The 138,638-nt window shown below is 34.6% G+C and overlaps 2 protein-coding genes across 3 annotated transcripts in view; both read left to right on the top strand.

Moving 5' to 3' along the window:
* The window catches only part of LOC136040658 (hyaluronan mediated motility receptor-like), a 92,948-nt gene extending 84,170 nt beyond the window's left edge, over positions 1 to 8,778 (top strand). For both annotated transcript variants that reach the window (XM_065724941.1, XM_065724942.1), the window contains one exon: positions 4,784 to 8,778. In XM_065724941.1, coding sequence (XP_065581013.1) covers positions 4,784 to 4,918 — 135 coding nt within the window. In that variant the 3' untranslated portion in view covers positions 4,919 to 8,778. The remainder of the gene's footprint in view (positions 1 to 4,783) is intronic.
* Positions 8,779 to 56,257: 47,479 nt separating this feature from the next.
* On the top strand, positions 56,258 to 133,219 carry LOC136040643 (uncharacterized). Its single transcript, XM_065724925.1, has 11 exons — positions 56,258 to 56,381; positions 64,156 to 64,482; positions 67,518 to 67,935; positions 79,728 to 79,811; positions 94,565 to 94,698; positions 104,188 to 104,324; positions 109,608 to 109,762; positions 112,527 to 112,605; positions 123,646 to 123,808; positions 126,587 to 126,797; positions 129,153 to 133,219. The coding sequence occupies exons 1-11, from the start codon at positions 56,334 to 56,336 to the stop codon at positions 129,314 to 129,316; spliced, it is 1,920 nt and encodes a 639-aa protein (XP_065580997.1). The 5' UTR covers positions 56,258 to 56,333; the 3' UTR covers positions 129,317 to 133,219.
* Positions 133,220 to 138,638: the final 5,419 nt, after the last annotated feature.

The raw sequence follows: 138,638 nt of genomic DNA, 5'->3' as shown, positions 1-138,638 counted from the left end.
TACCCTCCCCCAAAAACTATCCCCATTGGAGAATTTTCCTTTCCCTACAGAAATTCCCCATTTCCCCCTGAACGATTTCGGCTCTTCATTAGAAGGGAAATTGAAATTTCTGCTTTACTGTCTAAGTCAGAGTCAATCGTATAGCTTGCCTGTAGTGAAGACCCATAAGGGTCCAAAGTATTAATATATGATTATTATGTTTTTCCCGGAGGAACTTCATGTGGAAGTGGTGGTCGAATAAATTTTTTAGGGGGCTCCGTCAGTTGGAAATTTAAAGTTTAACGGCCCTTGTATTTAGCAGTTGTTTTTGAAGGATGTTCAGATAAATACAGAATTGGTTTTAAAGCAGGGAAAAAGGAAGGTCTGAGATCCTCAGGGCCACATCCAGGACTTTTATTGGGGGGAGAAGGCTTCGGAACAGACACAATCATCTGAATCGGAATCTGCATTTGAAGGAGATGAGCAGATTTGCCAGCAGATCCGGTTGAAGATGGTCTTAATGACTGAATGTTCTGCTATCATGATTTAGTGCTTAGTTAATCGGAGTCATCAAAGTGTTATAAACCACTTTTTACTTGTATTCGGTGCTTTTATAGATAAATGAAAAATAACATGTATACGATACGAGAAATGTGGCTGAATGGGGCTTTTTAAACATGCAAGGCTGTTACGGTCACATTTCTTAGGTTTGAATTGGTAAAATGATTTTACTCCAAAATAATTTTGTTGTTTTTTTACAACATAGGTGTCCGAAATCAGGCACTGTCCAGGTGCTGAGGTATTACCCTAGGCACGAGATTACCAAAGGGATAAATTAGACTGTTAATCTAAATTGATGAAACCTTAGATGAAGGAGCATTACCTTTTTTAAGCCCAGGAAAATCAGAATCATCAAAATATTTCATTAAAAGCTGAAAGTGATCCTTCAAAAGAAATGTTAAACTGGTTTTGTATATACAGGGTGACTCTAGATCACCAATTTTACCGTGTATTTCGTATGGAGTACAGTATTTCACCCTATTTTTTTTTAGCAATTTTACCTTATTTTACCAATTTTATCAATTTTACTTACCGAGTTTTTGTTTTACGGATATGTTACAACACTAACTATAATAGTGCCAAAATTGCACTTTAATGCTACACGTGGCAACCCTGATCATATGCTACAGTGCTACACATAATGAAGTAGCGCTAAAATAGCACTCTTGTGCTACAAGTGGCAACCTTGTACTGCTTAGAACCGCGTATGGGGGTCCTTTTCAGAATTGTTTTTCTTTTTTTCCCATATTATATGATATATATGCTTGTGTAAGTTACCACTTAACTATTTAAAACAATCAAAATTCATTTTACTGTCTTTTGTACCTAACACTCAAAAAGGTTTAGGCCTAAGACCTAACTGAAGGTTATCAGCTAATCTGAATTAATTTATAGTATTTTATTGCATTTGGTTAAGTTTTTTCTCGAGAACGGAATATATGATAAAAAAAAGTATCTTATGACAAACAAGAAAAAAAAAGAATGAATAATAAAGTAAAATAGCCGGGAAAATGAGGGTAATATCAGCCAGTGGACAGAAAAGAAGCGAAAATGACAAAAGCAGATTTTTTTTTTTGCATTTTACCTCAACGAAATCATCTTCAGTGCATCAAAAAAAGAATCCATGGAAAAAAAGTGCATGGAACACCGCAAGAACATAAATGCCTTACAGAAGGGGATATGGCAGGTGAAAAAAAAAATACTGTAGAGGATACTACCTTCAATATAGCTAGTGAATTTCATTCACACATGTACACATTTTTCAAGAGAATTTACGCAAACTACATTTTTCCAAGCAAAATTCATTTTTTAAAAGTCAATTGAAAAAAAAATACACACCGCCAAGACCGTATCCAGGATTTTCTTAGGGAAGGGAGGTTATTTTCTCAAGGAGGGGGGGGGGGAATATTTGAAACGAATAATTTTTTTATATGCAATTTTTTACTCCAAAAGTACATTTGGTAATACCAAAATCCCCTCCCCGGCTCCACAGAAAATGTTTGACTTCGACAAGACAAATGAAAGATATTTTTGCGAAAATGTTCCTGCTAAGTACAAATAAAAAAACAAGTTTCTTTTTAACTGAAAGTAAGGAGCAACATTATAACTTAAAACGAACAGAAATTATTTCGTATATGAAAGGGGCTGCTTCCTCATCAACGCCCCGCTCTTTGCACTAAAGTTTGACTCTTCCTCTCAACTCTTCTTTTTAAAACAGTAAAAAACTTCAGCGTAAAGAGCGGGACGTTGATGAGGAAGCAGCCTTTTTCGCATACGAAGTAATTTCTGTTTTCACTAAAGTAATTCGAAGTAATTTCACTAGAACTTTTCATTTCCGTTAGAATGAACCCTCTTGCAACATTCTAGGACAAGAGGGTCGATACGATCACCCCTCCAGAAAGAAAAACAAAAAACAAACAAACAAACAAATAAACACGCATCCGTGATCTGCCTTCTGGCAAAAAATACAAAATTCCACATTTTTGTAGATACCAGCTTGAAAATTCTACAATAGGGCTCTCTTCTACGCTGAATCTGATGGTGTGATTTTTGTTAAGATTCTATGACTTTTGGGGGGTGTTTCCCACTACTGTCTAAAATAAGGCATATTTTCTCAGGCTCGTAACTTTCGATGGGTAAGTCTAAACTTGATGAAACTTATATATTTAAAATCAGCATTAAAACGCGATTCTTTTGATATGGCTATTGGTAGAAAAATTCCATTTTTTAGGGTTTTGGTTACTATTGAGGAAGGTCGCTCCTTACTACAGTTCGTTACCACGGACTGTTTGATATCAACAAAAACACCAAGGAAATCTATACAAACACATTCCAAAACCACCCCTCCCCCTGAACCCTTTTAACCCCAAGGATATTGTTAGATGTTTCGAAATTATGAAGTTTTTTATAAACTCTTTTATATACGGAGCTGGAAGTTAGTATTCTTTTGCACTGAAAGATTTCTTAGCGAAAACGTTCCCTCTAACTATTTAATCTAAAATACAAAGGACATCTATACAAACACACTTTGTCCCCCTTGGACCCTCTTAACCGCAGGACTGTTTGGCGCTAAAACAATAATTTTCGCAAAATTTTCTTTTGTTTTTTAAAAATTACGATTTTCGTTCTAAACTCTCTGATCTATGGAACTGGAAGTTAGTATTCTTCTGCACAAATATCAAAAATAGCGCGCGCATCTTAGTTGCGTTAAAATCATTTAGTTTTCAGTGTTATTAGCCTCTTTGTTTTTTAATATAGTGTTGATAAGGAGCTTGAACGAGATGTGATCTTAAGTTGGGCTGGGGTCAAAGGTTTTCAAATTAGCTTGAGTCACCTGTTTTTGTCAGCTTAGAAAGTGTATCTTTTGCCATTTGTATTTGTTTGTGGAACTGGAAATTAGTTTTTATTATTTTGCACCGTTTTTCAAAAGGCGCACGCGCAGCTTCTTGGTAGCGTAAAATAATTCACTTTTCAGTGTTAGCCTCTTTGTTTTTCAATATCTCTATAGTGTTGATATGGAGCTTGAACGAGATGTGATCTTAAGTGGGGTTGGAGTCAAATGTTTTCAAATTAGCTTGAGTCACCTGTTTTTATCAGCCTAGAAAATGTATCTTTTGCCATTTGTATTTGTTTGTGGAACTGGAAATTAGTTTTATTATTTTGCACCGTTTTTCAAAAGGCGCACGCGCAGCTTCTTGGTAGCGTAAAATAATTCACTTTTCAGTGTTAGCCTCTTTGTTTTTCAATATCTCTATAGTGTTGATATGGAGCTTGAACGAGATGTGATCTTAAGTGGGGTTGGAGTCAAATGTTTTCAAATTAGCTTGAGTCACCTGTTTTTATCAGCCTAGAAAATGTATCTTTTGCCATTTGTATTTTGTTTGTGGAACTGGAAATTAGTTTTTATTATTTTGCACCGTTTTTCAAAAGGCGCACGCGCATCTTCTTGGTTGCGTAAAATAGTTCACTTTTCAGTGTTAGCCTCTTTGTTTTTCAATATCTCTATAGTGTTGATATGGAGCTTGAACGAGATGTGATCTTAAGTGGGGTTGGGGTCAAATGTTTTCAAATTAGCTTGAGTCACCTGTTTTTGTCAGCTTAGAAAATGTATCTTTTGCCATTTGTATTTTGTTTGTGGAACTGGAAATTAGTTTTTATTATTTTGCACCGTTTCTCAAAAGGCGCACGCGCATCTTCTTGGTTGCGTAAAATAGTTCACTTTTCAGTGTTAGCCTCTTTGTTTTTCAATATCTCTATAGTGTTGATATGGAGCTTGAACGAGATGTGATCTTAAGTGGGGTTGGAGTCAAATGTTTTCAAATTAGCTTGAGTCACCTGTTTTTATCAGCCTAGAAAATGTATCTTTTGCCATTTGTATTTTGTTTGTGGAACTGGAAATTAGTTTTTATTATTTTGCACCGTTTCTCAAAAGGCGCACGCGCATCTTCTTGGTTGCGTAAAATAGTTCACTTTTCAGTGTTAGCCTCTTTGTTTTTCAATATCTCCATAGTGTTGATACGGAGCTTGAACGAGATGTGATCTTAAGTGGGGTTGGGGTCAAATGTTTTCAAATTAGCTTGAGTCACCTGTTTTTGTCAGCTTAGAAAATGTATCTTTTGCCATTTGTATTTGTTTGTGGAACTGGAGATTAGTTTTTATTATTTTGCACCGTTTCTCAAAAGGCCCACGCGCATCTTCTTGATCGCGTTAAACATCAGTTTTCAATATTAGCTGTTTATTTTAGGATCTGCATGGTGTTAAAATGGAGCTTGAAAAAGAAAAACTAATGAGAAAACGTGCTGAGGAGTCATATGGAGAGCTAAGAGGAGAGAGTCGCAAGTTGCAGAGTCAAAAGCTAGCTGCCAAAACACCCAGATAATGTGCTATTGGATTATGAACTTATTGAGTAATTCAGAAGCTACATCCAGCTCCTTTTTTTCTTTTTTATTTATTTCTTAGATAAAGTAATTGACTTTATCTTTGCTTTTTTTGTTGATGAAATAACTACCTAAGACTAAAAGGTAACACCCCAAGAATGTAATTTTTTTTTTTTTTTTTTATAAGTCAAGTATGATAACTTGCAAAATTAGGAAACGTAAAAAACGACAGACGAAACTGTACAGAAAATGCAATAAATTATAGGATAAATAATAACACCCTTGAAATTACTTCGGGGGGGAGAGGTACTTGCACTGTTTCTTTTCTTAAAAATACTATTTTTTTGCGAGATGGTTTGTATAATTATCACTGTATCCTCTTTGATGAGATGTTGAAATTTATATGGATTAATTAGTTTAAATTATGATGAAATCTTTTTCATGATAAAATATTCAGAAATCAGAAATTAAAGCTAAATATTTATGTGGTTTTAATCAGATTTCAGAGGGGTGATACCGTATAAAAGAAAAGTCTTAACTTACTATATACGAATTCTTTGTGACCCTGGGTATCTTAGATTTTCTTTTGTGGAGGGAAAATTGCCCCTTAATATTTGTAAAGAGTGTGGTTGATTTTTTCTGATTTGATGTTAGCTGTAAAACTTCGGCAAGATTTTTTTTTTTTTTCAGGCTAGTTTCGTTATTTATAAATCGTCCAAAAAATAAAAAGATGTAAAAACGTTATTGCAAAATGAAAAAAAAATTAGTAGCAAATTATGATTTATCCTCTCATTATGATTTTATATTGTTATCATGAAAATTAAAAGCACAGCGACAGGAGCAGTAGAAAAACGACATTGTTTGTAAAAAAACGCAAACAAAAATTGAAAAAATGCTGTGATTATTTTTTTGTGTGTTCTTTTTACGAATTTGTATCGTCTCCTGGTGATCGTATCTTTCCCGGTCGTATCTTAATTTTTGATTAAATGTTAAAAATACAAAAATTATAAGGACTGCAGTATTTTTTTTTGGTGGTTTCGAACAAGAAAGCGTATCTTTCAGGCTGCCAAAAGAGTGTATCTGCAATTTCTCGGGAACTGTTAAGGGTGTTGAAACTTTCAGGGAATGTTGAACGAGTGTTTAACAATATCTAAAGACACTATGTGAATCCAAGAGGTCGAAAGGGTGCATATGCAATATGTCCGGAACTACTAAGGGTATTGAATTGAAGCATTGAGGGAGCGTTGAGGGAAATGTTGAATTAATCGAAAGACACAATAACATGGCACAATAACATTTTTTTTCAAAGAAAAAAAATATTTACAAGTTTATGTTCTTTTCAAAATGCCTTAATTGCGATCCAAATTTCTAAGGTAATTGTCAAACCGCTTACTAGGCTAATTTGAAGGGGAGAATATACCAAATAATTTATGCTCATTTACACTCTAATCGTTCAAATCCACATTACCCTACTCACTCTTGATTTGACACCCCCAAATTGTGTTTTTGTCTATCACAGAAAAAGTTACAACTATATATTAAAGTCTTTTGCCCTATTTTAGTTTCCTAAAGAGAATAATACAAATTCCTTACTAATTTACAATTCCTTGTAAAAAGGATTGGTCCTTAATCACGTTCACAAAATCTGGAACTGATTTTTAATTATACTGTATAATTCATGCCAGGTAACATGCTCGCTTTTGAATTACTACAGCTGAGAGGTTTTTCGTGTACCAGAATTTGTTATTTTCTTTTACTTTAGCTACTTTTTTTTTGTGGTTGGCAAGCAAAGACGCAAGAACAGTGCAAACACGAAATAACGATCAATCTCCAAGGGTTATTTTTAAGCAATCTGAAAGTGTTATTTCAGAGGGTTATTTTAAAACAATCTCCAAGGGCTACGTTTAAGCAATCTTCAGAGGTTACTTCTTTGTGGGTAGAATAACCTTAAAACATAAGATCTTTTTTATTAACATTCGGGATTCTCAAATCAAGAACACGATCGCCAAATTCAGTTTCTATTAATAATCTGATTGTACATTTTGATTTCCAATCCGCTAGTCGGACTATCGTTCGGATTTTAAGACTGACTATCCTGTTTAAACCTTGGGCTATGAATTTTGAATCGTTAGATCGTAATAAAAAATCAAAAGTTTTAAACATGTATATATTTTGTGTTACTCTAGGATCTGGATGTCTTTCTAATAGAGTATAGGGCTAAATTCTTTACAGTATTTTTTTTCTAATTTTGTCTTCAGTATCTTCTTTCATTTTCATTTAAAAATCCCAAGGATGTCTCAGGTCTGATTTTCTTGTGGGTGGGGGAGAAGATAAGTTAGAAATATAAAAATGGCTAATTTTTCAAATAAATTTCTTAAATTTTAGATTGTATCAGATTAACGACGCTTCTTGACTACTAAGGTCCCTGCGTCGGCCCTGCAGTGCATTGCTGCAGCATGATTCGATCCCTGGGTCCCGTATTACCAAGCTAAGGTCAAACCCACTGCGCCACCACAGGAATTCTTAAATTTTAGAATAAAAAGCGTGCTAACTTTTCAAATATTGCGCAAAATTTGAGTTCTTAGACTAGGCATTAATCACTTAATTTGAAAACCGTAGTGGAATTTTGACTACTATGAAAAATAAACGTAGTCTTAAAAATATTAATAAAATTCAATTCGATTCTTCTCGTAGGTTTTTGTTGACTTAGTAACTTAAACTGGTCGTGCTTTGTTAATTTTGTTGCAGTTTTTCGTCGGTTGTATTCATGCTTAGTAGAATTCCTAGTTGGTTGATCTTTTTTTTTATCTTTATCAAAAATTTTTATCAAAATTTTAGTCTATAAAAGTAAAGGTTTGCATTTGAATTACCAAGGACGTCAAAAGTGTTGCCCTTCTCCACCCATCTTGAATCTATTCATACCTGATAAACCATGATTTATCTAAATTTATTGCCAGTTAATTCAATTTTTAGGACAGTATTACATTTGGTCAGTGTTGCCACGTTGAACCGAGAAAGTTAATAAGCAGAACTAGATAGTTAAATTTGACCTAGCTTTTCTCCTCTAAAAAATTCGAATATCTACAATGTGTAGATTCCCAAAGATGAGTACATCTTCAAAGATAAGCCACAGCTTCTTAGGCCCTTTGGAGCCTGCTGCTCCAAAAATCTGAAAATAATGTTTTTTTTTTATTAAAAGTTGATTTTCGATTATTTTTTGTTCTAGTTTCTTAAAGCATAGATGGTTGTATAAATCTCTACTTAACCAATTCTAAGAATCAAATTTTTATTTTCACCGTTCTTGGTATTGCACCGTATTATGGTAATTCATGGTGATACACTGTAGAAGCTGATTCTTACAATTTTTGAACCCCTAATTTCTTCAATATCTATGACACCGTTTTTGCAAAACAGGTTGCATATGGAAAGGGTCTTATTGTCGTTAATGCAGTTAATAATTTCGAAAAAATGAAGCTATTAGTTGGTTCAAGAGACATTGAAAGGGATATCTGTAGATGGTGAAAAGGAAATTGTGAATATTAGCCCTTGAAACTTTAAAATTCCATATATTTTTGGATTACACAGATAAAAAAACGGAGTATAAGATGACCATTTGTAGGGGAATTCAGTAGAGTTTAAGACAAATGAGTTGTGTCGTGCTGTAATCAGATCTTAGCTAAATGGTATTTAATTAGAAATAGTGTTGAAGAAATATTCGAAATTCAGTGGAAGTATTGAGCCATAATGGAGACGGCGAACTATTAACATATTTTACTTTGTTTTTCTATACTATCTGTGTGTGCTTTTCTTATTTTTGTTGTTTTTCTTGTAAGAATAAATAAGTGCTATATAATCATTCAAATCTTGTTACTCCTGCTATTAAGGGGATTTGGGTGAACATTTTACTATATATTGAAACTGTGTAAAACTAAATCGAAGCTCACTACGCCTACACAGATTCACAAGAGAACCTATTAGAATTGTTTCAGAAACGATGGATGGTATTAAGTTGAAATTTTCTTTGTGTTTTGAAGGGAATTTCAAGAAACCAACCAGTTGCTGTGTGAATTCTGCTACTTATACAACTATTGCTACAACGCAAGCTAAGAGTATTAAGGTGAAGCTTTTAAGAAATATTTAGCCTGATATTGATCTAAATCAAAACAATGAGTATGTGGATTTTAAAAAGGCAACAAAGCAATATCTCAAGAACAGCTAATATTATTAAGGTAGACCTTTAAGGGTATGTTTTGACGGTTTTGAACAAGCCAGGAGGCACTATGTGTATGCTATTAATGCCACCTCTACAGATACTATAACTAATGAGACTGTGGGTGTTAAGGTGAAATATTTAGGGGAATATCAATTAAACGAACAAACTATTTGCACGCAGGTTTTTGATAGGGCATATAAGCAATAGAATTGGCAGTGGCACTCTATAATAGCTAGCAATATCACTGAAGTTTTTAAGGGAGCTAATTTGATTCAAGATAAAAATTTCTAGTGATCCTTTTAAGTAACAAAAGATTGGAGGGCAAACAGCCTTTCTTCGATGCCCATTCATTTTTCAAACATATCCAGTCAAAATTTTAAGACAATCCATTTTGTTTAGCATAATGAAACAGTTCAGCAGCTATGTCACTAGGGATTTATGGTATATCAACCCCCACAATTATGCAATTGTCCCATCATGCTTAAAAACTAATATGCTCTTTCAAAACTAAATCAAAAGGCACTATATGTATGGCTGCCAGGAAGAAACCTCAGCAATATATCAAGAACGGTTGGGTGTATTAAGCGAAAACGTTTGGGGCTACAACTATATGGTCAATGTTGATATTACCTGAACAATTGTTTTAGATCATGAATTGTTAAAAGATGCATTTTGACTTTTTGAACATCTTTTATCTCTTGCAAAATTACCGCAAACTCACCGTTATGGAGTAATTATATATTTGCACATTAGGGGGGGGGGGTAAAACATAGCATATATTAAAGACAGCAATGGTTAGTTTATGTATTTAATATATGCTATGCTTTACCCCACCCCCCTGATGTGCAAATATATAGCTTGAATTTGTTTCTAAACTATTACAGATTCGCGATTTCAAATATCCGATCAACGAAAACGGAAATGCTTGCAATTCTATATGTGTAAATACAGTATATTTGGGCCGGAATAACTCCATAACGGTGAGTTTGCGGTAGTTTTGCAAAAGAGAAAAGATGTTCCAAAAGTCAAAATGCATCTATTAACAATGGTTTTGTGACCCAAAACAATTGTTCAGGTAATATCAACATTAACCCAACTATACTACTTCTGCTCTTACTATTTAAATGAATCAAACGACTGAGAGCGTACCCAGGTTGCTAAAGAGCATAGATATGAATTTTATGGAGTGATATAATGTTTTATTTTTCTGGTCAACTTGAGGAGGCGTAAACTTAAATTTAACAATACTATTGTAAGTTATGCCTTGGGGGTATATATGGTTCGTGTAAAAAGCGCTGTCGTAGAAACTTCAAAAAGTGCTTTTTCGATTGAAAATTGATAAGGCTAGTGCCTTTTTGATAGTCGAAAGTGATCGGAGGGTGAATGCCCCCCTCTCACGCAAATCATTTTCCCAACGTAATTGAAAGGTCCTCAAATTATGTCTTTGAGGATGACAAGAGCCCTCAGGACAAGGGTTGTAAGTTATGCCCTTGGAATATATAAGGTTTTTATAGAAAGCGTTGTCGTAGAAACTTCAAAAGGGGGTCATTCGACTGGAAATTGATAGGACTAGTGCCCTTATTATTAGTCGAGAGATCGGAGGACAAATCCCCCCCCAACCCATCATTTCCCCAGACACTTCCAATCAAAATTTTGAGAGAGCCATTTTGTTCAACGTAGTTGATAGGTCTGGAAGTTATGTCTTTGAGGATGACAGGATAGGGTTTTAAATCATGCCCTATGGGCATATAAGGTTTTTATGGAATAGTTGGTCATATAAACTTCAGAAGGGGTTAAATTGATTTGAAATTTGAAGTTATAGCGCCTTTTTTAAGACTCAAAAGTGATTTGAGAGCAACCAACCACCCCCCCCCCCCAGCCCCATGCTAATTTCCCCAAAGACATCCAATCACGATTTGGAGATAATAATTTTGTTCCTTGTAGTTGAAGGGTCCGGAAATTATGTCTTTGAGGAAGACACCCCCACCCCTACCGCTGTCAGGGTAAGGGTTGTAAAATATGCCTCGGAGACACATAAGGTTTTTTATAGAAAGGGTGGTCGTATATACTTTGGAGGGAACTCATTGGATTGGTAACCAGAATTTCTAGTCCTTTTTTTAAGAGTCAAAGTAACCAGAAAGGAGCTACTCCCCCCCCCCACAGCACGTCATTTTTTCCCGAAATACATCGAATAAAAATTTTGAGACAGTTATTTCATCTAGAATAGTCCAAAGATCATATAATAAGACTTTGGGATTGATACATACCACAAGATCCTGGGAGCGATGATTGTAAGTTATGGCAAAGGGTATTTAAGCTTTTTTATTAATAGGATGGTTGTTTGACTTTAGAAGAGGCTTAGTTTGTTGAAAATTGTAATTTCTAGTTCGTTTTGAAGCGTCAAAAGTCATGGAGGGCATTTATCCCCCACCCTCCCTGCAACCCCTCTTTTCAAAAAAACACATCTGACTGAAATTATGAGATAGCGATTATGTTCAAAATAGTCCAAAGAACATAAAATAGTGCCTCTAGGGTTGATACAACCTCTCAATGCCCTGGGGATAGGATTAAATTACGCCATGAGGGAATATGAGGTTTTTGTGGAATGGGTGGTAATATAAATTTCAAATGGGGCTTATTTGATTTGAAATTCAAATTTGTTGTGCCCTTTTTAACAGTCGAGGTGTTTTGAGAGCAATCAGCCCCCTCCTCCCTCCACGATCATCATTTCTCTTAACACCTCCAATTGGAATTTGGAATAACAATTGAGTTCGTCATAGTTGACGGGATCAGAAATTATGTCTTGAGGAAAAATCATGGCTTGGGGTCATATAAGGTTCTTTTAGAAAGGGTGGTCGTATATACTTTGCATTCGACTCATTGGATTGGTAATCAGAACTTGTAATGCCCTTTTTAAAAGTCAAAGTGATCAGGGCGTAGTAGCCCCCCCCCCACACACGCACGAACACCTCGTGTTTTCCCGAGATGCATCCAATAAATGTTTTGAGACAGTCCTTTTATTCAAAATAGTCCAAAAATCATATAACAAAGTTTTATGGTTGATACAAACCACCAGAGCCTAAGGGCAAGGATTGTCAGTTATGTCACGGGGGTATTTAAGGTTCTTATTGAAGGGATATTTTTACAAACTTTAGAGGTGGCTTATTTGGTTAAAATTGAAATTTCTAGTTCCCTCTTAAGAGTCAATAGTGATGGAGGTCAACTAACCCCCCCCCCTCCACTACCCTGTTTTTCACCTAACGTATCTGAGTGAAATTACGCGATGACAATTTTGTTTAAAATAGTTCAAAGAACATATAACAATGTCTCCTGGGTTGACACAACCCCCCCCCCCAGAGCCCTGGAGCATGGGCTTCAAGTTATGCCCTGGGGGCATATAAAGGTTTTATGGAATGAGTGGCCGTATTAAATTCAGACAAGTCCCATTTGATTTTAAATTGGATTATATAGTCCCCTTTTTATGAGTCAAAGTGATTTGAGAGAAGCCACCCTCCCCTCGCCTATCATTTCCCAAAACAAACATTCAAACAAGATTTTGAGATATGGATTTTTTCAACACTGTTAAAAGTTTCAGTAATTATGCGTTTGCAGATGTCAACCCCCCTCCCCCCCCCCACGAGACTTCAGAGCAAGGGCTGCAAGTTATTCAATTTGTTCATTGTTTACGTATAGTATATGGTATTGAGAAAAGGTATCAATCTTTGACATCTACCTTTCCAAAATACGAAGGTGCTTAAGATGAGTCTTTCAGGGAATGTTAAACTAAATCATAACATATTATGTGTGTATATGGGTTGTCAAAGGGTATAACTCAAGAATGACTGAGTATATTAACTTGGAATTTTCAGGAATTGATAAGAGAGATGATTAATTGACCAAAAAGGTTATATTCGCACGTTACTAATACTACAGCTAATGTCACTAAAACTACTACTTTTAGGGGAAATTTGAATTCAATCAAAGCATACTATGTGAATATAGATTGCTGATATGGGCGTATCAGCAACATTTTCGGAACGGCTTATCATGTCAAGAGGAAACTTCAGGGGCATCATGAGTGGGATGTTCATTTGACTAAAAGGCGAAGTTAGACCTTTCAAGGTAACTTGAGACAAATTTTGAACTAGCCAGAAAACGCTATGTGTATACTTTTGATGCCACTTCTACGGTTACTGTAACTAATGACACTAAGGGCATGTTGTTGAAACGCTTAGGGTGAGTTTCAATCAAACGGAAAAACTATACGCATGCAAGTATTGAAAAGGTTATACAAACAATATCATAGGAAGCACAGCTCTTTCATAGCTAATAATATCATTGATATTTTAAAGGAGCTAATTTGATTGGAAATTCAAAGTTCTAGTACCCTTTTTAAGAGTCAAAAGTGATGGGAAGGCAATCAACCTTCCTCTTTGCTCATAATTTTCTAAGCACTTTCAAACAAAATTTAAGATAGCCATTTTGTTCAGCATAGCTGAACGACCCTGTAACTGTATCTCTAGGGCTATTGCGTAGGTCAAACCCCCATAGTTATGTAATTTGCCCATTATGTTTAAAAAGAAATGTTGATATATTCAAATAAAATAAATGTTATATAAAATAAATGTATATAAAGTAAATGTTAAAATTAAATCAAAAAGCACTGTGTGTATGCTGATTGTCAATAAGACATCTCAGCACAATCCCTAACTATATGTCAGGAACAGCTTAGAGTATTAATTTGAAACGAGGAGAAAAAAAGATGAGTGGGGCGAACGCCCCCTATGCCTTCCCTAGGCCAGAACATAATTTGCACTTTGCTGAAAAAATTAATTTAATTTTTTATTTTTATAACTTTAATAAATCAAATAATATTACTATTTTACGGAATAAATATCAGCATATGTATATTAGACTGACAATGTGCGTTCATTTATATTTTTTTTAGTGAAGTTCAAGTTATGTTAAGACCTTGGGAAGGCATAGTGGTTTTGAGCCTTACTCATGTTAACTAAACCAAAAGAGTGTAAGTGTATCCAAGCTGTCGAAGAGTATGGATCGATTTTTTCTGAATGGTAAGTTTTTTTTTAAGTAAATTAGAACAGATATAAAACTAAATTAAACGCTACTATTTTTGTCCAGATTTTTCAAAGGGTGTATGTTGATAAAAATTGTTGAAAAATTTCGCCAGCATACAAATAGTAGGCCAAACTATAAATTCCTAAAGAAAAACCAAAAAGATTTAAACTATTAAAATTCTTTTTCCTGAAATATAAAATAAGCAAATATAAAATGTCAATATAAGATGAATAGAAATTAATTAAAAGATTTTCCACAAAATATTTTTTCATAGAAAAATAAAGAATTCCGTTAAGCCAAAAATAAGCAAAAGTAAAATAAAAAAAGATAAACAGAAATTAATTAAAACATTTTCCACAAAATAATTTTTTTATAGAAAAGTAAAGAATTCCGTTAAGCCAAAAATAAGCAAAGGCAAAATCAAATAATTTACTAAGTGTAGAACTACCACAAATCAGCGTCGATAAATAATTGAAACCCAAAACGAACAGAAATTATAATAAATGACCGAGTCAAACTCAAAACGATTAGAAATTAACATGAGAAGGAATCGAAACCCCCTATGCCTTCCCAAGGCCAGAACATAATTTTCACTTATCTGGAAAAAAAAACAAATGATGAAATTGGATTGTCAGTTTAATATACACACACTATTATTGATTCCCTAAAATCTTAAAAATAATAAATCTATATTGTTTTCAGTTGTGATTCAATTCCCCTTTCCCGTTCAAAAATCCCCGAGAATTTCACCTTCATACCCTTAGTCGGATTGTAAGGGTAGTCATAGTAGTAATAGTAGCATTTGTAGTAGCATTAATTGTAGTAGCACTGCTACACTAGTTCTAGTAGCAGCAGTAGCATTCACGTATTGCCTTTTCGTCAGTCGAACATCCCTTTCGTCAGATCTTGGGAAGTTCTAACTTAATGCAATCAGTAATTTCTATAGCACTGCCAATACGTCCTTTTGATAGCCCATACACTCAAATACTTCTTGAAATTTTCAACTTAATGCTCTTAGCCTTACAAGAATTGGCAATAGAGGTGGTAGTCGAAGTAGTTTTATTAGTAGTAAATTTAGCAGGGGTAGCAGTATTAGTAGTACCTGGTCGCCTTTTGGTCAATTGATCCTCCCCTTTAAGCATTCTCTAGAAGATAGAACCTAATACCTAGATCCATTCTTAAGATTCGCCCTTTTGACGATCTGCAGGCACGTACTGTCTTTTAATTTAGTCCAAAGTTCCCCTCAATATTACCTCAAAGTTTCAGTTTTTTAGACTTAGCCTTAATGTTACTAGTATCATAGTGCTAGTATCTATATCATATATCTGTATGTATCTATATGCTGTATCTATATGTATCTATATAGTGCTGTATCTATATGCTATATCTATATCATAGTATCATAGTGCTATATCATAGTGCTAGTATCTATATCATATATCTGTATGTATCTATATGCTGTATCTATATGTATCTATATGCTATATCTATATCATAGTATCATAGTGGTTTTAGTAAGAGAAGTAGTGGTAGTAGTTTTTTATTAGTAGCAGTAGCAGCAGTATTATTACAGTAGTAGCATGTACACGTTGAATCTTGGTCAGTTAAACATTACCCTTATGATACCCCGGACGTTTTATCTTCATACAGTAAGCTGTTCCGAAAATATTGCTGACATGCCCTTTCCACTTACTTTTGAAATCCCTTTCATTCTGATACTCTTAGCCTTACAAGGAGTTGCAATTGAAGCAGTAGTTGGAGTAGTTTAGTAGTAGTGGTAGTAGTAGCGTTAGTAATAGCGTTTGCAGTAGCATGAAAATAGGCCTATTACCTTTTGGTCCGTTGATGATCCATATTAAGCATTCTCTGAAAGCTCCAACTTCATACCCAAATCCATTCTTAAAATACGTCCTTTTGACAATCTGAATGCACCTAGTTTGTTTTCATTTAGTTCAAATTTTTCTTCATTATCTTGTCAAATTTGTGTCTTCTTACGCGTACCCTTGATAGTTCTAGTATCACAGAAGTAGCGGAAGTAGTAGGAGCAGTAGTAGCAGCAATAGTGCTGTATCAATAGTAATAGCAAGAGTAGAAGCAGGGACATGTTATCTTTTGGTCAGTTGAACATCCTACTCATGATGCCCCAGAGCTTTCATGTTCACACCATAAGTTGTTCAAAAATATTACTGGTACGCCTGTATCAGCAATCTGTATTTTTTTTTTACAGAGAAGTAGTAATAGTAGTATTGTGTTAGGAGTAGTAGCAGCGGTATTATTGCAGTAATAGCATGAACATGTTGATTTTTGGTCAACTAAACATCCCCCTCATGATACCCCGGAGGTTTAATCTTTATACAGTAAGCTGTTCGAAAAATATTGCTGACGTGCCCTTTCGACTTACTTTTGAAGCCTTTTTCATTTTAATACTCTTAGCCTTACAAGGAGTTGCAATTGAAGCAGTAGTTGGAGTAGTTTAGCAGTAGTGGTAGCAGTAGCGTTAGCAGTAGCATGAAAATAGGCCTATTACCTTTTGGTCCATTGATGATCCATATTAAGCATTCTCTGAAAGCTCCAACTTCATACCCAAATCCATTCTTAAAATACGTTCTACTGACAATCCGCATGCACCTAGTTTGTTTTCATTTAGTTCATATTTCTCTTGATTATCTTGTCAAATTCTTGCCTACTTACGCGTACCCTTAATAGTTCTAGTATCATAGAAATAACGGTAGTAGTGCAACGCCATTCCTGGCACCAACCGCTGAAAGACCACCATAGGAAATTGACAAGGGACCACCTTCAGCTTCAGAGATACTAAACGCGATCAAACGGCTAAAAAATAATAAGTCGCCTGGAGAAGATAAGCTTCCTCCAAAGATTTATAAGGCCTCACCCCACGTTGTAGCGGAGCAACTAGAAACCCTCTTCAATCTGATATGGGAGAAGAAGACCTTCCTTCTGATTGCAAGGTGTCAGTAGTAATCCTAGTATTTAAAAAGTGGGGATAAATACGACAGCCACAACTACCGAAGGATATCACTCATTGATATTGCTACCAAAGTATTCGCGATGATTATGCTTAAAATGTTCGAGGAAGCAAAGGATGAGAGGACACGTGAAAATCAGTGCGGATTTTGAAGGGAGAGAGTGTACACTGACTACATCTTCACTCTTCGGCCTTATTCTCCAACAGTGCGAACGCTACTCCTCCCCATAATTAACATGTTCCTTGATTTTGTGGCTGCTTTCGACTCAGTAACCTGTGAAAACCTTTGGCAAATCATGGTGGAAAACGGTGTGCCGGTAATATTCGTGGAGCTGTTGGAAACCTTCTACGAACATTGCAAATGGACTGTAAGAGTGCTGGGTGAGGAAACCCAGCCCCTCAGTGTGGAAAGCGGTGTGAAACAGGGGTGCATATTGTCCTCTGTTTTGCTTAACTACTGTATAGACTGGATTCTAGATAGGACATTCTCAAGTTTTGATGGTGTTGTTATGGGATTGGACATTTACGTGTCTGACCTGGACTACACGGATGACACCGACGCTCTTGGTGCTGATCCAGCAACTGCCCAAACAATGTTAATTGAAATAGCAAATTCCTCTTTGGTACTGGGTATGAAGATTAACACGGCCAAAACTAAAGTCATGGATCTAAATATACAGTCGAATTATCAGCTTGTGCTTTACCGATAAAAATTAGAAAATGTCAATAGCTTTACCTATCTTGGCTCAGTAATCGACCCTCGTGAAGACTGTGATCTTGAGGTACAGAACAGAATCAACAAAACCCAAGCCATCTTCTCACAACTCCGCCGCTATTTGAGGAACCGGCAGGTGACCAGCACGAAGACAAAAATTTCTGTATAAAAAGCGGCAGTTAGATATGTTCTCTTCTCTGCAGTCTGCAGGAAACTTGGCCGCTGAAGGCGCTTCATCTCCATGATTTGGAATTCTTTGGCCACCGCTGTCTACGAAAAATCCTGAAGATTCGATACTCTGACAGAATCTCAAATGTTTATGTGCGCCACCACTGCTGTATAATATATCCCGCCGCCGCGATTGTCAAAGAGAGAAGACTTTCGTTGGCTCGGCCATGTTCTTTGAAGACCCAATGACTGCATCATAAAGCAAGTGCTTCTAGCTGCCCCGTTGCCAGATTGGCACAGGCGACCTGGCGATCGATTGAAAAATTGGTGGGCAACTTCCAAAAACGGCCTCCACCCATTGGTGAATTTCAAAGATTTTGCAGAAATGGGAGAGCTGCTGGCTCCGGTTTACTGAATAGTTGGCACAAGATCACCATACGGGTTGACGGGATTCAACCATACGTAGTCTTCTAGATGACGGGTGAGGCGTCTGTGTCTGGTCTCTCTACAAGAGAGTAAGTTGTATAACTTACAGCCTTTGGATATATTTGGGGAAATGATGGGCGTAACGGGTGGTTGTCCAACAATCACTTTCGACTCTTAGAAAAGGCACTAGAACTTTCAATTTCTAATTGAATGAGTTCCTTTCGGAGTTTCTACAACGACTCCTTCTGTGCAAAGTGCCCTGGTTAGAAAAATAAATAATTTGATAATGCACTGTGCCAACATTGCTCTGTACTTTGGCAGCGCTATTGCGCTGCCTTTGACACAAATTGATCGTATTTTTTTTATTTGTTGTTTTGGATGGAACACATTGAAAAATAATTAATTATTAAGGGCATCAAAGTACGTCAAAGGGCATCAAAATAATTTTTTTCTCTTAGACCCATCTTAGGTCTATTCATACCTGACAACCGTGGAATTCTGGGATTTTTCACAATTGTATTCCCCAATCATGAAGTTCTTAGGGCAGCATCACGTTTTCATCAGTGTTGCTAACTATGATAATAATATGTAGCTAACTATATGTAGATACGGCAAAATGTAGCTAACTATGAAAATAAAGAAGAAAACTACGGTAATTACTAGACAATAATGTTAATCCATAAAATTCAAATGATATCAGTGTACTGAGTCCCAAAGACACCTACAGCTTCAAAGAATAGCTACACCTTCTAAAGTTGTTTGGTTCCTTATGTTTTTGGCTTTTTGTTGTCGATTTTTATTTGTGTTTCAATTTTTTTTTTATTTTTTATTATTTTAGTTACTACACCTACTAAAAAAACTATGTAACTGCATATGCAAATCCCTTTTTATCAAAAACTAGATAGTTTCAATTTTCAGGTCAACTTCGGTGAGCTATAAAATTAAATTATAATATAAGGCTTGTGTCAGGATCAAAAATTGCTGAAGAGTTTTTTCAACATAGAAATAGCAGCCCAAACTATGGATTCTAAAGAAAAAAAGATATAAAGTATTAATTTTTTTCCGTGAAAAGACTTCGAAATTATTTCCACTTCGTAATTCCAATTGTAAGATTTGATTTCACTGCCCTTTGTACTTTAATAACAATTGAGTTCTGAAACATAATCTTAGTCTAAAATAAAATTTGAGTATTTGAGAAATAGGAACCAAAAAAACATTTTGTTAGGTTAATCAAGAGCTGAATTATAACTAAAGAGGAAAAAGATAAGGCACGCCAATTCCATGCACACACAGTGGCGCCTATCACACACTGATGAAGTTAGCCAGGTATGGCGCAAAATGTATTATCTTTGTCTCAGAAAAGTTTTGCGAGGTAGAATTTTGCGAAGCATGGTGGAGTAAAGGACGCTCCGAGATTTACACTAGGTGGTAAAGAGCAGGCAGCCCCTCAGTTAGTACAATTAACAGTATCGAAGAATTTCATAATATATTTATGAAATATGGATTATTCTTTATGGTTGATTGTGTATGGCTATGCTGTTTGACCTATGTGATTGTAGGGATGAGTAGGGTTAAGGCCTCATTCAAGTGCTGATCTATATTAATCACTAATGTAGGAAAACAGTCTTCCTTTTCTCCTTCTGTCTTTTTTTTTTTTTTTTTTTTTTTTTAATGTGTTTGTGCTGTTACATTGGTGATTTCTCTTTTCATTATATACCACCTCACCTTCGAACTTGTTTTAAAGTGAAAATAGTAATTAAATTAACAGGAATGTAATATAATTTAATTCAAGACAAATTTGATTTTCTTTCCTTTTTTTTATTCCCCGAACAAATTACTTAATTAACTATTATTTGAATATTCTATCGTTATAGAAGCTCGTAAAATATAGTACCGTGACAGCAGAGTTAGTCTTAAGATTTAATTAAAACGCCCATCTTTTATTCCTTAAATATTCATTAAGCTGGATAAATCACCATATACACACTACTTTACTTTGAGATGCCATATGGCAAGGCAAGCTAAAAACTGGGTCAGTATAATTTTATCACAAATGAAGTCATATTTGTAATTTGTAAGACTTGTTCATGATTTGCTCTAGTGATAATTCTTTTTTAAGATTTAATGCAAACCTTATAGGAATGATCCTATTTTCATGCTTTTATTTTCAGCGAAGCTAATCTGGGAATTTGTAGCCGTACCTGAAAAGGTTGTCATTTCACGACTTGCTACTTGTGTTGAAATTAACATAACAAGCCAGAAAATTTTATGGTATGGCTTAGTTTGTTCCCAGGGTCAATAGGTTACCTGTCTGAATCGACATGATTGTTTCAGGGGTTTCAATTGACGGGATGGGGCACTTTTTACCCTGGATTTTATTGGTCCTTTCCCTTAATTTTGAAATACACGCTTCATTGGGTGATTTCAATGGAAATGCAATTTTTTGGTATTTTTGCTGAAAAAAGTTGGCAACCTGTATGCACATGGTTTGTTTAGAGTAGTAGTTACTCTAGCTTTAGTAGCAGTAGTAGTAGTAACGGTAGTTGCAGTAGTAGTGGTGGCAGTAGAAGCAGTAGTAGTAGGATTCAAATATTGTCTCTTGGTTAATCCAACATCCCCCACAACAAGCCATTCAAGTTTCAACTTACACAACAGGTTGTTCCTAGGATGTAGCTGATACTTCCTTTTGGCAACCAGCATACAGGCAGCGTTTTGTGATTTAGTTCATCTTCTCCCCTCAATATTCCTTAAAATTTCACCCTTATAGACTTAGCCATAGTTGCACTAGCAGTCACAGCACAGTAATAGTGGTAGGAGTACTAGTAGTACTAGTTGTAGGACAAGTAGTGGTATTAACATGTTACCTTTTGGTCAGTTGAACATCCTCCTGATCAAGCCCTGGAAGTTTCAACTTAATACAATTAGCCATTGCTATTTTATTGTCCATATATCCTTTTGATAACCTGTATATCCTTAGTGTATTTTAATTTAGTTGAACTTCCCCCTCTATACTTCCTGAAAGTTTCATCTTAATGCTCTTAGTGTTAGCAGTAGTTGCAATAGAGATAGTTGCTGGAGTAGTTGTAGCAGTAAAAGTAGCTGTCGTACGGTATTAGTAGTAAAAGTTCAATATTGCCTTTTGCTCAGTTGATATTCCCCATAAACGTGGTAACACAGTTATAGCTATTTGTCTATTAACAATGACATATTGAAAAGTAGCATTGTAGCTAAGAGTTGAAAATGGATAAAAATACAAAATCTGGACACGAGCATAGAATGGATAAGAGACGAAGGCTTATGGCTTAATGTGCAAGGGAATCGAAGGATATTTCCGGATATTTTGGTAAAATATCCGAAAATACCCGGAAATCGAACGGTAAGTTTTTACTAATAATATACCCCCTCCACCTTCAAAAAATCCTTAATTTTAGTTTCGTGACTAATCAAATAGCGAATGGCCCAATAAGGCTTTCGTGTGAATAAATTTATCTATCTATTTATTTTAAGTATATAGCTAATTTGGGTTGAGATTAGATGAATGAAAGAATTAAAAGCAATTTAGGCCAGGAACAGATACATGAGGTCGGAGGGGGTGACCGTCCTCCTAAGACACTTCTGGCACATTTATTCCGTTCTTTTTTCTTTTTTTGATCTTTTTTAAACTACACTTTTTAATTTGGTGCCAACCTCGAATCACATTGGCGCCCTTGGTTCAGCAGCCCCATTACCCAAGACTTTGCTCTTGATCTGTAAGAGATTCAGACATGAAATTACTCGCACGGTCAGTTTACGAATCATTTCGTTATAAAATTATAAGATAAACCTCGTTTTCATAAAAAATTAATCATATAATTTAACTTACTTGCTAGATCTTCATCTTCAGAATGTGTGTTTTTTTTTTGGCAGATTTGTTTTATTCTCTTTCTTGTGAGCCTGTCGATTTATGGTATGGTGTCTGGGCTTCAATAATGGGGATATGACAAGGCAACTTACAACATTAATTCATGCTATGGAGTAATTTTTTGAACTGCCCCTGTCTACTCCCCACTCAAAAAAATCTTAATTTTAGTTTTGTGACTAATTAAATAGCGAATGGCCCAATAGGGCTTTCGTATGATAAATCTGTCTATCTATTTATTTTAACTATATAGCTAATCTGGTTGAAATTAGATGAATGAAAGAGTTAAAAGCAATTTAGGCCGAAACAGATCCATGGGGTCGGGAGAGGGAGGGGGGTTTGCCCTTCCCCAAGGATATTTCTGGCACCCTTATTCTGTTTTTTTTTCTCTTTTATAATATTTTTAAAAATAAACTTTAATTTGGTGCCCATCTCGAGTCACACTGGCTCCCTTGGTCCAATGGCCCCCTTACCCAAGATTTTGCTCTTGATCTGCTAGAGATTCCGACATGAAACTGCTCGCACCATCAGCTTACGAATCATTTCGTCATAAAATTACAAGATGAACCTAGTTTTCAGGAAAAATTAATCATATATTAAACTTGCTTGCTAGATCTTCATCTTCAGATTGTGTTTTCTTTTTTTCTTTTTTTGGCAGTTTTTTTTTATTATCTTTCTTAAGAGACCAATCGATTTAGGGTACGGTTTCTGGGAGTCATTGATAGGGGTATGATAAGGATGGGTCACGGGAGGGGAGACACATTATAAAGGAGGTTTTGGGAAATGTTTCGGACATTTGAGTTTGCCGAGTTGGATTTGGGAGAGCTAATTCAAATGCCCTATCTTATTCAGCTGCCTGACTATTGTAACATGCAGGGTAGAATGCTATCTTCCTTGGACGAAGTCCTAGTGGAATGTCATCTGTGTTATCCGAACATAATATGGAAGTTAGAAACTACCCAGATTGATAAGGTCGGCGTAGGCTATCAATTCTCTCGAGCTCTATCGTCCCTGCAAGACAACTTGGAGAACTATTGAATTTCCTTTTATTGCCCTTTTCTCCCTCCCTTTCGTCATTGACTACCCCAATGTTACCCCCATATTTTGTTTATTATTACTCCGAAATTATGGGGGATAAATAGATCATGACCATATTAAAAGGCACTGCAAGTATGGGTTCCAATAAGAACCTGGGCAATATATCGAGAACGACAGAGAGATTTAATTTGAAAATTTCTCGGCTGCTATTACTACTTCTGCTTTTGCTTTTGAATGAATAAAAGAGTGTAAATGTCTCCTGGTTGTCAAAGAGTCAAAAATTCCAGGTTGTCAAAAATTCTTTGGCAATGATAAATTTTATTTTCCCCATTAATTGATTTTTTTTATCCAACTCTAAAGAAAAAAAAAATTAGTCTGGTCTACTCATTGAAAAAGTATCAAAGAAGCCATAATAATTTATTCATCAAAGAATCTGCTCGCGTCTGTTGTTAATACGCATCTTACTGCTATAGGAAAATATTATTGGCTTTCAAAGAGGTATCTTTGTCATTTTACATCAGCACCAACCAAATTCGAACAAACGAACTCTGGTCTGATGAAAGCGTTATCTACATCCCCTCCCCCTTTCAATACGCTCGAATCTTTTCGGCACTCTTGGTCCAGTGGCCCCCCAAGATTTTTCTAGTTCCGCCCCTTCCCAGAACTTCCAATTTAATTCCCTTGTTCAATCCGGAGATGCGCGCTTTTGACAAACCATATGCACATACTGTGTTTTGATTTAGTACAAATTTCTTCTCTATATTCTCTCAAATTTTCACCTTCATACCCTTAGTCAAATAGTACTAGTATTATTGTAGTAGTGGTAGTACTAGGAGCAGTAGTAGAAGTAGTAGTGTTACGTTAGTAGTAGTAGTAGTAGTAGTAACAGTACTTGCAACAGAATTGATAGTAGTTGTAGTATGCATTTTTTGTCTTTTGTTCAGTTGAATCTCCCTCTTCTGATCTCCTGGAATTTTCAGCTTAATATAGTAAGCCGTTCCAAAGATATTACTGATACGCCCTTTTGACAATCTATATGCGCATATTTTGTTGAGACTTAGCTCAAATTTCTCCTCGGTATTTCCTCAAACTTTTACTTCAATATCCTCAGCCATGTTATTACTGGCTAGAGAAGCAGAAGTTGTAGCTGTAGTTTTGGTAGTACCAGTGGTAGCAGTAACAGTAGCAGTAGTAGTTGTTGTTTTAGTAGCAAGAGTAGTAGTAGCGTGCAAATATTGCCTTTTGGTCAATTGATCTTCCAATTTAAGCATTCCCTGAAAGTTCCGACTTAATACCCTAGTGTGTTTTGATTGTGTTTAAGTTCTCCCTCTATATTTTCTCAAATTTTCACCTTCATTTCCTTAGTCTTAATAGCACTAGTATCATAGTAGTAGCAGCAGTAGTGTTGTATTAGCAGTGGTAGGAACATTAGTAGCAGCAGTATTAATAGTAGTAGCAGTATGCACATGTTGGCTTTTGGCCGGTTCAGCAACCCCCCTTGATGCTTCGAATGTTTCAGCTTGATGCGGTAAGCCGTTCAAAGGATATTGCTGACGCGTCCTTTTTACAATCTGCATGAGCAGCATATGTATTGATTTAGTTCAACTTTCCCCTCATCATTTCTTCAAATTTTCACTTCAATATCCTCAGCCTTGGTAGAACTCACTACAGAAGCAGTAGTTGCAGAGGTAGCAGCTGTGGCGGCAGTAGTAGCGTGCAAATATCGTGTTTTGGTCAGTTGATCATCCCCCTTATCATTTCCTGGATTTTCTCAATTAATGCACTCAGTTATTCCTTATTTACGTCCTTTTGACAACCAGTGTGCACATAAAGTGTTTCGATTTAGTTCAGCACTCCCCTCAAAATTTTTTTGAAAGGTTTACCTGAATGCCCTTCGTCTGTTTGGACACTAACGGTCAAAAATACCCACTTTTCTCAATTACAAGTACTATAAGTAAATAAAGGAAGAATTGCATAACTTACAGCCATTACCCTGAGGGTTGTGAGCATCCCAAAAAGACATAGTACTGGATCTTCCAACTATGCTAAACAACATTGCTACATCAAAGTCATTGCTATGTCAATATAGAACTTTCAATTCACAATTGAATGACCACGACCATTCCTACTATACCAAGTACCTTGGTAAAAAGTAATCTTTGTACCCATGTCGCTCTTTACCTAAGCAGCAGTGTTGTGCTACTAAAAACGAAATTGCAGATTTTGGGGGGGGAGGAATTTTAAGAGAGGTCCAAACCAAAACTTGTATTTAATGGCTCATTTCAACAAAAACTAATGCGGACTTATTAAGTTTCTTCGTCAAAATTAGGCAAAATTCACTAACAAGGTTTATTGTTTAAATCTTTAAAACCTGAAAATGCACAAAATTAATTTAAAAAACAAGTTTTTCTGATGGAGAACAACAAAGTCAAAACTTGAAAAGGAAAAAAAAAATATTGTTTCGTAGTTTGTGATGCATCTCTGGAAACTGGTTCAAATAAACTGACTCGTGTTTCCCTCTGTTTGTAGAATCGCTGAAGATTCAGCCTGAAAATTCTCCTTAGCATACTTTTAACTTTAAATTGAGAAAGACCAAGTTCTAATCTTTTTCAATTGCTCTGGAAATCCCCCCTTCCATTAAAATTATTTTCCTGAAATCCAAATACGCTAAAAAATTTCCACCAGACTTCACCCCCGGATATTTCCCTCCACACGGAAAAATTTCCCCAAGGAAATTCAGCCCAAGCATGAAATCCCCCCTGAAAATGTCCGTATACTTCTCATTGACAAATACTGTGCGCAAACAATGAGCCAATTTTACTGCGAAATTTCGTAGCGAAATCCCCCCCCCCTCCGAAAATGTCTGTATACTTCCCGATAACAAATACTGTGTGTAATCAATGGACAAATTTTATAGCTTAATGACCTATCCTCAGGAGTTGGGGAGGCCCTCTCCTGATATTCTAGGACCATTTGTTCAATACGATCATCTCTGAGGAAAAAAACAACAACAAAATAAACATGCATCCATGATCTTTTTTCTAGCAAAAAATAGCTAAATTCTACGTTTTTGCAGATGGGACTTTGAAACTTCCACGAATGGGTTTTCGGATACGTTGAATCAAATAGTGTGACTTTCATTACGATTCTTTGAATTTTTGGGGTGTTCCTCTCTTTTCGAAAATCAGGCAAGGAAAAGCTTCTCAGGCTCGTAGCCTTTGATGGGTAACACTAAACCTAATGAACCTTATATATCTGGAATCAGCGTAATAAGCCAATTCCGTTTTTATATCTACTGTCACCAAAATTGCGTATTTTAGATTTTTGATAACAATTTAGACGCGTCGTTTCTTACTTACAGTACGTTACCACGAACTGTTTGATTCTGTAAGACTAGTGCTTTATTGAAAACTCAGCTTGATTGAGTTTTTTAGATCTGCTGGCTACTTGACGACTTTTCTGCTCTTTAACCTATAGCACTGGAAAAAATTGGATAATTTTCGCAATAGCAGTTAAAACTCTCCCTAAAAGGGTTCCTATCTTGATGGAAGTTATGCAATGAAATTCATAGGCAAAACCTTAAAGAACGAGCTTCGGCCAACAGAAACCTAAAATTAATTATTTTAAAATCAGTTCATTCGAAATAAAAAGTACACTATTGAAATCGGCATGGCCAAAACCTATACAAAAAACTTACAAACCCCTGGCTTAAATATTTTGAATGAAAGAGTTGAGGCTTGAGGGGGCGGTAGCGCATCTTGCCTTTAGCAAAACCTTTGGTTTACTATTAAAAACAAACAGAGGTTATATTAAAAAATTAGCTTTTGAAATAAAAGTAAAGAGCAACATTTTAATCTTGAAACGAACAAAAATTATTTTGTATGTACGGGGAACTGTCCCCTCCTTAGCCCACCCCCACACATTACACTAAAGCTTGACTTTGTGTCCCAGTTCTTTTAAAACGGCTGTTCAAACACAAGGGCCTTCGAAACGGAATAAAAATTATTCTCAAAGTACCATACTTCAGCGTAGGGAGTGGAGGGTTGAGCAGGGCAGTTTCCTTAACGTATGATATAATTTCTGTTCTTTTTACAAAGATTGCTCCTTATTACCATTTCAAAACGGAATCACACAGTTCGTGGTAACTAACTGTAGTAAGGAGCGACCCGGCTCAATAGTAAGTGAAACTCTAAAACGCGGAAACATCAAAAGAATTGTATTTTTATGCTGATTTTAAATATATAAGTTTCATCAAGTTTAGTCTTACCCATCAAAAGTTACGAGCCTGAGAAAATTCACCTTATTTTAGAAAATAGAGTGAAACACCCCTAAAAGTCATAGAATCTTAACGAAAATCACAACATCAGATTCAGCGTATCAGAGAACCCTACTGTAGAAGTTTAAAGCTGCTACCTACAAAAATTTGAATTTTGTGTTTTTTGCCAGAAGACAGATCACGGATGCGTATTTTTTTTTTCTATGGGTGATCGTATCGACCCAGTGGTCCTAAAATATTGCAAGAGAGCTCATTCTAACGGAAATTAAAAGTTCTAGTTCCCTTTTTAAGTGACCAAAAAATTGAAGGGTACCTAGGCCGCTTCCCACGTTCATTTTTTCACAAAGTCACCCGATCAAAATTTGGAGATATCCATTCTGTTCAGGATAGTCAAAAAACCTAATAACTGTATCTTTAGGGACGACTTAATCCCCCACAGTCCCTGGAGGAGGGCCTGCAAGCTACAAACTTTGACCATTGTTTCATATAGTAATGGTTATTGGGAAGTGTACAGACATTTTCAGGGGGACTTTTTTGCGTTGTGGGGTGGGGGGAGAGGTTTACGCTGGACCATATTTCCATGGAGGAATTTATCATGAGGGAAGATAATTTTCATGAAGGAGGCACAGGATTTTCTAGTATTATTTTTTTTTAAATAATGAGAAAGTAAATTAAAAAAGTTCTTTCAACTGAAAGTAAGGAGCAGCATTAACACTTAAAACGAACAGATGTTATTACGTATATAAGGGCGTTCGTCTCCTCCTCAATACCTTGCTCTTTACGCTAAAGTATTTTTAGTAATTTCAGCTATTTTTTCTACGGCCTTTGTGATTCAGTGGCCATTCTTAATTGGGACAAAATTCAAGATTTAATGTAAAGAGCAAGGTATTGACGGGGGGCAAACCCCCTCGTATATGTAGTAAAAATACACAAATATAGAAGTTCGTTACGTAAGTTAATTCGTAAGTTACTTATATTTATTACTAATAAAAACGTTCGTAAAAAATAAAAAGTTCTAGTTGCATTTTTAAGTAGCCAAAAGCTGGAGGGCAACTAGGCCTCCTCCCCCATCCCCTTTATTTTATCAAAATCGTCCGGTCAAAACTACGAGAAAACCATTTAGCCAAAAAAAAATATATATGCAAATTTCGTTTTAATTATTCATGTGCGGTGATCCAAAAACAAAACTTACATTAATTCAAAAACATTCGGAAATTAAATAAAAAAACAAGTTTTTCAACTGAAAATAAGGATCGATATTAAAGCTTAAAACGAACAAAAATTATTTTATATATGAAAGGGGTTGTTCCCTCCTCAACGTCCCGCTCTTTACGCTAAAGTTTTTAGTGTTTTAAAAAGTAAAACTCTGACAAAGAGTCAACTTTAGCGTAAAGAGCGGGACATTGAGGAGGGAATAGCCCCTTTCATATACGGAATAATTTCTGTATATGACTTCTATGACTTTTAGGGGTTTTCACTCTATTTTCTAAAATAAGTTGAATTTTCTCAGGCTCGTAACTTTTGATGGGTAAGATTAAACTTGATGAAACTTATATATTTAAAATCAGCATAAAAATACAATTCTTTCATTTATCGTTTGTCATTTTTTAGGGGGGGGAGGTAAGGATGGCTGGTAGTAATTGTATATGTATGGTTTCGTAGAGGGTGATGTCTGCCCATAAAAGTTTTATAAAGTTTGGGCTTTGTTGTTAAAATGTTTTATTTCTTTTAATAAAACCCCTTTTCTCTATTTATAACATAACTTTTCTTGTTGAAGTCATTAGGACTTCAGAATCTGAACTGATTATTATTTAATATGTATAATTTTAATATCTCAAGAGATCAGGTTTAAAAATCGGGTAAGCAATATTATTTTCGACCAAAAATTATCTAAATAATTTTACGGTTTCTTTTGTTAGATAATCATGTGATAAATTTTCATTTACTATGCTCTGCATGTTTTAAGAATGATCAAATAAAAAAAACTAGTTTTTTTAACTGAAAGTAAGGAGCGACATTAAAACTTAAAACGAACAGAAATTACTCCGTATATGAAATGGGTTGTCCCCTCCGCAATCCCTCACTCTTTACGCTAAAGTTTTTAATTGTTTTAAAAAGTAGAAAAAAGTAGAAGAGTCAAACTTTAGTGTAAAGAGCGAGGGATTGCGGAGGGGACAACCCATTTCATATACGGAGCAATTTCTGTTCGTTTTAAGTTTTAATGTCGCTCCACACTTTCAGTTAAAAAAACTATTTTTTTTTATTTAATTTCTGAACGTTTTTGAATTAATGCATGTTTGATTTTGGCTCTCCGTACATAAGAAATTAAAATGAAATTTGCATATTAATTCTTTTTTTGGCTAAATGGCTTTCTCTTAGTTTTGATCAGACGATTTTGAGAAATAAGGGGTGGGGAAGGAGGCCTAGTTGCCCTCCAATTTTTTGGTTACTTAAAAAGGCAACTGGAACTTTTAATTTTTAACGAACGTTTTTATTAGTAAAAAATATACGCAACTTAAGAATTAACTTACGTAACAAACTTTTATATTCTTATATTTTTGATTATATTTATGAGGGGGGTTTTCCCCTCGTTAATACCTCGCTCTTCACACTAAATCTTAAGTTTTGTCCTAATTCTTTAAGAATGACCCCTGAATCAGAAAGACCGTAGAATAAATAGTTGAAATTACTAAAAATACTTTAGCATAAAGAGCGAAGTATTTATCTCCTCCTAAATACCTCGCTCTTTATGCTAAAGTATTTTTAGAACCCCTCATATGCGTAATAATCTCTGTTCGTTTTAAGTTTTAATGCTACTCCTTACTTTCAATTGAAAAAACTTTTTCATGTTTATATTTTTTATTGTTTTTTTTTTAATAGTAATGCTAGAAAATCCTGCGCCCTTTTCATTGAATTTCTCTTCCCCCATGAAATATTCCTCCAAGGAAATATTCTCCCACATAGCCCCCTCCCATCAACCCCACACCCAAACAAAAAAAAATCCCCCTGAAAACGTCGGTACACTTCCCAATAACCATTACTGTATATAAACATAGGTCAAAGTTTGTAACTTGCAGCCCCTCCCCCAGGGACTGTGGGGGAGTAAGGCATCCCCAAGGACATAGTTATTATGGTTTCCGACTTTGCAGAACAAAATGGCTATCTCAAAATTTTTATCCCATGACTTTGGGAAAAAATGAGCGTGGGAGGGGGCCTAGGTGCCCTTCAATTTTTTTGGTCACTTAAAAAGGGCACTAGAACTTTTCATTTCCGTTAGAATGAGCCCTCTTGCAACACTCTAGGACCATTGGGTCGATACGATGACCCCCGGAAAAAAAAAAAAACAAACAAACAAACAAATAAACACGCACCCGTGATTCTGTCTTCTGGCAAAAAATACGAAATTCCACATTTTTGTAGATTGGACCTTGAAATTTTTTCTATAGGGTTCTCTGATACGCTGAATGTGATGGTGTAATTTTAATATAATCATAGGATCGTTAAGATCCTATGACTTTTAGGGGGTGTTTCCCCCTATTTTCCAAAACAAGGCAAATTTTCTCAGGCTCATAAGTTTTGATGACAAAGATTAAATTTGATGAAACTTATATATTTAAAATCAGCATAAAAATCCGATTCTTTTAATATATCTTTAAGCATCGAACTTCCGTTTTTAGAGTTTCGTTTACTATTGAGCCGGGTCGCTCCTTACTACAGTTTGTTACCACGAACTATTTGAAAAAACAAAAATTTTCCAAGAAATGTGTGAAAATGGAAAAGACAAAGCTAGAATGCCTCAAAGTAGGCTGGAGGAATAGAATGTAAAAAATTACTTAAGACCATTAAATAATTTAAATGAAAATAAAAATCTTTAAAAAATTTGAAGCCTGGCTGACTCCTAGAAATGATTCTTCAAACAGAATATGCTTAAAGAGCCTTGAACGGACAGGGCGGTTCTGTGGGAAAACCGCCAACCATGCTCTCCAACCAGAATATGCTAAAGGAGTGTTGAAAGGACAGAACAGAAGTGGAGAACATTACAAATAAATGTTCAAAGCAATACATTTTGGAGATACCCCTGGTCTAGCTGATATCCTTGGCAAACCCTTAAGGAAGATTATTTCCCTGTGTTTCGTTACTAACCGACTTAATACTGTGAAAAGCATAGGGTTAGAGCCGTATAGTCATTAAATACTTTCATATTTTTCTTTCGTTCTGTCTAACAGTATGTTTCACAAAATCATAGCAGCACATTAGTACTGCCTAACTTTCCAAAAATCTTTTTTTTTATCCCGAGCCTTAATGTATGGAATGACTGAGCGTGCGAGAGTGCTCAGAGGGTACTCATTCGATTAGAAATTGAAAGTTGTAGTGCCCTTATTCGTATTTGAAAAGGATTGGAGGGTACCCAGCCAATTAATATGCCTTTGGAAATAACTTGACCCCTAAGCCAAATCATACCAGTGACTATACAATATTGACCAATTAAAATAGAATATATCTATTGCCTTTTTGAATTATTAATTATTAAATTATTAAAGATAGTGCCATGACTTTTTCACTGCTGTTTAAGCCTGTTTTCAATTTTTCTGTTTCCACTGTTTCGCGTTTTCACTGTTTTCACTGTGTTTAAGCCTGTGTCTGTTGCTGTGTTCATCGTTTCCTATAGTGTTCATTCCTGTGTTTGCCACTGTTTGAAAAATGTAAAATATAATTCTTAGAAAATCGAGAGAGAGATCATTAGAATAGGAGTCAAATTTCTTGTTCCTTTTAAAAGGGGTAAAATATAGCATGTCAAATGAAGGTGCTATTTCCTTCCACTCTGTGTCTAAGTAAGAAGTGGGAGTGTTTGAAGCCTGGAAGCCCAGGATACCAAATAGCCTATAGTGATTGAAGTGAGTAACAATAATATGATACTTTTTTTTGAAACGTATAGGCTGGTAAATAGCATACTGCAATTCCACATTATTGCCATATTTGCCTGTGCTTCATCATGCTTATGTCACACCATCATCACAATAGTTCATAAAAGAAACCAGGCTTAACTAAGGGTATACTTTCTTCGTTGCTTTTAATTTCAAAATTTTACCGAAATTCATCTTTTTTATATTCCTGTGAAAAATTTTTAATTGTATTTAAAAGTTGCAAATTTGCTGTTTCTGTTTGTGGTCCTGTTTAATTGCCTTTCTTTAATGTTTTAATAAAAATAAAAGTTAGTTGTTTTCTTTTGTATTAAGAAGCATCGTGACTAAACTATCAACTGTACTTTTCATAGCAAAACAGCTAACAGTAAGAATGACATTCGACCATCATTAGTACTCAATAAATGCCACTAATCCATCACATCAGGGGGTGTAATAGATGTAAAGTCATTGGGCGTTCTTTGTCTTTACGGCTTGTGAATGGATTGGAAAACCCCTAGTAAAAACTTACAGTGGCATTTAAGTTGTCAAAATATTTATTAGGGATAGAAATATCAGATGGTTCTTCATAACTGGGTATAGTAAAGAACGAACCCAAAGGATCACGTAGCAAAGTTACTCAGTTATGACATTGTACCCAATATAACATCATTTTGCATACAAAGATATTTGTTTATTTGTTTGTTTATTTGTTTATTTATATTTCTTTATTTATATTTATATTTGTTTTTTTATTTGTTTGTTTATTTGTTTATTTATATTTATATTTGTTTATTTATTTGTTTGTTTATTTGTTTATTTGTCAGGTTTATTTTTTTGTGTTTCTTTGCCTTCCGTTCCTTTACCTTTTGCTATTTCTATTGCACACAAGGGAAAAAGCCTTTCGCTATTTTTTAACTGGAATTTAGCAAAGAACGATGAAATTCCCAATAACGTCCATCAGATTCGTCAACTGGGATTATTTCGATTCAGCTACTTTGATAGTGCTCTTCTTCTACTCCTTCTTCTTTTGCTTCTACTTTTACTTGTTTAACTACTTCTTCAGATGGGATCATTTTGGGATCATTTTCATGTTTTCTGTCCTGGGTTCGTTTTTTCTCTCTTTCCTTCCAGTTTTGATTTACTTTTATTCTCCAGTTTTTTTTCCTTTGTTTGATATGCTCATTCCTAATTAGGATTGTGTCCTAATTTAGATTATGTCCTAATTAGGATTTTGTCCTAATTAGAATGTGGTTTAATGTCGTTCCTCCTGTTAGCTGTTTTGTTATGAAAAGTACAGTCGATAGTTTAGTCACGATGCTTATTAATATTATAAAATAAATATTTTTATGAAAATACTAAAGTTCGTTTTAAAGATCCATCTGCTCTGTATCTGTGACACAGTGTTCAAAATAAATGCCACTAATCCATCACATCAGGGGGTGTAATAGATATAAAGTCATTAGGCGTTCTTTGTCCTTACGGCTTGTGAATGGAATGGAAAACCCCCAAAAACTTATGTTCTAGTAAAGAACGAACCCAAAGGATCACGTAACAAAGTTACTCGGTTATGATATTATACCCAATATAACATCATTTTGTATACAAAGATGCAGGTTTATTTGTCAGGTTTATTTTTTTTTCTTTGCCCTTCCGTTCCTTTATCTTTTTCTATTTCTATTGCACACAAGGGAAAAAGCCTTTCGCTATTTTCTAACTGGAATCTAGCAAAGAACGATGAAATTCCCAATAACGTCCCTGCCTCAGTTTTCCCTGAATGATTTTACATCACCATCAGATTCGTCAGCTGGGATTATTTGATTCAGCTACTTTGATAGTGCTCTTCTTCTACTCATTCTTCTTTTGCTTCTACTTTTACTTGTTTTACTACTTCTTCAGATGGGATCATTTTTATTCAGGTTTTTTGGTAATACTCTTCTTCTACTGCTTTTTCTTCTGATTTTACTCGTTGTACCATCTCTTCAGCTAGGATCATGTTGATTCAGATAATGTGGTAATTCAGGTAATCAGATAGTTTCTGAAATCGATAATGTTTCAGTGCTACCCAGTGTTGGTAGTTCTTTTCAATAACTTCTGACTTAGTACAGAGTGATTTACAAGGAGTTTAGAATGATGTTATGGCGTGTCCATTTATTTGTTATTGCCCGTTCGTTTTAGTTTTCTTTTTTTAGTGTGTGTTCTAGTCTTTGTTCCTGTCCCTTTTGCTGCATTCCTTCATTCCTTTGTTCCTGTGTCTATTCTTATATTTTTTATGTGTTCTGTCTTGGGTTCGTTTTTCCTCTCTTTCCTTCCAGTTTTGATTTACTTTTATTCTCCAGTGTTTTTTTCCTTTGTTTATATGCTCATTCCTAATTAGGATTGACTGTGGTTTAATATCGTTCCTCCTGTTAGCTATTTTGCTATGAAAAGTACAGTCGATAGTTTAGTCAAGATGCTTATTAATATAACAAAATAAATTTTTTTTATTAAAACACCAAGGTTAGTTTTAAAGATCCATCTGCTCTGTATCTGTGGCACAGTGGGATTGATTTCAGCTTGGTAAAGTGGGGCCCAGAGTTTGAATTCAGATGTAGAAAGACATTGCGGGAACGACGCAAGGACCTTAGTACTCAATAAATGCTACTAATCCATCACATCAGGGGATAGCAGCCTTTCCTTGAGATAGATGTAAAGTTATTGGCCGTTTTGTGTCTTATTTTATACCATCGGCTTATGAATGGACTAGAAAACCCAGGTAAAAAGTTGCAGTGACATTTACGTCAAAATACGTCAAACATCTGTCAAAAATACGTCAAACAACTTAAAAAGTTGCAGTAACATTTACGTCAAAATATTTATTAGGGATACAAATATCACACACAGTTTTTTCATTATTGGATATAGTAAAGAATGAACCCAAAGGATCAGGTAGCAAAGTTACTCAATTATGAAATCATACCCAATATAACATCATTTTGCATACGAAGGTGTAGGTTTTTCTTGTAAAACAACTTGTTTCATTTTTGATATTATGTTTAAAAATAATATTTGTTTTATACGGTAAGACTTTCAAATTAAGAGGGTAGTTTCTGGAGGTGAAATTTCCAGAGAAAATCTTACACAGGGGTAAACTTTACCAAAATTAATATGCAAATTCGGTTTTAATTGTTCATGTACGGTGACCGAAATTCGAAACAGCGTTAGTTGAAAAACGTTCAGAAATTAAATAAATAAAAAGGTTTTCTTAACTAAAAGTAAGGAGGGACATTAAAACCTAAAACAAACAGAAATTATTCTGTATATGGAAAAGACGTCCCCTCCTCAACGCCCCGCTCTTTACGCTAAAGTCTTTTATTACTTTACTAGCTGTCGGGGTGGCGCTTCACGCCACCCCAACCCCTAGTTGGTGGGGGCACTTCGCGCCCCTAACCCCAAGCCCTCCCGCGCGCGTAAGTCGTTGCGCGCCATATTGGTTACGCGCCATTGTTTTGACTACGTAAAACTTGCGAATATACAACATTCTTAGCTGTCCCATTGTCTGTGCATATAAATAGATTGTCAGGCTTACCGACTCTTGAACATGCAACATATGATTGTCCATAGGAAAAACAATCTGTATTCAGATCTATATCTTATTATTCTATTGATTGCCCTTGAGCTTTATTGATGGTGATTGCTAATCGAACATTCCTTGTGTCCCCGTCGTCATTACCCCAACACCTAGTTGGTGGGGGCGCTTCGAGCCCCCCCCCAATCCCCCCCGCGCACGTAAGTCGTTACGCGCCATATTGGTTACGCGCCATTGTAGTTGTGTCCCTGTGTCCCACCTGTGAATATAGATAGATATAAATATAAAGCTTTGTTGATGGTGATTGCTAATCGAACGTTCCCTGTGTCCCTGTCGTCATTTATATATCCCCCTGTGCCCCCCGGTGTCCCCGTTGTTGTTGTTTCCCTGTGTCCCGGTCGTCATTTTGTCCCGTTGCTTTGTTGATGATGATTGCTAATCGAACATTCCTTGTGTCCCAGTCGCTTTCTCTTTGAGTGTCCCGGTCGTCATTTATATTCCCTATGTCACGGTGTCCCGGTCGTCATTTTTGTCCCGATGTCCCGGTGTGTAATTTCGTCAATCAACAAACATGACGTCAGTCGACACTCAAACATGACGTCACTCGACACACAGTCACACAGACAACTTATTTTTATATGTATACTAGCTGTTGGGGTGGCGTTTCGCGCTACCCCAACACCTAGTTGGCGGGGGCGCTTCTTGCCCCCCCCAAGCCCCCCCGCGCGCGTAAGTCGTTACGCGCCATATTAGTTACGCGCCATTGTAGTTGTGTCCCTGTGTCCCACCTGTGAATATAGATAGATATAAATATATTTTTGGCTACGTAAAACTTGCGAACATACAACATTCTTGGCTGTCCCATTGTCTGTGCATATAAATAGATTGTCAGGTTTACCGACTCTTGAACATGCAATATATGATTGTCCATGGGAAAAACAATCTGTATTCAGATCTATACCTTATTATTCTAATGATTGCCCTTGAGCTTTGTTGATGGTGATTGCTAATCGAACATTCCCTGTGTCCCCGTCGTCATTTATATATCCCCCTGTTCCCCCCGGCACAGTTTTAACTGTGTGAACATGCAGCATATAATTTTCCATGGGTAAAACAATCTCTATTCAGATCTATACCTCATTATTCAAATGATTGCCCTTGAGCTTTGTTGATGGTGATTGCTAATCGAACATTCCCTGTGTCTAGGGACACAGCTATAGGAAATAAATATCAGCATATGTATATTAAACTGAAAATGCACATTAATTTGTATTTTTTTTCAAAAAAGTGAAAATTATGACCTGGCGCTCGAAAGGAATTGGGGGTTTTAGCCCTACTCATGCTATCTTGAAGGTGATGAAACTTGAATCATATCGGAATTCAGCGGTATTTTGGCCATTTTTGGTAAAATACTTAATTTTTTTTTACGATTGAATTTTTTGTTCACCTGACAATAACATGCTTCAGAAATAACTCCAGAGCAAAACAAATAACCTAGAAAGATGTATGAGTCTATCACTTTAGAAAATTTTCAGTTTTTATCGTTTTCTTAGCAAAAATCAAAAACATGAGAAAAACACATTTATAACTTGCTAGAGATGCTGATTTCTTATTTACTGTTTAGTATTTCTTTCTGGTAATAACAGTGACAAAAACAATGTCTTTCTTAATTTGCTCCAAGTTAAACCTTAATTTCCCCTACTGTAAATAGTGTTATTGTAAGGGATTTGTCGCTCTTTACAAAAAAAGTAGGCGAAATGGTTTTGAGTAACATTAAATAAAAAAAAAATTTAAACTGAAAGTAAGGAGTGACATTAAAATTTAAAATGAACAGAACTTATTCCGTATATGAAATGGGCAGTCCTCTCCTCAACGCCCTGCTCTTTAAGCTAAAGATTGCCTCTTTGTCACAACTTTCTCAACCTGTCACAACCTCTTTATCACAACTCTTTGTCCGCAACACTCAAAGAGAAATTACAAACTGGGACACCGGGACACAAATGACGACCGGGACACAGGGAAACAACAACAACTGGGACGCCGAGGGGCACAGGGGGATATATAAATGACGACAGGGACACAGGGAACGTTCGATTAGCAATCACCATCAACAAAGCTTTATATTTATATCTATCTATATTCACAGGTGGGACACAGGGACACAACTACAATGGCGCGTAACCAATATGGCGCGTTACGACTAACGCGCGCGGGGGGGGGGCTTGGGGGGGTGCGAAGTGCCCCCACCAACTAGGTGTTGGGGTAATGACGACGAGGACACAGGGAATGTTCGATTAGGAATCACCATCAACAAAGCTCAAGGACCATCATTAGAATAATAAGGTATAGTTCTGAATACAGATTGTTTTTCCCATGGACAATCATATGTTGCATGTTCAAGAGTCGGTAAACCTGACAATCTATTTATATGCACAGACAATGGGACAGCCAAGAATGTTGTATATTCGCAAGTTTTACGTAGTCAAAAGTATATTTATATCTATCTATATTCACAGGTGGGACACAGGGACACAACTACAATGGCGCGTAACCAATATGGCGCGTAACGACTAACGCGCGCGGGGGGGCTTGGAGGTGGGGGGGGGGGGGTAGGGGGCGCGAAGCGCCTCCACCAACTAGGTGTTGGGGTGGTGCGAAGTGCCACCCCAACAGCTAGTATATATATATATATATATATATATATATATATATATATATATATATATATATATATATATATATATATATATATATATATATATCGAGGCTGTTGGAAAATTGGTTTCTCCCTTACGAACCCATTTATATTTTAATATATCACCTCCTGACTGAAATCAGAGACCCCTGAAGGCAGAAATCCTGGATTATGAGTATGAAAATTTTCAAAACACAAGTTTTTTGCGGACCTTTCTCTTGTCCAAGCCACATTATTGATAAATATGTCATATGATAAATATATAAATATTGTCATATGATAAATATATATATGACATATAATATATATATGACATATAATATATGTCATATGATAAATATATAAAATATATAAATATGATAAATATATAAATATTGATAAATATTGATAAAATAAAAATTACGCACGACTACAGTGTCAATTATGTAAGCCAATTGTAATCTGTAGTTAGAAATTGTTCAAATTTCAAGCAATGAAGTCTTGATTGACCAATCAGAGTGGAGATTTAAGGCATAATTGTTTAAACTAGAAAAAAAGGAAGCCTGGAACAGCAATTTTTCCATCAGTAACAGATATCTGATGAAAGTCAGGAAGATTTAGTATTAGTAAAGAACTGTCAGGAACAAATTAATGTTGAGGCAAACCGTTTAATCCTAGTCTTGCAATTTTAATTTTCCACTTTGGATATGCAAGTATGGCACTAAAATCAAGAAAAACGCGAAATTTTGGTTTTCGAAATTTTGCTTTTCTTATCAACAGACATAACTATGTGTGACTCGGGCATGAGTTTTTAATTCTGCGTCGGTTAGCATTAAATACTACGCGCTGAGGCAAAAAAAAAAATACAATAATAATTTATATACCAGGGGACTAAGCTTCAACCGATGATTATTGTTCTTTTAATAAAAATGTTCCCAACAAGATAATTGTCCGTTTTCCGGTGTGAAAAGCAATCTAGATAGGTCACGACTTTAAGACAATTCGTTTTACGCTGCTCCCCTGGTACTTCAAAGTTAACCGTCAACAGATAACAGTATTTGTACAATTTAAGGAAAAGGCCAATTCCTCCCCCCCCCAATACCTCGAGAACGAATATTTTAACACAGAGGAAATGGGAAAGGGAACAAAATTTAACAATAACTGAAGAACAAAATGGCCTACTGACCCATATTTGCTCTAAACAATTTAGTTTTCAGATAAATATTTTAAGAGGTCATCAGACCCTCTGCCCATATTGAAATCACCGGCTGCCTATATCGTTCCACTGAAGTATTCTTTCAACACTGGTAGCATTACACTGTGAAGAGTGGGTGTGTAAGAGGGGCAGCCACTTCATGCAGACAAGTTATGTAAATTTTGAGTTTTCACGTCGGCCACTACTTTAAAAAAATATTTTATTTAATAGCACTAGAAAACCGAGAAGCATGAATTAAAATGTGGTTCGACTGTAAACTAGTTATCTAATACTTTGCTGACCGTTAAATAAACATAAAAGATAATTAGTGCATGGAATTTGAAGTACCCTTTCTGGGCATATTTAACCGTGTTAAGAAGTATACAGTAAAAAACAAAAAAAGACAAAGCCCATTGTAGGATAACTGCAGAGAAAAACAATGCTTTATTTCACCTTTTTTGGTAAATTTTTGTTTTTTCTCATTTAATTCGCAAGCTCAGACATGAGAATATCACTCGATTTACCTTTTAAGTTTCATTACAAATATGCTAATTGCTACCCTCGTAGTTACTACCCAAGACCCCCTATTGGGGCCAGATATAGGCCAGGCTTGGCTGCTTTAGTCTGTATGCACTATTTTTCTTTTTTGTTTCTCGCAAATAGTTGATTCATAATCAAACAGTTCGTGGTAACGAACTGTAGTAAGGAGCGATCCGGCTCAATAGTAACCAAAACTCTAAAAAATTGAATTTTGATATCAATAGCTACATCAAAAGAATCGCATTTTAATGCTGATTTTAAATATATAAGTTTCATCAAGTTTAGTCTTACCCATCAAAAGTTACGAGCCTGAGAAAATTTGCCTTATTTAGGAAAATAGGGGGGAAACACCCCCTAAAAGTCGTAGGATCTTAACGAAAATGACACCATCAGATTCAGCGTATCAGAGAACCCTACTGTAGAAGTTTCAAGCTCCTATCTACAAAAATGTGGAATTTTGCATTTTTTGCCAGAAGACAAATCACGGGTGCGTGTTTATTTGTTTGTTTGTTTTTTTTTTTGTTTTTTTTTCCCAGGGGTCATCGTATCGACCAAGTGGTCCTAGAATGTCGCAAGAGGGCTCATTCTAACGGAAATGAAAAGTTCTAGTGCCCTTTTTAAGTGACCAAAAAAATTGGAGGGCATTTAGGCCCCCTCCCACGCTTATTTTTTTCCCAAAGTCAACGGATCAAAATTTTGAGATAGCCATTTTGTTCAACATAGTCGAAAATCATAATAACTATGTATTTGGGGGTGACTTACTCCCCCACAGTTCCTGGGGGAGGGGCTGCAAGTTACAAACTTCAACCAGTTTTTACATATAATAATGGTTAGTGGGAAGTGTACAGACGTTTTCAGGGGGATTTTTTTGGTTTTGGGGGTAGGGTTGAGGGAGGGGGCTATGTGGGAGGATCTTTCCTTGGAGAAATATGCCATGGGGGAAAAAATTCAATGAAAAGGGCGCAGGACGAATCTGGTCACGTTAGAAAAAAACGTCAAATTCAGAGCTTAATATACAACGCTGGGTGTTCGGAGCCTCTCTATTATGGAGTATAATTTGAAAATAACACAACTATACGAGCGATAAAACATATATACCACAACCATAACTCAACTAACGAAAGAACTGCTAAGAGATAACACAACTATAAAGCGAAAACAGGTGAAAACTAACGGGAAAATAAACGAACTAAGAGGTGGAAGGGGCCCAGAGAAAAAATATAATCCTTTTTCAATTTTGAGCCTAACTTCCGCAAAGGAGTAATAATGTCAGAAGCCCCGAAATACCGAATTATTTTCTTTTCAAACAGTTCGTGGTAAAGAACTGTAGTAAGGGGCGACCCGGCTCAATAGTAAACGGAACTCTAAAAAACGGAATTTTGATGCTAAAAGATACATCAAAAGAATCGAATTTTCACGCTGATTCTAAATATATAAGTTCCAATTAATTTAGTCTTTGTCATCAAAAGTTACGAGCCTGAGAAAATTTGCCCTATTTTGGAAAAAAGGGGGAAACATCCCCTAAAAGTCATAGAATCTTAACGAAATCCACACTATCGCATTCGGCATATCAGAGAACTCTATAGCAAAAATTTCAAGCTCCTATCTAAAAAAATGTGGAATTTCATATTTTTTGCCAGAAGACAAATCACGGGTGCGTGTTTACTTGTTTGTTTGTTGTTGTTTTTTTCTTTTCCCCAGGGGTCATCGTATCGACCAGGTGGTCTTAGAGTGTCGCAAGAGGGCTCATTCTTACGGAAATAAAAAGTTCTAGTGCCCTTTTTAAGTGATAAAAAAATTGGAGGGCAAATAGGCCCCCTCCCACGCTAATTTTTTTCCAAAAGTCAACAGATTAAAATTTTAAGATAGCCATTTTGTTCTGCATAGTCGAAAACCATAATAACTATGTCTTTGGGAATGACTTACTCCCCCACAATTCCTGGGGGAGGGGCTGCAAGTTACAAACTTTGACCAGTGTTTACATATAGTAATGGTTATTGGGAAGTGTACAGACGTTTTCATGGGGATTTTTTGGTTTGGGGAGTGGGGTTGATGGGAGAGGGCTTTGTGGGAGGATCTTTCCTTTGAGGAATATGTCATGGGGGAAGAAAAATTCAATGAAAAGGGCGCAGGATTTTCTAGCATTACTATAAAAAAAACAATGAAAAAATAAACATGAAAACGTTTTTTCAAATGAAAGTAAGGAATAGCATTGAAATTTAAAACGAACAGAGATTATTACGCATATGAGGGGTTCTAAAAATACTTCAGCATAAAGAGCGAGGTATTTAGGAGGAGATAAATTCCTCGCTCTTTATGCTAAAATATTTTTAGTAATTTCAACTATTTATTCTACGGCCTTTTTGATTCAGGGGTCATTCTTAAAGAATTGGGACAAAACTTACGATTTAGTGTGAAGAGCGAGGTATTAACGAGGGTACAAACCCCCTCGTACACATAATAAAAATATAAGAATATAAAAGTTTGTTACGTAAGTTAATTCTTAAGTTACGTATATTTTTTACTAATAAAAACGTTCGTTGAAAAATAAAAGTTCTAGTAGCCTTTTTAAGTAACCGAAAAATTAGAGGGCAGCTAGGTCTCCTTCCCCACCCCTTATTTCTCAAAATTGTCTCATCAAAACTAAGAGAAAGCCATTTATCCAAAAATAAATTAATATACTAATTTCATTTCAATAATTTATGTGCGGAGAGCCAAAATCAAACATGCATTAATTCAAAAACGTTCAGAAATTAAATAAAAAAAAACTAGTTTTTTTAACTGAAAGTAAGGAGCGACATTAAAACCTAAAACGAACAGAAATTACTCCGTATATGAAATGGGTTGTCCCCTCCGTAGTCCCTCGCTCTTTACGCTAAAGTTTGACTCTTTGCCACAATTCTACTTTTTAAAACAATTAAAAACTTTAGCGTAAAGAGCGAGGGACTGCGGAGGGGACAACCCATTTCATATACGGAGTAATTTCTGTTCGTTTTAAGTTTTAATGTCGCTCCTTACTTTCAGTTAAAAAAACTAGTTTTTTTTTATTTAATACCACATAAAGCCAACCCAAAAAATATCAGCGATGTTTTGTATATGGCCTACGGCTGTATCTGGAAACGTTGGGGGGGGGGTGGTTTCTGGGGTGAATTTGAAAGTGTATCGATTAGTGTATTTAGAAACAGCAGCAAAATGAGTAACGACTGATAGGAGGTGGCACCCACGTTCTGCCACCTGGCGTGGTCTATTTCAGACTTTTGTTTTTCTTTTTATTTAAGTCTCAAGCTAAAAGATGAAAATATTACTCTGCATGCCTTTTAATGTTGATTACCAATACACTAATCATGTCCCTCGCAATTTTTCCCCATAATCCCCCTAATGGGGCCAGACATAGCCCAGGCTAAATACAGAACTTTACTGCTTTTGTTAGTGTGCATTATATTTTGTTCTTATTTCTCGTCAACAATTATTTCTCGTCATTCATTATGCCAAGTAAAGCCAATTAGAAAAAAAACAGTAATGCGTTTTGTATCAACTAGGGTTATATCTGGCAGTATTCGGATGGAGGGGGCTAGGTGCATTTACAAGTATATATATATATATATATATATATATTTATTTAAATAGTGTATTTGGAAACAGCGTTGAAAGGAGTAACGACTAAAGGAGAGGGTGCCCCCTTTCTGCCACTCGGTGAATATTTTGGAATGCCATGTGTTCTGCAAAGTTCTGTCAAGCCTGGCGAAGTTTTTGCCACGCTTGGCACAATTTCCACCTCGCTTGAAACCCTTTCATCAAGCTTGTTGCGTGCCATCTAGTGCCACACTAATATGTTTGTTATTTAGCTGGGAAAAAAAACTACATAATTTTTCAGTTTTGCTGGAATCCTAGAGACAAAGATTGAATTAATTCTGTAAAACGTGTTATTTATGATGGAAAAAAGTATGAATCACAGCAAAAAGAAAATCAGTCAGTGTCTGAAACCCGTAAAATTGTATTTTTAGCATATTCACAAGGATACAAATCCTGTTATAATGATTCTCCATTACAACTATAAACACTATTTCTGTTGTCAATCCTTTAATTAATGTTCGTAAACAGTTATAATTAAAAGACAGTTACAGTGCTAAAAGACAGCTAATTAAGTTTAAGATAAAAGAACAATTTAAATTAATGTTTCTTCTTACCTATAATTAAAAGATAATTGGAGCATGGGATTCATTATGTAAGTTTTGCACATATTTCTGTAAAAACCAAAAGATTAGCAATTAGTCCATTTTAATGACTAATTTAGTATAAAGATTTTTTTTTAATTATACATTTTTAAGCCAGCTATAGCTAGAAACAAGAGCTAAGGGCTCATATGGCACTTGTGACGAGGCAAGAAGAGCTAAGAGCCAAGAGCTCATATGGTATGAGCTCTGACAGAATTCTAAGAATCAATAGATGGATTTAAAAGGAAAATTAGAGGATTAATGCCGGTCAGGATTTAAAATAAGAGCTCCGAATCATGATATCCTTCTAAATATCAAAATTCATTAAGATCCGATCACCCACTCGTAAGTTATAAATACCTCATTTTTTCTAATTTTTCCTCTCCCTTTAGCCCCCCAGATGGTCAAATCTGGGAAAACGACTTTATCAAGTTAATTTGTGCAGCTCCCTGACACGCCTACCGATTTTCATCGTCCTAGCACGTCCAGAAGCACCAAACTCGCAAAATCACTGAACGCCTCCCCCCAACTCCCCCAAAGAGAGCGAATCCAGTACGGTTACGTCAATCACGTATCAAGGACATTTGCTTATTCTATCCACCAAACTTCATCCCGATTCCTCTACACCAAGCGTTTTCCAAAATTTCCCCCTCCGACTCCCCCCAATGTCAACATATCTGGTCGGGATTTGAAATAAGAGCTCTGAGACATGAATTCCTTTTAAATATCAAATTTCATTAAGATGCGGTCACCCGTTCTTAAGTTAAAAATACCTCAATTTTTCTAATTTTTCCAAATTAACACCCCCCAGCTCATCCAAAGAGAATGAATTCGTTCCAATTATGCCAATCACGTATCTAGAACTTGTGCTTATTCTTCCCATCAAGTTTCATCCCGATCTCTCCACTCTAAGCGTTTTCCAAGATTTCTGTTTCCCTCCTCCGACCCCCTATGTTCCCCGATCCAAATCGAGTCGAAAATGGAGCATCTGAGACATAAGATCCTTCTATATATATCAAGTTTCATTAAGATCCGATCACCTATTCGCAAGATAAGAATACCCCAATTTTCACGATTTCTAAGAATTCCGGTTCCCCCTCCAACTCCCCCCAATGTCACAGGATTTGGTCGGAATTTAAAATTAGAGCTTTAAAGCACCAGATCCTTCTAAATATCAAATTTCATTAAGATCTGGTCACCCGTTCGTAAGTTACAAATACCTTGTTTTTCCGAATTACCCCCCCCCCCACCAACTCCACCAAAGAAAGCAAATCCGGTCCGGTTATGTCAGTCACGTATCTTAGATAGGTTATTATTCTTCCCATCCAGTTTCATCCTGATCTCTCCGCTCTAAGTATTTTCTAACATTTCCGGTCCCCCCCCCAACTGCCTCCACCCCAAATGACGCTGGATCCGGTTGAGATTTAAAATAAGAGATCTGAGTTACGAGATCCTTCTACATATGAAGTCTCATGAAGATCCGATAAATTCTTCGTAAGTTAAAGATACGTCATTTTTTCTAATTTTTTAGAATTAACCCCCCCCCCCCAATAGAGCGTATCGGTTACAATTATGTCAATCACATATCTAAGACTTCTTCTTATTTTTCCCACAAAGTTTCATCCCAATCCCTCCAATCAAAGCGTTTTCCATGATTTTAGGTTTCCCCACAAACTCCCCCCAATTTCACCAGATCCTGTCGGGATTTCAAATAAGAGCCTCGAGACACGATATACTTCTAAATATCAAATTTTATTGAGATCCGATCACCCGCTCGTAAGTTAAAAATACCTCATTTTTTCTGATTTTTCAGAATTAACCCCCCCCCCCCAACTACCCCAAAGAGAGCAGATCTGTTCCAGTTGTGTCAATCATGTATCTAGGACTTGTGCTTATTTTTCCCGCCAAGTTTCATCCCGATCCCTCCACTCTAAGTGTTTTCCAAGATTTTAGGTTTCCCCCTCCCAACTCCCCTCCAATTTCACCAGATCCGGTCGGGATTTAAAATAAAAGCTCTGAGGCACGATATCCTTCCAAACATCAAATTTCATTAAGATCTGATCAACCGTTCGTAAGTTAAAATACTTAATTTTTTTCTATTTTTTCCGAATTAACAGGCCCCCCACTCCCCCCAGATGGTCAAATCAGGAAAACGACTATTTCTAATTTAATCTGGTCTGGTCCTTGATACGCCTGCCAAATTTCATCGTCCTAGCTTACCTGGAAGTTCCTAAAGTAGCAAAACCGGGACCGACAGACAGACAGACCGACAGACCGACAGAATATTACGATTGCTATATGTCACTTGGTTAATACCAAGTGCCATAAAAATTATCAACATAATTATTGGCTCATATATTAGCAATATGAGCAATATATTAGCTCAATAAATTTTTATTGAGCTTTATATTGTATGCAATGTATTCAAAAGTTTAGTTTTCCAGTAATTAAAAAAAAAAATCAGAAAAGGCAAATCTTTATTAGAGCTATTATTTTTAAATTAATAATTATTGTTAGATTTTGTCTAAAAAAATTTTTTCTCTGCACCAAAGATAACTGAGCTGCTGAGTGATTTTATCAGCGGGGATATTTTCACTATTATCTCCCCGGATGACTTTTTTCAAGTCATGTTTAGCCAGTGTGGTGTCAGAACTTTCATAAGGTTTTAGATATGAAATGGGTTGTCCCCTCCGCAATCCCTTGCTCTTTACGCCAAAGTTTTTAATTGTTTTAAAAAGTAAAATTGTGACAAAGAATCAAACTTTAGCGTAAAGAGCAAGGGATTGCGGAGGGGACAACCCATTTCTTATACGGAGTAATTTCTGTCCGTTTTAAGTTTTAATATCGCTCCTTACTTTCAGTTTAAAAAACTAGTGTTTTTATTTAATTTCTGAACGTTTTTGAATTAATGCATTTTTGATTTTGGCTCTCCGCACATTAAATAGTAAAACGAAATTTGCATATTAATTTTTTTGGCTAAACGGCTTTCTCTTAGTTTTGATCAGACGATTTTGAGAAATAAGGGGTGGGGAAGGAGGCCTAGTTGCCCTCAAATTTTTCGGTTACTTAAAAAGGCAACTAGAACTTTTAATTTTTAACGAAAGTTTTTATTAGTGAAAAATATACGTAACTTAAGAATTAACTTGCGTAACAAAATTTTATGCTCTTATATTTTTTATTATGTATATGAGGGGGTTTGTCCCCTCGTTTCTATTAGTAAAAAATATACGTAACTTAAGAATTAACTTACGTAACAAACTTTCATAATCTTATATTTTTATTATGTATACGAGGGGGTTTGTACCATCGCTAATACCTCGCCTTTTACACTAAATCTTAAGTTTTTGTCCCAATTCTTTAAGAATGACCCCTGAATCAGAAAGGCCATGGAATAAGTAGTTGAAATTACTAAAAACACTTAGCATAAAGAGCAAGGTATTTATCTCCTCCTAAATACCTCGCTCTTTATGCTAAAGTATTTTTAGAACCCCTCATATGCGTAATAATCTCTGTTAGTTTTAAGTTTTAATGCTACTCTTTACTTTCAGTTGAAAAACTTTTTCGTGTTTATATTTTCATTGTTTTTTTTATAGTAATGCTAGAAAATCCCGCGCCCTTTTCATTGAATTTCTCTTCCCCCATGACATGTTCCTCCAAAAGAAGATCCTCCCACATAGCCTCCTCCCCTCAACCCCATCCCAAACCAAAAAAATCCCCCTGAAAACGTCTGTACACTTCCCAATAACCATTACTGTATGTAAACACTGGACAAAGTTTGTAACTTGCAGCCCCTCCCCCACAGACTGTGGGGGAGTGAGTCATTCCAAAGACATAGTTAATATGGTTTTCGACTATGTGGAACAAAAAGGCTATCTCAAAATTTGGATCCGTTGAATTTGGGAAAAAAATGAGCGTGGGAGGGGGCCTAGGTGCCCTCCAATTTTTTTGGTCACTTAAAAAGGGCACTAGAACTTTTCATTTTCGATAGAATGAGCCCTCTTGCGAGATTCTAGGACAACTTGGTCGATACGATGACCCCTGGGAAAAAAAACAAAAAAAAAAAAAATAAACACGCACCCGTGATCTGTTTTCTGGCAAAAAACACGAAATTCCACATTTTTGTAGATAGGAGCTTGAAATTTATGCTATAGGGTTCTCTTATACGCTGAACACGATGGTGTGATTTTCGTTAAGATTCTATGACTTTTAGGGGGTGTTTCCCCCTATTTTCCAAAATAAGGTAAATTTTCCCAGGCTCGTAACTTTTGATGACAAAGATTAAATTTGATGAAACTTATATATCTAGAATCAGCATAAAATTTCGATTCTTTTGATGTATCGTTTAGCATCAAAATTCCGTTTTTTAGAGTTTCGTTTACTATTGAGCCGGGTCGCTCCTTACTACAGTTCGTTACCACGAACTGTTTGATCAGCGAGATTTAAGACAAACTTATAGCTGTAAACCGCACTAAAAGGACGAAATATAAATTTGGAATTTTATGTAAAGAGCGGTGTATTGACGAGGGGCGGCCTCCTTCATATACGTAATAATTTATGTTCGTTTTAAGTTTTAATATTACTCCTTACTTTCAGTTGAAAGAAAACTTTTTTTTTATTTGATAAGAAACACAGACTGATCTTTTCTTTAAGCTTGAAAGAAGAAAGAAAAATCATAAAATTCCCACCATAATGGCGTGATTCATTTGCTATATATAAAGCGGCTCATTCGCGAAAGCAAAAAACCAGAGCAAAGCGGAAGCGATGTGCTCTTTGGTTGCCGAAGACCCCACCTGCTTATAACCTTGCCCGAAGTGAGGGTCCTGAAATAGCCCACTTCAATATAGTTGGGTATGTGTACATACATGTATTGGATGCAGGGGCGTAGCTCCGGCATTTTTATTAGGAGGGGAGAGGGGTGTCCCTCTGAAGAGCTAGGGGCTATATAATAATAATCTCCAAATTACTGGGAAGGGGCAAATACCTCCAGAAACGATGCCACTGATTAGAATCACTCCTTAGCTGAAAAGCCCAGCATTATCATTTTTTATGGCACTTGGTATTAACCAAGTGACATATAGCAATCGCAAATTCTGTCGGTCTGTCGGTCCCGGTTTTGCTACTTTAGGCACTTCCAGGTAAGCTAGGACGATGAAATTTGGCAGGCATATCAAGGACTGGACCAGATTAAATTAGAAATAGTCGTTTTCCCGATTTGACCATCTGGAGGGGAGAGTGGGGGGCCTGTTAATTCTGAAAAATTAGAAAAAATGAGGCATTTTTAACTTACGAACAGGTGATCGGATCTCAATGAAATTTGATATTTAGAAGATTATCGTGTCTCAGAGCTCTTATTTTAAATATCGACTGGATCTGTTGAGATGGGGGGGAGTTGGGAGGGGGAAACCTAAAACTTGGAAAACACTTAGAATGGAGGGATCGGGATAAAGGTGGAAAAAATAAGCAAAAGTCGTAGATAAATGATTGACATAACCTGAACGGATTTGCTCTCTTTGGGGTAGTTGGGGGAGGGGTTAATTCTGAAAAATTAGAAAAAATGAGGTATTTTTAACTTAAGAATGGGTGATCGGATCTCAAAGAAATTTGATATTTACAAGGATATCGTGTCTCAGAGCTCTTATTTTAAATCCCGAACAGATCTGGTGACATTGGGGAGGAGAGTTGGGAGGGGGAAACCTAAAACATGGAAAACACTTAGAGTGGAGGGATCGGGATGGAACTTGGTGGGAAAAATAAGCACAAGTCCTAGATACATGATTGACATAACCGGAATGGATCCGCTCTCTTTTGGGTAGTTGGGAGGGGGGTTAATTCTAAATAATTAGAAAAAATGAGGCATTTTTCACTTACGAACGGGTGATCGGATCTCAATGAAATTTGATATTTAGAAGGATATCGTGTCTCAGAGCTCTTATTTTAAATCCCGAACAGATCTGGTGACACTGGGGGAGTTGGGAGGGGGAAACCTAAAACTTGAAAAACACTTAGAGTGGAGGGATCGGGAATGAAACTTGGTGGGAAAAATAAGCACAAGTCCTAGATACATGATTGACATAACCGGAACGGATTTGCTCTCTTTGGGGCAGCTGGGGGGGGGGTAATTCTGAAAAATTAGAAAAAATGAGGTATTTTTAACTTACGAACCGGTTATCGGATCTCAATAAAATTTGTTATTTAGAAGGATATCGTGTCTCAGGGCTCTTATTTTAAATACCGAACGGATCTGGTGACATGGGGGGGAGTTGGGAGGGGGAAACCTAAAACTTGGAAAACAATTAGAGTGGAGGGATCGGGATAAAAGTGGGAAAAATAAACACAAGTCCTAGATACATGATTGACATAACTGGAACGGATCCGCTCTCTTTGGGGTAGTTGGAGGGGGGGACTGAATTCTGAAAAATTTGAAAAAATGAGGTATTTTTAACTTACGAACGGGTGATCGGATCTCAATGAAATTTGATATTTAGAAGGATACCGTGTCTCAAAGCTCTTTTTTTAAGTCTCGACCGGATCTGGTGACATTGGGGGGAGTTTGGGGTGGGGGAACCTAAAATCATGGAAAACGCTTAGATTGGAGGGATCGGGATGAAACTTGGTGGGAAAAATAATCAGAAGTCTTAGATACTTGATTTACATAATTGGAACGGATTCGCTCTATTTGGGGGGGAGTTAATTCTGAAAAATTAGAAAAAATGACGTATTTTTAACTTACGAAGGAGTGTTCGGATCTTCATGAAACTTCATGTTTAGAAGGACCTCGTGACTCAGATCTCTTATTTTAAATCTCAACCGGATCCAGCGTAATTGGGGTGGGGAGTTGAGGGGAACCGGAAATCTTAGAAAATACTTGAAGCGGTGAGATCAGGATGAAGCTGGATGGGAAGAATAAAAATATGTCTAAGACACGTGACTGACATAATCGGACCGGATCTGCTCTCTTTGGTGGAGTTGGGGGGGGGATAATTTTGAAAATTGATGTATTTGTAACTTACGTAAGGGTGACCAGATCTTAATGAAATTTGATATTTAGAGGGTCTTGCGCTTTAAGGCTCTAATTTTAAATTCAAACCAGATCCTGTGACATTGGGGGGAGTTGGAGGGGAAAACCGGAATTCTTGGAAAACGTGAAAATTGGGGTATTTTTATTTTACGAATAGGTGATCGGATCTTATTGAAATTTGATATTTGGAAGGAATTCATGTCTCAGAGCTCTTATTTCAAATCCCGACCAGATCTTTTGACATTGGGGGGAGTTGGAGGGGGAAATCTTGGAAAACACTTGGAGTGGAGGAATCGGGATGAAGCTTGGTGGATAGAATAAGCAAATGTCCTTGATACGTGATTGACGGAGCCGTACTGGATTCGCTCTCTTTGCGGGAGTTGGGGGGAGGGGTTCCGTGATTTGGCGAGTTTGGTGCTTCTGGACGCGCTAGGACGATGAAAATTGGTAGGCGTGTCAGGGAGCTGCACAAATTGACTTGATAAAGTCGTTTTCCCAGATTCGACCATTTGGGGGGCTAAAGGGAGAGGAAAAATTAGAAAAAAATGAGGTATTTATAACATACGAGTGGGTGATCGGATATTAATTAATTTTGATATTTAGAAGGACATCGTGACTCAGAGCTTTATTTTAAATCCAATCTATTGATTCATAGAATTTTGCTAGAGCTCATACCATATGAGCTCTTGGCTCTTAGCTCCTCTTGCCTCGTCACAAGTGCCATATGAGCTCTTAGCTCTTGTTCTATGCATACTTTAGCTTAAACCATAAGAAATGTAGGTTGACAAATGTTTGTTTACAAAGTAGAAAGAAAAAATCTTTATTTCGATCGAAATAACGTAGTCTTTTTGAAATATTTGGCAGAAAGTTTGCTTCGCCACTATACTGAAATGAAATTTTAAATCCTAATAAGAATTACCCTGGTAAATTTTTTTTTCCAATTACACTTATTATTTACTCCTTGGTTTACTTAAAAGCGACCATGGGGGAAGGAAAGAAGTTTAAAGGGGTGATGACCCTTGCTTCTCTTAAGGGCTTCCGCGTTTGAAGTTTTCTAAAATCTTGTAAATTTTGGAAAATAAAGATCAAAACTTGAATTGTTGATTTATACAGACCTTTTTTCTTGATAAATTTGTAAAAAAGAAAAAACTATGCAAAAACCCATGAGCATTCTAGAAAGCTACCCTTGCTTGACGTTTATTTGGTTAGCTACCCCTTCCTCAGAATAAATTCAACTTATTTTCTAATAGTTAAATACATAAAAGCGACTTCGCACCTTATTACCAAACAGCTCGTGATAAAGAATTGTAAGTCAGAAGCGAACCGCCTCAATAGTAACCGAAACCCTAAAATACGGAACTTTGATAATAATACATATATCAAGAGGATTGAATTTTTACGCTGATTTTAAATATATAAGTTTCGTCAAGTTTACTTTTACCCACCAAAGTTAAAAGCCTGGGAAAATTTGCCTTATTTTTGTAAAAAGGGAGAAACATCCCTTAAAAGTAATCTGAATGAAATCTGAATGATTTGAGTGAAATCTGAATGAAAATCATACCATCATACTCAGGTACCAGAGAACCCTAATACAGAGGTTTCAAGTTCCTACCTGCAAAAATGCGAAGTTTTGTAGTTTTTGCCAGAAGAAAGATCACAGATGCCTGTTTATTTTATTTTTTTACAGGGGTGATCGTATCGACCCAATGGTCCTAAAATGTTACAAGATGGCTCATTCGAACGGAAATTAAAATCTCTAATATCATTTTTATGTGAACAAAAATTGGAGGGTAACTAGGCCCCCTACCACGCTTATTTTTTCCCAAAGTCACCGGATCAAAATTCTTAGATAACCATTTTGTTCACCATGGGCGAAAAATCTAACAACTATGTTTTTAAGAACGACTTAATTCCCCACAGTCTCCGGGGGAAGGGCTGCAAGTTAATAACTTTGCCCATTATTTGCATATAGTATGGGTTATTGGGAAGTATACAGATCTTCTCAGGATGGATTATTTTCTGGTGATGGGGGGATCGGGGGGGGGGTTATGTGGGAGGATCTTTCCATGGAGGAATTTTTCTTGGGGGAAGACAATTTTCCATTAAGGAGGCGCTGGATTCCCCAGTATTATATTTTAAATTAATTCAGAAATTAAATAAAAAAAAAAGTTTTTTCAACTTAAAGTAAGGAGCGAAATTGAAACTTAAAACGAACAGAAATTTGTATTTTTAGTAATTTCAACTATTTATTCTACGGCCCTTGTGATTCGGGCGTCATTCTTAATGATCTGGGACTAAATTCAAGCTTTAGTGTAAAGAGAGAGGCATTGACGAAATTTAAATTTCGTTTTATTTATTCATGTGCGGTGAGCCAGAATCAGAACATGTAATAATTCAAAAACGTTCAGATATTGAATAAAAAAATAAGTTTTTATAACTGCAAGTAAGGAGCGACATTAAAACTTAAAACGAACAGAAATTATTCCGTGTATGAAAAGGGTTGTCCCCTCCTCAACGCCTTGCTCTTTATGCTAAAGTTTTTTTTATTGTTTTAAAAAGTAGACTTGTGACAAAGAGTCAAACTTTGCAGGCGAATGGCGAATAGTGTTTGTTTTCTTTTTTAACAAATGCACATTTCATCCCAGTCCAATTAATCGTCAACCGTTTAGAATTATGAAGATTCGAATAACTCAGCAAAGAAACAGATTTTGACGAAGACCTAGAAATTTATTTCGTTTGAAAAACAAATTATTGATTTTAGGTTTCTGGTAAAACTGTTCAAAAAGTAATCGATTTGCCTTTATATTTTTAACAACGGGTTTTCGTAATTCCGTAAACATGCATAAATTCTAGTTTGATCACGGACCAAACAATTTTGTCAACTCACTGACTTGATTTGCTTTCGAAAAGAAAGGCCTTGCTCTTATGTCCTCGTTCCCAAAAGGAGAGGGTGTATTACCAGTTAATTACCAGACCCATTACCAGATTTTACAGGAGATTGACTATATCGTTAAGCTTTTCGTTTGAACGTTTTTATTTAAGCTTTAATCTATCAAATTAATTAAATTAATCAAGCTTTATTGATTAATTAAATTAATCAAATTAATTAAATTTATTTAAGCTTTAATTCTATCAGATTACAGTGTGTAATCCAGTCCTTCACATAGTATTCCGTTTCTGGGTATTTCAAAGTACTTTGATGGAGCCGAAACTGGCTACCAAGTGTAGTTGAGTAGTTTGGTTGGCTTCACTATGACATATTAGGTCATAGTGCATAAAATTAGGTTAGGTTGTCACCAACCTAGAGATACAGAAATATGTTTTATTGCGGACTGCTGCAGACAATCAACTATAAGGTCCTTTTTCACTTCCTAAGCCATTTTTATAATAATATAAGATACATTTTTTCGTGTTAGGTGTGATAATACGAAAAAATTAAAGTGCAAATAAAGAAAAACTTCTGTAACCCTCTTGGAAGATTCCTAGTTACATAATTCCAGGATACAGCTGGATATCCATCAGCAAGACATCTTATTTCAACTTGACCTCCTTCTAAATGCTGCAGCTGTTACCTGCTGCAGCTGCAGCTTACCTGCTGCTTCAAAATTAGGTTTATTTAGTTACAACATTTTTACAAACAAAATCTGTTTTCTTATGCTCAAACACCCTAAGAAACCGTCTATAAAACAAGAAAACATTTCTTTTTTCCAAAACATCGTTTTTTTTCCTCTTGCCACCTAGAAACATATTCTCAACTCCTCTCCTTCACACTGAAAACAAACTGGTATGTCTGGTCGAAACGGGTTCAAAACCCTCTGTATAAACTGGTTGGCTGTAAATAGATCCAAGCACGAACAAAGAGTGCTCATTGCCCTCACAACCCTGAAATTTTAAATTTTATAATTTTCTCCGTGCAATATAATTATAAGTATGAATTACTTTTCGAGTCTTGTTCTATGGATAAATTTTCACCCCAACCCCCAAATCACTCTCAGAAAGTCACGACCATGTGCCAAGATCAGTGGGTGTCATTTAGGGGAGGGGATAGTTGAGCCCCTACTTTTAGCAAGAAAAAATTCATTTTATAAAAGGAAAATTCTACTAACAGATTAAAAACTATAATTTTCGTTATTTCATTAAAAAATCCTTGTCAGACATTTTATGCTGATATTACGCTTGTATCATCGACAAGATGTCTACAGTTAATAATTAAAAAGATAAAAAAAAATAATCTATTGTCCCAAAATATTTCCCCGGTTGTTAGTGTCCTACACAAAGCTCCGATTTGCTTGCTACAAATTTGCATGTCTTAACCAAGATCTCTGATTTAAAAAACCTAAAAATTAGCTGACGTCACAAGCCATCCGCTTTTTGGATTGGAGACCTTTTGTCAAGAAAATAACGGTTTGACATTTTTTATCAATTTTGCCGTTTTAAGTTTTCAAAGGGTTAAAAGAAGCAAAATGTAGTTAGTCTAAATCTGAGACTAATAGAGGTTAGAAATAAAGATGAAATTCATTGTATGGAACGTTGTGATACTATTGACTGCTTCTAAGGTAAAATATATTTTTAAAGATTTTATCTCATGATTTCTACCCCTGAATACAAGAACACAAATACAGTAGTTATAATTTTGTCCACTTCTAAGGTAATGGTAACTTTTTTACGATTCTACGTAATGGTCTCCTTAAGTAGCTATTTTATTCAAACTGATTTAATTGTTTGCCAAGTAATGAAAAATTAATTGTATATATATATATATATATATATATATATATATATATATATATATATATATATATATATATATATATATATATATATATATATATATATATTTATATATATGTATATATATATATATATATATATATATATATATATATATATATATGTATGTATATATATAATTCAGGGTATATATTTTAATATTCGCTAGGAGGGAGTGATATTCATTTCCAACGCACATAAATGTTACATTTCGAATGAAATTTTGTTTCTAAAAGTATTGGTCTATCTATTCCTGAGATATTTCATTAGTGAGTTAAACAGATAATTAACCCTTTTGTCTGCTTTTAAGATAAAGGCTATGTTTTAGTACCTTACCTCATGGTTTCTTACCCTGATTGAATTCATCCGTAAGTAACGAGAAATTTTTTTAGCTGGAATAGGAGGATTTCACAAGTTCATCCGCAGCACCAAAGAGTTTATTAACAAAGGCTTCACTTTCGATGGTAAGTTGGAGTTGTCTCTGACATTTATGTAACGTAAATTGTTCAAGTCAATTTTAACCAATTCTATTCACAAATGACTTGCCATGGAAAGTTCTCCTTCAGTAAATAAGCTAATATTAAAAAGGATGACTTGGGTTGGAGGAGGAGAGTACGTAGCTGTGTTGGCCTCAGGCGGTTCGATGCTGCAGTGAGTTATTAGTAGTAGAAGCAGTATTAAATATATCTATCCTAGTGGGTTTTTTGGTCACCGTACGGCAGAATGTAGCCATATAACATACCGCCCCACCTTTTTCGAACCAGACAGTTCGTGAGAACGAACTGTAAGTAAGGAGCCACTCGTCCTAGTATTAATGAAAAATCTAAACAAAAAAAATATAAGCGAATCAGCTTTTTCAGTCTTTTGCGAGCTTTGATGGTAAAAGATAAAATTATGTAAGGTTAAGTTAGGTTATAAGGGTCAGAAATATGTTAAAAACCTAACCTAACCTGTTAACATTAAACCTTGCACAAAACTGAAGAAGTTGAAAGACAATGCTGACTAAATCCAAGGAGAAAATTTCGAACATTCACTGGTAAATATCGACATTCACCAATTTTGGACATTCACGGTAACATATACATCAAAAGGATCAGCTTTTTACTAATTGATTCTGCATGTACAAAATGCATTAAAAATTAAAGTTACCTTCCAAAAACTACGAGCCTAAGAAAATTTGCCTCATTACAAAAATGTGAAATTCTGCTTTTTTTTCTGTAAAGAATGTTCATGGATGAGTGTTTGTTTATTTGTTTGTTTCTTTGTTGTTGTTTTTTTTCGACAGGTGGATTGCATTGAACTGATGGCCCTAGAAAATCGGAAGAAGGTTCTTTCGAATGAGAATTAAAAGTTCTAGTAACTTTTCTATAGCAAACAAGATTGTGCCGCAGCAAAGTGGCGTTTTCTGCCATTTTATGGCACAAAACAATAGTTTTATCCTAAATAATGTGAATTAGGTATTTATTAAAAATTCCCAGATAGTCAATTCATTTAGAAGTATTAAAAAGTTATAAAAATATGACTCCCAGTTGCAGAGACACTAATACAAATTGTTTAACTCTCCGTAAGCCTTCAAATGAATATAGAAAGAGGTTGGGAGGAGGTTAAAAACTAATTCTTGAGTCTACCTTCATTCTCAGGAGTATTTTTGGACTAGGCCTCTAATATGGGAGTATTTGGTGATATCTTCCCTCCTCCTGTTGTGTAACATGAAAGATCAGATTCGTCTGCTTACCGACACAAATTGGATAGTTAGTAGTCAGGATGTTAGGACGCCATGAACGCCGTAAGGAATTTTCTCATGAGAGGTGGGGGGTAAGAAGTACCAAGAGAGAATATTCTCTTTTTCTTATTTATAAACATTTTTTGTGTCTTTTTTTTCTTGGGAACCGTCGCCCTTGGACCATTGTCGGTGTCAATGGACATCGGTCCAATATCTGTCCCAAGAACTCGCTTTAAAAACTAAGGAAACAATGGCCCTATAATTCATTTTTGATATTTCAGAACCCTCCCCCCCCAACTCTCTTTATAAATTATTGAAGAGGCACAGTTTTTCAGGGATGATTATCATTCTCTAAGCCTTGATACACAATTATTAGCCGTGTAAAAAAAAAAAAAAAAAAGGTAAAAGGAGGGTACAGATGTCGGTTATATAAAACAGCCTTGGATCAAATAGTGATTAGTGATATACTGTAAGTGAAGAGCGACCCTTCTAAATTGAAAACAAAACTATAAGAAAAGCAAAGTTTTGACTAAAACATATGTAACAATGAAATCTATGCTTCTCCTCATTCTAAATGATCAAAATATATTAATTTGAGAATTTCTTAGAAAGCTATTTTTAAATGACAGTTTGCATTGTCTTAAAAATATGAATTGAACTGCTCCATAAAGTGTGTATTGTTGATGGAAATTATACAATGAAATTGCGCATGTATGAGAACCCAAGAGCCACTGTTGGCATAATAAGAAAGTTTTCCTTACTTTTCCAGGGAAAAATGTATCCACAAGTGATCCCTTAATCGTATCAAGTCTCTTAGTCATAGACACAACAACATTTTGAGCGTAAAATGAAAAAATTAGGGTTACTTTCTAACCTACCCAGGTGTAAAACGGGTAGGGGAAATATAAAGTAATAATATTGGCCCAATAACTCCTTCTAGCACGTTAAATAAATACAAATGATGACTTTGAAAATTTACTTTATCATTTTAAAAACACTCCACCCCCCCCCCCCATCTTACAAGAAAAACTACGTACTTAACTCATCAGTCCGAAGAGAATTTATCCGTAGTACCGAAAAAATACAAGTTTTTCAGAAGGAGACTGCCCAACCCTTGCAATTGAAGCACACTTAAGCAACCTTTTGGTGCTGTAAGGGTCTATTCAGGTCTCCAGAGGGATGGAATAGGGTTCTATAAGGACGGCATTGCTTATATGATTCAGCAGTGAACACATGGGTAAAGAACGTTTCTGTTTACGTATTTCTATGAAAAGTTGTATTTCTGAAATGAAAAGCTTTCTTCTCATTTTCGAAAATTGGTTCTCTAATCTTATTTTAGATTGTGTGTGTTTTTTTTTCTTCCGTTTTTTTTTTGCATTCTTTGCCCAAATATTATTAGTCATATAGATCCTGTTAAGGGAAATAGGGGGAAATGGTACTTCCCAGCAAGGAAAAATTTTAGAAGGTAAATGACAAGGCATTTTCTTAACTGATATTTAAAAAAAATACAAACAGATAATTGGGAAGAAAATCCAAGTGAGTTTGGACTGGTGTGTGAATAAAAATCTCTTGGAGAAGGAAGGGAGCAATCCACGAAAAAAAAAATATTGGAAAATTAGTATTTAAAGTTTTCGGGGTTGCTGGGCCTGCCCTACATACGGAAGCTAAATTCAGTCAAACTCCCAAAAAGATTCCTGCAAACGTCCCTGGTTCATTCTTTTGAAGAAGAACGGAGGTTAAATTAATGCTTGGCAATCGCTTTAGGAATTGTACCCCATACCTTCTCACGCTAGAATGCCTCAAACACAAAACATCATACGAAAAAGCATTTCTCAATACAGATGCTTTTATCTAGTCGATGAGTTATTCGTTTATTGTTTTCCATTTTTGTGGATCGGTAAAGCCGCGTCTTGACTGCCATCATTCACCCTGTCAGCAGTATTTTTTGGAGGTGGATAATATTTTGACAGCCAGCTATAACACAACAGCAGGGTGATTAATGTCAATCAAAAAGGGGATTAAGCCTCGGTTTTCCTACCTGGAACGCTTTCACTTCGATGTTCAAATTTCCCTTTTCGGTGGCACATAGCTTGTAACTAAATCATCGAAGGCATACGCTGGTAGAAGCTGGGATGTACGAAGGGAATTTGTGCAGGGTGGGATAAAAAACTCTATCCATAACTTGATTAAGAAACGCCCGAGAATTCAGAAAAATTTAATACTGCTGGGGTTGGAATTGGCCTCAAGCCCCTCCCCATCGCTTGTCATTAACTGGAAGACACTGAAACATCAATCTTTTGCCATTGCTTGGCCTGATATTCAATATATTTCTAATATTGATCATTCCATTTAACTGTAAGGTTTTTGGTTAACAGGATATAAAAATGATTTTTAAGAGTTACATCCCCCTCTCCCCCCCCCCCGCATAGTCCCTCGGTGGAAGATATCGAAATACCAATTTATTGTTATTACTTGGTCCGATATTCTCTATATTCCTGATGTTGACTATTCTACTCAGTTGTAGAGTAATGGGTATACAGAATTTAAATTCCAATAAATAGTAATAATAGTAATATTAATATTTAATTTGTTGTTAATTACGGTACTAGATTACAATGAAATTGTTGTGCATCATGACTTAAGACTTTGCAATTATATTATTATTAAAGATTATTATGTCTCCATTTGGCAACGAATAATAAAGCCTGGGACCTTCTGCACTTTCATTGCTTAGAAAAGTACAGATTATCATGAATAACCAGGACTGTGGCTCTGTCCAAATTTCTATATTTTTTATGAATTTAGTTCATATATTTTGGCGGCTATTATTCATACAATCAAAATGTTCGCTTTTGTTATACATGGATCAGTTTGTTATGAAAATTCCTTACTTACTCCTTAAATTTTGTACAAGTTATCAAGGTTTTTGCTTAAAATTTAAGAACTACCCATTGATGCATTGTTTAAATTAGGTTACGAGGAGTCTTTAGACCTACTTAAAAAGATACAAAAGTTTTTTCTCGAGTGAATACAAAGAGCAGTGTTAATACTTAAAATAAGCCAAAATCCCTGAGGAGGGGGGGGGGTGATTTATTCCCCTCAACCCCACTATTAATCTTCAAGGTGTTCCTTCATTAAAAAAATTTTTTTTTCAATGTTTTCTTTACCCCTAAAAAAAATTGGTCAAGCTACCTTTGGCTACATAGCTTCACACACTAATTTCCCCTCCCCTATATGTTTCAAGCTTCACTCTTTAACTCTTCTCAGGAAATTCTCTTTTTCTTTAACTCCTTCTAATGACCTCTTCCCACCTGCTCGGAGACAGACTGCTGTTTTGGACCAAGATGGATGGCTAAAGACACATCTTAGGTGAAGTATCATTTTCCATTTGTAAAACTTGGCCCATCCATCTCGACCTTCACTCAGTATAGCTCTATAAGGTGGAATTGAACCATATTTTCTTTTGAGAGTATGAAGGTATATTTATTGTGGACATATGTATATACATTTATGAAAATGAAATACTCTTAACAGCGGTAGCCTCGACAGGAAATATGCTGCGAAAGGTTGAACAAAAGAATAATTTCCGTGTCATTGAACTGCTAATTGTCCGGATTTATGGATGATCTTTGACCATTTTGTCGTTTATAAAAGTGGTCTGAGATTTAATATATTATAGACCTAATTTCAGGGTTAGGGCTCCTTTTCTTTTTAATTTGCTGTTATGTTAGATTGCTACTTTGACATTAGAAAAGGCACCTCAAGGTAAGAGGAGAGGGTAAAAAAAAGAATTTGCTGCTGCTGCCAGCTGGTGTCTTTGGTCATTTCCTGGTGTAGCTGAGAGTTGACCTTGAAGAATATATGACAACTTTTCCTGTCAGGATATTATTCTATCATGTTCCTTCTACCTACCTTACATTCAATGATGGGTAAATAAAGCTGGACTTTAGAGAGAGGGAAGGGGGTGATTCCCCTTAATGTTCATAGGTTTGATGAACAATTACCGGTACTTAAATATCCCGACCCCACTCAAGTTCTTGATCTGAGTAAAACCGGTTTCCTTCTGTATTTTAGTATCTACTCGGTGATAATCAGCTTTAGCCCGAGAGAGATAAAATACAATATAGGTATATTTCAATTAAATATTTAATATATAGAGTTGGTATTTTGGATAGGTTAATTATTTATTTTATTTTTTTTTTCTTCACATACAAAACCAAAACACATCTTCTAAAAAATGCTGCTGCACTAAGAAAAATTTTACAGTTTTGTAGACGTACGGTAGCAACAAGTAATAATATATATTCCATTACAAAATAAGATATAACCATAATCAACTCAAACTTCAAATCAATCTCTGTCATTTAAACAAACAACACAATTCAAACCCCCCCCCCTCAAAAAAAAAATCAACACCCCCAAAATTTGCTCTATGCCACACTCAATAGGCCCCTTCCCTACCCTCCCCGCTTAAAAAAATTAATTACTTTCTAACAAATGATCTTTCATTTTTCTTAAATGAAAGCAGGTATTCAGCTATCCTAATACTCACTGGCAACTTAAATAAATAATATTGGAAAGTTCGTCCGGGTAGGTATGAGGTATCGTGATGTTTTCTTAAATTATTAGTTTAATGTCTTTTCAGTCTATGTTTGTTGCTGTATTTTTTTTCACTTATTTTGTGTATGTCACCATGGCCCAATTGGGCTTTTCGTGTGAATAAATCTATCTATCTATCTATCTATAATGCGTTCTGGGCGGCCTGCTTTCCATAATTTTTTGCTGTAGTTTCCATAATTTTGTCATTAAAGTAATAATTTGCATCATATTTGGGTATATTTCATTAGGATTAACCTAACTTTCTCTTCTTGGGCAGGGTCGGGATATTTAACAAGTACCACTTTACCAAATACACTTTACCAGGTCACAGGTATAAACAATGTAGATTGTCTTAAAGTTTTATTTCCAACAGAGACACTCTTGGGAGCCAACTACTCAAGCGAAGCCATTCTTCCATTCTCTTATTTCTACCCACCTCATTTTTCTCGATGCACGCTTAAAGTAAGACCATTCGGAAGGAAAAATGGGACAGGGGGATATCGGTTCCCATTAAGATTCAAAATGTCATAAAATATTTGCCAAGATGAAGGAGATTTTGGGTATATATAAGGTAGGTTAATGTACCCTTTGGTCCCCAACAGAAACTCTTATGGATCTAACCCTGCCTCACTGCCAGAAAAAGGTGAAATAGTGCATACTTGTTTTTTTTTTATAATGAAGGAAAAAAGTGGCCAGCCTAGTTGGGTTTCTGTTTAATGGTTTTCCCCCTCCCTCTTAGTTTATGGTTGCCCAAGCTGAAAATAGATAGTCAATTCTTAAAATCACTTATATTTAAATGTTGTTCATTGCCTAATTTTTTTAATCTTTCTTTTTATTATCTATTTTAGGTTCAATTTCTCATAAGGTAGAAAGAAGGGGATATTGAACAATCAGATAGGGGGCCAACCTGGCAAAAATTTGGCCTTTAGAGATAAATTATTTTTGAGCATGAACGGACAGCTGCAAATCAGTGGCGTCAACTCTCGGAAGTTTGGGGGGGGGGTGTGAGTTTGTTTTTTTTCAATTTTTTCAATAAAGGGGATTTTTTCATAACAATATCCTATGCGTGTGCCTGACCTTGGTAATAGGGGTTGCATTCAACCCGGAAAAAAAATGCTAGAAATTGACCCCAAAGTTTTGAGGAATTTTAACTAAACGGTTCAATTTTCCATTAGTTGATTTTTTTTTGCAAAATGCATACAATAAATAATTTGTTAATGTAAGCTTTTTAATTGCAGCTGAATTCTCAAGATATCTTAGAGGCAACAGAAACATTCGAAGATGTCACTGCCTTGTTTGAGGATTCACCAGTAGAAACTTCGTCTAAAGCACCCACAGTTCAATCCACAACAGAAGCCGCACCGAAAACCGCACATTCTCTGCCTACTAAAACAGAAATTACTACGCAGAAACCTGCTGAAACGAAAAGCAATACTACAGTAAAAAAAGAGCAACGAAACAGCAACACGACAATAAATAAAGAGGAACAAAGCAACACAACAGCATTAAGAAATCAAACCCGTCCAAAAAAAGAGGTGACGACACTTCTGACAAATTTAACAGATGTAAGTATGAGACATAATTATGACAAGGTATAAATTAAAAAAACTGGGTTAGTATGAGAAAGGCCATTAATTGTGGCAGAATTGCTTAACCCATACAATGGAACTGGTTTTTTAAGGTATATAAACGAGCCATGGCTTTTTTTTGTAAAGATCCTTTACATAACGTCTGTTGTTATTTTGGTGAACAAGGGTTAAACAAAGTAATCCTTTTCATTCGAGTATGTTTAGACAAATGTGAAAAATTAATAAAAATAAGAATGCGTATTCTTTTTGTCTATTTAATGTTAAAAAATTTAAAATATCTTTTCTTACAATTTTTTCTGTCTCGTTTTATTTTTTCTCAGAATTGACGGGAATGTGTTCTTTTTCTTAAACGGATGATGTCAGCTCAGGCTTACTCATGTTTTTGAGGGGACAATAATAAAAATTTTCAGTGGGGGGAGGTAGTAGCAAAATGAAAATTTAATATTTTATTCGAAAGTTTGAATAATAAGTGTCCAGAAATTCAAGGCGAATTAAGATTTTTTTGGGTGGGAAGTGAAGATTAACTGGATGTTCTCCTGTGTCAGTATAAAAACAAATATACATACTATTAATCTTTCTTCTGGTTTTCACCATTGATCCCCCTCTCAGAAGAGCTTAAAAAGTTGCTTCCCACAGACAAGAAGTCCATTGTCCGTGACCTCAAAATGCCATTAATTTTTGCTATTTTTATCCAAATTTGATTATATTTACATGAGTCTTCTAAATTACTGTTTTTCAAATATTTTGAAAAACGGGGCCTGATCAAATGGGCCGGGGGGGGGGGGGGTTAGGCTGGCCACCAAATATTTATTTGGCACCCTCTTTCCCTGCTTTTTTCTTTTTTTCGCTCTTTTTTTAGAATAAATTTGTCAATTATTGGCACCTTTTTCACACTGGACCCCCCCCCAAGATTTTGCTCATTGGTGCTCATGTCAGATGCCCCCCCCCCCAATATTTTGCTCTAGATCCGCCCCTGGATAGTGGACTCAGTTTCCTCGCCAAATTTCATCTGAGGCAACTGGATAACTCAAGTCTTTCCAGAAGTTGATGAATAAAAGGTATAAAGCCGAACTGACCAGCCATGACAAAAATAAAGACGACAAACGGATCTATGGCTAGTAAATAAAAACGGAGAGAACAAAAAAAGCCAACGATTATTCACCCGCATACAACAAGGCGTCTTCAGCGTAGAAGAGAAAAAGAAAAACCAAAAAATAGGTGCTAAAACTAGAGGAATATGACTAAAAAAATGTTTTTAGTTATATTCTTTTAGTTTTAGTTTCTAGTTTTTTTTCTTTCTTTTTTCTTCTACGCTGAAGGCACCTTGTTGCATACGGCTGAAATATTCGTTGGATTTTTTTGTTCTCTCTGTTTCCATTTACTGGCCATAGACCCATTTTTCGTCTTAAAATTCTTTTTTTTTACAAAAGTTGACCCTCATACAAACGAATTTGCAAACTATGCGATAGAAGAAAATCCTACTCAGTAATTGGCCTGACGTTAAAGGCAAACAATGATAAACAACCTCTCTCGATGTAAATATTGCAACAGTACTTCTCAGTTTTCTAAAACGTTTTCTAAACGTTATAGCTTAGGAAACTCAACTCTCAGTTTTCTACAATGTTTTCCAAACAACTCTCAGTTTTCTAAAAAACTTTTCAGTTTTCTAAAACGTGCAGTTCTTACTCTGCTCAAATAGTCATACTGATCTGAGGATCAATATAGTCATATGATGAAATAAGGATCTCTTTTACGGCCAGAGAAGATATACAAAATCAAATTCAGCTTTAAAATGAAAATCTCCGAATATTCCCTATTTCCTTATTTCCAATTTCTAGTTAAAAAAAAAAAATCCGCTTACCGTAAATTGTACCAGCAGCGCATCAGCCAACTCTTTAATCCCCGTGTTCTTTCCTCTAAGACTATCTTTAGTCTTTGGCTATCCATCAGCTTGAAGTTCCAAATCGATATTCTGGGATAATTTTTTTTCTTAATTTTAACATACTTCTTTATAGTAATGCAAAAAACCAAGTGATATTTCTAATAATGCTGTTTAATTCATTTTGTTGATAAATTACTTTGCATGCTGAGAGCATTCAAAGTGATCGGTGTGATCCTAGTCCTTTGCCCTGTTCCATATAAAGATTTATAAAGATTTTGACTACCCTTGAGGGAGACCGTTCCAGTTAAAGGCGCGGCAGAGAGCCAGTCCTTTTCTGACATAATCAGTTTTGGAAGTTTCGTGAAATAATTATGTTATAAATAATATTAGATTTAAATGTTAAATTAAATAAATGAATAATTAAAAAAAAGTGTTGGAGAGATAGAGAAAAAGTTTAGCTCAGGATAAATCCGAATATAAAAGACAATAGTAGAATTGAAATGACAGGCTCAAGAAAATAACTGTCAAGTTTAATCGTAGGCCATGAATATGGGTTCCTGTAAACAAAAGGCTACTAAAAATAGCAGTTTTCTTTAACTCATATAGCAGAGCAAGCAGATCAGTTGTGGATAAAGCAGCAACAAACGAAATAATAAAACTGAAAATTAATCTTAATTAATTTGTTAAACAGTAGGGTACCTTCACTTCGATTTAGAAATATTTACTTTTGAATAATAGCGGCAAAACTCAGAACACTAAAGTTTATTATTTGTGACATATCATCTTTTGAATTGATGCTACTTTTTTTGCTGAGAATTTTGTTTAAATGATTCTTCTTTTCTTTCTCTAGTTCTTTTTAAATGAAAAGAATATGCTTGGATTCCAAAAGCTTTTTAGATCTTTTTCTTCTGAAAAATATTTTAATTCTATTCACATCGAATCCGTCTTCCGCTTGTATAACGTTTCTCTATTGTTTCTACCTAGTCTAATTGCTTAATTATTACAAAAACAGAATTAATTTCCAAAAGGCAAAATTTAAGTTTGGAAAGGTTCTTGGCATCCTCGCAACTCAAGCTGTAGATACGTATGATATTAAGTATTTTTGTAAACCCTTCCCTTACTTTTTAAGGTGCAAAACGATTCACCGCTGCTTCGATATCGTTTCGATGATGATCCATCTTCCATTCGTCACTATAATATAAAAAATGAAGTACCAAAGCCAATACCTGCTCGATCGCCATCCGAACAACTACAGATAGACTCTAAAAAATATGAGTTTCCCCAGAAACCGAAGATAAATCGACCACTGGTGCCGGTGAAAGCTAATCCAACAACATCGACAACAGAAAAAACTATACCCAACTTCGCTCTGGCTAATCAGCATCGGTTTCCTATCAACAACTCTTTGGGGGATCATCAAAAGAGTAGCTCAAGTGAAGATCACCAAGCTATTGTTCATCAAGAGAACTATCCCTGGGGTAAATCTGGTCATCGATGGGAAAATGAAAGAAATGGAGTTAGGAGAAACAATATGTCAAGAGTTAATCGTAAGTATACTTTAATTGTCTTTAATATTGACGACGTAGGTCATATCTACCTAGAAAGAACCCCCCCTCCTAAGCATCGTCTTAGGCCACCAGCCCCCACACACATCCTAGTAATAATTTGGTTTCAAAAAAGAAGTCAGACAAGTAACCAGAAACCTAAAAAATACAGCAAATAACTTGAAAAAACTGAGATTGTCAGCCATACGGACGTACACTGAGGGAGTGGGAGGGGTAGCTTCGATACCCTTCCCCTCGTTTAATTCTCTATTTTCGATTTTATAGGTTCTTGCTAATAAAATCATTAGGTAATTTTTGCTATTGCCCCCCCCCCCCTGAAAAAAAAGAAAAAATAAAATCCTTGTGTATGTGCGAGGTAATAGTTTAAATAGTAAGAAGCCAGTTCCACTTAAGCAAAAAATAAATATAAGAATTAAGCAAGTGTGTAGGGAAGGCTTTCGAGACCGTACTCCCCTCAGCAAAATCTTGGATTTTCTCTCCCCAATACACCTCCCAACAAAAAAAAATCCTTCCCACTTTCCTTGTAAGAAGTTTAGATGTTGAACTCGGTAATTTATAGCAGAAGTTCGGTTATGTTTAATGCTTAAGAAAATATTGTTGAAGTTCACATAATATTTTACCTTAATCCAGAGAATCACGTGTCAAATGTGGTTGTGGAAGACAATTGTTATGGCGAATACTTCTTGTCGTATTATAACAATATTAAATAAAAAAAACTAGTTTTTTAACTGAAAGTAAGGAGCGACATTAAAACTTAAAACAAACAGAAATTACTCCGTATATGAAATGGGTTGTCCCCTCCACAATCCCTCGCTCTTTACGCTAAAGCTTTTAATTGTTTTAAAAAGTAGAATTGCGGCAAAGAGTCAAACTTTAGCGTAAAGAGCGAGGGATTGTGGAGGGAACAACCAATTTCATATACGGAGTAATTTCTGTTCGTTTTAAGTTTTAATGTCGCTTCTTACTTTCAGTTAAAAACTAGTTTTTTTTATTTAATTTCTGAACGTTTTTGAATTAATGCATGTTTGATTTTGGCTCTCCGCACATAAATTATTAAAATGAAATTTGTACATTAATTCTTTTTTTTGGCTAAATGGCTTTCTCTTTTTTCTGATCAGACGATTTTGAGAAATAAGGGGTGGGGAAGGAGGCCTAGTTGCCCTCCAATTTCTCGGTTACTTAAAAATCCAACTAGAACTTTTAATTTTTAACGAACCTTTTTATTAGTAAAAAATATACGTAACTTAAGAATTAACTTACGTACAGGCACGTACGCAGGAATTTTTTTCGGGGGGGGGGGCAAAACCTTCGAAACAGCAGATATAAAGTAGCACTTTTTTATTTAGTAATGCAAAAAGCAGGTATATTGGAAAATACAGATCCTGTAGTATTGTAGTAGATGGGGGGGGGGGGAAAGACTGAAGCCTCAACAGTATGTTTTAGGCTCAGGTTATGTTCATAGTGATTTAGAACCAGTGATTAATCTATTATATCCCACTGAAAGGGAAATTTAGGGTTAACAGTGCAATATGGATTCTGTGGGGGGGGGGGGGGTAGTTCTTTTATTGCAAAAACGTAGATTTTAATGAAAAATGATAGTTTCCCACTGAAAGGAAAATTTTAGGGTTAACAGTGCAATATGGATTCTGTGGGGGGGGGGTAGTTCTTTTATTGCAAAAACGTAGATTTTAATGAAAAATGATAGTTTCCAAAATTGATCCATTAAAAGCTGTACTTTATCCTGAATGGGGGGGGGATAAACGCCCTAATATATAGGATAATTCTATTTTGCTGTGGAAAGCAAACTCTCTTTACAAAAAAAAAATAACAGCACAATTGCTAATTACTTCAAAGAGGGTAAAAAGTTAGACAGAAAATGGGTTAATAATTGGGCAGTGACTTGACCGGATAATGGCATACTGTAAAATCCCCCAAAAAAGGCTTCACACATGTATCTAGATTCTTAATAAATATCCTACTTTTGCCAGAAATTCCAAGAAACCATGGGGAAATTAAACATTTCACAAAGTTTCGGGGGGGGCCGAAGGCCCCCACCCTGCGTACGTGCCAGCTTACGTAACACACTTTTATATTCTTATATTTTTATTATGTATACGAGGGGGTTTGTACCCTCGTCAATACCTCGCTCTTTACACTAAATCGTAAATTTTGTCCCAATTCTTTAAGAATAACCCCTGAATTAGAAAGACCGTAGAATAAAAGTTGAAATTACTAAAAATACTTTAGCATAAAGAGCGAGGTATTTATCTCCTCCTAAATACCTTACTCTTTATGCTAAAGTATTTTTAGAACCCCTCATATGCGTAATAATCTCTGTTGGTTTTACGTTTCAATGCTACTCCTAACTTTCAATTGAAAAAACGTTTTCTTGTTTATTTTTTCTTTGCTTTTTTATAGTAATGTTAGAAAATCCTGCGCCCTTTTCATTGAATTTTTCTTCCCCCATGACATATTCCTCGAAGGAAAGATCCTCCCACGTAGCCCATTCCCCTCAACCCCACCCCCAAACCAAAAAAATCCCCCTGAAAATGTCTATACACTTCCCAATAACCATTACTGTATGTAAACACTGGTCAAAGTTTGTAACTTGTAGCCCCTCCCCAGGGATTATGGGGGAGTAAGTCATTCCTAAAGACATAGTTTTTATGGTTTTGGACTATGTGGAACAAAATGACTATCTCAAAATTTTGATCCGTTGACTTTGGGAAGAAATGAGCGTGGGAGGGGGCCTAGGTGCCCTCCAATTTTTTTTGTCACTTAAAAAGGGCACTAGAAATTTTCATTTCCGTTAAAATGAGCCCTCTTGTGACATTCTAGGATCACTTGGTCGATACGATGACCCCTGGGAAAAAAAACAAACAAACAAATAAACACGCACCCGTGATTTGTCTTCTGGTGAAAAATACGAAATTCCACATTTTTGTAAAAAGGAGCTTGAAATTTTCGCTATAGGGTTCTCTTATACGCCGAATGCGATGGTGTGATTTTCGTTAAGATTCTATGACTTTTACGGGGTGTTTCCCCCCCTATTTTCCAAAATAAGGCAAATTTTCTCAGGCTCGTAACTTTTGATGACAAAGACTAAGTTTGATGAAACTTATGTATTTAGAATCAGCATAAAAATCTAATTCTTTTGATGTATCTTTCAGCATCTACCGTTTTTTAGATTTTCGATTACTATTGAGCCGGGTCGCTCCTTACTACAGTTCGTTACCACGAACTGTTTGATAAATAGTTGAAATTACTAAAAATAATTTAGCGTAAAGAGCGAGGCATTACGAGGAGGTAAACCCCTCATATGCGTAAGAATTTCTGCTCGTCTTAAGTATTAATGCTGCTCCTCACTTTCAGTAGAAAAAACTTTTCATATTTGTTTTTTCATTGTTTTTTAAATAATGCTAGAAAATCCTGCACCCCCTCTATTGAAAGTCTCTTCCCCCATGAGAAGTTCCTCCATGGAAAGATCCTCCCGCGTAACCCCCCCCCCCCCTCAACTCTCCCCCCAAACCAAAAAAATCCCCCTTAAAACGTCTGTACACTTCCCAGTAACCATTACTATATGTAAACACAGGTCAAAGTTTGTAACTTGCAGCCCCTCCTACGGGGACTGCGGGGGAGTAAGTCGTCCCCAAATACATAGTTATTAGGTTTTTCGACTACGGTGAAAATAAATGGCTTTGGAAAAAATGAGCGTGGGAGGGGGCCTAGGTGCCCTCCAATTTTTTGGTCACTTAAAAAGGGCACTAGAACTTTTCATTTCCGTTAGAATAAGCCCTTTCGCGACATTCTAGGACCACTGAGTCGATACGATCCCCCCTGGGAAAAAAACAACAAAAAAACAAATAAACACGCATCTGTGATTTGTCTTCTGGCAAAAAAAAATGCGAAGTTTCACATTTTTATAGGTAGGAGCTTGAAACTTCTACAACAAGGTTCTCTGATACGTTGAATCTGATGGTGTGATTTTCGTTAAGATCGTATGACTTTTAGAGGGTATTTCCCCCTATTTTCTAAAATAGGCAAATTTTCGCAGGCTCGTAACTTTTGACGGGTAAGACTAATCTTGATGAAATTTATATATTTAAAATCAGCATTAAAATTCGGTTCTTTTGATGTAACTATTGGCATCAAAATTTCATTTTTTAGAGTTTTGGTTACTATTGAACCGGGTCGCTCCTTACTACAGTTCGTTACCACGAACTGTTTGATATATTTTATATTTTAGCAGAATTTAATGTATGTTAAAGCCTATAAATTTAATACTATTATCAAGCCACAAAAAAAGAATTTTACTTAAACAATAGAACACAAATTTCCCCATGCTCTTTCAGTATCTGATTCATTTGTTTCTTTAAAAAATGGAAATCAATTACCTTTATATATTATACGACAATTTTAGACATAATTTTCATATCATTCTCGTTTGAAATTTATGTGCGTCTTGAAGTAATTTTCTGGGTTTAAATGCCTGACTTAAATGTTTTAGTGTTGAATACTTGTATAAAATTTGTAAATATTTTGCTTTAAATTTACAACTATAATAAATATTTTAAGTAATTCATATAATCCTTTGGAATTATCTTGAGTAAATACAAGTTTAGAATTTAGACTAGAAAGTTCAAGGGATAGCAGGCTCCCTTAGCCTTTGTTCATTTTAAGGATTAATTTTGCTAATAACTATCATTTGAATGAACCTTTTTTTTATCTAACTTGCAGAATATGAAATATCGTTTATTAAACTATTAAATATGGATTTATGGTATAAGTTTCTTCGGAAATGTCAAGATATCTCTTCTCCATATTAAGGTCCCCTTGGTCCAGTGTACTTACCGTAAAAGATATGGAGTCTTGATAGCCTTGGGATACAAAATATTTTTAGATTTATCTCGCTACTTAGCCGTATCAATAACCTACACAGTCCTATACGATCTACTAATGCGGACACTTTCAGTCCCATCGGAAACATGCCAATCTTAATTTCCCCCTTCTGAACCATGCCTAAAGTCACATTTCAAGATGCAACAAGCTCCACAACCACTCCTTAAAAGTTTCATTTTAGTCCCTCCCATGGGACTCCCTGCTCCCCTGGTATTGTAGATGCGCTATTTTGATAGCCTGGGTACAAGTAACTATCATTTATTTTACCGTGGATATCTGTGAAGTTCAGCGGGGGGCCTATAGTACACTCACTTGTAGGCTAATCGAGAGTTTTTTTTTTATCTGGTCATCCTTCCACCTAAGAACACAATTTTTATATCCCTTGCCCCTGCACTTCCTTCATTCTTAACTTTTTAGATTAGTTTCTAAGCCGTTTCGGCGATATTGCTGATGCGCCCTTTTCTATTGCTATCTATCTGTAAAAAATGGACAACTTTACTTAATTTACGGTCATTGCCCCCTCCGGCTATGGGGGGTTTAAATACCATGGAGGCATACTTATTAGCGCTTTCGACATTTCCGAACAAATATTATTATCTCAAGAGTTCTGATCCGATACCATTGTAGGACGGGGGGCTGCGAAGGGGCCAAAAACAGCATGCAGGTTGGTTCCTCTTCGATCACTTGTTCCCTTATAAAGGCCATCAAATGAGCTCCCTCTATGCAAAGTAGTCAGAGAGAGAATAAGAAAATATATTGCAGTCACGTGGTTCTTTCCCAATACTCTGTACGGATTTAGTCACTAAATAAAATCATTCATTCATTCATGGTTCTTTCCCAAGGCAATGAAAGAACAATTCCACTGATTCTCACTTTATGCCTAAATAGATTTTTTGCGGACTGAGGATCACCCTGCGGTGGCTACAAAGTTCGCATAAATCAAAGTAAAAACTGCTCAAGTTTATACATTGGGATAGGGGGTAAATTACCCCCTACTTCAATGATTCCACCACTAATATAAGAGTATTTTGAAGCCTCGTCTGGAGTGGTAGCATTAAGGGCTATGAAGAATCTACATGTTTGAAAGCTTGTGCAATAAGTACGAAGAGCAGATGCCACCTTGTCTTAACTCGTTCATAATACAATTAGAAGAAAGCACACCGAATGTTTTCTTTCCTTTGTTATTAGATACAAATGATTAGAAGAAATCGCGCCTTTCTCTTCCTCCAAACCAATAGCCATTCGGAACGGGAAACCGGGTATACTAACTTAATTAAGTAAAATCTAGACTGAAGGGTTAGAATTCAAGTTCTATTAAACCTTACTGACAACGCATGGAGGGGGGGGTCAATCTGTGATATTGCCAATAAGAAACTCACAACAGCATGACTGTTGAGGCGAATTCCAAAATAAATTTATATTTTGTTTCTAATTTACTCTTAGCTAAAGGCGTTTCACGTAACCAACGATGCTTAATGGATTTTAAGAAACACCAAACGGTATTTGTGTATTATTCAGAACACACTCAATAAGTGAAGTTAGGTTCTTTCGTGAAACATACTACGATGCAGGTACATTTTATGAGAAAATCCAGTTTCATAGCCACAAAGACAACTCAATTTAGTTTGCCACGCATTGTGATAGAAGATAGTGTCTGAACATGGATTTTGAAATTAAGATTTGGGATTTGCCAAAGACCGAAGAGGCAATTATATTTTTCGTCAATGGACACAACATGACTTTATACTTTTACGAGAAGGAACGCATAGTGATAGAAGATACCTAACTTCACTTATTGAGTGTGTTCTAAATAATACACAAGTACCCTCGATCGCACCGCTGGCGCCAGACATCATACAGACGCCTTAATGTGTAAGTGCCTTAAGGGTGGGTACTCATTGAAAGATCATCAAAACGCAACACTATTGACTCTCATAAAATAAGAAGGAATGAAACAGGAAACGATGCACAAAGAACTCATCTATCAATTAACTTTATTACTTTTGTTGTCTGCATGAAAACGTTATTAATCCTAGAGAAAATAACCTGCAAACGGTCTGCAAACAAAGGGTATTGTGAGTATTTTCAAAAGCAAAGATGTATAATTAGACGTCATTATGGATTGTATAAAAGATACAAGAGTCCTTTTTGTACTATATTTGCTACTGAAATGTTTATGTCACGAAAGCTATCTAGCACAGCGCCCTAAGCCTTGCTTCTGGCAGATGTCACTCAACCTCAAAGAATGCAAGATTTTTTCCCTTTTTTACTATGCAAAAACAGTACAATAGGAAAATACAAGTACACAGATGATAGATTCTAACTGAGAGAGTTCAAACCGAGCGGAATCTTCTCACTCCGGAACCCTATATTTTTTTTTCTGATTTCTGGGCAGTTTTTATTCCAACTGTAAAATAAAATTTTATTTTAATTGTTTGCCCACCCTCCGCTGGAAAAAAGTTCCTCTGCGTGCGCCTGGTTCCTAAATATAGAATTTTTGGTACTTGTCGGGTATTGGAAACACGCCCAAGTATTACGCTCGAACCGACTTAGATGTAACGCTTAGGTTACATCTGAGAAAACCGGTTTCATAGCGATAAACAAGTGATGGATTATAAAATAAATTAGGTTTCGACAAAATCAATTGGACTTGCATAATTTAGGCTATATATTCGCACATTAGGGGCAAGGGTGGAGGCTAGGTTACGTTACGTTAGGTTAGGCTAGGTTTCCATAAGTTTCCTTTCATAATGAACTCCCTACCACTCAAGTTGTTCATGCATTGAAACGTTGTAAATCGTTTTTTTCCGCTAGTTTCTTTAACTGAACGTGAGAAACGACAAAAATAAGTGAAAAACTAGGTAAGAAATACATTGTTTGGGCTATATATTTGCACATTGGGAGGGGGATAAAGCATTCGGACTATGTGAAGTCAGAAAACAATTCTTACTTCATAATTTCAGAATAATTGCAGCTAACCCATTTTGCATGAGGCCCCGCTGTACTTTACCCCACCCTCTCATAATGTACAAATATATAGCCTAAGTTTGTTTATAAAGTATTGCATTTTTATCATACCTAGGTATATTTTTTATTAGGATTAACCTAACTTCGCTTCTTGAGCGGTATTATCTAGCTTATAGAAACAAAACTTTAATTGAATTAAGAAATTAAAAATTGGGAAATTAAAAATCAGTTCTATTGTACCCGGGCTGGGCCTCAATTGGACCTAAAATCCGCGAAGCATCTTGCAAATTTTGGTACTCAGGAAGATTAAGGTTATCTAAAGCCGGGGACGGCAGGTGCTAATTTCAGAGCTCCAAAAAACAAAGGAAGTTACAAGGAAAGTTAACTAAGAAGAACATTTCGCTTTACCTCCGTCAATGCCCCCGTCCTTCTAGACCCTAGGAAGATTAAAGGTATCTAAAATGGGGGATGTGGCTGCTAATTTTGAAGCTCAGAAAAATCAGTAAAATGACAAAGTTTCGTGATGGTAAATCTGGTGGGTAACACAGGATCCTTATTATCTAAAACCAGTTTTCCTGGGAAAAGTAAATCAATAATATAGAAGGAGGAAAACTGAGAATCCCTTTTTAATTTACCTCCGTCACCCCCTCCTTCTTGCTCCCGGACCTCAAAATATGAAGTCGGTAGAAGAAAAACTTCTTTTTTGCTATACAGCACCAATGAAAGTAAAACAGTTCAAAATAGGGATGATACCTTTTTATTGACAGTGAATAGGTATAAAATTATTTAACTGGATATTTCGAACACATATACAGTGTTCATTATCAGCAGTAAAACTAAAAGACATGAATAAAAATAAACAAAATTTATACCTAATAAACTAATTACACATAGTTTATTGCTCTTATTTTTTTATATGTGTTCGATATATCCAGTTAAATAATTTTATATCTATTCACTGTCAATAAAAAGGTATCATCCCTATTTTGAACTGTTTTACTTTCGTCATGGAAAGGTAGTGTGGTCTTCGAAGTTATCTACAGTACCAATGGTTATTCTAACCGAGAGTAAATACAGGGAAAAAACCCTAGGCCCTAACCCTCGAAATCTCGATATAACGGAATATGTAATTAAATAAATATACTTATCAAGGAGCACATGGAGCTCCTTATATAAATGGTAATATAATTTGGTTTGCGACGATGACGAGTGGTGTGACTCTGTCAGCTTCGTCTAAGTCTGCAACTGGGTGCCAAGAGAAATCAAAGGAAAGTATGCAGGATGGTTATGTGAAAGCGCAGAATAGCGGGCCCCCAACCCTCATGGTCCTTTCTGCCTGAAGGGGCAACAAACAGAGATCAGCACTACCGGTTTGGACCCTAAAGTGTGGTACTGCATTTTATACTTTTTTCCTTTTCTTTAAAGACTGTTATTTGGCATAGATTTAACTTTAACCGTTTCAACTATTTTATTTATTCCATGTAAAACTACAAAAAAAACCTTAACCCTAACAGAGAGCAGAGCTCGCAAAGTTGAATATATAAATAGTTGAACATATCGTAAATAAAACAATACTTCACGTAATAAACAAAATAAGAACCAAAATTAAATTGGTTAACAAAAAAACATAAAACAAACATAAGAAATAAAGAAACGTTTATTAGGAGGGGTTAAGAAGACTACTCTAATTTGGATACACTAAATGAGTACCCAAAAAAAGAAATATATAATAGGTTTTAGTATTCCATCACCTTTGATCAGCAAGTAAAATTTAACACATTCTTTAATATCAGCTAAGATTTTCCTCCTACTTACCTCATTTCCTCATTTTTTACCTCATTTCCTACTACTAGCTACTTCTCATTTCTTGTTTGATGGAGTCTTCGTAGTTACTTTCATCTCCAAGTTGAGCCTAAAGACATTCCCTAGTGCAAGGTGGTAGAGAGCCAAGACATGACACAAGGAATGTATTCATTTATGTCCCCCACCTTTTTCTTATAGCCCAACCCTAAATCTTTATAGTAAAGTTTAAATCTCTTAGTTTGTCCTGACAAATATAAGAATAGTTAAGACTGAGTATAACACCAGCATTTCTAAAGGCTCGCTTTAGGTGGTGTAATACCGTTCTACACTTTGGAAAGCTTATACTCAAACTATAGAAAGCAGGGTCTTAATCTTTGCCTTGTTCTAACTTATTTATAAGAGGATTAGAAGAGACTATGTCATTTTCCCCTAATTAGATGATTAATCATTTGAAGATTAGAAGAGGTCATGTTATACTATCCTATGTAAACGCCTACAGCAATATAAAGATGATATCACCAAAGCTCTGAATTGTAATATTACTTCTGTTTCTTTTGATTCTGCTTTAAGCAGCCATGTTTTCGAAAATCCTAGCCACAAAATACTTTTTGAAGAATTTGCCATTATTAGTAATGATCTAGGCATAAAGCAAGCAGTTCGAGAAGCAATTGAAATCAGACTTAAGATTAATAATAATATTTCTTAAATAAGGATTTAGTAGAATATTCACAGAATGCTCTATGTACAAATTTAATTGAAAATGACCTTACGAAATATTATGAATTACCAATAGATATTAACACAGAACCTGTCAGAAAGAGACCTATAAGATCAGCAGCGAGTAAAGCTAGGCTGCCATTAAAAACGTCTTTTTAAGTCGTTTTCTTTCATTTCAATGAATTGCCTCGTTTCATAATAATTTATTTATCAGTCTTGGTTGAACTGCGCTGAGGTAAGGCTGCTGGGACTGTTTTGAAAACTGTTCATTTTAGTTTTATTCATTTTATCCTTTTGTAAGTTTTTTTTTTTTTTGTATTGCTGAGTACGGACCTTGGACATAGGGCCGAAATATTCATTCTATTTTGTTTCCCACTGTCTAAAAAAAATTCACTATCCTTTAGTCGCTATGAATATTAGTCGCTTGTATGAATAATATGAATTTAGTCGCTTATGAATAAGTCGCTCCGGTCGATCTCTGTCATGTTCTATACCTGGTTTCTTTCTGGGACATTTTTACCAATCTGATAAAATAGAAATGAGGAGGGCTTATCTCAAATATTTAAAGTTTTATATTTGGGATCCTCCTTGGGCTAAGAATGGTAGACTGCGTTCGAGATAAAGCTTGCCAGATCCTCTTGATACTCGGAATAAGCTTTTTGCTAAGCTTTAAGGAAGTTATTCGAACCACCCATGCAAGGATTTTTTGTTTTAATGGTAGTTTGCTCATTTTCCACCCTGAGTTATTATCATTTCTAGATATTATTTATTTGCATGATTCATCTAAAGAAGTTGAACAACCTTGGAGTGGCTTACTTTTCCGAAATATTTGGTTTATTCGAGCTTTAGTTTGTTCGTATTTGCTCCTGTTATTGTAATTTTATTTTCTTTTTTCTCTCTGCTATACTCCATCGCCATGCCCTGCATTTTTGATGAATTATAAAATAAATTCATTGTTTAAAGTAGCCAAGTTATTTAAATACTGAGTTAGATTAATCATTTGGAGCAAAATTCAAGAGACGTGTAAAAATTAGTTAGGACAAATTAAAAAAAGCAACAATAAGAGGTTCTTAACCTGCATCTATATGAGCTTGTAGCTTTTGAATTTTAATAGTTGCATTATTTTCGCAATAGATTACAAAAAAGTCTATGTCAGCTTCAATTATGGGTCTCTAGCTTACTTGAACGGTCCAATTAACTCCATAATTCACACTAAGGCTGGATTTACAACGAAAATAACGGCAAAAATTAACCACTGATCTTGTACCTTTGACATTGAGAGCAAATGTCACAGTTTGACTATACCCCTAACGGGTAGAACGTAAATTTATGGACTTTCCTCGTGAGAAAATAGTAAAAGACTACTAATTTGTATACTTTTTTTTCAGATTTGGAAGCACAATGCCAGGATGATTTCATGAAAATTCGAGTGAATTTCAATGGCTCGTTTGATGGAATGATCTATTCTGCAGGTAACAGTAGGCCCTACATGCAAATATTTGAATTTTTTAATATTATTTTATATTTATATTATATTATATATTATATATATTATATTATATATTATTATATTATATTATATTATAATATATTATTATATATAATATATTATATTATAATATATTATATTATATATTATATATATATTATATTATATATATATATATATATTATGTTATATATTATATATATTATATGTTATATTTATATTTATATTATTTTATACTTTATATTTAATTTTAATATTATTAATAATAATTTTTTTTTAAATAGTTATTTCAATAGTAGGCTATAACAAATATTTCAATATTTGCAATATAATGCAAATATTTGCAAGTATTTGCAAACAGTTGCAAATATTTCAATAATATAACAAATAGTCAAATAGTTGCATGTTTGAATTGAGAGAATAGTTTAAAAGAATATCTCTTGCGTCATCAAACAGGCATCCGCCGAGGGAAGAGAAACTACACCCTCTCCCTGGAATTTCAGAATTGTATCGATTATTTCGTAATTCCTTAAGTCTTTCATATAATTTAATTTTTGCTTGGATTTTTTCAAACATAAATCTTCCCTCTTATATGAATACTTTTGTATATTCCTGATTTACGGAGGCTCCACAAGTAATTTCTAATGAATTAGGGGGCTTACTGTTCATTAGTATTAAGTATATGTTTAAAATAATCACGCGGAATCGAAAATCAACAAAATACTGGATTATTCAGATATTTATCACTGTCTAGGTAAATTAAATACCATGTTTATGCAAGGGAATTGGAGTTTTTCCGTCCCCAATTTCCCCCGAAAATTAATATTTCTGATGTACAAACTTATAAAAAACCCGGAAGTTATTGCTTTGCTCTTCTGTCTTCTTTTAATTAATTGAAGTTCCTGAATTTGTTAAATTCATCTTAATCTGTAACTTCCCCGTTGTTCCTCGCGTTGTTCAATTGCATGAGCAAAAATATAAGAAAATGAAAAAAATATGTATAAGCACAAGTCCAATTTCCTATGCCCCAATTCCTAAAAAAAACCCATCCCTTTCCCAAAATGATTGTCCGACTTGTAAAAACGTAACAAAATGCATACAAAAAAATTTGATGCGTTTTTACAGTAGTTTCTTGTACTCTCCCCCCTAAAATTACCCCCACCAGAATAAAAATACTGGATACGTTCCTGTAAAGGTAACAAATATTTATGACCAATATTTAGAGAGTCCAGTTGAAAAGCCTTTAATTGTCCAAGACAGAGGGAAATGCAGAGGAAAACTAGATGCAACTCAATTTATTCTTTTTGTTACTCAATCACAGCAATGTTCCCTAAAATATCTAAAGTACAAAGGACATTAAAATAAAAAAGAATCTTCCCTGGACCCATTGTAGGTCTGTGACTGAAAACTGTCACTTTTCATGATTTTCCTTTGGTTGTTTAAAAATTGTGAATTTTTTTGGGCAGCTCTATCGTTAGCGTTGACCCATTTATATAAATTTATCCAAAGGCTTTTTCCACAAAAAATTTTTCAATGAAAAATAAAAAAACATATTTAGCCAAAAATGGCCAGAAATAAAGCCAAAAAATCTTCCAATTGTAAAACTACCCCAAAATTATTATTAATAAATAAATGAAACTCAAAACAAGGAGAAAATACAATAAATAGCCAAGTCAAAGTCAAAACGAGTAGAAATTATCATGAATTGGGCTGATAACCCCCATGCCTTCTAAAGACCAGAAACATAATTTGAACTTTACTGAATAAAAGAACAGATGACCGTAGGTTGTCAGTTTAATTGACATATATTGTTATTTATTACTTGGAGTTTTGAAAATTCTGTATTTATGAAAGTAAAAAAAAGTGAAAATATTTGAAACGTATTTTGTTTTCATTAAAACGCAAATTACGTCCTCATAATTTGCGTTCTTTTAAAACGTTCTAGGAGAAGTAGCACCTTTGAGTTTCTTCACCATCCCTTTTAACACATGCTGAAAGTTTCAGCTTAATACCATCAACCGTTCCTGAATCATTTCTGATGAGCCCGCTTGACAACCTGTGTTTTCATAGCGTGTTTTTCAATTAGTTCCATACAGTTTTTGTACATTCCAAATTCTTCTCCTTGACGTCCTTAGTTTTGATAGCAGTAGTAGTAGTAAGTAATAGCAGAAGTAAAATGAGTTGTAGTATCCTAAGCTTTAGTAGCAGTAGTAGTAATTGAAGTACTAGTAATATTAACAGTAATAGTAGTATCAGTAGAAGCAGTAGAATTAGGATACAAATATTTTCTTTTGGTTAGTTCAACATCCCTCACAGCAAGCCCTGTTAGTTTCAACTTTACAAACCAAACTGTTCCTAAGATATTGCTGTTACACCCTTTTAACAACCTGCATACAGATGGCACGTTGTGATGCAGTTCACCTTCTCCCTAAAAATTGCTTGAAAATTTCACCTTCATGCCCTTAGGCATAGTTGTAATAGTAGTCACAGTAGTAGTATTGATATTACTAGCAATAGTATTGAATAGCGGTAGTACTACTTGCAGCGATAGTATTAACTTATTGCCTTATAAAGTCCTGGAAGTTTCAATTTAATACTAATAGCCACGATTCTGAATATCGATATCGATATGTCCATATATCGTACCGAATATCAATATTAAAAACAATATTATTTCGTTGTTTTTTTTTTGTTTCTTCTGGTGAACATTCAGCAGAAAAGATCCAACAGAATTTTTTTTTTTCGTAAATGGTCGAGAAGATGAATAATGTATTAAATCTATTGACTCATATGAAATGATGCAAAGCATGCTCAGCTGTATCCAGAAGTTGGCATAGCCTGTTCAAAAACTATGTCTAGTGAGGACTCTCAAATGTTGCTGAGAACCTCCGTAAAGCTTGGTTAGATAAAATACATTCTAGGCTTACAAGTCTTGTTAAGATAACACTCGTCACGATTGCCACATAATTCAATTCGTGTTTCAAGAAATTGTATGTTACCCCTGACAATCTTCTGCAAGCTCAGAGTAAAATAGCAAGAGATATGGACTTGTCCTTTCCAGAAAATGTATTAACAGATGCAAGTGCCATGACAGACCCTGCGATTCAGCCGCTACAGAATCAAGTCAGTTTGGTGGGGATTACATGACTAATTTCCACTAGTCAATGCAAGGCAAGCTTCGTCAGCAGTTGCATCTGTTATGGCTTTCTAGATTTTCAGTAGGGACTCTTCAGTTCCAAGGAAAACTGATCCACTCAAGTCATGGAAGTCTATATAAATTTGGATACCTAGATAATATATACATATATAATAGATACATATATAATATAAAATACCTAAATAAATATGGTTACCTATATAAATTTGTCATAAAATTAATATCTATATCCGCCACCAATGCCCTTTCTGAGAGTGGATTCCAAGCCTGATCAATTAATCATATAGTTCGTGGCAACAAAGTGTAAGTAAAGAGCAGCTCGGCCAGATAGCAATCGAAACTCTAAAACACGGAATTTTGATAGCAATAGGTATATCAAGCGAATTGGCTTTTACGGTGACTCCAGTTAATATAGTATTCATAAAGTATAATATACCCATCACAAGCCATTGAAGTCTAAGAAAATTTGTATAACTTTTGAGAAAGAGCAATAACACCACCAAGAAGTCAAATATTCTTAATAAAAATCACACCATCAGGCTCGGCATATCAGAGAATCTTACTGCTAGGGTTTCTAGCTTCCATCTGAAAAAAGCAAAATTTCGTAATTTTTGCCAGAAGAAAGATCACGTATGCATGTTTTTTTTTGTCAGGGTGATTGTATCAAACCAACTGTCATATAAGATCGGGAGAGGGCTTGCTCAAACGGAAATTGCAGTTCTACTCCCCATTTTGTGACCAAAAAGATTGAGGGCAGCTAGATCCCCCATCCAGGCCCCTTTTTTCCCAAAGTCATCAGATCAAAATTTTGAGACAGCCATATTGATCAGTATAGTTGGAAAGCCAAGTAATCTTAACCTTGGAAAGCCAAGTATCTTAACCTTACAAGTAGTTGCAATAGAAGTAGTAGGAGTAGCAGTAAAGGAAGGAGTAACAGTAGTATTAGCAGTAGTGTACACACATTGGTGAGATGATCTTCCCCTTTAAGCATTCTCTAATCGCACCATTAGGTTCAGTATGTCAGAGAATCTTACTGCTAGCGTTTCTAGCTTCCATCTGAAAAAAGCAAAATTTCGTAATTTTTGCCAGAAGAAAGACCACGTATGTGTGTTTTTTTTGTCAGGGTGGGTGCATCAAACCAATTGTCATATAAGATCGGGAAAGGGCTTGCTCAAACGGAAATTGCAGTTCTAGCTCCCCATTTTGTGACCAAAAAGATTGAGGGAAGCTAGATCCCCTCCCACGCCCCCTTTTTCCCAAAGTCATCCTATCAAAATTTTGAGACAGCTATATTGATTAGCATAGTTGAAAAGTCAAGTAATCATGCCTTTGGGGACGACACAGGCCAGCAAATCCAGGGGGAAAAGGTTTTAAGTTATGAAATATTTCTAGTGTCTACATTTAGTATTTTTTTTTGTAAAGTAAGCAGACATTAAGTGGGAGGGTGAATTTTCTATGGGAGGGGGAGAATTTTCTGCAGTGTTTATTTTTCAATAGCAGATTTATCCGTGAGGAGGGAAGTTTTCGGGATGAACTTTCAGAGGGAAATCTTACACGGGGAAATTTACCAGAATTCTTATGCTAAATTCTTTTTATTGGATTTACTTTCTCTTTGCCAGTTTAATTTTATATGCGGAGATGTATGAGGGAAATTGCCCAGGGAAAATTTTCAAAGGAGTCGAAATCGTCTGGGGGATTTGTGTGTTGGAGGGGGGTATTTTTACAGGAGAGTTTTTTACTGTTTTAAAAAGAAGAATTGAGAGAAAGAGTCAAATTTTAGCGTAAAGAGTGGGGCGTTGATGAGGAAGCAGCCTCTTTCATATACGAAGTAATTTCTGTTCGTTTTAAGTTTTAATATCGCTCCTTACTTTCAGTTAAAAAAACTTGTTTTTTTATTTAATTTCTGAACGTTTTTGAATCAATGTATGTTTTGATTTTGGCTCTCCGCAGAGGAATAATCAAAACGAAATTTGCATATTTTTTTGGGGGGGGGGGTGGGCTAAATGGATTTCTCATAATTTTGATCGAATGATTTTGAGAAAAAAAGAGCGGAGGAGGAAGCCTAGTTGCCCTCCGATTTTTTGGTTAATTAAAAAGGCAACTAGAACTTTTAATTTTTTACGAATTTTTTTATTAGTAAAAGATTTACGTAACTTATAAATTAGCTTACGTAAAGAACTTTTTTATTCTCATGTTTTTATTACATATATGAGGGGGTTCGCCCCCTCGTCAGTACCTAGCTCTTTACACTAAAGCTTAACTTTTGTCCCAATTCATTAAGAATGACCCTTGAATCACAAAAGCCGTAGAATAAATAGTTGAAATTACTAAAAATACTTTAGCGTAAAGAGCGAGGTATTAGAAGGAGGTGAGCCCCTAATATGGGTAATAATTTCTGTTTGTTTTAAGTTTTAATACTGTTCCTTACTTCCAGCTGAAAAAATTTTTCATATTTATTTTTTAATTGTTTTTTTTTTAATAATGCTAGTAAATCCTGCTCTCCCTTCATGAAAATTTTCTTCTCCCATGACAAATTCTCGATGAAAAGTTCCCCCAGCAACCCCCTCTACTCAACCCCTCCCCCCAACCAAACAAATCCTCCTGAAAACGCCTGTACATTTCCCAATAACCATTACTATATGTAAGCACTGGTCAAAGTTTGTAACTTGTTGCCCCTCCCACGGGGACTGTGGGTGAGTAAGTCGTCCCCAAAGACATAGTTATAAGGTTTTTCAACTACGCTGAATACAATGGCTATCTCAGAATTTTGATCCGTTGACTTTGGTTAAATAATTAGCGTGGGAGGGGCCTAGGTGCCCTCCAATTTTTTTGGTCACTTAAAAAGGGCACTAGAACTTTTCATTTCCGTTACAATGAGCCCTCTAGCAAAATTCTAGGACAACTGGGTCGATATGATCACCCCTGGGGAAAAAAACAACAAAAAAACCAAAAAACAAATAAACACGCATCCGTGATCTGCCTTCTGGCAAAAAATGCAAAATTCCACATTTTTGTAGATAGGAGCTTGAAACTTCTACAGTAGGGTTCTCTGATACACTGAATGTGATGGTGTGATTTTCGTTAAGATTCTATGACTTTTAGGGGGTGTTTCCCCCTTTTTTCTAAAATAACCCAAATTTTCTCAGGCTCGTAACTTTTGATGGGTAAGACTAAACTTGATGAAACTTATATATTTAAAATCAACATTAAAGTGCGATTCTTTTGATGTAGCTTTTGATTTTTTTGATTTTTAGAGTTTTGGTTACTATTGAGCCGGGTCGCTCCTTACTACAGTTCGTTACCACGAACTGTTTGAAAAGGGCCCTAAAACTACCAACTTTCAATTAAATGAGCTTCAATCGATCCAAAGTTTATACAACCACCCGTTCCATAAAAACCTTAAATACTCCGGGGCATTACTTACAACTCTGCCCATGGGTAAGGGGGGGATTGTGTCCACCCCGAAGACATAGTTGTATGATTTTTGTACTATTGGTAACAAAATGGCTACGGTTTATCAAAATTTCAATTGAATATGCTTAGAAAAAGAAGATGTCAGGGAGAGGGGGAGGGCTAGTTGCTCTTGATCACTTTTTACTCTTAAAAGGGAACTATAACAATAAATTTCCAATCAAATTATCCTTTTCTAAAGTTGACACGACTATCCTTTCCATAAAAGCCTTGTGAGCCCCTATGGCATAACTTACAGCCCCTACCGCAGACTCTGGGGGATTCTGTCAACCAAAAAACCTTATTATATGATCTTTGGGCTATTTCTGAACAAATATTTATCTGATAATTTCTATCGGATACATTTGCAGACAATACGACGTTGGAGGGGGTGGCTACAACGATCACTTTAACTCACAAAAAGGGCACTAGAAAATCTGACGTCCAATCAAATGAGCCCATTACAAAGTTTTTATGATCAACCTTTCCATAGAAACCGTGTATCCCCTCGAGGCATAACTCACAACTCTTACGCTACAGGCCTACGGGGGGGGGGTCATCCTCAAAGGCATAATTTCCAGACCTTTCAACTACGTTGAACAAAATGGCTATCTCAAAATTTTGATTGGACATGTTTGGAGAAAGGGTGGGCGTGGGAGGGGGTTAGTTGCCCTCCAATCACTTTTGACTATTGAAACGAGCACTATCTTTTTCTATGTCCAATCCAATTGGCTATTGTCAACGTTTTTACGACAAATCCTTCGGTACGAAGTGCTCTGGTCTAAAAAAGAAAAAAGAATATTATCATACGTTATGCCCACATCGGTTTCTACATAGGCAGTGCTAATGTACTGCCCATGATCAGAACATCAGATTCGTTGGATTTGACAACCCTTTTCTTCTGAAACTCTTTTAATACTTCCTTTTGGGCTGTATCAAAATCATGAAGTTTTTCGGGCAGTACCACATTTTCGTCATTGTTGCCACATTGAGCCATTAATATAAATAAGGAATTCTAACTAGTTAAATTTTCCAACGCCTTTCTGTCTGTAAGAACTGAAACATTAACAATATATTGATTCCCGAAGACAAGTAAACCCTTACATAGAAGCCTCTTAAACTGTTCAGTGCCAAACTTTTTGCTGATTTTTTTCTGAATTTTTACTAGCGTTTCTTTAATTAAATGTGGCATACACTGTTGCCAAAACTACATAACAACGTACAGAGGTGATTTTTTGCTTCAAATTGAATTTTTGATTTTTCTTAATTTCTTAATATATATTTGGTTACGTAAATTCCCACGTAACCAATTAAAACACGCAGATTTCATTTTCACTCTCTTTGATACTTTAAACAATCTATTGCTGGAACACGTTTAAGTGACTACACTTTTATAGCAAACAATTTCTAGCAAATAGGGTCTTGGACTTTCTCCCTGATGCTTGTGGGTAGGTTCTCTAGCCATATCTATGCACTAGAACCAGTCGTCTTTCAGAGAACTGTCACCTTTTCAACTCTTGCTGACGGGGCGTAATTTGCTGTGGGGGAGGAGCGGGGCAACCCCTTCGACCTCAGTTTTCCCCCTGACCGCTGTTTGCCCCTCCATCTAAAAGCTAGTTTCTGCAAAAAACACAACGAAAAAACAACAACAAAATCTAACCTTCTTAAGTAAACTCTACGAGAGGAGAAAAGGAGAGAGGAGTGTCTTTTCTCCTCTCGTAGAGTTCACTTAAGAAGGTTAAATTTTGTTGTTGTGTTTTTCTTTGTTTTTTTTTCTTCTTTCTTATTTTTTTTAGCACTGAGGACGACTTGGCGGAGATCCTTGTCGAAATATTTGCTTGATTTTCACTTTCATATTTTGCTATTGGCTGACAAAATCCTCGTTTTTCACCTAATTGATTTTTCTCTTTTCATTTATTATTTTCTTTCTTGTTTTCATACGTCATGCATAGCCAGTATGGTCTCAAAACGTATTTAAACCACTATAAAACCTAAGTACCATTGCAAGGGGTTCAGAAGAGGGCAGGTCGCCTAGTATACGGAATATCTCCTGTTCGTTTTAAGTTTGAAAATCGTTCTTTGCTTTTATTCAAGAAAATTTGTTTTGTTTTTTTAATTTGATATTTGAAAATACAATTTAACTTGAAACAACAGTTTAGCAGATTTTCAAGAAAACTGAAAGAACCAGCTGCAAATTTTATAGATCATGGATTTTACTGCCGTTCAGTGACAGTAAGCGTTTGCAACAATAGTGGATAATGTGCTTTGTCTATTTGTTGAATGCAATATTAGCGTTCATGCTCGTGCCGTCAAAGTAACGGATGTTAATAGAATTCTTTGTTGGAAAAATCTTCAAAAAGCCAGATTTCCCAAAAGAAAGGAAATAGCACATCAAATCGTAAGCCCCACCAATATCAAAATGCATTCCCTGGAATACCAATATCAAAATGCATTCCCTGGAATAAGTATTAACAATTAATTGGAGTTTGGGGGGGTTGTAAAAAAAGATTAGTAGAAGCGAAGCCAGTTTGTTAAGCCCCTTGATCGGGTATCTTAGGATCTAGAAACGAAAATTGAAAACAGATATATTTCAAGTTCATTGCCGTTTTCTTACAGGCGATTCATTTTCAAAAGACCTACTAGGGTAATGCAGTAAACATCAAGATGGTGATGATTTATGGTTGGAAATGTGAAGTGTAGATTAGAAAAGATAAAAATCAATGAAAATGGGTGAATGTTATGCTTCAAAAAGAAATATTAACTAAAATTTCAACCCATTTTATTTATGCGCATTGCGTAGCCGTAAAGTGATTTATTCTCCTATTTTTTTTCCTAGACCTCTCCTGGAATATTTTAAAGCATAAAATGAAACTACTTTTAGCACCAGGTATTCTCACATTTTAGACAAAACTTCATCAACACTTCGCTTATCCCAAATCCTCCACAACACTTATCCCAAATCCTTCCGAGCAATGCTGAGAAACAAATACAAATCCTAATTCCACCGCCGGTTACTTGGTATTTTATTAATAACACAGGGACGGTTCCCCCAATTACCCTCACTTAATTTTCACTTGTATTTTACTTTTATTTATATAATAAACAAAAATACAAACTATTACAGATATAAATCAATAGGCTTGGGAAAAATTTAAATTTTGCTAACGCGTAGTGATTGACTACATAAACATTCCTAAAGGCATCCTAAATTAAAAATAATAATAAAAAAAGCCTACATAAATTTTCTTAGAAGCATCCGACACTAATTAAAATAATAATGAAAAAGAAAACAGACAATCACCTTCTCTCAAACATCCCGTGGGTAACAACCCTCTTCTAAATAATACTCCCTCAAACCCAGCCCCTTCAACCCGCTCCTCCCTCCAGCCCCATAGCCCACTCAGACCTCCCCCCGTAAAAAAACAATTCCTCAAACAAATACTCTTTTAATCTAGAAGAGTATTACTATAAACTTACTATAATTTTGCTATAATCTATAGATAGCTAAAGAAGGCTAAGATAAAAAATAAAATCTGTGGCTTATTCAATCCTGTGTAATGGAAGGGAAAGACTGCTAATACTCTAGTCGTCAGCACTTCCCCGTGTCGTAGAATTAAGGTGCTAAAAAGCCAAATCATTCCGGTCCACTTTAATCAACGAATGAACTTTTAGAATCGAACAACTGGTTTGCATGTTCGTAGTATTGCCTAGTAATAACCTAAGTACCAAAAAGATACTTCAGCTATTAAATATCAAATACTTTAATTTATTATTGAACAACTAAATAAGGCTAATTACTCGCTAAAAGGTTCATAATGTTCTGATTGATAAAAAAAAACAAGTTTAGGACTGGCATAAGGGAGACAAAGCCCCAGAGCCTTAAAGGGGTCCAGCGCTATACATTTAAAAAAAAATAACTTACGCAGCAGGTTCAATAGTTCAGTTTTTGTCAGCCTAATTTTTCTGGGTTTCATATTATTCCTTATTCTAGTGTATAGAATCAAAATTGGATGTTAAGACTTCTGAGAAAATTAGGTTAGGGTCTGTAACCTCTAAACTTGATTGCAGAAGGGGAACAGAGGAATTTTATGTGCAGCTTTTTGCTTTGAATATTAGGTATCAGATTTATGGTGTTACGTACAAGCCTGTATTAGGTTCATTCCTAAAATAAACAAAACTAGCTGTAAGCTTTATCCTTTCATATACTAATATATGCCAAGTATCATGCTTAAGGAATTGAAATACCTAGGGAATTTATTGTTGAAATTACTTATATTATTGCCGAATTTTATTAAATTACGATAATTATATTATCTATATATATAAAAATAAGTTGTCTGTGGATCTGTGGATCTGTGGATCAGGTGACGATCCACAAAAAAGGTAAAAAACTAAAAACTAAAAAAAAACACTGAAAAAACTAAAAAAAAGGCAAAAACTACAAAAAAAACTAAAAACTAATAAAAAAAATAAAAAAGCTAAAAAACTAAAAAAACTAAAAAAACTAAAAAACTAAAAAAACTAAAAACTAAAAAAAAAACTTAAAAAAAGGAAAAAACTGAAAAATAGAAGAGAAAAAGAAAACTAATAAAATTAAGAATAAAATAAAAAAAAATAAAAAAGATAAAAACTAAAAAAAAAAGTAAAAAGAAAAAACGAAAAAAACTAAAAAAGCTAAAAAAAAAGGTAAAAACCAATAAAAAACTAAAAAGAAAAAAAGGAAAAAAAACTAAAAAAACTAAAAACTAAAAAAAAAACTTAAAAAAAAGGAAAAAACTGAAAAATAGAAGAGAAAAAGAAAACTAATAAAATTAAGAATAAAAATAAAAAAAAATAAAAAAGATAAAAACTAAAAAAAAAGTAAAAAGAAAAAACGAAAAAAACTAAAAAAGCTAAAAAAAAGGTAAAAACCAATAAAAAACTAAAAAGAAAAAAAGGAAAAAAACTAAAAAAATTTTCATCTAAAAAACTAAAAAAAACTAAAAAAGGTAAAAACTAAAAGAACTAAAAAAGAAAAAAAACTAAAAAAAGGAAAAAAAACTGAAAAATAAAAGAGAAACAATCTAAATAAATGACGACACTCAAAGAGAAAGCGACCGAGACAAAAGGAATGTTCGATTAGCAATCAACAAAGCACCGGGACACGGAGTATAAATGACGACGACCGGGACACAGGGACATAACTACAAAGGGGACGCCGGGGTGCACAGGGGGATATATAAATGAATATCTATATATATAAAAATAAGTTGTCTGTGGATCTGTGGATCTGTGGATCAGGTGACGATCCACAAAAAAGGTAAAAAACTAAAAACTAAAAAAAAAACTGAAAAAACTAAAAAAAGGCAAAAACTACAAAAAAAACTAAAAACTAATAAAAAAATAAAAAAGCTAAAAAACTAAAAAAAACTAAAAAAACTAAAAAACTAAAAAAACTAAAAACTAAAAAAAAAACTTAAAAAAAGGAAAAAACTGAAAAATAGAAGAGAAAAAGAAAACTAATAAAATTAAGAATAAAAATAAAAAAAATAAAAAAGATAAAAACTAAAAAAAAAGTAAAAAGAAAAAACGAAAAAAACTAAAAAAGCTAAAAAAAGGTAAAAACCAATAAAAAACTAAAAAGAAAAAAAGGAAAAAAAAACTAAAAAAACTAAAAACTAAAAAAAAAACTTAAAAAAAAGGAAAAAACTGAAAAATAGAAGAGAAAAAGAAAACTAATAAAATTAAGAATAAAAATAAAAAAAATAAAAAAGATAAAAACTAAAAAAAAAAGTAAAAAGAAAAAACGAAAAAAACTAAAAAAGCTAAAAAAAAAGGTAAAAACCAATAAAAAACTAAAAAGAAAAAAAGGAAAAAAACTAAAAAAAAAATTCATCTAAAAAACTAAAAAAAACAAAAAAAGGTAAAAACTAAAAGAACTAAAAAAGAAAAAAAACTAAAAAAAGGAAAAAAACTGAAAAATAAAGGAGAAACAATCTAAATAAATGACGACACTCAAAGAGAAAGCGACCGGGACAAAAGGAATGTTCGATTAGCAATCAACAAAGCACCGGGACACAGGGAGTATAAATGACGACGACCGGGACACAGGGACATAACTACAAAGGGGACGCCGGAGTGCACAGGGGGATATATAAATGAATAAAATTAAGAATAAAATAAAAAAAAATAAAAAAGATAAAAACTAAAAAAAAAGTAAAAAGAAAAAACGAAAAAAACTAAAAAAGCTAAAAAAAAGGTAAAAACCAATAAAAAACTAAAAAGAAAAAAAGGAAAAAAAAACTAAAAAAACTAAAAACTAAAAAAAAACTTAAAAAAAAGGAAAAAACTGAAAAATAGAAGAGAAAAAGAAAACTAATAAAATTAAGAATAAAAATAAAAAAAATAAAAAAGATAAAAACTAAAAAAAAAAGTAAAAAGAAAAAACGAAAAAAACTAAAAAAGCTAAAAAAAAGGTAAAAACCAATAAAAAACTAAAAAGAAAAAAAGGAAAAAAACTAAAAAAAAATTTCATCTAAAAAACTAAAAAAAACTAAAAAAGGTAAAAACTAAAAAAACTAAAAAAAAAAAAAACTAAAAAAAGGAAAAAAACTGAAAAATAAAGGAGAAACAATCTAAATAAATGACGACACTCAAAGAGAAAGCGACCGGGACAAAAGGAATGTTCGATTAACAATCAACAAAGCACCGGGACACAGGGAGTATAAATGACGACGACCGGGACACAGGGACATAACTACAAAGGGGACGCCGGGGTGCACAGGGGGATATATAAATGAATAAAATTAAGAATAAAATAAAAAAAAATAAAAAAGATAAAAACTAAAAAAAAAGTAAAAAGAAAAAACGAAAAAAAACTAAAAAAGCTAAAAAAAAGGTAAAAACCAATAAAAAACTAAAAAGAAAAAAAGGAAAAAAAAACTAAAAAAACTAAAAACTAAAAAAAAACTTAAAAAAAAGGAAAAAACTGAAAAATAGAAGAGAAAAAGAAAACTAATAAAATTAAGAATAAAAATAAAAAAAATAAAAAAGATAAAAACTAAAAAAAAAAGTAAAAAGAAAAAACGAAAAAAACTAAAAAAGCTAAAAAAAAGGTAAAAACCAATAAAAAACTAAAAAGAAAAAAAGGAAAAAAACTAAAAAAAAATTTCATCTAAAAAACTAAAAAAAACTAAAAAAGGTAAAAACTAAAAGAACTAAAAAAGAAAAAAAACTAAAAAAAGGAAAAAAACTGAAAAATAAAGGAGAAACAATCTAAATAAATGACGACACTCAAAGAGAAAGCGACCGGGACAAAAGGAATGTTCGATTAGCAATCAACAAAGCACCGGGACACAGGGAGTATAAATGACGACGACCGGGACACAGGGACATAACTACAAAGGGGACGCCGGGGTGCACAGGGGGATATATAAATGACGATGGCGACTCAGGGAATGGTCGATTCACAGGTGGGACATAGGGACACAACTACAATGGCGCGTAACTAATATGGCGCATAACGACTTACGCGCGCGGGGGGGCTTGGGGGGGGGGCACGAAGCCCCCCCACCAACTAGGTGTTGGGGTGGCGCGAAGCGCCACCCCAACAGCTAGTTATATTATAATAATAAACTATATTATTTTACGTATTGCCAAAGATTATCCGGGTCGGCCAACCGTCCAGGGCTAAATTAAAAACAGCCGTCCCTGAGTGGAATAAGAAGATGTCGTGAGGAAGGTAAGGGAAATAGGGACTTCTATTGACGGTGTAAAGAGGGAGGCCTTGAATAGATTGTAATGGAGGAGGAGCCTGCGTAGCTGTGTTGGCCTCTAGCGTTTTGGTGAGTTATTAATAGTAGTAGTAGTTTAATTATAAATTAAGCTAGTTAAAACTTATTATTAAGGAATTCAGTAATTTTTCTACTACCAGCTTATTTAGCAGCTTCGGTGAAATACCGCGGGCAATATCTCAAGTCCCGCTAGTGTATACACATTCGCGAGAGTCTGGAAAAGATTTGTAATAGCGCCTACTATAGAATACAAAAATTAAGACTCGCTTGGTGAAGAATCGATACAGGTGTTTGGTATAAGATGCTGCACAATTGTGACATAGCTAAAAATTGTGATATGTATTGATTTTTTTTTAGGGTATGCCTATGATCCGAGCTGCGTTTACATCAACGGTACTGGCAGAGATTGGTATGAATTTTACATTCAACTAAATAGGTGTGGAACTTTAGGAGGAAACACGCATAATATGGATAGTCGAAAACAACCAACAGTAAGATTTTATATTTATATTTTACAAAATTATATAGAATATATTATATAAAATATATTTATATATAATATATTTATATATTTGATATAGTCTATAGGATAATTTAGTATTATACAATATATATAATATGTTATATTAATATACTAGCTGTTGGGTTGGCGCTTCGCGCCACCCCAACACCTAGTTGGTGGGGCGCTTCGCGCCCCCAAGCCCCCCCCGCGCGCGTAAGTCGTTACGCGCCATATTAGTTACGCGCCATTGTAGTTGTGTCCCTGTGTCATATAAATAGATTGTCAGGTTTACTGACTCTTGAACATGCAACATATAATTGTCCATGGGAAAAACAATCCGTATTCAGATCTATACCTCATTATTCTAATGATGTGTCCCTGTGTCCCGGTCGTCATTTATATTCCCTGTGTCCCGGTCGTCATTTGTGTCCCGGTGTCCCAGTTTGTAATTTCTCTTTGAGTGTCCTGGTTGTCATTTATATTCCCTGTGTCCTGGTCGTCATTTGTGTCCCGGTGTCCCGATCTGTAATTTCTATTCGAACAATCCCTGTGTCCCGGTCGTCATTTATATATCCCGCCTGTGCCCCGGCGTCCCCGTTGTAGTTGCGTTCCTGTGTCCCGGTCGTCATTTATATTCCCTGTGTCCCGGTCGTGATTTGTGTCCGGGTGTCCCAGTCTGTAATTTCTCTTTGAGGTTCCCGGTCGTCATTTATATTCCTTGTGTCCCGGTCGTCATTTGTGTCCCGGTATGTAATTTCATCAGTTGACAAACATGACGTCAGTCGACAAACAACTTCATGACGCATACAGCTCAATCCTTAGAATGACGTCAGTCGACAAACATGACGTCAGTCGACACACAAACATGACGTCACTCGACACACACACACACACACACAGACAACTTATTATTATATATATAGATTTTATATTTATATAAAATATATTTTAAATATTTAAATGTTCCGTTTTATATTATATTTATTTTATTTTTCTGATAGAGAAGAGCAATTTATTGAGAAATTTTTATTGCTGTTTAAGTAATTTTTTATTTTTATTACTTGCGCAAAACTAGAATTTTCAAACAGTTCGTGGTGACAAGCTGTAAGTAAGGAGCGACCCGGCTCAATAGTAACCGAAATTCAATAAACGGAATTTTTATACCAAGAGATACATCAAAAGAACTAATTTTTTATGCTGATTTTAAATATATAAGTTTCATCTAGTTTAATCTTACTCATCGAAAGTTACGAGCCTGGGAAAATTTGTCTTATTTTCGAAAAAATGGGGATACACCCCCTTAAAGTCCTAGATCTTAATGGATATCACATCAGCAAATTCAGCGTATTATAGAACCCTATTGTAGAGATTTCAATGTCCTATTTGCAAAAATGTTGAATTTCATATTTCGAATACACGATCACGAATGCGTGTTCATTAGTTTTTTTGTTTTGTTTTTTTTTTCCCAGGGATGATCATATCGACCCAGTGAACCTAGAATATTGTGAAAGGGCTTATTCGAACGGAAATTAAAAGTTATAGTACCCTTTTTCAGTGACCAAAAAATTGGAGGGCAACTAGGTCCCTTCCCACGTTCATTTTTTCCCAAAGTCACCGGATCAATATTTTTATAAAGCTATTTTTTCAGCATAGTCAAAAAATCTTATAACTATATCTTTGAGGGCGACTTAATACCCCACAGTCACTGGTGGAAGGGCTGCAAGTTATGAGCTTTGCCCATTATTTACATATGGTATTGGTTATTGGGAAGTATACAGACGTTTTCATGGGAGATTTTTCTGGTCGGGGATCGAGGGAAGGGGGTTAATCTTTTAACCCCTTTAGAGGGATCATCTTTCCATGGAGGAATTTTTCACGGGGGAAGAGAATTTCCATGAAGGGGGTGCTGGATTTTCCCGCATTATTTAAAAAACAATCAAAGATTAAATAAAAAAACAAGTTTTTTTAACTGACAGTAAGGAGCAATAGATAGATAGATAGATAAGTGTATTTCAAAAACCCGTGGGCCATATACACACAACATATAAATAAATAACAAACAAGCAAGGAAATTAACAACAGTACGAACACGCACAAAAAACAGAATTAAACGCAAAAAGTACCAAATCTAACTACAAAAGAAATTAATCATATAAAACTTTTTCTTCTTATTAAAGATTTTTCTATATATACTCCCACTCGAAATATTGTGGTTGGGTTACTATTTTGTAGAATACCCGGAAGCATCAAATTAATCCCATGCAAATAAATTTCCCGTAAATCCAAGAGCACCGGGCATTTCCGGAGAAAATGATCCAAGTCTTCATCATCATCTTTACAAAGAGGACAAAGATACCGCCTATCAGGACCAACTATCATTTTATTTTTGTCGAACGTTTTTTGCCTGTTCTGGATTGGAAGACAATTTGCCCTAAGCTGAATCCAACGACGTAGAATCATAGCCGGTAAATTAAGTTTAAAATAAACTTCCTCCCCAAAACTAGGTTTTGCCTGATTATAATGTTGTAGGGTTGTAGAATCAAGAACCAGCCCTTGCCAATGCTGAATTTCCTGACTCTCTAATATAAATCGTACCTGGCTTTCTAAATTTGCTGGTACATCGCGAGAGCAAAGACCATTATTCCATAAATAAGGCATTCCTACTTTTTCTAGTAATGATTTAATTTGGGATGGCCACGAGGTTTTTAAACCACATTTCAACATCTCTTCATATGCCACTCTTACTAGTCTATCTTCATTACTCTTAGTTAACTTCAACCAGAATCTAAGCATTAAAATATACCTACGTAGCTTTAAAGAAAACAGGCCCATATCACCTTTCAGAATCTGTGAATGAGTTGTCTGATGTAAACCAAACACTCTTTTATAATACTGGAGCTGAAGGGACTCCAGTTGCTGCACCGTTTCTCCACCCCATATCTCTGCTCCATATTCTATTACGGGTAAAATTTTTGTGTTAAATATTCTTTTATGCATTTTTAGGTTTTTGATCCCCATTATCGTCGGGTTTCTAAATATAGCTGACATGGCCACCCTACCTCTCTTAATTATTTCATCAACATGACTCCTTAGGCTTCCATTTTCCGATAAGATAAAGCCTAAATATTTTATTCTTTTACTTATAAATAGTTCCTTATTATTAAATTTAAACGTATATTTTTCATCGTCCCCAACCTTCCTTTTTTTAAAAATAACAACTTCGCTCTTTTCAGTATTCAGCCTTAACTTTTTTATATGCAAATATTCGTCTATGAGATTCAAAAGAGTCTGTAGATCTTGCGGTTTATTAGCCACCAAAGCAATATCATCTGCAAATAATAAGAGAGATAGTTTTTGAGTCCCTAGGCTAACTTTCGGAGCCCATCTATTCTCTAGAAAATTAACAACATCATTAATAAAAATATTAAACAACTTAGGTGAAAGGGTGCTGCCCTGTTTTACTCCCCGCTTAATATCAAAAAGCTTCGAAAACCTATTACCAACTTGAATGATTCCACTCACACAAGTATACATGCTCACTATCAATCTAACAAATGAATGGGGAAGGCCAATATTTAGCATGGCATCCTTCAATAACTCTCTGTCGACACTATCAAAAGCCTTATGGAGATCCAGAAATCCCACATAAAGACAAGTTTTACCCTTTCCATATTTATCTATTAATGCCTTTAAAATAAACACACTATCTGTCGTCCCATACCCTGTCCTGAAACCTCCTTGTTCTTCATGTATAAAATTATTTGTATTTAACCAATTGGAAAGCCTGGTATCTAATATTTTCTCCAAAACCTTACTTAAAGCAGGGACAAGTGCTATTAAACGATAATTTTCATGAGCCTTCGGGTTTCCTCTCTTAAAAAGTGGTATAAACAATGATGTCTTCCAAGCGCTTGGCCATTGCCCTGACCTTAACACCTTATTACAAAGAAGAACAATTATCGGTATCAAAATGGAAAGAAAATTCTTAAATAACAATATTGGTATACCATCAACACCCGCAGCAGTACCACCTTTTAAATTCTTAAATATTGACTTAATCTCTTGGCCATTCACATCACCCACTAAATCGTAATCATGTTCTCTCATGGGATAAATAACCATCTCTGGGGTATGCGCTACCTCCTGAAGATCTGCACAAACACCTTCTAAATTATTTAGGTAATCAGGCCATGAATCAGCTTCCGGAACAGCCTGGGTATTAACATTTCTCCTTCCACAATCATTCTTTATATAGCCCCAAAACTTTTTAAAATCTTTATTTCTAAAATCATCAGCGATATCCAGTTTCTTCTTATGCTCGTACTCTTTTTTTTTTCTTTTTATTAAACTTTTATATTCTCTTCTTTTATCTTTATAATTAGCCAATTTTAGACTTTGATCTTCCGCGCTATCAAAGTCATTCAAACGATTTAATAAATATTTTGCTTCTTCTTTCATTAACTTGCAATCCAAGTCAAAATATCCCTCATTCTTTTTTAATTTTTTAGTTAGGCCACATGATTCTGCACAACTGCCCATTATTTCATTTAACAGCATAATTACACTATGTGCATCTTTTTCATTATCTTCTAACGCTTTCAAATTATTTTTTACATGCGAGTCCAAGAGCTCCCTTCTAAATGCCTCAATATCTTTATCTGTTAAATCATTTCTAATTCGTTTTCCTAAACCTATTTTTCTATAATCCGCATTATAGAAATTTCTTAGTCGTGAACCGTGTTTCGCAAACTGCCCAATCTTCACCTCAAGCATAATAGCTCTATGATCAGATCCAACTAAATCTAATACTCCCATATTTATTGATTCAGGTACAAATTGCGTATTAATTAGCACATAATCTACAACACTTGGAGTTGGACCCGAAAGGCAAGTGAACTCGCCCCTACCCTTATCCTTCCCAAACCTACCATTCGCAATCATCAGACCATGTTCCCCACAAAACGCCAGGAGCTTTCTTCCCCATACATTTATTTTTCTTTTTTCATCCTTGTTGCTTCGTGGTATTCTACAACAAATTGGGACAAAATCACCTAAATCTGGGATCAACACATCTGGGATCTCAGCCTCCAGGCCGGTATAAGCATTGAAATCCCCCATTAACACACAATCCAGATCTTTATAACTTTCTTGTATTAACGAAAATTCTTCCCCTAAAATTTCCCAAGTATTTTCTCGATTATACGAACTATTCTGTGGAGGTATATACACTACACCCAAAATTAATTGCTTCCCACATTTCAAATAAATAGACAGCCAAAGCAAGTTTTCAGATCTACTACTAATTTTCTCATAGCCGTCAATAGCAGATGCTTTAACCAAAACCAAAATGCCACCATAATGTCTATTATTTCTTGCTACATTACGCACGGTCTGTTCAACGAAATACCCGGGGAGAGGTGATATAGGAGAACAATCGTTCCATGTTTCAATCAGAGAAATCACATCAAACGAAAATAAATCGTCATATAAATAGGTCAACTTATCACGTAATCCTTGTATGTTCCATGACACTAGACTCAGTATATGGCCCTCTATATCCTATGTTTCTACGCCTTCTGTTAGCACGTTAACATCACTAGCCTTTGGTTGAGATTGCTCGTTACTAGTCTTAGTCGGGGGAAAGGCAACATGATAATACTCACGAGTGCGGTTATTTATATCCGCTAACTCACTTCGGTGTTTATTGTAATAAAAATCACGTGAAAAACCACCACGATGTCTATCATTAAACTTCTTTCTTGGCGAATGGCTTCCTTTGGGTGCTACATTACGAGTACCTGGTCGAAACAAGTCATTTGGGCTGACAATAGCACTAGAAGGTCTTTTAGCTGTCGATACTGCCTGAGGAGTGGTGGTCGATGGTACTAATGTCTCAGTATCACTATCACTGGCATCACTAACTAGCCTCATCGGAATATTATTGGGATCATTTGGGAGCCTAGCACTAAAGGGTGGACCAGATTTTTGTACTGGCTTCAAATTACGCTTAATCTCGACTATTGAATTTCCATCATACCTGAATATTCGGCCTTCGATGAATAGTTTGTCACCTCGTAATTTTGCATCACGGCCATCATTTTGCGCAGTAGTTAACATTTCCTTTAAATGTTTACGGGCCTCCCTTTGTATAGCTGTGTAATCCGGAGCCACCGATAAACCAAACCTTCTTAATACGGAGCTGTTTCTTAAAATATAGTCTCTGATTTCAACCGAGTTTAGCTTTACTACTATCGGCCCTGATTTCAATCTAAAAATGTCACGTATATCACTTCGATTTATCCCGAGAGACGGCATAGTACGATTTAATAACCCCGTTATTTCTTGCTTCAGAGTATAATCGCCGAGTTGTTGAGGGGTGTAATTATAGAAGATTAAATTCGTTCTTTTCTGCTCTGCTTCGAGCTTGTTGGCTCGTTCATAAGAGACTGCTAGGTTAGATTTCACATTTTTCAGCTCTTTTTTAATTTCATCATTTGTCTTAGCATTGTTAGATAACTGCGTAATAATGTTACTTAACTGTACTTGTATGGCATCAATGCTATCCGAAAGTTCAGGAATCGTATTAACTTTCTGCGAAAGCACCGCTAATAAATCCAGTTTAAAATTAATTTCTTGCAAGAACTGGGCACTTTGCATTTTCTCGGCCTCTCGTGTTTGGACTGCCATTTACACCCTTATAAACTTATCAAAGTGCAAAATATAAAACCTTTATCACTCCTTGATTTGATCCAGTATCGCTAATTAGCAATAAGACTTTTTTTCACCATTCGAAAAAAATCACAATATTGGCTCAAAGCCACGCGGGAGAGAAACGTTATTTCAATCTTGGTTTAAACTAGTTAGTTACACAATTTGTCTAAATGTAAGCATGGATGTTATCCGAAAGAAATGAAATCTGGTTTTGTTGTTAACTCCTTGAACTCTGAATGAAAACTTTCATTCTGAACTGAATGAAAATTGAACTCTGAATAAATTAGTAAAAAACTTAAAACGAGCAGAAATTATTACTTATGTGGGGGGGGGGGTTCGTACCCTACTCAATACCTCGATCTTTGTACTAAGGTATTTTTACTAATTTAAAAGAGCTATTTATTCTAAGTAAACGGCCTTTGTGATTCAGGGGTCATTCTTAAAGAATTGGTATAAAATTCGAATTTCAGCGTAAAGAGCGAGGCATTGACGAGGTGTGAACCCCTTTATATACGTAATGAAATTATCCGAATATAGAATTTTGTTTCGTCAAGTTAATTCCTAAGCTACGTATTTTTATTGCTAATAAAAACGTTCCTAAATAAAATTGAAAGTTCTAGTTCCCTTTTTAAGCAACTTAAAAAATTAGAGGGCAACTAGGCCCCCTCTCCCATCCCCTTTTTAAAACCGTCCGATCAAAATTTTGAAAAAACCATTTAGCCAGGAAATGTGAAATTAATATGCAAATTTCGTTTTATTTATTCATGTAGGGCGAACCAAAACTAAAACCTGTATTAATTCAAAAATGTTCAGAAATTAAATAAAAAAAAGGGTTTTTTCAACTGAAAGTAAAGAGTGACATTAAAACTTAAAACGAACAGAAATTATTCCGTATATGAAAGGGGCTGTCCCCTCCTCAACGCCCCGCTCTTTACGCTAAGTATTAAAAATAAACTTGAAAAAAGTTTATTTTTAAAGTTCATTAGAAGAAAATAATAAAATTAATTATTAGTTAACTGAAGCTTGAAAATAACTTTGCTAATAAATGAAGTTTTTGTTAAGTTTTTGGTCCGACAACTTTGTGGGAGATACGAGAAGAGCGTTAATCAACATCCGGCCCCGGGCGCAAGAGAGGCCAGAGCCACCACTGCATATGGAGGTCCTTTTAACTAAAATTTTGATTACAGATTTCCCCAATCTTTTAGGGTTGTGCAAGTCTCCACTTAAAAAATTCGCACAATCAGATGTTTTTTACTATCCTTAGCACCTTAACTTTATAAGAAAGCTGAAGCGTGAAAAATTGCAATATGTCGGGAGAAAATGCTTTCAATTTGGCCAAACAACAGCTTCATTAGTCTCATGATAAGTTCCAAATTAAAAAAGAAAATTCATTACATAAACAAAAGGGTCATAATTTCCATTTAAACAGACTTTAAAAGTTCAACACCTTCAGAAGTATGTCTGAAACAAATATTGGAAGTTTAAGAAGTTAATAACCTGAACCGGAGGACGCAGTCGCTTTTCGTGAATTTTGTAAACAATTGGGAGCAAAAAATCTATTTCAAAAGAAACTTCTCGCATGACACTAGCATTAAACCTAAAATAATTTCCGCTCTTTTCAGACTCAGAAACCTGGAGTTTTTTTTTACTATTCAACTAATAACTTCAATTTTGATTCTTAATTTGCATAAAAAATATTGTGAAAGGATAATCCTGCTTTTTTCCGTAGAGATGAAACAACGTTTTCACAAATGAAATACCAATTTTAATTTGAGAGGAATAGTTTAGATATGGAATAACCACTCAACCGCAAAACATTTTTAATGTCAGAAGGATTTGTTCAGCTAAATTTATTCAGAAGAAGAGATTCATTCTTTGAACATTTTCCTACGGAGAAGGGTTGAAATGGCCTGGACACGGTCCGCAGATATAATATGACAAATTCCCAAAGGTTGTCCTTGTCGTCCAACCGTCAACGGTCAAACGAAAAGCAGGTCGTACCTGAATAGGGTGGGAGGATGTTGTAAGAAAAGATTTAAGGAAATGGGGAACTTTGTAAGAAGGTGTAAAGAGGGGGTATTGAATAGGTTGGGATGGAGGAGGACCATGTATCGCTGGGTTAACCTTAGGTGTCTTGGTGCTGCAGTGAGTTGTTAGTAGTACTAGCAGCAATATTCTGGTATTTTGAATTCCCTTAATTTCATAATTCGGACCCACATTTCAGTTAATTCCCCGTGAAAAGGATACCTTGGGACATGGCAGGATACAGCAGGGAAAAATTTTAATCTAATTTTTGTTTATTTAAATATTTGCTCCTACCCTTTTGGCTATTTGAACTCCTGGTTAATCGAATTTTTTCTGCAATTTTTTGAGTTTCAAATTATCGATAGTCAACTTTTTTTTGTAGACACAGACACAGGGGGAGGGATTTTGGTTTTTTCTTGGCCTATCCCCTGAAATCTCCGTTTTTACTGTTTTCCCAAATATTCATAGTTTCCGTTTTGTATTTACTTTTTTATTCATCTTTCCTCTCTGAATTTGAAAAAAAAAAAATAAGCTCGATAGTAGCCTTTTTCTAAGGCATTTGGGTCTATATATCCTCGAGACAACCATATTTCTAAGACATTTTTCATGTTTCTTATTTTTTTTTATATAACACAGGTCTACAAAAAAATGTCTTTAATGGCTAGGTTATAGAACTAGTATTAAGTAAATGCGTGTTGCTGAGTTCTTCGTATATTAGTTTTTGTTTTATTTTTTTTTCTAGAAAAATTTTATGTGGAACACAATAAGCGTGCAGTACAACTCCCTCATAGAAGAAGAATGGGACGAGCATTTCAAGGTCACATGTGAATATGGCTACGATTTCTGGAAAACTATTTCTTTCCCTTTCTTAGACGTGGAGTAAGTATTTTTATTGTATCCTTTTTACATATACTAATAAATATATAATTCTTCAACTTGGGAAACTTTAACACATCATGGTAGATTTGGTAATAATGTGGTTATTTGTTTATCGCTATTTATTCCCTTTCGCTAGGTATGCCTTCACGCTTTTTTTAAGCTTTGGGTACGCTCCAGAGGACTTATATTTAATTTGTTATCGTTGTTTGTGTTCTAAAGCTAACAGATATTAAAATTTTGGTCAAGGCTTTCACTAGTTGTCCAGAAAATCTAGCATGTCAGCCAATTTTGCTTAGTTTGAGCATATAATGTCATGAATTTGTAGTTTCGAACCATTTTAGGATGAAAACGATTACAAATAACAATCTTTTATTATGGTTTATTAGAATTAATTGTAATCATGAAAAATAATAATTCATTACAATTAATTGTAACTACAATTAATTATATTTTATTATATAAAAAACAAATATTATAATTAATTTTAGGTGGAAGGCACCCTTTGCCTAATACAATTTTGCAAAATCTCATAGAGTCGCATGAATTGAAGCTACAAAGCCTATCGGATTACATTCATAAAAAGAAAAAAATTGAGATTTTACTATTTTGTGAGGAACAGAGAAAAAATAGCTGACCACCTTTCCCAAACACAAGATTCTAAACTCCTCCATCCTATAAAAGGCTGCTCCTGAAAGTGAAAAGTCGATCCCCCAGCCGTGTGACAAAACTTACCAAACTATTTATAAAATAATTCACATTTTAATGAAATTTTCAGACTATATTTAATATCTAAAATGAGACATGCACGCTTTCCTTTGAGCTTCAGTCATAAAAAAAAAACAAATAGTATCATGTGATGGGTCCGTTCCTGTCTCTTCAGATACCCCTCAGGTACCCGTACAGCATCATGTGGTTGTTGTCATATTAGTATTTGGATTGGAGTTAAGGACGCTTACCATTTACCAAAAGTATGACAAGAATGACAAAGTCGTGTCTTGATTTGGCAATTATTTGCGAATTTGTTGATCTGATTTTTAATTTTGAAAAAACTGTTACCAAAAACAATCAGTTTTTTCTCTTCGTGATGGTTTTAGTTGATCTTAAGAAGTTGTGTCTAAATTCTTAAGCTGAAAAACAGAATCAGTGGTGAAAAAGCGATCCAGAATTGACTAATTGCGGAGTATGTATTTACTACTGGCTTTTTAGGCTCTTCACTTACTAGAGCAGTATTATTACGAAGGATGTTGAAGGTAGGGAAAATGTTAAAAATAGAATAGCCAAAATCAGGAAGGTTTTTTCCAAAATTAAAAAAAAACTTTGGAAGCTGCAGTGACGGCAGTACTCAAGTATAATTCTGAAACATGGGCACTTTGAAAGACGGTGTAGAATTTGTTAGATGTTTTCTTGAGGAATTCTCTAAGGATTATTTCGGGTACATGTCCGACTGACTGTATTTTAAACAGTAAGCTGTACGAAAAATGTGGTTCTGTCCTGATTTCTAGAGTTTTAATAAGAAAAATGTGGAGATGGCTAGGACACATTCAAAGGATGAAGGATGACAGATTACCAAAGATTGTCCTTTTGGCCGACCATCTAGTGCAGTGGTTCCCAGCCGATTTTAGGCCATGCCCCAACAAGGCATTTCTGAATTCCTGATACCCCCTCATGACATAATAGTTTCGTTACTCAAAAATTTACACGTATTCACCTGAAGGAATCTAAAAAGGCTATTAACGCTGTCTCCTTTTTCAAGTCCTCATTTGGGCAGGTTTATTACTAATGAAAATTTTTGCCTGTGCAACACCTTTTATACAATGCGTGACGTCAATGCAATACTATCATGAATCTTTTCTGCTCTTTAAATGCATATAAATGTGACGTCATTCACAGGGCATTTATTTTTTATTAAAGCAAATAATGACGAAGACCACACTGCCTTTCCATAATACAAATACAGAAGAGAGAATAATGAGGACTTTTTTCCCAAGACAGTGAATGAATAAAACCTATTTGAATATTTTGGCCCTATATCTAAGGGCTGTCTTCAGCAAAGAAAATAATAAACAATAACATACTTACAATAAAAGTTATTGGTTAAAATCCATTTCTAAAATAGCCTATAGCCAATAGATTAAAAAATAGACTTTTTAATCTGTTTTAAAAAACGGGTTTTAACCAATAACTTTTATTGTGTGTTATTGTTTATTATTTTCGTTGCTGATAACGGCCCTTATATAGAGGGTCGGAATATTCAAATAGGTTTTGTTCATTCACTGTCTTGGGAAAAGAAGTCCTCATTCTTCTCTCTTCTGTATTTGTTTTATTAAAGCCCTAGAGTATAGTCAGTTGAAGGTTGCACGACCTCCTCCTGACTCACCAAAATACTACCAAGCCCACCAGTGGGGCCCGTGCCCCACGTTGGGAATCACTGATGTATGGTCAAAAATTTCAGACATATATACGACGCCCTAGAAATTATGGCAATTAAAAAGGCATTAACTTGGTTCCTATAGGATGCAAATTACTTAGTATGATGATACTCCTCATACTTATACATGTTGTTGACACCGCTTTAAGGAAATAACAGTGTGGTCTTAGGAAAAGGATATGCCGGACAAATTTCCACTCTTGTATTAATAATTGAGAAAAGCCTGAGCTATCAAACCCCTGTAGTCTGTAGCTTTGTAGATTATAAGCAATCATTTGATTTAGCCAAAAGAAGAGCTTTAGGGGAGATCCTATCTTTGTATGGTATAACAGATAAATATCTGTTATACCATAGCTTATGATATAACATAATATATTGGTAACCTATAAATTGGTAACTTAAATACATGAGAGCCAGAACTAAGGTAGGATAAGCTTGTTTTGATAATACTTGGTTGTTCTACATTTCCTTGTTTTTTTCATAGGCATATATTTTGCGGGTGATACCTAACATGGGGATACCATAAGTAATTTATGGTAGGCACGCCACTTGCCTGGGTAGAGAATTTAAAGTGCCGACAACTTATAGGCAAGTGTGTATTCTCCTGATGAACCCTTGTGTTGAGTTGTTGCCTCTGAATTATTTGTCTTTACCGTTTTTATAGTTTGGTAAATGACGACTTATACTTATTGACGACACGACTGCCTGTCCACGGATTATTCTTTATGGTTGATTGTGCATGGCTACGCTATTTGACCTATGTGATTGTATGGATGAGTAGGGTTAAGGCCTCATTCAAGTGCTGGTCTATCTAAATCACTAATGTAGGAAAACAGTCTTCCTTTTCTCCTTCTGTCTTCTTTTTTTTTCTTTTTTTTTTAATGTGTTTGTGCTGTTGCATTGGTGATTTCCCTTTTCATTATATTAAAGTGATTAGTACTATGTGCAACGATGACATTGCTCCGGTTAAGGCAGGAAATAAGGTTAGTTGTTGCTTTCGTATTTAATTAGGAAATAATCAGGGATTTATTCTATCCCCATTTACATGCATCATGATGAACTCTTTGCTAAAGAACATGGCAAAGGCTATAGAAAAATGGAACTTTCCTAGACTTTGGTTATGCTGATGATCTGAGAGTCTTAGGTGAAAATGTTAGCAAAGTGAATGAGGTTTTCGAGGTTTGGAGAGGTCAGGGCGCAAGAATAGGCTTGCTTAAAAATTAACATTAAAAAGACTAAGTCTTTTAAACTGAGAATAAGTGAAGTTGAAAAAGTGATGTTGGGTAACGAGATGATCAATCAAATAGACAGATTACATAGATACATACATACATACCTGCATACATACATACTTACACTTACACAGATACTATTATTCCTAGAGACTGCGGATGTTGTGAAGATGCTAAAAGTAGAATAGACAAGGCACAAGGTGTTTTTTGCAGTTGAAAAAAGTTTGGACGAATATTAAGATAAAACTGCAATCCATGATTAGAACATTGGAAGCTACATTAATGACAGTGGTTAAGCATGGTTCTGGAACTCAGCCGCTCCGAAATACAGAGGATGGTTAATTCGATAATTTCCAGAGGAACTGTCTACAGATTCTTTTGGGTGCCCATCTGACTTACCGTGTTTCAAACAGCAGGCTGTACGGAATATAGTTCTATCCTGCTTTCTAGGGCTATAATAAGAGAAAGGTTGAAATTTCTGGGACATATTCTGCGAATGAAGCATGACAGATTGCCAAAGATTGTCCTTTTCGGCTAACCATTGAAGTCCAGACGAAAAGCAGGATGTACGCGAATTTAGCGGGTAGGGGTCATAAGAAAGGATTTAAGGGAAACTAGTACTTCTTGGGAGGGTGTAAAGAGGATGGCTTTAAATGGAATGGATCAAAGACATAGCTATTAGATTTTCTGACTGTAATGAACAAAGTGCCTATCTTAGAATTTTAATCCCGAAAGTTTGGGGAAAAAATCAGCGTGGGAGGGGGATTAGTTGCCCTCCGATTTTTGGGCCACTTAAAAATGACACAAGTACTTTTAATTTCCATTCGAAAGAGCCCTCACGTGATATTCCAGGATCACTAGGTCGATACGATCACCCTGGGGAAAAAACAACAAAAAGCCAAATGAACACACATCCGTGATCTTTCTTCTGGCAAAAAAAATACAAAGCTGCACTTTTTTTAGATAGGAGCTTGAAACCTCTACACTACGGTTTCCTGATTAGCTGAATCAGATGGTGTGATTGTCATTAAGATTCTATGACTTTTAGGGTGTGTTTCCCCTTTTTCGAAAAAAAGGCAAATTAACTCAGGCTCGTAACTTTTGATGGGTAAGACTAAATGTGATGAATCTAATTATTCTGATGTATTTCTTGGGATCAAAATGCGGTTTTTTACTGCTTAGGTTGCTATTGAAACGGGTCACTCCTTACTTACAGTTGGTTACCACGAACTGTTCGAAAAGAAGTTGTCCTACTTTGTATTACTTATTATGGTAAGTGAGATGATCCTTTCCATTCCAGTACTACTCTTTTTCTGGGCATGTTTTTTTTCTCTTTTCTTGTATTGTTGCGTTGCAAGTTTGCGCAACGCAACAATAATTTTTTCCAAATAAATAATTTTCCAAAGATAACGCAATAATCAAATTCTTTCTTCAAAATACTCGGTTTATTATAATTTGAGAAATTAATTTTACAATAAGACATCTCCAAAGGATAAAAAAGTATTATTTTTTGGTTTAAGTACCGTCAATCTTCTTTTCTCTCTAATAAGTTTCATGAAGAAAATTGTATTCTAATTTCGACAGCGCAAATGTCAAAACGATGACACTAACGTTTGTTTTCAGAGTCGCCACGGGAAACCCCGTGGTATTCACCTTGGCCCCTCCTGAGTGTCACATGGAAATACGTCAAGGCTATGGTACTACAGGTGCTCGCGTGAGTGGCCCAGTTCGTGTTGGTGACCCTTTAACCCTTATGGTGTACATGCGATCCCAGTACGGTAAGTCGATGAACTTAATACGCGGAAGTCATATTTTTTCTTTGCAAAAGGACGTTGAATTTTTCTTTTTAGTTTTTATCTTTGTTTACGGTTGATTTTTCAGATCTAATTTTTCTCTTTTTGGTAACTCACTGCCTTCCGATAGTCTTAGAACAAACAATTCCTATATATGGAATTTGATTATTTTGTTTTCCTTGTCTTATCCTGGCTTACTAAGAAAAAAAAATTTCCCGGAAAAAAATGTTTGCTTTTCCTTATTCATCTATCGCTAAAAGTATTTTTTCAAGTTTTTATTTTGCTACTATTTCCTGGCCTTCAAAGCACATTTGCACAAATAATTACCGTGTTCAAGTCAGCTTTTTACTTTGTCCCAACGCCATCCTGGTTAATTACAATCAAGAAATATCGATTGGTAAATTCCTTTAAGGCAAAATGAATCGGGAAATTATACAGAAATTTCTTTGGGGGAGGAGGATAAAGCACACTAAATGATTTGAATAAGAAGTGCCTATAACTTTTAGAGAAATTTTCAAATTCGTGGGGGGTGCTCTCCAGCGCACGTCCCTGCACCAAATTTTTTGTTGTTTATTACAGTGGGATGCTATTTGATTTCAAACTAATGTATATACCTTAAAACTTTTGACAATTAAAAGCTAAAAACACCTCAATCTTTACTAAGTTAATATTAGGGGATTTACTTTAAATTTAGAAGTTTGTACAGACCTCTGAGACAGTTTCTAGATTTCTTTGACGCCAACGCTTGAAATAGAACAATATAAATGAATGCTGGAATGTATCAGTTTTTTATTCCACAACTAGCACTATAGAAATAAAAACACTAAAAGAAAGAAAAAGGGTGAAAAAAGTAGGTGGATAAAACCCCTGAAAAGTCCCCCCCCCTTTGCAGAGCAAATAAATAAAAAACAAACTTGCATTTATTAGTCATTTGTTTGTTTTAAAGAAACTAAAAAAAAAAATACTAAGAAATCAATCCGAAGCTGAGATTAGTTGTCAGTAAGTCTGTGATCTGTAAAACTTTGATTTATTTATTATTATTATTATTTATTATTACTATTATTACTATTATATTATTATTATAATATTATAATATTATTTATTATACTTTATTACTATTATTATTTGATTTATTTGATTTGAATTCAAGCCAATGGCCCTAATAACAACTTTGTAGCAGCACATTCTGACGAATGTGCTATTTGACCCTTAACTTTTTAGTATGACTATAAAAAAAAAACTCAATATATTTCAAATTTAGTAATAATAAATAGCACATTTTTTGACTTACGGTATGTCAAACTATGAAAAAATCCTTCTCAGCAGGGATTAGTAATTTACTTTCAAAATGCTTCTTCAAATTAGTCTATAAATGTTATATCTTCCATACCCGTCTCTTCTTTGCTTTTTCATGGGTTGCTTCTCTTTTATACTCAGGGGTTTGCTTTTTATACTTTATATTTGCTTTTATGAAGCTACTTTTGATTCAGACTCTGAAGCTTTACATAGACCATGTATTTGATTTCTTGTTTTTATCTCTTAAACCATGACGCATAAAAATTCCTGAATTAAAGATGGTGCATTTCCAGTCAAATACTATTCTAAGAACCCGGAGAAATCTGGGGAAGGTAAGCAGGAAGGGTATGCGAAAGCATAGGATGGTTGGCCCCCAGCCCCCCATTGCACTTTGTGGCTGAAGGGCCACAAAACGGAAATCTACTCCGCTGGTAGAGACACTAAGGGTCTATTGTCGTCTTATTCACTTAATGAGAAACTAATTCTGAGACACAAAAACATTATTTTGTATTGTTACACATTTCTTGAATATTTTAAAGCAAGCTTATTCAAAACATTCTTGTTTGGATTAATTTATTGTTGACCATAATTCGCCGTTTTATTGGACTGATTTATCATCAGTATTATAAACTTCAGGGAAGCGATTTTTTCATTGAAAATTTATATCGCCCATAGTAGAGAAAAAATAATTGATTTGTTTTTATGATGGACGTAAGTCATATTTGGGTTCAAGAACAACCCCATTCCTTAAAGTAGTAATGACAGCAAAGATAAATTCTGATTGTTTGAATTTGGCACGTGGATACTTACACAACTACACAAGTGTAAATTAAGAAAAATTAGAATCCAAATTTTAATGAAAAAACCTACAAATGGAGCTGCGTAGTTTTTAGCGGCAGCATTGCCAAATTCAAAAATAAGAAACTTGGGTAATAAATCAGCAAGATAAGGCAACATGGCACCAAAACGACTAAGAAGGTGGTGCTTTTTCCACATGTAAGAGATAAGCAGTGGTAACTCCCCCCAATTTTTTAAAAAATACCCTTTTTATGTCTTTTCATTGAAATCCTATTTTGTATTTTTATTGGAAAAAGAAGATTGACTTTATTTTGAAGCTCCACTTGTCTTTTGGAAGGCAACTTGGACTTGTTGGACTTGTTGGACAATGGACTTGTCCATTGGTAACCAGTTCGTCATTGTTTTCAAGTTGAGACAAATTGCGTCAAACAAAATAGATTTGTCTACAAATAGGTTAAATTGGTTCTGAATTTAGCCAGAATGTATGAAAGAAATATATCAAGAATACCAGAGCTCGAAGTAGCAAATCAAATTAGAACAAAACCAATTTAATAAAATAGAATAAACGAAACCTTTTCTTTATAAAAATAATTGAAGAAAACAAATAAAAATCAAGGTGCCTCATTAAGAAAGATAATGAATAATTTATTTTTAGACGGCTTCGACATCGTCGTTAGCGAATGTTACGCACACAATGGAGGATCCAAAAGAATTCAATTAATAGACCACAATGGGTAAGTCATTCATCGCTGATTCTTTGGAATTAAACTGAAACGGTTTCCAGTGAACGTGGTCCGCTATGTCTTGTTATATATTTGGGTTAAATTTAATCGTAACGGTAGCTATTATCCTAACTTCGATATGTTTATTCATCTGGAAATTTCAACACGTAAGAATTATGACTCAGCGAAAGTAAACTTTGGGCTGCGTGATCAATATGCGTGCTTAACGTTATTAAAAATGACTTAATACAGTTTGGGACAATTTTTTTTTTTCATTGATTCTCATTAAAACTAGGCATACAATTGAAGACGATAGTAGTGCTGCCAAATAATGACGATAATAATGACGATAATGACGATAGAGTGCTGCCAATAATGAAGAAGTGCTGCCAATGACGATAGTAGTGCTATAAGATTAAATTCAAAAATCTCATTAAGAATTTATGCTGAAACAGAATCTGTTTCAACACAAATCATTTGGATTTTTTTGCCAATATAATTGGTCTCTAGTTAATACCAGGTTCGCTGCTCCTTTGGGTATATACTTGGAGTAGCAACTTCCTAAGTTTGAGACACAGAGGGATCTAAGCTAGGGGTACTGGTTCACTCACCCTGGTATACTTTGAAAACTAATAAATAAAATAGATGGCATTAACGGTAGCTCTATACAAGCTAGAGCAGTCATCAATACATTCTAGGAGAAATAAAAGTTTGACTCCTGTGACTCTATATTTTTGGTTTTTGGTGCTTAGATAATATATCATCGGAAACTTATCTCGTATGTTGTTTTAAATACTGTTTACTTTTGTTTTTCTAGCTTTACAGTCTATCAATTAATGAACACTTAAGCATCCCTCCCATTGTCCTGCTAGCAATGGATAAAAAAAAGACACATCAGTACTATTATTGCAAAAAATGAGTCTCCTTGTTGTTCAATCACAGGACTGTAAGCTGCTTTTGTAGGGTTTTTTAGCCATGGTGACTCTATTGGTGTACTTTTATTTCAATCTGACGCCATTTTTGAAGTTTCAGGTTCTTTTTCAAAATCCCTATAAATTTTATTTTGAAATAACATTTTACTAGTGAGACTAATCGAGATAATAGTTACCATTCCTGGATCAGCTACAAATGTGATTTTTTTTTTCTCACTAGACATTTTTTAAATGCGCATTTTAATTCTCGGTTGCTATGAGCCGTGGTTCATTATTTGCTAGATTGCAGCTACTGCTGCAACCATTGTAATTCCGTTAATACCATGCAATCCCAAGTGATACTCTTCATACACACAGCTACCATGGTGTCTATATAATTTTTTTGATTCTAAGTTTTTTTTATTCTAATTAGTAATTACAATCTTTTTTTTTCTTGGGCAATTCCACGTATAAGTGGCAGGGGGTAGGTGACTAAAAACAAAAAAAAAAGAACTAAAATTTTGAATTAAACTGTAATAAAGCAGAAGAAACCATGAATCAAGCATACGAAAAACCAAGCCAGAATGAATTAAAGATCAATCGCCATTTAGATTGAACAAAAATTCTCTGCTTAGTGATTGACTTAAATCACCTAAATACACAATTTTCCTAGAAAAGTGTTGTCAAATGATATTAATTTAACACTGAGGAAAATAATAGTTAAACCTTTTAATATTCTTTCTGTCCACAAGCTCACATTACTCTCAGTTTTACGGCTATTTCATTTTATTACTCAATTATTTATTTTTTTCTTGTTTGTCATACATTAAAAGTAATAAACAATTTCGAAGACCCATTTACAAAGATAAAAACAAAATATTTTCGGTAAGCACCGAAATAAACAACAAAAAACTCGCAAATTCTCTCAACTACCGCGGTTTGGTAAACCGCGGTAGTTGAAAACCCGCATTGAAAATTGTTTTCAATGCGGTTTGGTATTCTGCTGAGATGTATATGCTAATCCACATCTTAAAGGTAGTATAAGAATGCTTTCAAAGCTACTGAATTTTGTAAACTGGACCCTTCTTCTTCCCCCTTATATGTTTACGAGGTAGGGAGATTCCTTCATTTTCTCTCAAGTTCTTGCACTGATTATTGTGTGTCTCTATTTAGGTTCAGATGACATCTGCAAGAGTGAAGATTTTGGTTTTTGGTGACAATAATGCTTCTCTAAAATCTTTATCATCATGGTTGTAGGGTCGAATGCAACCTAGTAAAGAATGGAGTGTGGCCTTTAGTAAAAAAAATTATAAAAAAACACATTAAAAACTGTAAAATGGGAAGAATCACCATTTGAAGCTGATTCAGGGATTGTAACTTTTATTATGTCTTATTTATAAAAGTTTATTGCAAAAAAATACGGGGTTTTCGAAAAATGCCCTGAAAATCATCAAAATTGTGTCGAGTCGAAATAAAAACAACACCATGGCATCATCGGGGCTTAGAATACCACATAAAAGAATTACAATGCCCTATCGTGAGCAACAGTGACAATCACTTTTCATATAAGAGGCAGTACTCTTTTTATGTAGGTATGCCTTCTTGTAGTTATGGTAGGAATGCCCTTTTGTTTGTTTTATATACTGTTACTTCCAAATCAAGGGATAGGAAACAGTTAATGAGGGTGTCAAATTCTACAGAATTGATGGCAACTGATGTACAGAAAATACAGATGGCAACTGAGAACTGATTTACAAAAAATTCACTAAAGCTACGTTTGTTATATATGATTCACCTTGTGTTGTATCTTTGATGAATTGAGATATACTTATTCATCTCGAGATTTGTAAACCATAAGCCAAAATGTCTACAATCAAAATTGTGGATTGGGTCAATGAGGCGCTCCAATTGGGTTTGATTCCAGCTGCTTTATTCCTAGATTTGAAGAATGTCCTTGACACAATTGACCATAAGTAATTATCACTTAAGCTGGATAAAATTGGTGTGACTGGAAAGAGCATCTTATGGTTTAAATCGGCCGGAACTTAAACGGCCAGAAGCAAGTCGTAGGAAACGAGTGATCAACTTCTGTAACTAATAGGATAGCCTGCAGAGTCTATACTAGGGTCCATACTAGGTCCCTTTTATTTTTATGATAGAATTAAGTATTATTTGTCAGAAGCTGTTGTAATACTTTTCGCATATGATACTTTTTTTTCTTGTTGCTGCCTAATCAGTAAGTCTACTTTATGGTAAAATAAAAAGGCATTGGGTGAGTTTATTGAGTGGGCAGATTTTAAACTTCTGAAATTAAATTATATCAAAACTAATTACATTTATTTTCTCAGACTTCTAAAATTGAACTCAAGTCGGAACTAATTGCAAATGAGTTAAGTGTTTGGTAGCAAAATATTTGGGATTTATGATCAATGAAAATCTATCATAGAAGACACACTCTGAAGCTATAGCTTCAAGATTGTCAAAATCTAGGGGTGCGCTTCGTCGAGTTAAGAACTTAGTTTCGATGAGAATTCTTAAAATGCTTCATTTTGCTATTTTTTAACAGTATATTCCCTATGATTTCTCTATATGGATAACTACACTTTGTGTAATGTTTTAAAAAATGCAAAAAATCCAAAATAAAGCTATTAAACTTTTGTGACCTAAAGTACTCATTACTCACAATAATTACGTTAAGAATCACTAATTACACTAGTTATTATTCTGTTACTTTAATTACATTAAAATTGCACTAAAATCACATTAAATTACAATTAATTTACATTACAGTAGTAATTAATTACATTAATTACAATAATTACATTAAGAATCAACTTATTGATATTTCAAAAACTAGAGCTTATCAGTTAGTAATTTCACAAATCACTATCTTAATAATATACTTCCCTCTTCTTTCGATTTTTTCTTTCATTAATAGTGATCTCCATAGCCAAGATGTATGGGGAGCAACGAATCTAGTGCATCAACGTAGAAATACGACTATAGCTTCTTTCTGCTCTCTTTGGAGCATAAATTTTGCTCCCTGCGTATGGGATATAATTTCAGCTGTAATACGAAATACAAGTCATCTGGCATCCTTCTAGGCTACAGCGAAATAAAAATTTTCTTGCAAATGAATAGTAATTATGTCTGTAGCTTATGCAAGTAGAAAGGTTGTTGTATATGTGTGACTTAAGTATTATTGCCATAAGAATCATATAAAATGGTGTTTTTAGAATATGTAGGATACAAGACTCCCACCTGCTGCCAACAAGCCCCTTGTAGTTTTCAGCCGTCCTGGCCGAGTGGGTTGGTGCGCTGGATTCGGGATCTCTTGTCTGAGAGGACGCGGGTTCGAATCCCAGTGTACCCAATTCTTCGGTTTGGGACGGGGGTCAGTGGTGTGACTCTGTAAGCTTAGCCAGAGTCGACCCAGCTCTAAATGGGTACCTGGAGAAATCTGGGGAAGGTAAACAGGAAGGGTGTGCGAAAGCACAGGATGGCTGGCCCCCAACCCCCATTGCACTTCCTGGCTGAAGGGCCAAGAAACGGATATCAACACCGCCGGTACGGACTGTAAAGTCTAATGCCGTATCCTTTACCTTTTTTCTTTTTTTTAGCAGTTGCTGCTAAGAAAAATGTTCTGAATGTATTTGTCAAATAAAATTGTCTTATTTATCTTATCTAAAAAAAGTGACTCAGCAACAATCAGATTGCATGACCTAGTTGTGACAGTGTGATTTGTTGAAGAATGTCATGTAAAAGCAAAGTCCTTAACTCGGTGAAGAATGAGCACCCAGTAACCTAATTAAATAAAATGAATACAAGAAAATGAAGCAATTCAACATGGTACAGTTGTAACCATAATTGCTTCTTTTCTTCTAAAGAATAGCCCAGTGATGTTCAAAGCTGAAGATTAAGAAAAGAGAGCAATATACTTTCAAATAATTTTTATTCTCTAGCCAAAAGATTGGTATAATGTTTTTTTTGGCTAAATATATTTGCGAAGTATTTAATCATGGTTATCAAATGGTACCAAAGAATATCGGGGTTATTGGATACATTAAATATTTTAAATACATTTTAATATAATTAATATTTTTATTTTGTTAATATAATTTTAAATTAATAATTCAGTATAATTTTTGTTTTATTCACTAGCCAAAAGAATGGTATAAGATTTTTTTGGCTAAAGATATTTAGGGATTATTTAATCATGATTATGTACCTAAGAATATCGTGTTCAGACACGTAAGCAGAAATATTTTTGGAGATATATATTAAATAAATACATTAAATATTTTAAATACATTTTAATATAATTCATATTTCCGATTATATCAATATAATTTTATATCAATCATAATCAAATAATTACGGTTGTTATAAGTTATATTAATATTATTAATTTAATTTATATTAACATACAAAGTATATAAAGTATTTAAATGATAAAAAATAGCAAAAAATTTGAGTAAGAATTGCCGAGAAGATTCAGAATAAATTTAAAATTTCGGGGTAGAGAGGCCCAGAGCCCCCAGTGTGCATCTCGGGTCGGTGCTATTGTTTCTAATCCTGAGGTAGTTGCGCCTAGAGAGAGGGAACGTGGTCATGATTGCATAAACATGGGTTCACAGACAGTCATGACCAACTACAAACTTTTGGGGGAAAAACCTTTTATTTTTGATTTTTGTGTTCCATTCAGATGAACCTATCAGAGCATAAGCAAATATTAGAAAAATGAATCAGTATTGATAGAATAAAATCATGGGGCGGTGTTCTTAAACTTGAATGCTGAACCCCAAGGGAGGTGGGGTCATGATTGCATAGACGCTATGTTGCAGTCCGTCAGTTTACACTCGTTATAGAACATTATACACTCGTAGACGAAAGAATTTTTTTTTATTTGTTAATTATATTTCATTAGCATATGTTTCTTGATTTATTTCAATCAGATGAATCTATGAATGCAGAAACAGAAACGTAGAAAAATAAAACAGTATGTATAAAATAAAATTATGGGGTGTTGTTCCTAAGCTCGAATGCTGAGCCCCCTAGATGTCGGGTCATGATTGTATAAAAACTGTGCTGTAGTCAGTCAGGAAATATTATGCACTGGTAGAAGAAAGATTTTTTCTATTTATTAGTTATATTCTATTAACATATTTCAATAGTATATATTTCTTAATTTGTTTCAATCAGATAAACCTATGAATATCGACACAAAAACTGAGGCAAATGAATCAGTGTATATAAGAAAAAATCTTGAATTTTCTTGAAATCCTAAACTTGAATGCTAAACCCCAAGGGAGGTGGGGTCATGATTGCATAGACAATGTGCTGAAGTCAGTCAGGAAACATTGTATACTCGTAGAGGAAAGAAATTATTTTTATTTGCTAATTATATTTCACTTGATTTATATCAATCAGATGAACCTATGAATGCAGAAACATAAACGTAGAAAAATAAAACAGTATGTACAAAATAAAATTATGGGGTGTTGTTCCTAAACTCGAATGTTGAGCCCCCTAGATGTGGGGTCATGATTGCATAAAAACTGTGCTGTAGTCAGGAAATATTATACACTCGTAGAAGAAAGAAATTTTTTTATTTATTAATTATATTCCATTAATATTTTTCATTAATATATATTTCTTAATTTGTTTCAATCAGATGAACCTATGAACACCGAAACAAAAACTTAGACAAATGAATCAGTATGTATAAAAGAAAATCATGGGGTGTTGTTCCTAAACTTGAATGCTGAACCCCAGGGAGGTGGGGTCATGATTGCATAGACATTGTGTTGCAGTCAGTCAGGAAAGATTATACACTCGTAGAGGAAAGAAATTCTTTTTATTTGCTAATTATATTTCATTAATATATGTTTCTTGATTTATTTCAATCAGGTGAACCTATGAATGCAGAAACATAAACGTAGAAAAATGAATCAGTATGTATAAAAGAAAATTGTGGGGTGTCGTTCCTAAGCTTGAATGCTCAACTCCCAGAGAGGTGGGGTCATGATTGCATAGACATTGTGTTGCAGTCAGTCAGGAAACATTATACACTCGTAGAGGAAATAAATTTTTTATTTAGTAATTATATTTCATTAACATATTTTTCTTGATTTTTTTCAAACAGGTGAGCCTATGAATGCCAAAACAAAAACTTAGACAAATGAATCAATATGTATAAAAGAAAATCATGGGGTGTTGTTCCTAAACTTGATTGGTGAGCCCCCTGGAAGTGGGGTCACGATTGCATAGAAACTGAGTTTTCGTCAGTCGGGAAACATTATACGCTCGTAGAGGAAAGAAACATTTTTTTTTATTTATTAATTATATTTCATTAATATATATTTCTTAATTTATTTCAATCAAAAGAACGGATAATAAGACTTGAATAATTGTTTGTTGAAAGGGGTTGGAAATTTTACCTTTTAGCCTGCTTTAGTCCCTAAAATTGATCTAAAGCCAACATAAAATCTACTACTTATCGCCCCACTAAGATGATGGTCCTTTGAGGGAACCTTTTTAAAGTTCTTTCTATTTCCAATCTATACCATAGATTTCGAATCAATGTAGTAGATTAAAAATGTACTACTTATCCGCCGACCAAGATGATGGACCTTTGAGGGAACTTTTTGAAAGTTCTTTCTATTTCCAATCTATACATTATTAGCAAATGAATAACACAGAGATTAATTTGCTATAGTTCTGAGATAAAAATGTGTTTAAATTTCTTATGTCTTATAAACTTTTTAAAGTGCTTTTCACTTTTTGGACTTAAATTCTGTCAATACTCTGTCATTCTGAGTTAACAAAATTATGGCGAGTTAAAAGGTAGAATAATTTCCATAGTTTCTAAGCTGAGTTGAAGGTGAAAACTTTTGACAGAAAGTTAAAAATTGTGTAATTTCCTTGGAGAATGTTGACCTCTAAAGCTTGTTAGTTTTCCAGCCAATGTGTCATTCATTCTCTGTTGCTGTAAAATTTGCTATATTTTACTCCGTCTATATTTTGCTATAAATACTCCGTCTCTGTTTACTTTGTATTGTATGACGGGTTAGAAATAAAATAAATAAATAAATAAAATCAAAAATAGCTTTCGATAAAACTTTCAAATTTGTCAACGCGGCATAAAATTTCGACTGCAATAGCCGAAATGTATACAGAAGAAGACACAATGAAAACAGGCATGCTTCATTTCTCATTTTTCAAATTTCTATAGTGGTAAATTTTATATTCATGGGCAAATCTCGAATCCTTAAATTTAGAGGTTCGATTTCAAGTTTCAAGTTCGATAAAATTTCAAGAAAAATTTAGCCTCAAGCTAGTAGATCTCGCCAGGAAAAAAACAATTGAAATACATTTTTTTAAACCCTTAAGAACAAATCACTTACGTTTTCAGATGTATGTGTCGTTTCATAATCTATCCATATTCGCTTTGTTTATTTTTTCAGTTATTTTTTTCAGCCTCAAGCCAGCAAATCTCGCCAGGAAGAAAAAAATATTAAATACATTTTTTAAACCTTTAAGAACAAATTACTTATGTTTTCAGATGTATGTGTGGTTTCATAACCTATTTATATTCGTTTTGTTTATTTTTAAAATATTTTCTTTTGGCTTTAAAAAGCCCCGTTTTTGATTGTTTCCTTTCTTTATATTATGGGAGGCCAATTGTGTTTCTTTGGCATGCTTCATTTCTCATTTTTCAAATTTCTATAGTGGTAAATTTTATATTCATGGGCAAATCTCGAATCCTTAAATTTAGAGGTTCGATTTCAAGTTTCAAGTTCGATAAAATTTCAAGAAAAATTTAGCCTCAAGCTAGCAAATCTCGCCAGGAAAAAAACAATTGAAATACATTTTTTTAAACCTTTAAGAACAAATCACTTACGTTTTCAGATGTATGTGTCGTTTCATAATCTATCCATATTCGCTTTGTTTATTTTTTCAGTTTTTTTTTTTAAGCCTCAAGCCAGCAAATCTCGCCAGGAAGAAAAAAAATATTAAATACATTTTTTAAACCTTTAAGAACAAATTACTTATGTTTTCAGATGTATGTGTGGTTTCATAACCTATTTATATTCGTTTTGTTTATTTTTAAAATATTTTCTTTTGGCTTTAAAAAACCCCGTTTTTGATTGTTTCCTTTCTTTATATTATGGAAGGCCAATTGTGTTTCTTTGGCATGCTTCATTTCTCATTTTTCAAATTTCTATAGTGGTAAATTTTATATTCATGGGCCAATCTCGAATCCTTAAATTTAGAGGTTCGATTTCAAGTTTCAAGTTCGATAAAATTTCAAGAAAAATTTAGCCTCAAGCTAGCAAGTCTCGCCAGGAAAAAAACAATTGAAATACATTTTTTTAAACCTTTAAGAACAAATCACTTACGTTTTCAGATGTATGTGTCGTTTCATGACCTATCCATATTCGTTTTGTTTATTTTTTCAGTTATTTTTTTCAGCCTCAAGCCAGCAAATCTCGCCAGGAAGAAAAAAATATTAAATACATTTTTTAAACCTTTAAGAACAAATTACTTATGTTTTCAGATGTATGTGTGGTTTCATAACCTATTTATATTCGTTTTGTTTATTTTTAAAATATTTTCTTTTGGCTTTAAAAAACCCCGTTTTTGATTGTTTCCTTTCTTTATATTATGGAAGGCCAATTGTGTTTCTTTGGCATGCTTCATTTCTCATTTTTCAAATTTCTATAGTGGTAAATTTTATATTCATGGGCAAATCTCGAATCCTTAAATTTAGAGGTTCGATTTCAAGTTTCAAGTTCGATAAAATTTCAAGAAAAATTTAGCCTCAAGCTAGCAAATTTTTCCAGGAAAAAAACAATTGAAATAATTTTTTTTAAACTTTAGGAACAAATCACTTACGTTTTCAGATGTATGTGTCGTTTCATAACCTATCCATATTCGTTTTGTTTATTTTTTCCATATTCGTTTTGTTTATATTTTCTTTTGGCCTTAAAAAATCCCGTTTTTCATTGTTTCCTTTCTTTATATTATGGGAGGCCAATTGTGTTTAAGAAATTGTGTTTAAGAAATTATCCATAACCAATCCAATAGAAAGCTAAGGCTTTCTCAATTACCAATCCAATTACTAATTAATTATCAATTATCAATCCAATAGAAAGCTAACGCAGCACACCGTAAGAAAAAAAATTCGTAGTCAGAATTCATTACAGGTTAGACATAGTTCAAAATTGAGGGGTCGACTAATGACGAAAGTGACCACTTGGATCTCAATAATTAACATAAGTAGAGTCAAACTTTTTCAGAATTGTAATACACCCCATGCAAAAAAAACCTATTTCTAGAACCCAGTGGACGATCTTCTAGCTAATGAATAGTAAACATATAAAATTTGATTTTCCTCAACACTTTGTGCATTAAGATGCATAGTTAGAAAAACGAGGAGGGGACTCGTCTTGTAAGTATGAATGTTAGAGGGTTGTCTTTGCTCACCATTTTCATTCAGTAGGTGCGGGATAAAAATACTTATGTTATATTTGTTTATAAAAATTTACATATATTGAGTTAAAGCTTTTCAGAATTGTAATACAGCCCATATAAATAAAAATATATATCTCCGGAACCCAGTGGACAATCTTCTAGCTAATGAATAGTGAACATATAGCATTAGATTTTGATCAACACTTTTTGTATTAAGATGCATAGTTATAAAAACGAGAAGGGGACTCGTTTTGTAAGTATTAATGTTAGAGGGTTGTCTTTGATCCCCATTTTCATTCAGTAGGTGCGGGATATTAATAGTCATGTTATATTTGTTTATAAAAGTTTACATATGTGGAGTTAAAGTTTTTCAGAATTGTAATACAACCCATATACAAAAAAAGGAAAAAAAAATATTTCTTGTTACCCAATGGACGATCTTCTAGTTGATGAATAGTAAAACCCTAAACTTTTGATTTTCCTCAAAACTTTTTGCATTAAGGGGAATCAAAAACGAGGAGGGGACCCTTCTAGTAAATATGAATGTTGGAGGATTGTCCCTGCTCACCATTTTTATTCATTATGTGCGGGAAAATAATCTCGTGTTATATTTATTTTCTTACTACTTTCTACGCTGAGACGCATGATAAAAAAATTGTTTTAGATGCCCAGTGGACGATAAGATCATCAGTCGATTTAGAGGAACTTGGACAGATTCTGGTTTATATGAAACACAGGTATTTGCATACATGAAAACTTTCAGATTTACAGGAAGCCCAGCCCTCTATATCGAGTGTGACATCAGAATGTGCCATGGTCAATGTCCGGTAAGATTTTTGGGTAATATTCCGTTACATGGCCTCTTTTAGCTAAGTAATTTTGCGTAACTAAACTATCCACGAAGTTTGATATAATTCTATAATTTGAATAATAATTTTTGTTTATAATTGGTATAATAATTATACAAATTATAATAATATTATTTGGTATTACGCTCTTATTCCTTCTTCTTAAATATACAAGTCCACTATGACATAGTGTTCTATGAAGGAAATACAATATGCCATGGTCAATTGCCGGTAAAATTCATGAATAATATTCTGATACATTGCCTCTTTTACCAAAATAATTTTACGTAACTAAACAATCCACGAAATTTGATATAATTATATAATTGGAATAATAATTGTTATTTATGATGGGTATAATAATTATATAAATTATTATTATATAATTTGGTATTATGCTTTTATTCCTTCTTCTTAAATGTGCAACCCCATAATGACATAGTTTTCCATGAAGGAAACAGAATGTGCCATGGTCAATGTCAAGTAAGATTTATTAGTAACATTCTGTTACATGTCCTCTTTTACTAAAGTAATTTTACGTAACTAAACAATCCGCAAAGTTTGATATAATTCTTTAATTTGAATAATAATTGTTATTTATAATCGATATAATTAATCATGTAAATTATAATCATATAATTTGGTATTACGCTCTAATTCTTTCTTCTTAAATATACAACCTCACAATGACATAGTATTCCATGAAGGAAACAGAATGTGCCATGGTCAATGTCCGGTAAGATTTTTGGGTAATATTCCGTTACATGGCCTCTTTTAGCTAAGTAATTTTGCGTAACTAAACAATCCACAAAATTTGATATAATACTATAATTTGAATAATAATTGTTATTTGTAATTGGTATAATAATTATATAAATTACAATTATACAATTTGGTATTACACTCTTATTCCTTCTTCTTAAAAATGCAAGCCCACAATGAAATAATGTTCCATGAAGAAAACACAAGAATAATAAAAGATAATCATTATTCGATTCCCAATCAACACTCATTACAAATATAAGGGTCACTACCGTTACGATTGCAATCCTTCCCCCACTAATGGGGCCAAGTATAGCTGAAGACTATGTACAGAATTAACTTTATAGTATGCAGGATTAGATGAGATAAAAATTTAATAATCAGATTTTTATGTTTTCTTTCATTTGCATCCACATTTTGAAGTATTTTTAAATAAAGAATTTCTCGTTATTTCACGCATTAAATAATTCTCGTTATTTTTCCTTATACAACTGTTTTCATGATTCCACAATGATGTCACATAGGTTAAGAATGAAATGCCTGCTAGTGAAGGCATGCGCAGATTCAAAAAATGATTAAAAGGGGATAAATATATTGTTTAGGGTCACAACTTCCCCCGGTAGGGGGAATTACAAAAGTAGTGCCTCAATATTTTGGAAAGAATGCTGTCTGGGGATTGAAAGGTGGCACTCTTTTGTTAATATTTCATTTCCTCCGTTAGAGGCCATAGTGCAGACTGTTGCCATTTTTTATAATTAAAGTACTCATATTTTAAATTTTGAATAGCTCTTTTACATTTACATAAAATTATCAGTAATTATTTACCCTTCAAATTTTTGCAGAACCGTTGATAAATTGGGGGGGGGGCTATAAGTCTCCCGAGGTCAAGCTTCAAAGGGACATAGTATTAAAATCTAGTATTATATTTTGCCTGTTTCTTCATGAGGAAATTCGTGATACAAGTTTAATTACTCTTTATTTAAGGTACTAATTTTTTTTAACTATTTGTAATTAGTTTTTTCAGATGGGTTTAAATTCAAAATTGAAACGGATCCAAAATCAAAACGCTTCAAACCTAAAACACTAAAATAATTTTTTGTTTTTTCCGAACTTTTTCTTTAATAGATAAGTAAAATGAAGGACAAAAGAAAAGAGCACAAAATTGACTGATAGTAAAAGTTGATAGCATAAATTATTAAAAAAGATTAACAAATAAAAAGTACTTATCAACAAAATTCGTACATTCACCCTCTTCTCTTTTAAAATAATTCGTATGACAAATGTATATGTCGTTGACTCAAATACGCAAGAATTTTTCTCTAGGGGGAGGGGGAATAAAAAACAGCTTTATTTGATAATTTAAATAAGAAATGGCCAGAAATTCTCGAAAATCTGGGACTTTCAATCCCAAATTCAAAATAATAAAATGAATTACAGATGTTTTGTATCTGTAAAAATAATTCATAGACATCACTCGAAAAAAATGGGATTATGCAAAAGCGATAATGGTATAAAATGACATATTTCGATTAAGTCCCTTTTTGAGTTCATTGAGAGTTTTTTTTTAATCAGGTAATTATTGTTTTTACTTATTTTACTCGAACATGAAAAATACCTCTTTGCGAGCTTAAGCTTGAAAATTTTCCAGAAAATCTAATTTGCAAGGGAAATTGGTAAAAATAATCAAGGGTGAGTCACAAATTGTGTATTTGTTTTAAAATTAATACAAAAAGATAAAATCTGCGAAAATAATCATTATTATTAATAAAGCCTCAAAAACGAAATTACTTTTACGAAAATGAGAAAATCCTTAATTCACGAGTTCCCCAGGGATATTTAATTTAGTATTACGCACTTTTTCTTTCTTCTCAAAAATAACAGCCTAAAATGAAAATTTATTTATTTATAGAGTGAATTGTTCTAAAATGACACAACTCATTTTTAATATACAATCAATGAATAAACCAATCTATAATTTTTTTATAATAATTCCAGAACCAGGGATGTCATTGGAGAAACGCAAAGGAAATATCGAAGAGATCCGTGGACAGTGTTGCAATCAATAAAACAGTTCCTCTTTCGGACAAAATCAACCTATATCAGGCATTGCAAGTAATAGCTGAAGAAGAATCAAGCAAAGAGCTAAAATCTGAAGTTGAAGCTGACTCAATATGCTTGACTCCTGTTAAAGTAACTTTAATAATGGGTATGCTTTAATTTTTAATTTATAATCTGAAGATGAAGCTGACTCAATATACTTAACTCCTTTTGAAATAATTTTAGCTATGGATGAGCTTGAATTTTAATCTTGAATATCAAGTTGAAGCTTACTCAGTATACTTAACTCCTGTTAAAATAATTTTAATATTTAATAATTTTAATATTATTTAATAAATAAAATAATAATATTTAATATAATTTTATAATTTTAAAATAATTTTAATATTTTATAAAATAATTTAATATGGGAACCAGTAAAGATTAAATATGAAGCTGAAGCTTACATAGTGTGCATATATCCTTTTAAAATACTTACTATGGGAAAACTTTTAACCTTTTAACTTTAAATATGGAGTTGGAGCTTACGCAATGAGCATATATCCTCTTAAAGTACTTACTACGGGAAAATTTTAACTTTCTAAGTTTAAATTTGAAGTTGAAGCTTATTCAATATATTCAGCCTTAGTTGATTAGCTTAATCTGTAGGTAAACTTTGGATCTATGAAGTTTGTGTTTGAAGTTGAAACTTACAAAATATGCTTAACTCCTGTTCAAATAATTTTAATATGGGTAATCTTTGAACCAGTAAAATTTTAATATGAAGTTGAAGCTTACGCAATGTGCATATATCCTCTTAAAATACTTACTATGGAAAAACTTTTAACCTTTTAAGTTTAAATTCGAAAGTATTGAATGTTCAAATAATTTTGATATGTCTAATCGTTGAACCAGTAAAGTTTTAACATGAAGTTGAAGTTTATGCGATGTGCATATATCCTCTTAAAATAATAACTATGAGTAAATTTTTAACCTTTTAAGTTTAAATTTGAAGTTTAAGCTTATTCAATATAATCAACCTCTGTTAAATAACTTAATCTATAGGTAAACTTTGGACCTATGAAGTTTGTGTTTGAAGTTGAAACTTACTCAATATGCTTAGCTCCTGTTCAATAATTTTAACTACGCATAAGCTTTGAGTCTGTTACGTTTAATATGAAGTTGAGGCTTACTCAGTGAGTAAGAAGTTGAGGCTTACTTTACTCCTGTAAAACTAACTTTAGTTGTAGGTAAACTTTTAGTTTGTCAAATTTAAATTTGAATTTGAGGCTTAGTCTAAATGTAAACCCCTATTAGAATAACTTTAGCTATGGCTAAACTTTGTATCAATTGTATTTAAAGTTGAAGCTTAGAGAATTCGAAGCTTTGTTAATATGCTTAAATCCTATTAAATTATTTTTAATTATGGGTACACTTCAAATCTACTAAGTTTAAATTTGAAGATTAATTAACGTGCTTAACTCATGCTAAAATAACTTTATCTATGGGAAACATTGATTTTATTAAGTTTGAATTTTAAGTTTGGAAAACTTAGGTTTAGAAAAGGTGTTTTAATAGGCTTAGCTCCTTAAAATAACTACAACCATGGGTATAATTATAATCTACATTTAAGTTTGAAGCTTGGTTAGTTTTTAGCAGTAGTAGATAGTTTGTATGTCATCGTAATTGCTAGATATTTCAATGTTTTAAATTATTAGATTAAAATATTTATGATAGCTTAAAGCAAGATCTGGAAATTCTAGTTAGGAAATTTCCATATTCTCAAAATCTCATGGATGTGTATATTTGACAACGCTGCATACTTTTTGAATATTGGTAGACTCTAATTCAGGCCATCTTTATTTTTATTGAATGTAAATTGGAGAAAGTTTTAGATAAGGATATCTGGAGCACTACCATAATTTCTTCATATTTAAATTTATTGACTGATGAAATCGGATGAAATTTCTGATAAGATCTACTTTAGGATAATTTTAAATTAGATAGAAAATTCATGCTAAAAACAATTTGGTTCTCAAAATCTCCCTTGTGGACATTTGACCACATTTAATCGATAATTTAAGTAATCAGTTTTGCTTATTTGCCTTCACGGTTCTGTTGCAAAACTGGCTTTTCTCCAATTAGCCACGTATTGGTGGCAAATTTATTTTAATTCAAAAATTTGACAACACCATATACTTCCTGAATGTTTTCAAAATATTCTTTGTGGGCATTTAACATTGCCATTTACTTTTCAACTTTTTGTAGACTCTAGGGCCAACGGACAAAAACTATTGTCAAATTTAATTAATCAGTTTTACTTAATTACCTTCACGGTTCCGTGGCAACACTGTTATATGAAGCAACACTGGATAAATATGATTCTGCCTCTTCAAAAATTGCAGTTTCTCAGTACAAATGAATCTAATATGGGTCCAGGAAGTAAAAAATGTTTTAGGGGTCAAGGGGATACGAAGAGTATGTACACGGCCTTCATCGCTAAATATTTAATTCGTTTTTTCAGGTTTGATATCTATACTGCTTCTTGTCTTCGGAACAGCGTGTGTTACTTCTTTCATAAGAGCTCGTCGCCTTCAAGTGCTGCTTAAACTGTCCAATTCAGAAGATTTTTACAGAGCTTACAATCATAGTAACTTTCATAACTTTTCAAAATCTCAGCATAGCTGAATTATTCGAGACTATTAAATATTTCCTGTGCCAAGCAATATTCGCTATTTGCTACAGCTAAAGTGATATATACATCCCTAGCTTTGTATATATGTTCTAAGCTACGTGCCTGCAAAATGTTAATTCATTTTAAAACTCTGCAATATGTGAATTCAAAAAAGTATAAATTTTACTTAAGGCTAATACATACTTTATGTATATATTTCAAGCTACGTCCTAACAAAATATAGATTTAGCTTTAAACTCAGTAATATTTAAATTCAGAAAAATCGGTTTACAGCTTTAAGTTCATACATACTTAAGTTTATAAATGTATACTGTAAGCGAGCACAAAACATAAATTCAACTTCAAATTCAGCAAAACATAAATTAAGAAAAATATAAATAGAGCTTTAAGTTCATTTGCCCTCCAAGACCTCAGTTTGCCTCCTCCCTAGCTGAAATTTTATTTCTGCAAAAGATCTTGTCAAAACTAAGATAAGCCTGCATAATTCAAGCATCAAGAGGAATAAGTCAGTTTCCTAGTTATATAGGTAGCATACTTTATGATACATACTTTATGTATACATTTCAAGCTACGTACCCACCAAATATAGATTTAGCTTTAAATTCAGTAATGTTTAAATTCAGAAAAATTAGTTTACAGCTTTAAGTTCATACATACCTAACTTTATAAATCTATACTGTAAGCGACGCGTCCACAAAATATAAATTCAACTTCAAATTCAGCTAAACATAAATTAAGAAAAATGTAAATACAGCATTAAGTTCATGCCTACCTTCAGGGGTGTATTTCGCTATGAGGCAAGGGGGCAACTGCCCCCTCAAGACCCCAGAATGCCCTCCCAGACTTCAGTTTGCCCCCCTTCCCAGCTGAAATTTAGTTTCTGCAAAAAATCTTGTCAAAACTAAGATAAATCTGCCTCATTCAAGCATCCAGATAAACGGGTCAGTTTTCTTTTTATTTTCAGTTTCCAGTTTCCATATTTTTTCCTTTATGGTAACATATGGCTCATTTTTTAGTCTTTACTGTCATTTTCATTTTATTGGGAAAATTAGCTCTGAAATTCCCCTCCCCCGGATTTTGACGAAATTACGCCACTGCTACCTTTATATGTATCTTTTAAGTGATATGCCCTGGAAACATAAATTGTATTATGTATAGATTATGTATTATGTTAATTAACATAATTGGTGGGTAATTTGTTCATACATACCTAACTTTATAAATCTATACTGTAAGCGACGCGTCCACAAAATATAAATTCAACTTCAAATTCAGCTAAACATAAATTAAGAAAAATATAAATACAGCTTTAAGTTCATACCTACCTTCAGGGGTGTAATTCGCTATGAGGCAAGGGGGAAACTGCCCCCTCAAGACCCCAGAATGCCCTCCCAGACCTCAGTTTGCCCCGCTTCCCAGCTGAAATTTAGTTTCGGCAAAAAATCTTGTCAAAACTAAGATAAACCTGCCTCATTAAAGCATCCAGAGAAACAGGTCAGTTTTCTTTTTTGTTTTCAGTTTCCAGTTTCCATATTTTTGCCTTTATGGTAACATATGGCTCATTTTTCAGTCTCTACCGTCATTTTAATTTTATTGGGAAATTAGCTCTGAATTTGCCTTCCCCCCCCCCAGGATTTTGACGAATTCACGCCACTGCTAGCTTTATATGTATCTTTTAAGTGATATGCCCTGGAAATATAAATTGTATTATACATAGATTATGTATTATGTTAATTATGTTATAATGATTCAGCAATTTAGAGATTCAGAAAATCACAAGTTAATCTTTAGTCTCATACATACGTAACTCTATATGTATCTATAAAGCTACATGCCAATAAACCATAAATTCAGTTTTAGATTCAGTAATATATGCATTCAGAAAGTTATAAATTCAGCTTTAAGTCCAGGTGTGCCGAACTTAACATCTATTTTTAAAACTAATTGTCCGTAAATTCAGCGTTAAATCGTTAGAAATGAATTAAAATATTAAACCGTATAAAACTTTCAATTAGAAAGTATACATTTGGAGTTTCTTTAAATACAACTAAAATTACAAATTTTTTGGCTTCACTTCTGGAAGTTCTCACTTTTTTTTCTTTTTTCCGGTACTAAAAAGTTCCATCCATTTTTAAAAGCAAATCGATTATTGCCACAAAATATAAAAATCTGTGGTACACATCAGTTTAAAAAAAATTGTCATTTGGGTCTCTGTTAGTGATAAAACAGAGACATTTGAATAGATATTAATAGAAATAATAGATTCAAACAGATATTTGAAATTAGAATCCTATTATTATAAGTATTATGTAGTTGATGAGAAAATATATTCCTGGCTGAAAAAGACTGCATTGAGCTGTATTAGCCTTACTTACCTATAATCGTGCAGTACTTACTTATATTTGTGCAGTACTTGGCATTCTCCACCTCCACTGGATTCCACCAGTAAGGCAGGGAACTGGCTTCACCGAACTGGCTTCAACTGGCTTCACCGAATTCTAGGTGTTTTGAATGAATATGTTTAATCGTAAGCTATCCATATTCAAAAGGGCTAATCCTACAGATTCACACCCAATAACCCCCACCCCAGAGCCAAAGGATTGGCAACACCTCTACTCAAATCCCCGTCCTCAATGTCATTGGACTTTAATTCCAGTGTGCCATCTGGTCAGCAAGGATGGCTATGGTGGCTTTTTAGCCATATTCATAAGATGATTTCTAAGGGTCGTTCTTATTGATCATATCTTAGCAAACTACCAGTTCGGTGCTGCCAATGAATTATTACAGTGTCACACGTATATCAGAATGTCAAGGTATTGATTTAGCTATACAAAATTCTGGCCCTGATGAAATAATAAAAAAAAAAACAACAACCTAACGTCATTCGTGAGCGCAGGAATTTTTTCCTGAGAGCCAAATAAAAAAAGTCGAATTTTTTCTTACGAGAAACAAGTTTTATTTGGCAATTTAAATAAGAATTTCCCAGAGATTCAATAAAATTTATGACTTTGGGAGGAGGGGGATCTTTAATTGGGAATTTTTTATTGCAGCTCTGTGTAAAGTCACGGTTTGAAAATATAAACTTCCTTGACTTTAGATAACAAATCAAAAATTTATTATTGATTATAATTAAAAACATAATTAAATAGAATTTTTTTTAATAACATATCAAAACCCTTACAGGGAAAATAGATCTTGAAGTCATTGTTCTTGCAAAAAGCTTATTGTATTCAGCCTATTCATGAGCGCCACCAACAAAATTCCCAAAAGTGCATGTGATACATAGAGCTTTTTTTTTACCAAGATTTAAATCGTAACATTTCTTATTTGCTTGTTTTTATGCATTTTGATTTCACAGGGGTCGATTGTCCTTCCAGGCATCCATTTGCCAGTGTCCGTAGGGGCATCATATGGACATGAAATTTGAAAGATGAAAAAACTTTGGATTTTAAAACATAAATATATAGGGAAAATATAAATACCTAAAAAAATTACTTTTATTTAAAATTATTTTGAAATTCATTTCAGATCAAAAATTCAAGATAATTCATTCGAAAAACGACAATTAATTGAACCATATTATGTATTTTTTTTTCCGAAAACAAAATGGTTACTATGTTGCAATGTTCAGTTTAAAGTGTTTTGCTAATCATTTTATCAGTCCTATTATGTCTATTTTTATATTGTGTATGTAAGGCGTTATTGTATGTAAGGCTGGGGGTGATGGATTCTTGTGTTCATTCTTGTTTTGTATTGAACTTTTATACCATGTTCTGCCAGTTAATTATCAGCTTGTATTCGCTCATCTTGTGGGGGCTTGTAATGGGATATTCCTTCGTTTTTTTTCTTTTTTGTCATTTTTGGATTTTCTGCCTTAAATAAATTTGTTTTGTTTATCCCCCGTTGTTATTTATTTCTTTTTTTCAGGATAAAGAAAGAAAACGACCAAAAATGGGTTTATTATAAACCAACGAAAATACTGAAGAAACATGGAAAGTGAACATTTCGAGGGAACAACCACCTCTCTTCTTCAGCACGAACAAAATGATAAAATCAAGTAAAATGCCGAGGAAAAAAACAAAAAACACACACGGAAAGTCAACAAAACCAATGAAAAAAACTGCCAAAAAACTAAGGAAAAATAAAAAGGCCAAAAATTGTAAGAATTAAAATCAAATACTGGACAACAATAAAGTGAGTCATTCGCCAATATCCGCGGCTTGCCCAAAATATTGGCGAATGACTCTTTTTATTATTGTTAGATATTTGATTTTAATTCTTATAATCATTGGGCTTTTATTGAATTTTATTTCACTTAAATTTCTTGGCGGTTTTTTCATTGGTTTTTAATTGGTTTTGTTGACTTTCCACGTTAGTTTTTTGTTTTTTTCCTCGGTATTTTCCTTGATTCCATGATTTTGTTCTGGCTGAAGAAAGGAGGTGGTTGTTCTCTCGAAACATTTGCTTTCTGTGTTTCTTTAGTATTTTCGTTTGACCTTTAAAAGCCCAATTTTTGATCATTTCCTTTCCTTATGTTTTGGCAGGCCAATGTGGTTTAAGAAATTTTCTTTGCATGACCTTCATCAAGAAGAACTAATTATGTAGATGGTATTTCGATAATAGTTTTTGCCAAATGCATCAGTGCTATCCCTACAAAAAAAGTGATTTTGCTTGTTGTTCAAGGAGGGGGGGTCATATACGGGGCTTTAGACAGGAACAACTTCAATTGCACAGTTTTCATTTTGATATGACACAATTTTCGAGAAATTTCAGTCTATTTTTCGAGATTCCCATTAATGTGTTTTTATGGCACTTGGTATTATTATCACTTGGTATTAACCAAGTGACATATAGCAATCGCAAATTCTGTCGGTCTGTCTGTCGGTCCCGGTTTTGCTACTTTAGGCACTTCCAGGTAAGCTAGGACGATGAAATTTGGCAGGCGTATCAGGAGCCAGACCAGATTAAATTAGGAATAGTCATTTTCCCGATTTGACCATCTGGGGAGGAGTGGGGGCCGGTTAATTTGGAAAAAATAGTAAAAACGAAATATTTTTAACTTACGAACGGTTGATCAGATCTTAATGAAATTTGATGTTTGGAAGGATTTTATGTCTCAGAGCTCTCATTTTAAATCCCAACCGGATCTGGTGACATTTGGGGGGAGTTGGGAGGGGGAAACCTAAAATCTTAGAAAACACTTAGAGTGGAAAACACTGGTTCCAAGATCAGGATGAAACTTGGTGGGGAAAATAAGCACATGCCCTAGATACACGATTGACATAAACGGAACGGATCCGCTCTCTTTGGGGTAGTTGGGGGGGGGGGGTAATTCTGAAAAAATAGAAAAAATAAGGTATTTTTAACTTACGAACAGGTGATTGGATCTCAATGAAACTTCATATTTAGGAGGATATCGTGTCTCAAAGCTCTTGTTTTAAATCCCGACCAGATCTGGTGACATTTGGGGAGTTTGGGGGGGAGCCTTAAATCATGAAAAACGTTTAGAGTGGAGGGATCGGGATGAACCTTGGTGAGAAAATAGGCATAATCGGATTGACATAATCGGAACGGAACCACTCTATTTGGATGAATTGGGGGGAGAGTTAATTCTGAAAAATTAGAAAAATGACGTATTTTTAACTTACGAAGGAGTGATCGGATCTTCATGAAACTTCATATTTAGAAGGACCTCGTAACTCAGATCTCTTATTTTAAATCTCAACCGGATCCAGCTTCATTGGGGGGGGGGCGGAAATCTTAGAAAATACTTAAAGCGGAGAGATCAGGATGAAACTGGATGGGAAGAATAAAAACAAGTCTAAGATACGTGACTGACATAACCGGACCGGATCCACTCTTTTTGGTGGAGTTGGGGGGGGGGGGGGGTAATTTGGAAAAATAAGGTATTTGTAACTTATGGAACGGGTGATCAGATCTTAATGAAATTTGATATTTAGAAGGCTCTTGTGCTCTAAAGCTCTTAATTTAAATTCCGACCAGATCCTGTGACATTGGGAGGAGTTGGAGGAGGAAACCAGAATTCTTGGAAAACGTGAAAATTGGGGTATTTTTATCTTACGAATAGGTGATTGGATATTAATGAAACTTGATATATATAAGGATTTTATGTTTCAGATGCTCCATTTTCGACTCGAATATGATCCCGGGACATAGGGGGTTGGAGGAGGGAATAAGAAATCTTGGAACACGCTTAGAGTGGAGAGATCGGGATGAAAATTAACGGGAAGATTAAGCACAAGTTCTAGATACGTGATTGACATAATTGGAACGGATCCGTTCTCTTTGGAGGAGCTGGGGTTGTTAATTTGGAAAAATTAGGAAAATTGAGGTATTTTTAACTTAAGAACGGATGACCGGACCTTAATGAAATTTGATGTTTAGAAGGAATTCATATCTCAGAGCTGTTATTTCAAATCCCGACCAGATCTGTTGACATTGGGGGAGGGGGAAATTGGATATCTTGGAAAACGCTTAGATTGAAGGAATCGGGATGAAGCTTGGTTGATAGAATAAGCAAATGTCGTAGATACGTGATTGACGTAGCCGTTTTGGATTCGCTCTCTTTGGGGGAGTTGGGGGAGGGATTCAGTGCTTTGGCGAGTTTTGTGCTTCTGGACGTGCTAGGACGATGAAAATTGGTAGGCGTGTCAGGAAGCTGCACAAATTGACTTAATAAAGTCGTTTTCCCAGATTCGACCATCTGGGGGGGGGCTAAAGGGAGAGGAAAAATTAGAAATAATGAGGTATTTATAACAAACGAGTGGTGATCGTATCTTAATTAATTTTGATATTTAAAAGGACCTCGTGACTCAGAGCTCTTATTTTAAATCCCGACCGGCATTAAGCCTCTGATTTTCCGTTTAAATCAACCTATTGATTCTTAGAATTTTGTTAGAGCTCTTACCATATGAGCTCCTGGCTCTTAGCTCTTCTAGCCTCGTCACAAGTGCCATATGAGCTCTTAGCTCTTGTTGCAATAAACTTTTACCTTCAAGATTAATCGAAATAATAGTTATCATCCCTAAATCAGCTTCAAAAGGCAATGTTTCCTCAATTGACAGTATTTGTTTTTCAAAAAGTGTCTTTAAATTTTTGGTAACTAAGGGTTGAACTTGGTTCTTTAATAAGCTTTAGCAAACGTTGCAACTATGATTGTTATTTTTTTTAAGTCGATTGCAGTTAGGTTTGTGAGTGGCTGAAAACTGTTTAGATTTTTCTCTGGGTCAAGGATCAAACATTTGGTTGTGGGAACGGGAAGTAATTAGCGGGCCCAAAAATGAGCCAAAAAACTTATATCCCTAATCAATTTGAAAATTACACCGGTAAGTCCTTGAGCCAAGAGGAAACTAATATACAAAAAAAATGCGCCACCAATGGCTTTAAGGTCTTGTTATATTACGAATTGAAAGTGCTATTCCACAGTCTAGGAGTGAAGGTGATTGCAGGGTACACAGCCCCTGTTTATTTCAGTCCTCTTTCACTTTTTCTGTTACTTGGTTCCCACTTAACGCCTTTGACATTGGATCAAACTTTAAAGTAATCTTTTTGGTCAGAAATGCCAAAAGATCCAATAAATATGTCTTTGGGGTCGACTTTACCCCCACAGGGCAGTCACGCTTAATTAGGCACATTATCCAGCGTTAACGCAATAGGTTTCAGTGGAAAAGGCAGCTATATATAGTCTTGGTTGTCCAATCAGGTAAAAGCTCTTAGGGATTGTTCGCTGGGCCAAGTATCCACAAATTTTCCAAGGGTATATTCTGAAAACAGAACGCGTGCCCGAGTAAGTCAAAAGACGCCATCCAAAATATCCCGAAAATAACTTGGAAAATTAACTTATAGCTTTCGGATAGTGATAGGGGAAGGATGGTCAAATGGATACCAAATTATAACTTGATGGAGGGGAGAAAAGGTAAATCGAGACCTACCATGGGTATCAGGCTGCGAAATAGCACGTCTGCAGTTATCTGTATTATCTCTGTAGTCCAGTTTTTTTCCTGATTGGCATGAAACTTCAAAGGTAAACAGACTGGACCAAGAGAACCTTAAGAAGAACAATACATTTTGGAATAAAAACACAATAATATCAATTCTTAGCCCTAAGATAAAAAAATATTGTTGTGCTGATCTGCATAGGAATCTCAGATCATGTACACAAGGCAAGCAAAATTTTAGGAAAGAAACAGGTCTCGATCAAGACAAAAAGTTAAGGGGGAAAATTATGGTTGTATTGATTCCTGAAGTTCTTATTTCAGACAAAAAACAGATAAATTTAAATAAATAACCGTGGCGTGCATTTATTCAAGCAAGCGAACAGTTACCACAAAATTTAAAGTTTCAAACAGTTCGTGGTAACGAACTAGTAAGGAGCGACCCGGCTCAATAGTAAACGAAACTTTAAATAACGGAATTTTGATGCTAAAATATACATCAAAAGAATTGGATTTTCATGCTGATTTTAAATATATAAGTTTCATTAAATTCGGTCTTTGTCATCAAAAGTTACGAGCCTGAGAAAATTTGTCTTATTTTAGAAAATAGGGGAAAACACCCCCTAAAAGTCACAGAATCTTAACGAAAATCACACCATCGCATTCAGCGTATCAGAGAATTCAGCTCCTATCTACAAAAATGTGGAATTTCGTATTTTTTGCCAGAAGACAAATCACGGGTGCGTGTTTATTTGTTTGTTTTTTGTTGTTTTTTTCCAAGGGGTCATCGTATCGACCAAGTGGTCCTAGAATTTTGCAAGAGGGCTCATTCTAACGGAAATGAAAAGTTCTAGTTCCCTTTTTAAGTGACCAAAAAAATTGGAGGGCACCTAGGCCCCCTCCCACGCTCATTTTTTCTCCAAAGTCAACAGATCAAAATTTTGAGATAGCCATTTTGTTCCGCATAGTCAAAAACTATAATAACTATGTCTTTGGGAGTGACTTACTCCCCCACAGTCCCTGGGGATTTTTTTTTGGTTTTGGGGGTGGGGTTGAGGGGAGGGGGCTTGTGGGAGGATCTTTCCTTGGAGAAATATGCCATGGGGGAACAGAAATTCAATGAAAAGGGCGCAGGATTTTCTAAAATTACTATAAAAAAAAACAATGAAAAAATAAACATGGAAAAATTCTTTCAATTGAAAGTAAGGAGTACCATTGAAACTTAAAACGAACAGAGATTATTACGCATATGAGGGGTTCTAAAAATACTTTAGCATAAAGAGCGAGGTATTTAGGAGGAGATAAATACCTCGCTCATTATGCTATAGTATTTTTAGTAATTTCAACTATTTATTCTACG

This window comes from Artemia franciscana, chromosome 21 (genome assembly GCF_032884065.1).
Source record: "Artemia franciscana chromosome 21, ASM3288406v1, whole genome shotgun sequence".
NCBI classification, from domain to species: domain Eukaryota; kingdom Metazoa; phylum Arthropoda; class Branchiopoda; order Anostraca; family Artemiidae; genus Artemia; species Artemia franciscana.
This window is presented reverse-complemented; position numbering and strand designations above follow the sequence as displayed.

What these genes read in the sequence shown, in the direction of transcription:
- LOC136040643 (XM_065724925.1), top strand. Translation starts at nt 56,334, where the DNA reads ATGAAATTCATTGTATGGAACGTTGTGATACTATTGACTGCTTCTAAG. An exon ending in ATAGTCGAAAACAACCAACA is followed by an intron (nt 94,699 to 104,187) that starts GTAAGATTTTAT and finishes TTTTTTTTCTAG; the next exon opens with AAAAATTTTATGTGGAACAC. An exon ending in TGTGCCATGGTCAATGTCCG is followed by an intron (nt 123,809 to 126,586) that starts GTAAGATTTTTG and finishes TAATAATTCCAG; the next exon opens with AACCAGGGATGTCATTGGAG.